Here is a 144,179-nt window from a genome sequence, read left to right on the forward strand (position 1 = left end):
CCCTGATGAGCCGCAAGATGGCGAAACCGGTTGGAGTGTTCCAAGAAGGAACGATGGATGGTACTTAAGGCTGGAGGACGGGACACATTCAGTAGTAGCCAAGCAGGAACTCTGGATGGTGCCTAAAGCTAAAGCACAAGGTGCATTCATTTGGACAACAGCAACAGTCTGAGGTGCGGGCCAGAACCAAGAGGCAGACAACATAGGGAGGGCGTTTCCCCCCTCTGCCCACCATTTTAAAACCTAACTTTTGCAAGTGACGCACTAAGGACTTGGTCTGTTTGTTTATAGCTCCCTGATGAGCCGCAAGATGGCGAAACCGGTTGGAGTGTTCCAAGAAGGAACGATGGATGGTACTTAAGGCTGGAGGACGGGACACATTCAGTAGTAGCCAAGCAGGAACTCTGGATGGTGCCTAAAGCTAAAGCACAAGGTGCATTCATTTGGACAACAGCAACAGTCTGAGGTGCGGGCCAGAACCAAGAGGCAGACAACATAGGGAGGGCGTTTCCCCCCTCTGCCCACCATTTTAAAACCTAACTTTTGCAAGTGACGCACTAAGGACTTGGTCTGTTTGTTTATAGCTCCCTGATGAGCCGCAAGATGGCGAAACCGGTTGGAGTGTTCCAAGAAGGAACGATGGATGGTACTTAAGGCTGGAGGACGGGACACATTCAGTAGTAGCCAAGCAGGAACTCTGGATGGTGCCTAAAGCTAAAGCACAAGGTGCATTCATTTGGACAACAGCAACAGTCTGAGGTGCGGGCCAGAACCAAGAGGCAGACAACATAGGGAGGGCGTTTCCCCCCTCTGCCCACCATTTTAAAACCTAACTTTTGCAAGTGACGCACTAAGGACTTGGTCTGTTTGTTTATAGCTCCCTGATGAGCCGCAAGATGGCGAAACCGGTTGGAGTGTTCCAAGAAGGAACGATGGATGGTACTTAAGGCTGGAGGACGGGACACATTCAGTAGTAGCCAAGCAGGAACTCTGGATGGTGCCTAAAGCTAAAGCACAAGGTGCATTCATTTGGACAACAGCAACAGTCTGAGGTGCGGGCCAGAACCAAGAGGCAGACAACATAGGGAGGGCGTTTCCCCCCTCTGCCCACCATTTTAAAACCTAACTTTTGCAAGTGACGCACTAAGGACTTGGTCTGTTTGTTTATAGCTCCCTGATGAGCCGCAAGATGGCGAAACCGGTTGGAGTGTTCCAAGAAGGAACGATGGATGGTACTTAAGGCTGGAGGACGGGACACATTCAGTAGTAGCCAAGCAGGAACTCTGGATGGTGCCTAAAGCTAAAGCACAAGGTGCATTCATTTGGACAACAGCAACAGTCTGAGGTGCGGGCCAGAACCAAGAGGCAGACAACATAGGGAGGGCGTTTCCCCCCTCTGCCCACCATTTTAAAACCTAACTTTTGCAAGTGACGCACTAAGGACTTGGTCTGTTTGTTTATAGCTCCCTGATGAGCCGCAAGATGGCGAAACCGGTTGGAGTGTTCCAAGAAGGAACGATGGATGGTACTTAAGGCTGGAGGACGGGACACATTCAGTAGTAGCCAAGCAGGAACTCTGGATGGTGCCTAAAGCTAAAGCACAAGGTGCATTCATTTGGACAACAGCAACAGTCTGAGGTGCGGGCCAGAACCAAGAGGCAGACAACATAGGGAGGGCGTTTCCCCCCTCTGCCCACCATTTTAAAACCTAACTTTTGCAAGTGACGCACTAAGGACTTGGTCTGTTTGTTTATAGCTCCCTGATGAGCCGCAAGATGGCGAAACCGGTTGGAGTGTTCCAAGAAGGAACGATGGATGGTACTTAAGGCTGGAGGACGGGACACATTCAGTAGTAGCCAAGCAGGAACTCTGGATGGTGCCTAAAGCTAAAGCACAAGGTGCATTCATTTGGACAACAGCAACAGTCTGAGGTGCGGGCCAGAACCAAGAGGCAGACAACATAGGGAGGGCGTTTCCCCCCTCTGCCCACCATTTTAAAACCTAACTTTTGCAAGTGACGCACTAAGGACTTGGTCTGTTTGTTTATAGCTCCCTGATGAGCCGCAAGATGGCGAAACCGGTTGGAGTGTTCCAAGAAGGAACGATGGATGGTACTTAAGGCTGGAGGACGGGACACATTCAGTAGTAGCCAAGCAGGAACTCTGGATGGTGCCTAAAGCTAAAGCACAAGGTGCATTCATTTGGACAACAGCAACAGTCTGAGGTGCGGGCCAGAACCAAGAGGCAGACAACATAGGGAGGGCGTTTCCCCCCTCTGCCCACCATTTTAAAACCTAACTTTTGCAAGTGACGCACTAAGGACTTGGTCTGTTTGTTTATAGCTCCCTGATGAGCCGCAAGATGGCGAAACCGGTTGGAGTGTTCCAAGAAGGAACGATGGATGGTACTTAAGGCTGGAGGACGGGACACATTCAGTAGTAGCCAAGCAGGAACTCTGGATGGTGCCTAAAGCTAAAGCACAAGGTGCATTCATTTGGACAACAGCAACAGTCTGAGGTGCGGGCCAGAACCAAGAGGCAGACAACATAGGGAGGGCGTTTCCCCCCTCTGCCCACCATTTTAAAACCTAACTTTTGCAAGTGACGCACTAAGGACTTGGTCTGTTTGTTTATAGCTCCCTGATGAGCCGCAAGATGGCGAAACCGGTTGGAGTGTTCCAAGAAGGAACGATGGATGGTACTTAAGGCTGGAGGACGGGACACATTCAGTAGTAGCCAAGCAGGAACTCTGGATGGTGCCTAAAGCTAAAGCACAAGGTGCATTCATTTGGACAACAGCAACAGTCTGAGGTGCGGGCCAGAACCAAGAGGCAGACAACATAGGGAGGGCGTTTCCCCCCTCTGCCCACCATTTTAAAACCTAACTTTTGCAAGTGACGCACTAAGGACTTGGTCTGTTTGTTTATAGCTCCCTGATGAGCCGCAAGATGGCGAAACCGGTTGGAGTGTTCCAAGAAGGAACGATGGATGGTACTTAAGGCTGGAGGACGGGACACATTCAGTAGTAGCCAAGCAGGAACTCTGGATGGTGCCTAAAGCTAAAGCACAAGGTGCATTCATTTGGACAACAGCAACAGTCTGAGGTGCGGGCCAGAACCAAGAGGCAGACAACATAGGGAGGGCGTTTCCCCCCTCTGCCCACCATTTTAAAACCTAACTTTTGCAAGTGACGCACTAAGGACTTGGTCTGTTTGTTTATAGCTCCCTGATGAGCCGCAAGATGGCGAAACCGGTTGGAGTGTTCCAAGAAGGAACGATGGATGGTACTTAAGGCTGGAGGACGGGACACATTCAGTAGTAGCCAAGCAGGAACTCTGGATGGTGCCTAAAGCTAAAGCACAAGGTGCATTCATTTGGACAACAGCAACAGTCTGAGGTGCGGGCCAGAACCAAGAGGCAGACAACATAGGGAGGGCGTTTCCCCCCTCTGCCCACCATTTTAAAACCTAACTTTTGCAAGTGACGCACTAAGGACTTGGTCTGTTTGTTTATAGCTCCCTGATGAGCCGCAAGATGGCGAAACCGGTTGGAGTGTTCCAAGAAGGAACGATGGATGGTACTTAAGGCTGGAGGACGGGACACATTCAGTAGTAGCCAAGCAGGAACTCTGGATGGTGCCTAAAGCTAAAGCACAAGGTGCATTCATTTGGACAACAGCAACAGTCTGAGGTGCGGGCCAGAACCAAGAGGCAGACAACATAGGGAGGGCGTTTCCCCCCTCTGCCCACCATTTTAAAACCTAACCCTAACCCTAACCCTAACCCTAACCCTACCCTAACCCTAACCCTAACCCTAACCCTAATGCAGCGTAACCCTAACCCTAACCCTAACCCTAACCCTAATGCAGCGTAACCCTAACCCTAACCCTAACCCTAATGCAGCGTAACCCTAACCCTAACCCTAACCCTAATTCACTAACCCTAACCCTAACCCTAACCCTAATGCAGCGTAACCCTAACCCTAACCCTAACCCTAACCCTAATGCAGCGTAACCCTAACCCTAACCCTAACCCTAATGCAGCGTAACCCTAACCCTAACCCTAACCCTAATGCAGCGTAACCCTAACCCTAACCCTAACCCTAATGCAGCGTAACCCTAACCCTAACCCTAACCCTAATGCAGCGTAACCCTAACCCTAACCCTAACCCTAATGCAGCGTACCCTAACCCTAACCCTAACCCTAATGCAGCGTAACCCTAACCCTAACCCTAACCCTAAACCTACCCTAACCCTAACCCTAATGCAGCGTAACCCTAACCCTAACCCTAACCCTAATGCAGCGTAACCCTAACCCTAACCCTAACCCTAATGCACTAACCCTAACCCTAACCCTAACCCTAATGCAGCGTTACCCTAACCCTAACCCTAACCCTACCCTAACCCTAACCCTAATGCAGCGTAACCCTAACCCTAACCCTACCCCAACCCTAACCCTAACGCCCTAACCCTAACCCTAACCCTAATGCAGCACCTAACCCTAACCCTAACCCTAACGCTAACCCTAACCCTAACCCTAATGCAGCAACCCTAACCCTAACCCTAACCCTAACCCTAATGCAGCGTAACCCTAACCCTAACCCTAATGCAACGTAACCCTAACCCTAACCCTAACCCTAATGCACTAACCCTAACCCTAATGCAGCGTAACCCTAACCCTAACCCTAACCCTAATGCAGCGTAACCCTAACCCTAACCCTAATGCAGCGTAACCCTAACCCTAACCCTAATGCAGCGTAACCCTAACCCTAACCCTAACCCTAATGCAGCGTAACCCTAACCCTAACCCTAATGCAGCGTAACCCTAACCCTAACCCTAACCCTAATGCAGCGTAACCCTAACCCTAACCCTAACCCTAATGCAGCGTAACCCTAACCCTAACCCTAACCCTAATGCAGCGTAACCCTAACCCTAACCCTAACCCTAATGCAGCGTAACCCTAACCCTAACCCTAACCCTAATGCACTAACCCTAACCCTAACCCTAATGCAGCGTAACCCTAACCCTAACCCTAACCCTAACCCTAATGCAGCGTAACCCTAACCCTAACCCTAACCCTAATGCAGCATTCATTTGGACAACAGCAACAGTCTGAGTTGCGGGCCAGAACCAAGAGGCAGACAACATAGGGAGGGCGTTTTCCCCCCTCTGCCCACCATTTTGAAACCTAACTTTTGCAAGTGACGCACTAAGGACTTGGTCTGTTTGTTTGTAGCTCCCTGATGAGCCGCAAGATGGCGAAACCGGTCGGAGTGTTCCAAGAAGGAACGATGGATGGTACTTAAGGCTGGAGGACGGGACACATTCAGTAGTAGCCAAGCAGGAACTCTGGATGGTGCCTAAAGCTAAAGCATAAGGTGCATTCATTTGGACAACAGCAACAGTCTGAGGTGCGGGCCAGAACCAAGAGGCAGACAACATAGGGAGGGCGTTTCCCCCCTCTGCCCACCATTTTGAAACCTAACCCTAACCGTAACCCTAACCCTAATGCAGCGTGACCCTAACCCTAACCCTAACCCTAATGCAGCGTAACCCTAACCCTAACCCTAACCCTAACCCAACCCTAACCCTAACCCAACCCTAACCCTAACCCTAATGCAGCGTAACCCTAACCCTAACCCTAACCCTAATGCAGCGTAACCCTAACCCTAACCCTAATGCAGCTTAACCCTAACCCTAACCCTAACCCTAATGCAGCGTAACCCTAACCCTAACCCTAATGCAGCGTAACCCTAACCCTAACCCTAATGCAGCGTAACCCTAAGCCTAACCCTAATGCAGCAACCCTAACCCTAACCCTAATGCACTAACCCTAACCCGAACCCGAACCCTAACCCTAACCCTAATGCAGCGTAACCCTAACCCTAACCCTAATGCAGCGTAACCCTAACCCTAACCCTAATGCAGCGTAACCCTAACCCGAACCCTAACCCTAACCTAACCCTAACCCTAACCCTAATGCAACACTGACCCTGGACCCTAACCCTGATGCACCCTACCCTACCCCTAAACACCTAACCCTAACCCTGATGCACCCAACCCTACCCCTAAAACTTAACCCTAACCCCACCCCACCCCTAAACACCTAACCCTAACCCTGATGCACCCCAACCTAACCCCAATATAGCCCTGAACCTAACTGCGACCCTGACCCTCACCTAACCCCAACACTAACCCCAGTGCAGCAACCCTAACCCTAACCTGAACCCCCCAACCTCAATACAACATAACCCTAACACTACGTAAAATAAAGGGTAGGGTTCCAACACCAATAATAATAACTAAATACGACATAGAGACCATAAATTGGCAGAACCCAGGAACTGATTATAACCCCAGAGGGGGATCAAAGGATTACGGATCAAGAAATTACTAAGAAGAGATCGGCAAGAAAAATAAGCCAGGTGGTAAGGTAAAGCGTGGGCCAACCAAAAGTGGCAGGTATAAGTGACAAGAAGCTCAAGCGTTGAGTGAGAATACGAACACAAGAGGGTGTAACTACCCTCCTGCCCACACCATACAACCTAACCCTAACCCTAACCCTAATGCAGCGTAACCCTAACCCTAACCCTAACCCTAATACACATTCAGTAGTAGCCAAGCAGGAACTCTGGATGGTGCCTAAAGCTAAAGCACAAGGTGCATTCATTTGGACAACAGCAACAGTCTGAGGTGCGGGCCAGAACCAAGAGGCAGACAACATAGGGAGGGCGTTTCCCCCCTCTGTCCACCATTTTAAAACCTAACCTTACCCTAACCCTAACCCTAATGCAGCGTAACCCTAACCCTAACCCTAACCCTAATGCAGCGTAACCCTAACCCTAACCCTAATGCCCTAACCCTAACCCTAATGCAACGTAACTCTAACCCTAACCCTAATGCACTAACCCTAACCCCAATGCAGCGTAACCCTAACCCTAACGCAGCTAACCCTAAGCCTAACCCCACCCCACCCCTAAACACCTAACCCTAACCCTGATCCACCCCGCCACTAAAACCTTACCCTAATGCAGCCCTGAACCTCACTGCAACCCTAACCCTCACCTAACCCCAACGCAGCAACCCTAACCCTAACCTGAACCCCCCAACCTCAATACAACATAACCCTAACACTACTTAAAATAAAGGGTCGGGTTCCAACACCAATAATAATATACAAGTAAGCAAATAATAACTAAATACTACATAGAGACCAAAAGTTGGCAAAACCCAGGAACTGATTTTCACCCCAGAGGGGGATCAAAGGATTACGGATCAAGAAATTACTAAGAGATCAGCAAGAAAAATAAGCTAGGTGGTAAGGTAAAGCGTGGGCCAACCAAAAGTGGCAGGTTTCAGTGACAAGAAGCTCAAGGGTTGAGTGAGAATACGAACACAAGAGCGTGTAACTACCCTCCTGCCCACACCATACAACCTAACCCGAACCCTAACCCTAACCCTAACCCAAAGATATTTTATAAATACATTAAGAGCAAGAGCATAACTAAGGAAAGAGTTGGGCCTATTACAGACCAAAAAGGTAAACTATGTGTGGAGGCGGAAGATGTGGGTATGGTTCTTAATGAATACTTTGCATCTGTCTTCACAAAGGAGAGGGATGATGCAGAGATTGAAGTTAAGGAGGAGGAATGTGAAATATTGGAAGGGATAAACATAGTGAGAGTGGAAGTATTAAGGGGATTAGCATCTTTGAAAGAGGATAAGAAGAGTATTGCAGGCTGTTAAAAGAAACCAGGGAGGAAACAGCAGAGGCTTTAACAATCATTTTCCAAACTTCACTGGATACAGGCGTAATGCCGGAGGACTGGAGGACTGCTAACGTTGTATCGTTGTTTAAAAAGGGAATGAAGGATAGACCGAGTAATTACAGGCCAGTCAGCCTGATCTTGGTGGTGGGCAAATAATTGGAATCTATTCTGAGGGACAGGATAAACTGTCACTCAGAAAGGCACGGACTAATCAAGGACAGTCAGCATGGATTTGTTCAGGGGAGGTCGTGTCTGACTAATTTGATTGAAATTTTCGAGGCGGTGACAAGGAGGATCGATGAGGGTAGCGTAATTGATGTAGTCTACGTGGATTTTAGCAAGGCTTTTGACAAGCTCGCATATGGCAGATTGGTCAAAAAAGTAAAAAGTAAAAAGTAAAGGCCCATGGGATCCAAGGGAATGTGGCAAATTGGATCCAAAATTGGCTCAGTGGCAGGAAGGAAAGGGTAATGGTCGACAAGTGTTTTTGCAACTGGAGGGCTGTTTCCAGTGGAGTGCCGCAGGGCTCGGTGCAAGGTCCTTTGCTTTTTGTGGGTTAACGATTTGGACTTAAACGTAGGGGCATGATTAACAAATCTGCGGATGACACAAAGATAGGCCATGTGGTTGATAGTGAGGAGGAAAGCTGTAGACCGCAGGAAGATATCAATGGACTATAATCTTTCGAAGTTCTCCAGATTCAGGAACTGTCCCTCTAGATTGGAAAACTGCACGTCACTCCGCTTTTTAAGAAAGGAGAGGGAAACTGGGGAATTATAGACCAGTTAGCCTAACATCTGTTGTGGGGAAAATGCTGGAGTCTATAATTAAGGATAGCGTGACTGAACACCTCGAGAATTTTCAGTTAATCAGAGACAGCCAGCATGGATTTCTGAAAGGTAGGTCATGCCTGACAAACCTGATTGAATTTTTTGAGGTGACTAAAGTAGTGGACAGGGGCATGTCAATGGATGTTATTTATATGCACTTCCAGAAGGCATTTGATAAGGTCCCACATAAGAGACTGTTAGCTAAGATAAAAGCCCATGGAATCGAGGGAAAAGTACGAACTTGGTTAGGAAGTTGGCTGAGAAAAAGGCGACAGAGAGTAGGAATAATGGGAAGGTACTCACATTGGCAGGATGTGACTAGTGGAGTCCCGCAGGGATCCGTCTTGGGGCCTCAATTATTCACAATATTTATTAACGACTTAGATGAAGGCATAGAAAGTCTCATATCTAAGTTTGCCGATGACACAAAGTGTGGTGGCATTGTAAGCAGTGTAGATGAAAACATAAAATTACAAAGCGATATTGATAGATTAGGTGAATGGGCAAAACTGTGGCAAATGGAATTCAATGTAGACAAATGTGAGGTCATCTACTTTGGATCAAAAAAGGATAGAACAGGGTACTTTATAAATGGTAAAAAGTTAAAAACAGTGGATGTCCAAAGGGACTTAGGGGTTCAGGTACATAGATCATTGAAGTGTCATGAACAGGTGCAGAAAATAATCAAGAAGGCAAATGGAATGCTGGCCTTTATATCTACAGGACTAGAGTACAAGGGGGCAGAAGTTATGCTGCAGCTATACAAAACCCTGGTTAGACCGCACCTGGAGTACTGTGAGCAATTCTGTGCACCGCACCTTTGGAAGGATATATTGGCCTTGGAGGGAGTGCAGCGCAGGTTTACTAGAATGATACCCGGACTTCAAGGGTTAAGTTACCAGGAGAGATTACATAAATTGGGGTTGTATTCTCTAGAGTTTTGACGGTTCAGGGGTGATCTGATCGAAGTTTGTAAGATATTAAGGGGAACAGATAGGGTGGATAGAGAGAAACTATTTCCACTGGTTGGGGATTTTAGGAGTAGGGGGCACAGTCTAAAAATTAGAGCCAGACCTTTCAGGAGCGAGATTAGAAAACATTTCTACACACAAAGGGTGGTAGAAGTTTGGAACTCTCTTCCGCAAACGGCAATTGATACTAGCTCAATTGCTAAATTTAAATCTGAGCTAGATAGCTTTTTGGCAACCAAAGGTATTAAGGGATATGGGCCAAAGGCAGGTATATGGAGTTAGATCACACATCAGCCATGATCTTATCAAATGGCAGAGCAGGCACGAGGGGCTGAATGGCCTACTCCTGTTCCTATGTCTGGTCAGGTGGGCAGAAAAGTGGCAAATGGAATTCAATCCAGAGAAGTGTGAGGTAATGCATTTGGGGAGAGCAAACAAGGCAAGAGAATACACAATAAATGGGAGGATACTGAGAGGTGTAGAAGAAGTGAGAGATCTTGGGAGTGGATGTCCACAGATCCCTGAATGTAGCAGGACAGGTAGATAAGGTGGTTAAGAAGGCATATGGAATGCTTTCCTTTATTAGCTGAGGCATAGAATATAAAAGCAGGGATGTTATGCTGTAACTGTATAAAACATTGATTTGGCCACAGCTTGAGTACTGCGCACAGTTCTGGTCACCAATTACAGGAAGGATGTAATTCCACTACAAAGGGTGCAGAGGAGATTTACAAGGATGTCACCAGGACTGGAGAATTTTAGCTATGATGACAGATTGGATAGGCTGGGGTTGTTTTCTTTGGAAGAGGAGGCTGAGGGGTGATTTGATTGAGGTGTACAAAATTATGTGGGGCCTAGATAGAGTGGATAGAAGGACCTAGTTCCCTTAGCGGAGGGGTCAATAACCAGGGGGCATAGATTTAAAGTGATTCGTAGAAGGATTAGAGCAGAAATGAGGGAAAAAAATTTCACCCAGAGGGTGGTGGGGGTCTGGAACTCACTGCTTGAGAGGATGGTAGAGGCAGAAACACTCAACTCATTTAAAAATACCTGGATGTGCACCTGAAGAGCCGTGACCTGCAGGGCTATGGACCAAATGCGGGAAAGTGGAATTAGGCTGGGTGCCTCGTTTCTCAGCCGGCGCGGACACGATAGGCCGAATGGCCTCCTTCTGTGCCATAAACTTTCTCTGATTCTATTGCATCCCCCATCCTGATGGTGTCAGTTTGAGGGGTCCAAATGTAGGTAAATATGTCTGAACATAAAAATTCTGAGTATGAACAAGAAAATCTCTGTGTAAACACAAAGAACTCCCAGCCAAAAATTTGTCTGAGAGAACTCATTGCCCTGCTGCAAAAACTAACAGCCCCCCTCTGTTTCCATGGAGTGTTTCAGAGGCCACCGGAGACACGTTCAGGAGAAGTGAAAATGGTTTGTGTAGCTCAATACACAAAAAGTTAATAGGATTAACTACTTTAAAGACCTAAATTGGCCCTTTTAATTTCGTCCCACCCGCTTTAAGTGCTGGCCAGGCTTCTGGGTATCAGAGGCGAGCATGCATCCAAACAGGTCTGGGTCAAAACAGGAAGTATGTGCGTTGGAGCTGGGATGCAGTCCCGCTCTGAAAATGGAGTATTTTTACTGCCCACCCGTTCTTGGGGGTAACCCCTTGAGTTGGTTTAATTCTCTCCCTTCAGTTGGTTAAAGCATCCTCCCCCTGGCTACTAGCCGACCCCGCCTGTATAACTCCAATCGACCCGCCGGTATAACGCCAGCCGATCCACTGGTATAGATCGAACAGACACGCCGGTATAACTTCCGCTTCACACAGAGCGGTTTAGCAGCTGCTGGACCGGGCGGGCGGCTCCGAGTCGCGGCCTCGCCCTCCCGTTCAAGCAGAGAATTTGAAATTCAGTCAGAACTCAGAGTCGGAGATAAAACCGCCTCCGCTCAGCAGCGCGAATGGCGGTAAATTATTAAAAACATTCTCGGTAATGCCGGCCCGGGAATCGATTCTAACGGTGGGAATTTACTCACTTACCGAAACGCTCGAGCATCAGGCTCCATAACGGCTCCGCACGCGACACTGTCATCCGACTCCAGGAGGCGCGAAACTAGCGCCGGCCAATAGGAGGCAGGGGAGGAAATCACGTGATCTGGCACCAGCCAATAGGAAACCACGTGACCCCCGCAGTCCACCGGCACCTGGTGCTTTGGACACGTGTACACTCCGGGCGCGTGCGCTCAGTGTACATTCCGGCCCTTTGCGGAATATTCCGGGTACAATGCACGTGGTCCAATTCCACCAACCCCAAATCGCAAAATGCACGTACAACTAGGATTGCGAACTGTGGTTGGATTATTCTTGGAGGTTTGCTCAAGTGATGTTTGACTGCATTGCAAAGCTCAGCGGATTTATATAAAAAAGGTTTTCTCCCGGGTTGCTTGCAGTGCCCAGGAGATCCATCGTCAATTGCGGAAGACTTCCTGGCAATCGGAGCGTTGGCAAACTGACACACAACATGAACACCTTGACCCTCACCTTAATGTTTTCAGCCTACCACAATCGTGATGGTTTTTTTGGTGACTAACATTAACCTACTTAACCATTCAGCCTAACACAGCAACAGGACTTCAAGGGTTAAGTTACAAGGAGAGATTACACAAATTGGGATTGTATTCTCTAGAGTTTCGAAGGTTAAGGGGTGATCTGATCGAAGTTTATAAGATATTAAGGGGAACAGATAGGGTGGATAGAGAGAAACTATTTCCGCTGGTTGGGGATTTTAGGAGTAGGGGGCACAGTCTAAAAATTAGAGCCAGACCTTTCAGGAGCGAGATTAGAAAACATTTCTACACACAAAGGGTAGTAGAAGTTTGGAACTCTCTTCCGCAAACAGCAATTGATACGAGCTCAATTGCTAAATTTAAATCTGAGATTGATAGCTTTTTGGCAACCAAAGGTATTAAGGGATATGGGCCAAAGGCAGGTATATGGAGTTAGATCACAGATCAGCCATGATCTTATCAAATGGCGGAGCAGGCACGAGGGGCTGAATGGCCTACTCCTGTTCCTATGTTCCTATGTAACTCTAGAAACATAGAAAATAGGAGCAGGAGTAGGCCATTTGGCTCTTCGAGACTGCTCCGCCATTCAATATGATCATGGCTGATCCTCTATCTCAGTACCATATTCCTGCCCTCTCCCCATACCCCTTGATGCCTTTTATTTCTCGAAATCTATCTAGCTCCTTCTTAAATATATTCAATGACTTGGCCTCAACAGCCCTCTGTGGTAGAGAATTCCACAGGTTCTCCACCCTCTGAGTGAAGAAATTTCTCCTCATCTCAGTCCTAAATGTCCTCCTTGTATCCTGAGACTGTGGCCCCTCATTCTGGACCCACTCCCCAGCCAGGGGATCCATCCTCCCTTCATCCAGTCTGTCAGGTCTGTCACAATTTTATATGTTTCAGTGAGATCCCCTCTCATTCTTCTAAACTTGAGTGAATACAGGCTGAGTCAACCCAATTTCTCCTCATACAACAGTGCTGCCATCCCAGGAATCAGTCTGGTGAACCTTCGCTGCGCTCCCTCTATGGCAAGTATGTCCTTTCTTAGGTAAGGAGACCAAAACTGCACACAATACTCCAGGTGTGGTCTCACCAAGGCCCTGTATAACTGCAGTAAGACATCCTTGCTCCTGTACTCAAATCCTCTTTGAAGGCCAACATACCATAAGAACATAAGAACATAAGAAATAGGAGCAGCAGTAGGCCAATCGGCCCCTCGAGCGTGCTCCGCCATTCAATAAGATCATGGCTGATCTGATCCTAACCTCAAATCTAAATTCATGTCCAATTTCTTGCCCGCTCCCCGTAACCCCTAATTCCCTTTACTTCTAGGAAACTGTCTATTTCTGTTTTAAATTTATTTAATGATGTAGCTTCCACAGCTTCCTGGGGCAGCGAGTTCCACAGACCTACTACCCTCTGAGTGAAGAAGTTTCTCCTCATCTCAGTTTTGAAAGAGCAGCCCCTTATTCTAAGATTATGCCCCCTAGTTCTAGTTTCACCCATCCTTGGGAACATCCTAACTGCATCCATCCTTCACAATCTTATATGTTTCAATAAGATCGCCTCTCATTCTTCTGAACTCCAATGAGTAGAGTCCCAATCTACTCAACCTCTCCTCATATGTCCACCCCCTCATCCCGGGGATTAACCGAGTGAACCTTCTTTGTACTGCCTCGAAAGCAAGTATGTCTTTTCTTAAGTATGGACACCAAAACTGTATGCAGTATTCCACGTGCGATCTCAACAATACCTCATATAACAGCAGCAATACCTCCCTGTTTTTATATTCTATCCCCCTAGCAATAAAAGCCAACATTGCGTTGGCCTTCTTGATCACCTGCTGCACCTGCATACTAACTTTTTGATTTTCTTGCACTAGGACCCCCAGATCCCTTTGTACTGCAGTACTTTCCAGTTTCTCGCCATTAAGATAATAACTTGCTCTCTGATTTTTCCTGCCAAAGTGCATAACCTCACATTTTCCAATATTGTATTGCATCTGCCAAATCTCTGCCCACTCACCCAGCCTGTCTATATCCCCCTGTAGGTTTTTTATGTCCTCCTCACTCTCTACTTTCCCTCCCATCTTTGTATCATCTGCAAACTTTGATATGTTACACTCGGTCCCCTCCTCCAAATCGTTAATATAGATTGTAAAGAGTTGGGGACCCAGCACCGACCCCTGCGGAACACCACTGGCTACTGGTTGCCAGTCCGAGAATGAACCATTTATTCCAACTCTCTGCTTCCTGTTAGATAACCAATCCTCCACCCATGCCAGAATATTACCCCCAATCCAGTGATTCTTTATCTTGAGCAATAATCTTTTATGTGGCACCTTGTCGAATGCCTTCTGGAAGTCTAAATACACTACGTCCACTGGTTCCCCTTTATCCACCCTGTACGTTATGTCCTCAAAGAACTCAAGCAAGTTTGTCAGACATGACTTCCCCTTCGTAAAGCCATGCTGACTTTGTCCTATTAAATTATGTTTATCCAAATGTTCCTTAATAATAGACTCCAAAATTTTACCCAGCACAGATGTTAGGCTAATTGGTCTATAATTTCCAGCCTTCTGCCTACTACCCTTTTTAAATAAGGGTGTTACATTAGCAGTTTTCCAATCTGCCGGGACCTTTGCAGAGTCCAGAGAATTTTGGAAAATTATTACCAAAGCATCCACAATCCCTACTGCCACTTCCCTCAAGACCCTAGGATGTAAGCCATCAGGTCCAGGGCATTTTTCCGCCTTGAGTCCCATTAATTTACTGAGTACCAATTTCTTGGTGATTTTAATCGTATTTAGCTCCTCCCCCCCTAGAGCCCCCTGTTTGTCCAGTGTTGGGATATTCTTAGTGTCCGCTACCGTAAAGACTGAAACAAAATATTTGTTCAGCATTTTTGCCATCTCCATGTTTCCCACCATTAATTTCCCGGTCTCATCCTCTAAGGGACCTACGTTTGCCTTAGCCACCCTTTTTCTTTTTATATAACTATAGAAACTCTTGTTATCTGTTTTTATATTTTTTGCTAATTTATTTTCATAATCTATCTTCCCTTTTTTAATCAATCCTTTAATTACTTTTTGCTGTCTTTTGAAGACTTCCCAATCTTCTATCCTCCCACTAAGTTTGGCTACCTTATATGTCCTTGTTTTTAGTCGGATACTATCCTTAATTTCTTTACTTAGCCACGGATGGCTGTCATTTCTATTACCAAATTACCATTTGCCTTCCTAACTGCTTGCTGCACCTGCATATTTGCTTTTAGTGACTAGTGTACAAGGACACCTAGGTCCCTTTGTACATTAACATTTCCCAATCTATCACCATTTAAATAATACTCTGCCTTGCTGCTTTTCCTTCTGAAGTGGATAACTTCACATTTATCCACATTATACTGCATCTGCCATGTATTTGCCCACTCACTCAACTTGTCTAAATCGCCTTGAAGCCTCTTTGCAGCCTCCTCACAACTCACAATCCCACCTAGTTTTGTGTTGTCAGCAAACTTGGAAATATTACATTTGGTTCCCTCATCCAAATCATTGATATATATTGTGAATAACTGGGGCCCAAGCACCGATCCCTGTGGTACCCCACTAGTCACTGCCTGCCACCCCAAAAAAGACCCATTTATTCCCGCTCTCTTTTTCCTGTCTGTTAACCAATTTTCAATCCATGCCAGTATTTCACCCCCAATCCCATGTGCTTTAATTTTGCACGCTAACCTCTTATGTGGGACTTTATCAAAGGCCTTCTGAAAATCAAAATAAACCTCATCCACTGGTTCTCCCTTATCTATTCTACTAATTACAACCTCAAAAAGCTCCAGTAGGTTTGTCAAACACGATTTCCCTTTCATAAATTCATGCTGACTTTGTTTAATCCCTTTGATATTTTCTAGGTGTCCTGTTATCACATCCTTTATAATAGACTCTAGCATTTTCCCTACTACTGATATTAGGCTAACCGGTCTGTAGTTCCCTGTTTTCTCTCTCCCTCCTTTTTTAAATAATGGGGTTACATTTGCCACCCTCCAATCTGCAGGAACTGTTCCATAACCTATAGAATTTTGGAAGATGACAACCAATGCATCCACTATTTCCATGGCTACCTCTTTTAGTACTCTGCAGTTCTCTGCTGTAATCTTTACAACATTCTTACCCTAATACTACCTTAACCCTAACACAGTGATGATGTTAACACAGTGGCCTTGACTAACCGTAACCCTAACGCACCACCCCTCACCCTGATTCAGTCCTTCTCACATCTACACACTGCCGGACAGAAGCATTTACACAAAGCCATACCCCTCATCCAAGCATCCACTGTCAGATACTCACACACAAAGTTCTCTTGTCTAAAAATGGTTGCAATACACATTTACATATCAAGACCATCCCAATTATTCTGCAATCAATCTGATCTTGCAGATATATGTATCAGCCAGTCTGGGTCTTTGCGTTAATTGAACCTGGTTTTAACCCAGAAGATACCAAAGATAACAAAAACAAAAAATTATACACCATGGACAAAAGGTATTTAACAGTAAAAAGGGCAGATAGAAGACTAGAGAACTAGAAAAGATGCTGAAAGGCTGAGCATAATACAGTTAATATTCAGAATTATTGCCATCACATTCACAAGGCGTGTACCATGCCCCCAAGTTGATATACCCCTAAGTCCACAAAATGATCACTTCAATATAAGTGAGACTGAAGTCTAAAATCTATTCTAGGAAGCAAAGGTTAAATAGTGTTCAGCAATTACAGTTGTGAGAAGGGATGATATGCTAAATGGATCATCAATCAAGGCCATATGGGTTGAGCTAAGAAATAAAAAAGGGACAGTCACACTACTAGGAGTGTACTATAGACCCCTGAATAGTGAAAGTGAGATAGAAGAACAAATATATAGGCAAATTTCTGAGTGCAAAAATAAGAGGGCAATAATAGTAGGGGACTTCAACTACCCTAACATCAACTGGGATTCAAACAGAGTGAGGGGCACAGAGGGCACAAAATTCTTGATCGGTGTCCAGGAGAACTTTTTTAGCCAGTATGTGACAAGCCCAACAAGAAGGGATGCAATTCTAGATTTAGTCCTGGGAAATGAAGATGGGCAAGTGGGTGAAGTGACAGTGGGTGACCATACTGGGGATAGTGACCATAATTCAGTTAGTTTTAGCATTATTATGGAAAAGGACAGAGTTAAATCAGGAGTAAACATTTTAAATTGGGGGAAGGCAAATTTTACAGAACTAAGAGGTGATTTGGCAGAAGTGGACTGGACACAACTACTTAAGGAGAAATCAGTGGCAAGACAGTGGGAGGCACTAAAAAGTGAAATTCTACTGGTACAATGCAGACATGTCCCCTCAAAGAAAAAGGACGGCACTGCCAAATTTAGAGCCCCCTGGTTGTCTAGAAAAACTCAGGGCCAGATAAAGCAGAAAAAGAAAGCTTATGACTGTCACAGAAAACTAAATACTGCAGAAAGCCTAGAGGAGTATAGAAAGTACAGGGATGACATAAAAAAGGAAATAAGGAAAGCAAAGAGAGGGCATGAAAAAATATTAGCAGTAAGATTAAAGAAAACCCAAAGATGTTTTATCAGTACATTAAGAACAAAAGAGGATAGCTAAGGAAAAGGTGCGACCTATCAGGGATGATAAGGGTAGAAGCAGAGGATGTGGGTAGGGTTTTAAATGAATATTTTGTCTCCGTATTCACAAAGGAAAGGGATGATCCGGACGTAGTAGTTAAAGAGGAGAAGTGTGAAATATTGGATAAGGTAAACATTACGAGATAGGAAGTATTAGAGGCACTGGAATCCTTGAAAGTTGATAATTCGCGAGGGCCGGATGGATTGTTTCCTAGGCTATTGAAGGAAGCCAGGGCGGAAATAACGGATGCTCTGAGGATCATTTTCCAATCTTCACCAGATACAGGGGAGGTACCGGAGGACTGGAAGACTGCAAACGTAGTACAATTGTACTGACGATCCGGATTCTTTCCCCTCAGTCTGGTTCAGTAATAACTGAAGTCGAATACATTTTAAAGTTCAACACATCTTTAATAGCAGGGTTCTTAGTCTGCAGCATTGATTTGGACTCCTGATAGAGTCCCTCTATGCTGGCAGAGCAAGAACAAGAAACATACAGAAATCCACACGTTTTTATACTGATGAATAGGGTTGGAACATACTTAACGAGGGTCAACACCAATCATAAGCCGGGCATAGGTTGCCATGTGAGGTTACATTATTTCCGGCCAATCATAAATCGTCCATGTGCTGATCATGCTGCTGTTAGACATCAAAGGGTATACTTCCTCACCTTCCAACTTGGAATGTTCTTCCCTGTCCCTTCTAAGAACATAAGAACATAAGAAATTGGAGCAGGAGTAGGCCAATCGGCCCCTCGAGCCTGCTCCGCCATTCAATAAGATCATGGCTGATCTGATCCCAACCACAAATCTAAAGAACACAAGAAGTCGGAGCAGGACCCGGCCACATAGCCCCTGGGCCCTCTCCGCCACCCACAGGGCATTGACCGATCCGAACTCAGCTTCATGTCCAATTTCCTGCCCGCTCCCCATAACCCCTAATTCCCTTTACTTCTAGGAAACTGTCTATTTCTGTTTTAAATTTATCTAATGATGTAGCTTCCACAGCTTCCTGGGGCAGCAAATTCCACAGACCTACCACCCTCTGAGTGAAGAAGTTTCTCCTCATCTCAGTTTTGAAAGAGCAGCCCCTTATTCTAAGATTATGCCCCCTAGTTCTAGTTTCACCCATCTTTGGGAACATCCTTACTGCATCCACCCGATCAAGACCCTTCACAATCTTATATGTTTCAATAAGATCGCCTCTCATTCTTCTGAACTCCAATGAGTAGAGTCCCAATCTACTCAACCTCTCCTCATATGTCCGCCCCCTCATCCCCGGGATTAACCGAGTGAACCTTCTTTGTACTGCCTCGAGAGCAAGTATGTCTTTTCTTAAGTATGGAGACCAAAACTGTATGCAGTATTCCAGGTGCGGTCTCACCAATACCTTATATAACTGCAGCAATACCTCCTTGTTTTTATATTCTATCCCCCTAGCAATAAAAGCCAACATTCCGTTGGCTTTCTTGATCACCTGCTGCACCTGCATACCAACTTTTTGATTTTCTTGCACTAGGACCCCCAGATCCCTTTGTACTGCAGTACTTTCCAGTCTCTCGCCATTAAGAAAATAACTTGCTCTCTGATTTTTCCTGCCAAAGTGCATAACCTCACATTTTCCAATATTATATTGCATCTGCCAAATCTCCACCCACTCACCCAGCCTGTCTATATCCCCTTGCAGGTTTTTTATGTCCTCCTCACTCTCTACTTTCCCTCCCATCTTTGTATCATCTGCAAATTTTGATATGTTGCACTCGGTCCCCTCCTCCAAATCGTTAATATAGATTGTAAAGAGTTGGGGACCCAGCACCAACCCCTGTGGAACACCACTGGCTACTGGTTGCCAGTCCGAGAATGAACCATTTATCCCAACTCTCTGCTTCCTGTTAGATAACCAATCCTCCACCCATGCCAGAATATTACCCCCAATCCAGTGATTCTTTATCTTGAGCAATAATCTTTTATGTGGCACCTTGTCGAATGCCTTCTGGAAGTCTAAATACACTACGTCCACTGGTTCCCCTTTATCCAACCTGTACGTTATATCCTCAAAGAACTCAAGCAAATTTGTCAGACATGACTTCCCCTTCATAAAGCCATGCTGACTTTGTCCTATTAAATTATGCTTATCTAAATGTTCCGTTACTGTCTCCTTAATAATAGACTCCAAAATTTTACCCACCACAGATGTTAAGCTAACTGGCCTATAATTTCCAGCCTTCTGCCTACTACCCTTTTTAAATAACGGTGTTACATTAGCAGTTTTCCAATCTGCCGGGACCTCTCCTGAGTCCAGGGAATTTTGGAAAACTATCACCAAAGCATCCACAATCCCTACTGCCACTTCCCTCAAGACCCTAGGATGGAAGCCATCAGGTCCAGGGGATTTATCCGCCTTGAGTCCCATTATTTTACTGAGTACCATCTCTTGAGTGATTTTAATCGTATTTAGCTCCTCCCCCCCGAGAGTCCCCTGTTTGTCCAGTGTTGGGATATTCTTAGTGTCCTCTACTGTAAAGACTGAAACAAAATATTTGTTCAGCATTTTTGCCATCTCCATGTTTCCCACCATTAATTTCCCGGTCTCATCCTCTAAGGGACCTATGTTTGCCTTAGCCACCCTTTTTCTTTTTATATAACTATAGAAACTCTTGCTATCTGTTTTTATATTTTTTGCTAATTTCTTTTCATAATCTAACTTCCCTTTCTTAATCAATCCTTTAGTTACTTTTTGCTGTCTTTTGAAGAATTCCCAATCTTCTATCCTCACACTAAGTTTGGCTACCTTATATGTCCTTGTTTTTAGTCGGATACTATCCTTGATTTCTTTACTTAGCCACGGGTGGCTGTCATTTCTTTTACACCCTTTTTTCCTCAGTGGAATATATTTATTTTGAAAGTTGTAAAATAACTCCCTAAATGAACACCACTGCTCATGTACCGTCTTACCCTTTAATCTATTTTCCCAGTCCACTTTAATCAATTCCGCTCTCATACCATCATAGTCTCCTTTATTCAAGCTCAGTACGCTTGTTTGAGAATCAACCTTCTCACCCTCTAATTGGATATGGAATTCAACCATGTTGTGGTCGCTCGTTCCAAGGGGATCCTTAACTAGGACATTATTAATTAATCCTGACTCATTACACAGGACCAGGTCCAAGGTTGCCTGCCCCCTTGTAGGATCAGTTACATACTGCTCAAGAAATCCATCCCTGATGCACTCAATGAACTCGTCCTCAAGGCTGCTCTGCCCAATTTGATTTGTCCAGTTAATATGATAATTAAAATCCCCCATAATTATGGCTGTTCCCTTATTACATGCCCCGACTATCTCCTGATTAATACTTCTTCCAGCAGAGTTGCAACTATTCTGTTCCTTATCTTCCAACCTGGAATGTCTTTCAACTTTGGCTAAGCTCGTTACCTATATTGATCTGCCATAAACATGGAGACATTCAGACCAGTCCTTGACTCACATCAAAGACCTATCATTGATAAGACAATGCAGGCCTGCTGACTAAGCAAACATATGGCCCAGCAGGAGGGCCAGGCCACTTGTATCAATCTCAGTTACTAACTAATTAACCCTTTCTAACCATTTTACATTCTGCTTCTTTGCCACATAGGCATTTTAATATTTTACCGAAAACTGACCACGTAGGGATTCTCATTACGAGGGAAAGGCCGAACAATTATAGGCCAGTCAGTCTTACCACGGTGGTGGGCAAACTACTTGAATCAATATTGAGAGATAGGATAAACTGTCACTTGGAAAGGCATGGTTTAATCAGGGATAGTCAGCATGGATTTGTTCAGGGAAGGTCATGCCTTACAAATCTGATTGAATTCTTTAAGGAAGTGACAAGGAGGATTGATGAGGGTTGTGCAATGGATGTTGTCTACATGGATTTTAGTAAGGCATTTGACAAGGTCCCACATTGCAGACTGGTCAGAAAGGTAAAAGTCCATGGGATACAGGGAAATGTGGCAAATTGGATCCAAAGTTGGCTCAGTAACAGGAAACAAAGGATAAAAGTTGATGGATGTCTTTGCGAATGGAAATCCATTTCCAGTGGTGTGCCACAGGGCTCAGTGTTGGGTCCCTTGCTGTTTGTGGTATATATGAATGATTTGGACTTGAATGTAGGGGGCATGATTGGCAAATTTGCAGACGACACAAAAATTGCCCATGTAGTTGATAGTGCTACAGCTATTGGGAGGATAGCTGTAGACTCCAAGAAGATATCAATGTGTTGGTGGACTGGACGGAAAAGTGGCTAATGGAGTTCAACCCGGAGAAGTGTGAGGTAATGCACTTAGGGAGGGCAAACAGTAAAAGGGAATATGCAGTAAATGGGAATATATTGAGAGGGGTAGAGGAAGTGAGAGACCTTGGAGTGCATGTGCACAGGTCCCTGATGGTGGCAGTACAGGTAGATAAGGTAGTGAAGAAGGCATACGGAATGCCCTCCGTTATTTCGAATACAAAAGCAGGGATGTAATGATGGAACATTATAAAACGCTGGGAAGGCCACAGCTGGAGTATTGTGCGCCGTTCTGTCACCACATTACAGGAAGGATGTAATTGCTCAGAGTGAGTGCAGAGAAGATTTACAAGAATGTTGCCAGGGCTTGAAAATTGCAGCTACGAGAAGAGATTGGATAGGCTGGGGTTGTTTTCCTTGGAGCAGAAGAGGCTGAGGGGTGACTTGATTGAGGTGTACAAAATTATGAGGGGCCCAGATAGAGTAGACAGGAAGTACCTGTTTCCCCTAGCGGAGAGTTCAAGAACTAGAGGACATAGATTTAAGCTGATTGGCGGAAGGATTAGAGGGGACATGAGGAAAAACTTTTTTACCCAGAGGTTGGTGGGTGTATGGAATTCACTGCCTGAATTGGTGGTAGAGGCAGGGACCCTCAACTCTTTTAAAAAGTACCTGGACCTGCACCCTAAGCTGCAGGGCTACGGACTGGATGTTGGAAGGCGGGATTAGAATGGGCACCTGGTTGTTCTTTGAGCCGGCGCAGACACAATGGGCTGAATGGCCCCCTTCTGTGCTGTATCTTTTATAAGGTTCTATGGTTCTAACCCCGTATCTATGGATGTTTGGAAGATTATGGCCAGTACCTCCACAATTTCTACCCTTACTTCCTTCAGCAATCTAGGATGCATCCCATCCGGACCGGGTGACTTATCTACTTTAAGTACAGCTAGCCTTTCAAGTACCTCTTCTTTATCAATTTTAGCCCATCCAGTATCTCAACTATATCTTCGCTTACTGAGACTCTGGCAGCCTCTTCTTCCTTGGTAAAGACAAATGCAAAGTACTCATTTAGTACCTCGGCCATCCACACTGCCTTCATGATTGGATCTCATTTATGGTCCCTAATCGGCCCCAGCTACCCGATTACTGTTTACATGCCTGTAGAAGACTTTTGGATTCCCTTTTATGTTGGCCGCCAATCTATTCTCATACCCTTTCTTTGCCCCTCATTTCCTTTTTCACTTCCCATCTGAACTTTCTATATTCTGCCTGGTTCTCACTTGTGTTATCAACCTGACATCTGTCATATGCCCCTTTTTTTCGCTTCATCTTACTCTCTATCTCTTTTGTCACTCATGGGAATGTGCCTGGACTGTACCCGAACCACTTCCTCCTTAAAGCCGCCCACTGTTCAATTACAGTTTTCCTGCCAATCTTTGATTCCAATTTACCCGGGCCAGATCTGTTCTCATCCCATTGAAATTGGCCCTCCTCCAATTGAGTATTTTTACTTTAGAGTAGTCCGTGTCCTTTTCCAGAGCTATTCTAAGCCTTATGATACCATGATTGCTGCTCCCTAAATGCTCCCCCACTGACACTTGCTCCACTTGGCCCACCTCATTCCCTAGAACCAAGTCCAGCAGTGCTTCCTTCCTCGTTGGGACAGAAACGTACTGGTTAAGAAAGTTATCCTGAACACATTTCAAAAATTCCTCCCCCTCTGTCCACTTATATTATTATTGTTATCCCAGTCTATATTAGGATAGTTGAAGTCCCCAGTTATCATTACTCTATAGCTTTTGCTCCTCATTGTAATTTGCCTGCAAATTTGCTCCTCCATATCCTTCCTACTAGTTGGTGGTCTATAGAATACACCAGTAGTGTAATGGCACCTCTTTTATTTCCTAACTCAAACCAAATAGATTCTGTCCCTGACTCCTCCAGGACATCCTCTCTCTCCAGTACTGCAATATTCTCCTTAATCAATACTGCTACCCCCACTCCCACACGTCCTGAACAGGTTAACAAGGCTTTGCATCTCCAGGCTAAACCTGAGGTGATAGCCTGGGATGTTGATGGAGTTTAAGTTGAAAGTGCAAAGGTGCTGACAGGAACAAAGAGGATAGTTCCTGTTTTTCCTGACATTAAGCTTGAGAAAGTTACAACTCATCCAGGTGTTAATCTTTGACAGGCATTTGGAGAGGATAGGCGGAACAGACTCGAGGGGCTGAATGGCCTACTCTTGTTCCTATGTTCCTATTGCAACAGAAGTGCAATCAGTGGTGAGGGAGAAGATATAAAGCTGGGGATTAGCATGTAGTTGGTGAAGAAGAGGGTATGAAGTTTGGCGCACTTGCAAATGTCGAGGATGATCAAATGAGCACAGAAAGAGAAACCACTGGAGGAGATGTTCCTGTTAACAGGTAGATTTGGAACCATGAGAAAGAGCAATATCACAGAAGTGGACAGCAAAGGACAAGCATTGGAGAAAGATGGAGACAGTATTGAAAAGAGCAGAGAAGGATAAGGAGAAAAACAAGCCATGGTTTTACGCACTGGATTTGTGAATTTAATATAAGCATCTCAATGCTATGAGTGGAGCAGAAGCCACTTTGGAGGGTCTTAAATAGAAAGTTTTGGGAGAGTGAGAATGTAGTTACAAGACAATACTGTGTCCCAGGGTTTGGCTGGGAAGGGAAGGGAGCAAGAGGTGAGCTTCATGGATGCGATGAATTTAATGACGGCTGGATGAGGAGCTTGGAGGAAAATGATAATGGGCTCAGTCAGGAGGAGAACCTAGGGGTAAAGGGGTTCAGGCAGGTATCAGAAGTAGCTATGCAGAGGATTTTGATTTTGGAAACAAAAAAGTCCATCAGTTCCTCACATTAATGTTTGAGTTAAAGATGAAAGTTTGGTGGAGGAGACTGTTTTACCCCATCTCCTGAGGGAAAGTTCTGCATAAATACTAAAGATAATTAGCAAAACTCCAGTATATTCTTCTCTGCTATTCAACTCTGACTCACTGCCCTCCACAGATGGCAGTCTCTGGTCCCACAACACAGGAACCATTGAGTATGTGATCATCATTTCAGTTTGCATCAATCTTCTTCATTGTGGAATGATTAAATGTGATATAAACGACTGTATATTTTCTTTAGCAAACATAAGAACATAATATAAGAAATAGGAGCAGGAATAGGCCAAACGGCCCCTCGAGTCTGATCTGCCATTCAATCAGATCATGGTTGATCTTCAACCTCAACTCCACTTTCCTGCCTGATCCCTGTATCCCTTGATTCCCCTAGAGTCCAAAAATCTATCCATCTCAGCCTTGAATATATTCAATGACTCAGCATCCACAACCCTCTAGGGTAGAAAATTCCAAAGATTCACAACCCTCTGCATGAAGAAATTCCTCCTCATCTCAGTCTTGAATAGCCGACCCCTTATCCTGCGACTATGTCCCCTAGTTCTAGACTCTCTAGCCAGGGGAAACAATCTCTCAGCATCCACCCTGTCAAACCCCCTAATAATCTTATATGTTTCAATGAGATCACCTCTTATTCTTCTAAAATCCGGAGGGAATAGGCCCATTCTACTCAACCTCTCCCCATAGGACAACCCTCTCATCCCAAGGCAAGTATATCCTTTCTTAGATAAGGAGACCAAAACTATACACAGTACTCCAGGTGAGGTCTCACCAAAGCCCTGTACAACTGTAGTAAGACTTCCTTACTCTTGTACTCCAACCCCCTTGCAATAAAGGCCAACATGCCATTTGCTTTCCTAATTGCCTGCTGTACCTGCATTCTAACTTTTTGTGTTTCTTGTACGAGGACACCCAAGTCTCTCTGAACACCAACATTTAATAGTTTCTCACCATTTAAAAAATATTCTGTTTTTCTATTCTTTCTACCAAAGTGAATAACCTCACATTTCCCCACATTATACTCCATCTGCCACCTTCTTGCCCACTCACTTAATCTGTCCATATCCCTTTGCTGACTCTTTGTGTCCTCCTCACAGCTTACTTTCCCACCTAACTTTGTATCATCAGTAAACTTGGATACATTACACTCGGTCCCTTCATCTAAGTCATTAATATAGATTGTAAATAGCTGAGGCCCAAGCACCGATCCTTGCGGCACCCCACTAGTTACAGCCTGTCAACCTGAGATCGACCCATTTATCCCTACTCTCTGTTTTCTGCCTTTAACCAATCCTCTATCCATGCTAATATATTACCCCCAACCCCATGAACCCCCTGGTGTAACAACCTTTTATGTGTCACCTTATCGAATGTCTTTTGAAAATTATTGGAGCAGTTTGCATTTTCCTTATTCATTGATTGATCCCTTTTCAATAGAGGTTGAGTGTAGGAAATTGTACAAGAAAATGATCAGGGCCTTGAAGACAAAATACAGAGGTGGGGGGGGGAAACTGCATAGTTTACGCGAATCTATTCTTGATCTGCAAACACTGCTTTTATTGGGTAATGTGATCACTTCAGCTGAAATTAGCAACTGGTTTCAATCCCAGCTGAAATCCACCTGCCACTGTTTCTCAGGAGTCTGTTGCAAAGAGCATAACCTACCTCATGTCATTCAGGCTGTTGCCCTGAGAAGTTACACCATAATTCACTATGTGTACAGAGCAACATAAGGTCCTTGACAGGGCCTTTTGCCTATTGAAGAAAAACAGACACTGCTTCTAAAAATAATTAACTTTGTGTGAAGTGCTTCAGGACATTTCAACGTGATAAGACACTACTGTATATAAATCCAAATATTATTTATCACAGGAGGATAGATCACTGCAGATTCATGCAGAAAAGAATGAAAGCTGACCTGTTTGAACAGCGTACATTAGCATTTTATTTGAAATTCTGTCTGTAAGTTACGGCACAGAAGGAGGCCATTCAGCCCATCGTGTCCATGCCTGCCGAAAAAGAGCTATCCAGCTTAATCCCACTTTCCAGCACTTGGTTCGTAGCCCTGTAGGTTACGACACTTCAAGTGCACATCCAAGTATTTTTTAAATGAGGGTTTTTAAATGAGGGTTTTAAATGAGGGTGTCTGCCTCTACCACCCTTTCAGGCAGTGAGTTCCAGATCCCCACCACCCCCGGGTGAAAACATTTCTCCTCAGCTCCCCTCTAATCCTTCTACCAATTATTTTAAATCTATGCCCCCTGGTCACTGACCCTGCTGCTAAGGGAAATAGGTCCTCCCTATCTACTCGATCTAGTCCCGTCATAATTTTATACCCCTCAATTAAATCTGCCCTCAGCCTCCTGTGTTCCAAAGAAAACAACCCCAGCCTATCCGATCTTTTCTCACAGCTAAAATTCTCCAGCCCTCGTAAATCTCCTCTGTAGCCTCTCTAGTGCAATCACATCTTTTCTATAATGTGGTGACCAGAACTGTAGGCAGTACTCAAGCTGTGGCCTAATTAATGTTTTATACAATTCTAGCATAACCTCCCCGCTCTTATATTCTACGCCTCGGCTAATCAAGGAAAGTTTCCCGTATGCCTTTTTAACCACCGTAACTACCTGTCCTGCTACCTTCAGGGATCTGTGGACATGTACTCCAAGGTTTCTTTGTTCCTCTACACCTCTCAGTATCTTCCCATTTATTGTGTACTCCCTTGCCTTGTTTGCCCTCCCCAAATTGCCTTGTTTGCCCTTCCGGACTTATAGAAGCACAGGTCAGAGTTTGGGCTACAACATCATAACCCTCATTCCACAACACAGGTTGTCGGTTGTGAGAGATGATTCTGTGAGCACTGCACTTCAGGAAGGATATATTGGCCTTGAAGGGTGTGTAGCGCAGATTCACCAGAATGATACTGGGGCTTAGAGGGTTAAATTATGAGTACAGGTTGCATGAACTTGGCTTGTATTCTCTTGAGTATGGAAGATTGAGAGGTGATCTGACTGAGGTGTTTACAATGTTAAAAGGATTTTATAGGGTAGATAAGGAGAAACTATTTCCTCTGGTGGGGAATCAAGAAAAAGGGGGCATAATCTTAAAATCAGAGCTAGGCCATTCAGGAGCAAAATCAGACAGCACTTTTTTCAAAACAAAGGGTAGTAGAAATCTAGCTTTCCCTCAAAAGGCTGTGGTTGCTGGGGGACAATTGGAGCTTTCAAGACAGATCGATAGATTTTTGTTAGGTAACGGAATCAAGGGATATGAAGCAATGGCAGGTAAATAGAGTTGAGGTGCAGGTCAGCCATGATCTAATGGAATGGCGGAGCAGGCTCAAGGGGCGGAATGGCCTACTCCCGTTCCTAATGTTCCTATGTTTAGGGAAGGAAACCTGCCATCCTTATTTGGTCTGGCCTATATGTGACTACAGTCCCACACCAACATGGTTGACTTTCTGGTTATCTAATTCAACAGCATTCATGGAAGGACAAATGTCTCCCTTTTTTACTGTGCAGTACTTGGCACTAGTTTGCTTAAATTTTCATTAGCCATTGTTCTGCCAATGTGCACTCACTTTGTAATTCTGAAACTGTGGCAGAAAAATTGATTGTCTCTCCTTGTTTACCATGATATACATATCTGACAAGTTTGTATTGAGTTTTTTAATCTAAATCAGGGATCAATTAGAAACAGTAATCATAGAAGTTACAACATGGAAACAGGCCCTTCGGCCCAACATGTCCATGTCGCCCAGTTTATACCACTAAGCTAGTCCCAATTGCCTGCACTTGGCCCATATCCCTCTATACCCATCTTACCCATGTAACTGTCCAAATGCTTTTTAAAAGACAAAATTGTACCCGCCTCTACTACTGCCTCTGGCAGCTCGTTCCAGACACTCACCACCCTTTGAGTGAAAAAATTGCCCCTCTGGACCCTTTTGTATCTCTCCCCTCTCACCTTAAATCTATGCCCCCTCGTTATAGACTCCCCTACCTTTGGGAAAAGATTTTGACTATCGACCTTATCTATGCCCCTCATTATTTTATAGACTTCTATAAGATCACCCCTTAACCTCCTACTCTCCAGGGAAAAAAGTCCCAGTCTGTCTAACCTCTCCCTGTAAGTCAAACCATCAAGTCCCGGTAGCATCCTAGTAAATCTTTTCTGCACTCTTTCTAGTTTAATAATATCCTTTCTATAATAGGGTGACCAGAACTGTACACAGTACTCCAAGTGTGGCCTCACCAATGCCCTGTACAACTTCAACAAGACATCCCAACTCCTGCATTCAATGTTCTGACCAATGAAACCAAGCATGCCGAATGCCTTCTTCACCACCCTATCCATCTGTGACTCCACTTTCAAGGAGCTATGAATCTGTACTCCTAGATCTCTTTGTTCTATAACTCTCCCCAACGCCCTACCATTAACTGAGTAGGTCCTGGCCCGATTCGATCTACCAAAATGCATCACCTCACATTTATCTAAATTAAACTCCATCTGCCATTCATCGGCCCACTGGCCCAATTGATCAAGATCCCGTTGCAATCTTAGATAACCTTCTTCACTGTCCACAATGCCACCAATCTTGGTGTCATCTGCAAACTTACTAACCATGCCTCCTAAATTCTCATCCAAATCATTAATATAAATAACAAATAACAGCAGACCCAGCACCGATCCCTGAGGCACACCGCTGGACACAGGCATCCAGTTTGAAAAACAACCCTCTACAACCACCCTCTGTCTTCTGTCGTCAAGCCAATTTTGTATCCAATTGGCTACCTCACCTTGGATCCCATGAGATTTAACCTTATGTAACAACCTACCATGCGGTACCTTGTCAAATGCTTTGCTGAAGTCCATGTGGACCACGTCTACTGCACAGCCCTCATCTATCTTCTTGGTTACCCCTTCAAAAAACTCAATCAAATTCGTGAGACATGATTTTCCTCTCACAAAACCATGCTGACTGTTCCTAATTAGTCCCTGCCTCTCCAAATGCCTGTAGATCCTGTCCCTCAGAATACCCTCTAACAACTTACCCACTACAGATGTCAGGCTCACTGGTCTGTAGTTCCCAGGCTTTTCCCTGCCGCCCTTCTTAAACAAAGGCACAACATTTGCTACCCTCCAATCTTCAGGCACCTCACCTGTAGCGGTGGATGATTCAAATATCTCTGCTAGGGGACCCGCAATTTCCTCCCTAACCTCCCATAACGTCCTGGGATACATTTCATCAGGTCCCGGAGATTTATCTACCTTGATGCGCGTTAAGACTTCCAGCACCTCCCTCTCTGTAATATGTACACTCCTCAAGACATCACTATTTATTTCCCCAAGTTCCCTAACATCCATGCCTTTCTCAACCGTAAATACCGATGTGAAATATTCATTCAGGATCTCACCCATTTCTTGTGGTTCCGCACATAGATGACCTTGTTGATCCTTAAGAGGCCCTACTCTCTCCCTAGTTACCCTTTTGCCCTTTATGTATTTGTAGAAGCTCTTTGGATTCACCTTTGCCTGATCTGCCAAAGCAATCTCATATCCCCTTTTTGCCCTCCTGATGATGGTGACACTGATCGCTGATGCACCACATTCCATTTTTTTCTTCCTCATCTCTTCTCCGTCCCCCCATCATGTAACATAACTCTTTTTAACCAGGACTGGGTGTTTAATTATCCTTCGGTCATTGCTTAGTAATTCAAGATTCACCCTGAATTCGTTTCTTAAATGTTAGCCATTGCCAATGCCTTTTAATGAAGCTTCCCAATCTATCATAGCCAACTCACTCCTCATACCTTCGTAGTTTCCTTTGTTTAGATTTAGGACCCTAGTTTCGGATTGAACTGCTTCACTTTTCATCTTAATGAAGAATTCTATCATGTTATGGTCACTCTTCCCTAAAGGATCCCACACAACAAGATTATTGCACAATACCCAATCTAGGATAGCCTGTTCCCTGGTTGGCTCCTCAATGTACTGGTCTAAAAAAAAATCTCGTACTCCAGGAATTCATCCTCCACAGTATTATTGCTAATTTGGTTTGGCCAGTCTATATGTAGATTAAAGTCACCCATGATTACTGTAGTACTGTTGTTGCATGCATCTCTAATTTGCTGTTTGATGCCATCCCCTACATTACCACTTCTGTTTGGAGGCTATAGACAACTCTCACCAGTGTTTTCTGCCCCTTGCTGCTTCTTAACTCCACCCAGACTGATTCTACATCTTGATTTTCTGAGCCAATATCCTTTCTCACTATTGCTCTGATTTCATCCTTTACTAACAATGCCACCCCACCTCCTTTTCCTTTTTGCCTGTCCTTCCTAAATATTGAATACCCTTGGATATTCAGATCCCAGCCTTGGTCACCCTGCAGCCATGTCTCCGTAGGCACGGTAGGCTTATTATCAAGATTGTGGCCCATGGAATAAAGGGGGCAATAGCAACATGGATACAGAATTGTCTAAGAGACAGGAAACAGAGATGGTGGTGAACGGTTGTTTTTCAGATCGGAGGGAGATGTAAAGTGGTGTTCCTCAAGGGTCAGTGCTGGGACCACTGCTTTTCTTGATATATAATAATGACTTGGACTTAGATGTACAGGGCACAATTTCAAAATTTGCAGATGACACAAAACTTGGAAGGGTAGTAAAGAGTGAAGAGGATAGAGATAGATTTCAAGAGGATATAGACAGGCTGGTGGCATGGGCAGACATGTGGCAGTTGAAATTTAACGCAGAAAAATGCGAAGTGATCCATTTCGGTAGGAAGAACAACTGGAGTATTGTGTCCAGTTCTGGGCACCGCACTACAGGAAAGTTGTGAAAGCCTTAGAGAGAGTGCAGAAGAGATTTACTAGAATGATTCCAGGGATGAGGGACTTTAGTTACATGGATAGGCTGGAGAAGCTGGAGTTGTTCTCCTTGGAACAGAGATGGTTGCAAGGAAATTTGATAGAGGTATTGAAAATCATGAAGGGTCTGGACAGAGTAGATAGAGAGAAACTGTTCCCATTGGCGGAAGGGTCAAAGACCAAAGGATATAGATTTAAGGTGATTGGCAAAAGAACCAAACGTGATAGGAGCAAAAACTTTTTTTACACAGTGAGTGGTTAGGATCTGGAATGCACTACCCGAGGGGTGGTGGAGCAGATTCAATCATGGCCTTCAAAAGGGAACTGGATAAGTACTTGAAAGGAAAAAATTTGCAGGGCTACAGGGAAAGGACGGGGGAGTGGGACTAGCTGGATTGCTCTTGCATAGAGCCATCGTGGACTCGTTGGGCCATATGGCCTCCTTCCGTGCTATAACCTTCCTATGGTTCTATGTTTCTATGATTCAACCCCCAGCTGATATCCCTTTGCATATTCAATCTGTTACAAGATAGCTTACTTTCACCTCTAAAACATCACACAGCCTTTCTCACCTCAATATTTGACTTCTCTAATGCTCTCCTTGCCGACCACCTCCACACTTCCAACACACCTTTCCTTGCCATGATCCACTGGCTTTCTATATTCCAATGGATCGATAATAAGATCCTCGTGTTCCAATCTTTCAATAGCATCGCACTGCACCCACCACTGTGATCTCTGGTCAAAAAAGTAAAAGCCCACGGGTTCCAAGGGAAAGTGGCTAATTGGATCCAAAATTGGCTCAGTGGCAGGAAGCAAAGGTTAATGGTTGACAGGTGTTTTTGCGGCTGGAAGGCTGTTTCCAGTGGGGTTCCGCAAGGCTCAGTATAGGTCCCTTGCTTTTTGTGGTATATATTATTGATTTGGACTTGAATGTGGGGGGCTTGATCAAGAAGTTTGCTGATAATACAAAAATTGGCTGTGTGGTTGATAGTGAGGAGGAAAGCTATAGACTGCAGGAAGATATCAATGGACTGGTCAGCTGGGCAGAAAAGTGGCAAATGGAATTCAATCCAGAGAAGTGTGAGGTATTGCATTTGGGGAGGGCAAACAAGGCAAGGGAGTACATGATAAATGGGAGGATAATGAGAAGTGTAGAGGAACAAAGGGATCTTGGAGTACATGTCCACAGATCCCTGAAGGTAGCAGGACAGGTAGATAAGGTGGTTAAAAAGGCATATGGGATACTTTCTTTGATTAGCTGATGTGTAGAGTATAAGAAAAGGGAGGTTATGCTAGAACTGTATAAAATATTGGTTAGGCCACAGCTTGAGTACTGTGTACAGTTCTGGTCACCACGTTATAGGAAAGATTTGACTGCACTAGAGAGGGTACAGAGGAGATTTACGATGATGTTGCCAGGGCTGGAGAATTTTAGCTATGAGAAAAGATTGGATAGGCTGGGGTTGTTTTCTTTGGAACACAGGAGGCTGAGGGGAGATTTAATTGAGGTATATAAAATGATGATGGGACTAGATAGAGTGGATAGGGAGGACCTATTTCCCTTAGCAGAGGAGACAGTGACCAGGGGGCATAGATTTAAAGTAATTGGTGGAAGGATTAGAGGGGAGAAGAGGAGAAGTGTTTTCACGAAAGGGGTGGTGGGGGTCTGGAACTCACTGCCTGAAAGGGTGGTAGAGGCAGAAACCCTCAACTCATTTGAAAAGTACTTGGATGAGCACTTGAAGTGCTGTAACCTACAAGGCTACGGACCAAGTGCTGGAAAGTGGGATTAAGCTCTTATTCGGCTGGCACGGACATGATGGGCCGAATGGCCTTCTTCTGTGCTGTAACTTTCTATGATTCTATGATTCTATGATCTCCACCAGCTTCTGCAACATCAGAGTACTCCAGTTTTCCATTCTCTATCGTGTGTCACCAACCACTCTCCCCCTGACATCTGGAATTCCTTCCCAAAATCCCTCTATCTTGACAACGCCCTCCCTGTTTTCAAAATGTTCATTTAAAGGGTGAACAGTGTGTTAGTGTCCATGGAAGGAGAGGCAGAATAATCAGTGGGTTACCTTGCCCGCCCTCATCAAGACCTTGTGGCAGTGGTTTGCGGTCCTGGAGGTGAGTGAAATGGCACTCATGGAGACCCAGCACTCTCCTTTACTGAATCTCAACCAGGAGAGCTTTTAGGTTAGTCTCATTGAAATTGTGGGTTCTTATTTTCTCATTCTGTGCATTGCCCTTCTTCCACCTTTGGCTGCTTTTGCCAGGGAGTTTTAATGGTTGTGACCTTGGCCTGGAAGCTGTAGGTATCGGAGGGTTAATGGTTGTGACCCCAGCCCTGAGGCTGTGGGTGTGGGAGGGTTAATAATTGTGACTCCAACCCACAGGCTGTGGGTGTAGGAGCGTTAATGGTTATGCTCCCGGACCAGCAGCTCAAAGGTTGTGAGTTTCTCATCACATCGAGTTCTGAAAGTGACTTCAGTAAACAGGGAGCTTCAGGGATTCTGCAGAAAGTGGGTCCTGTCCAAAGCAGATTTGGCTACTGGGCTAAACTGGCCTCAGGATGAGCCTCAGGATGAACCTCAGGCTGTGACAAACCGCATGATGCGATGGGCCTCAGGATGGGAAGGGTCTCAGAATGGGATGAGCCTCAGGATGGACTGCAAGATAAGATGGGCCTCAGGATGAGTCTTGGGATGAACCTCAGGATAGGATGGGCCTCAGAATGGGATGGGCCTCAGGATGGGGTCTCAGGATGAGCCTCAGAATGACACTCAGGATGAGCCTCAGAATGACACTCAGGATGGGCCTCAGGATGGGATGGGCCTCAGAATGGGCCTCAGGATGGGATGAGCCACTCAGGGTTAAATTTCGGTAGGAAGAAAGAGAGGCAATATAAACTAGAGGGCACAATCCTGAACGAGGAAAATAAAATTTTAATTTGATGCCTGATTTCGTTTTATTTGGTTTTTAGTTTTTAAGCACCCCCCCCACACACACACCCCCCCACACACCCCCCCCCACACACACACACACACCCCCCCACACACACCCCCCTCCCCCTTACCCTTCCTCCCCCTTATAAAAGGAAAAAAAACATGAGCCTGTCTCACCCCCACTCATCGCTCCGCTTCGCGGCTCCTTGTCCAATAGGGGCGGAGCGAACGCTGCGTAAACCCGCCCGGGGGGAACGTGCACCAATAGCAACGCTCGAAACGGGCGGGGCTTATTCTCCAATCCGGGGCCGGATATGCAAATGAGGCGCGTGGATTATAAGGGCCCGGAACCGCGCGCCGGATCTTTCCCTCCAGGAGACCGAGTGAAGGAGAAGGGAACCGAGGCTCAGCCCATCAGCCGAGCCGAGCAGAGCCCAGCCCAGCCCAGCAGAAAGGATCCGAGCAGAATCCAGCCCAGCCATGTCCGACAAACTCCCCTACAAAGTCGGTAAGGTGTCAGCAGGAAAGCCCAGAACGGAATGTGTTCCTGCAGCGGGCGCAGGAACGGCGATTCCAAACTGACCGCGCTCGGCCTTTAAACCGGTCGGAGGGGGAGAAGCGTCCGCCTGCTCTCCCCCCCCCCCCCCCCCTTCCGATCTCTTTCCCCCCCCCCCCCCCCCTCTCTCTCTCTCTCTCTGTACCGATCTCTTTTCCCCCTTCTCTCTCTCTCTGTTCCGATCTCTTTTCCCCCTTCTCTCTCTCTCTCTCTGTACCGATCTCTTTTCCCCCTTCTCTCTCTCTCTGTTCCGATCTCTTTTCCCCCTTCTCTCTCTCTCTCTGTTCCGATCTCTTTTCCCCCTTCTCTCTCTCTCTCTGTTCCGATCTCTTTTCCCCCTTCTCTCTCTCTCTCTCTGTTCCGATCTCTTTTCCCCCTTCTCTCTCTCTCTCTCTGTTCCGATCTCTTTTCCCCCTTCTCTCTCTCTCTCTCTCTGTTCCGATCTCTTTTCCCCCTTCTCTCTCTCTCTCTCTCTCTGTTCCGATCTCTTTTCCCCCTTCTCTCTCTCTCTCTGTTCCGATCTCTTTTCCCCCTTCTCTCTCTCTCTCTCTCTGTTCCGATCTCTTTTCCCCCTTCTCTCTCTCTCTCTCTCTCTCTGTTCCGATCTCTTTTCCCCCTTCTCTCTCTCTCTCTCTCTCTCTGTTCCGATCTCTTTTCCCCCTTCTCTCTCTCTCTCTGTTCCGATCTCTTTTCCCCCTTCTCTCTCTCTCTCTGTTCCGATCTCTTTTCCCCCTTCTCTCTCTCTCTCTCTCTGTTCCGATCTCTTTTCCCCCTTCTCTCTCTCTCTGTTCCGATCTCTTTTCCCCCTTCTCTCTCTCTCTCTCTGTTCCGATCTCTTTTCCCCCTTCTCTCTCTCTCTCTGTTCCGATCTCTTTTCCCCCTTCTCTCTCTCTCTCTGTGTACCGATCTCTTTTCCCCCTTCTCTCTCTCTCTCTCTGTTCCGATCTCTTTTCCCCCTTCGCTCTCTCTCTCTCTGTTCCGATCTCTTTCCCCCTTCTCTCTCTCTCTGTTCCGATCTCTTTTCCCCCTTCTCTCTCTCTCTCTCTCTGTTCCGATCTCTTTTCCCCCTTCTCTCTCTCTCTCTCTCTGTTCCGATCTCTTTTCCCCCTTCTCTCTCTCTCTCTCTCTGTTCCGATCTCTTTTCCCCCTTCTCTCTCTCTCTCTCTCTGTTCCGATCTCTTTTCCCCCTTCTCTCTCTCTCTCTCTCTGTTCCGATCTCTTTTCCCCCTTCTCTCTCTCTCTCTCTCTCTGTTCCGATCTCTTTTCCCCCTTCTCTCTCTCTCTCTGTTCCGATCTCTTTTCCCCCTTCTCTCTCTCTCTCTGTTCCGATCTCTTTTCCCCCTTCTCTCTCTCTCTCTGTTCCGATCTCTTTTCCCCCTTCTCTCTCTCTCTCTGTTCCGATCTCTTTTCCCCCTTCTCTCTCTCTCTCTGTTCCGATCTCTTTTCCCCCTTCTCTCTCTCTCTCTGTTCCGATCTCTTTTCCCCCTTCTCTCTCTCTCTCTGTTCCGATCTCTCTCTATTTCTCTCTCTCTCTATTTCTCTCTCTCTCTATTTCTCTCTCTCTCTATTTCTCTCTCTCTCTATTTCTCTCTCTCTCTATTTCTCTCTCTCTCTATTTCTATTTCTCTCTTTCTCTCTCTATTTGTGTGTCCGAGTGTTGGGTCTGGGTTTCAGACTACAAGCCCCAAGTATTGGAGGCCGCTTCAGACTGAGCCGCGGGCAGTTATCAGCAACAATCTGGTGAACCAGGCCTTGGCTACATGTGCTCTTCTGCATCTTTAAATTCAATTATTGAAGAACGCATTGGTGTGCGCTGCAAGCATCGCCTGGCTTGCGCTTGCTGTATAATACAAAATTATAATAAGAAACATCAGGTTTAGCCCTAAGAAAAGAAAGCTAGAAACGTTGAGGATGTGTCTGAAGTGTTTGTTCAATGTTTATATTCATCCTTAACCAGAGCCACCCTGCTTCTGGATCAGGTACACTTACATATAGGCAACAAATTGCTGGGGACTAACAACGGGTGTTAGTGGGGGAGCAGCGGAACCCATTGATGAAAATACATCAAATTATTTGGGATCAAATTAAAAAGAACAAATACTGGAAATGCATCTGAGCACTAAAAATGGATTTATATTTTAAGGGAGGTTGTTCATGGCACTTTTTGAAGTTCTCCTGGTGTCCTAGAATCTTACAGGCAGAAGGAGGCCATTTGGCCCATCGTGCCTTTGAAAGATTTATCCAACTAGTCCCATGCCTCTGCTCTTTCCCCATAGCCCTGCGATTTTTTTTTTCTCACTTCAAATATATATCCAATTCCCTTTTGAAAGTTACTTTTGAATCTGCTTCCACCACCCTTTCAGGCAGTGCATTCCAGATAATGACAACTTGCTGCATAAAAAAAATTCTCCTCTTCTCCCGACTAGTTCTTTTGACAATTACTGTAAATGCGTCCTCTGATTACTGACCCTCCTGCCAGCAAACAGTTTCTCCCTACCTACTCCCATCAAAACCCCATGTAATTTTGAATATCTCCATCAAATCTCCCCTTAACTGTCTCTGCTCTAGGGAGGACAATTCCAGCTTCTCCAGTCTCTCCATTTAACTGAAGTCCTTTATCTCTGGTACCATTCTGGTAAATCTTCTCTGCACTCTCTCCAAGGCCTTCAATTCTGGGCACCACACTTTAGGATGTGAACACAATACTCCAGTGAAGGCCTAACCAATGTTTTATAAAGGTTTAGCATAACTTCCTTGCTTTTGTACTCTGCCTCTATTTGGAAAGCCAATGCTTTTTTGACAGCATTATCAACTTGTCCTGCCACCTTCAAAGATTTGTGTACAAACACCCCTAAGTCTATCTGTTCCTGCACCCCCTTTAAAATTGTTCCGTTTAGTTTATATTGCCTCTCCTCATTCTCCCTCCCAAAATGATCGCTCCACACCTTTGCATTAAATTTCTTCTGCCATGGTGACTGCCCATTTTACCAGTCTGTCTGTGTCCTCCTGAAGTCTTCTACTATCTTTTCTTCACTATTTACTACATTTCCAAGTTGTCACCTGCAAACTTTGAAATTATGCCTCTATACCCAAGTCCAGGTCATTAATATATATCAAAGAGCAGTGGTCCCAATACTGACCCCTGGGGACTGCTGTATACTTCCCTCCAGTCTGAAAAACAACCATTCACCACTACTCTCTGCTTTCTGTCTCTTAGCCAATTTTGTATTCATTCTGTCACTGCCCCTTTAATCCCATGGTCTTCAATGTTGCTAACATGTCTATTATGTGGCACTTTATAAACACCTTTTTGAAAGTCCATATAGACATCAACTGCACTATCTTCTTCAACCCTCTGTTACTTCATCGAAGAACTCAGTCCAGCTAGTCAGATGTGATTTGCCTTTAACAAATCTGTGCTGGCTGTCATTTATTAATCGGTTTCTCCAAGTGACGATTAATTTTGTCTCAGATTATAGTCTCTAGAAGTTTCCCCACCACCGATATTAGGTTGACTGGCCTGTAGTTACTAGGTTTATCACTCTCCCCTTTTTTGAACAGGATCCTAGCCAACATTTATTCCTCAACCAATCTAAGACAGATTATTTGGTCATTTATCATGTAGCTGTTTGTGGGACCTTGCTGTGCACAAATTGACTGCTGTGTTTTGCTACATTACAACAGTGCCTACATTTCAAAGGTACACCATTGGCTGTGAAGCGCTTTGGGATATCCTGAGGACATGAAAGGTGCCATATAAGTGCACGTTCTTTCTTCAAATGTTGCTGTTTTCTCTGGAGTTTGTATGGTTTCACAGGACAGGAAGTCCAGTCCCTTTGCCGTGCCCCTAAGGGGTGCGTTCTACAGGAGCTGTAGAGTGAAGGTAGTAGACCCACATTATAGTGCCAGCTCTCGTGTTGCTTTCGGCCCAGTTGCAATCAAGCTGAAGTTTATTTGAAAGCTGATGGTATTGTTTTGAAGTTGTTTGGTGTTTCAGAATTCTAGTTGCGAAAATACAAAGAGGCATCAAACATTGTTACATCTCAATTTCTCCCAAAATGTCACCTTGTTTGTAACTCAAGGTGCATCACTCCCCCAGTCCAAGTTCAATAACTTGTGGTTCAAAAAAGGCTTTCAGCAGAATTTGATAGTGCTGGTAAGGCCACAGCTGGAGTATTGTGCACAGTTCTGGTCACCACATTACAGAAAGGATGTAATTGTTTTGGAGAGAGTGCAGAGAAGATCTACAAGAATGTTGCCAGGGCTTGAAAATTGCAGCTACAAGGAGAGATTGGATAGACTGGGGTTGTTTTCCTTGGAGCAAAGGAGGCTGAGGGGAGACTTGATTGAGGTGTACAAAATTGAGGGGCCTAGATAGAGTAGACAGGAAGTACCTGTTTCCTCTAGTGGATAGTTCAAGAATTAGAGGACATAGATTTAAGCTGATTGGTGGAAGTATTAGAGGGGACATGAGGGAAAAACTTTTTTTACCCAGAGAGTGGTGGGTGTATGGAATTTGCTGCCTGAATTGGTGGTAGAGGCAGGGACCCTCACTCTTTTTAAGAAGGACCTGGACCTGCACCTAAAGTGCTGTAAGTTGCAGGGCTACGGACCGGATGCTGGAAGGTGGGATTAGAATGGGCACCTAGTTGCTTTTCGAACAAACGCGGACAAGATGGGCCGAATGGCCCCCTTCTGTGCTGTATCTTTTCTCTGGTTCTAATTTATTTGTGATAATGGTTGTTACTAAATACTTATGAATGGTGGCACATGGGTAATGCAGAGAGTTGCAAACATTCAGATCTGCTCCAGGTTCTATAGCTGGGTATTTTGTACACATTCAAGATAAGCTAGTTCAAAAGAATGCATATTTTGGTCAGGAACATTTGAGGATGATGCTGTCTCAATGTGTTTTTTCACCCTTTCCTTTTTTGTCTCCATGCACTACCTGTGTGTACATAGCCTATTCCCAGAGAGCTCTTTTGTATGTTACCCAAGTGACCATTCTTGATGTGCACTGGCAGGCTATTTGACTGAAGATGGCATCACAGCCAAGTCCAATGCTAATCTTGCCCAATGTACATTCACAAAGATATTCTGACAGGGCTTGTTGGATAGCAATAAGGAGTGGGAACCCTGGCTGGTTTTCTTCTCTTCCACCAACTGCACCTGTCACCAATCCTCAAGGGCATGCAGTTCACAAATTTTTGGTGTTGCAACAGATGCTAACAGCATAAAAGTCAACCTGAACCTGCCTCCCCCACCCACCTGAAGGCATGACTGTTGCTGGGGTACAGTTCCACTGAGCAAAACCCTGGAATTCCCTACCTAGCACCATCACAAGAAGGACTGCAGTGGTTTAATTGGGTAGCTCACTGCCACCTTCTCAGGGCATTTAAAGATGGGCAATAAATGCGGCCTTGCTAGTGCTGCCCACACCCCAAGAAGAAATTAATGAATGCACTGATAGTTCTGCCAAATGCTTATTCTTGGTGTTAGCCTAGACAGTGAGTATTGGCACATTATTTAACAATGGAGGACATTGCCAATGAACCTGATTCTGGCCTTGCCCAACATGTCCAAACAGGGGCTTTCCAGCAGGGATTATTGCATAGTGACCAGGAGTGGCACCATGGACAATTTGTCTCCCACCTTCAGCCGGGGTGCTGGAATTCCATGGAGGTGCCTCTGTTCTGCCCTGGCTGGGAGCAGAAAACTCAGTACTGATGCCAGGGATTGGACGGGTGCCTCCTTAGTCTGTATGGCTGAGTTACACATTCGTGTAGTTTACTAACTTGTCACAATGTGTTTCCTCCTCAGCCTCTGCTAGGCACCTCCCTCAGTGTGGCTGATGTCAGAAACTTGATATGGGACAATGGCCAAGTCCCACCATTTTGTAGCCCAGTGTGTTGCTGCTTCTGAGCCTTTTGCTGCCTGTTTTTTGATTTTAGTCTCGATGTCCTAATAAATAGTCAGTGTTTAATGCCATTGTTAGTGTATGTGCTGGTTTTGTCTGAATTTTGTTTTTCTGCATTATAGCTGATATCAGTTTGGCCGAATGGGGCCGGAAGGCGATTGAGATTGCAGAGAATGAGATGCCTGGCTTGATGATGATGAGGAAGATGCATGGAGATTCCAAACCACTGACAGGGGCTCGGATCACAGGCTGTCTCCACATGACTCTTCAAACTGCTGTACTGATTGAAACCCTGGTGGCACTTGGGGCAGAGGTAATGTCAGGATAAATTGTACAGGAAAAAAACCTTTTAGCACCAAATGGTTTACCCCAGCTGAGTTCTCCAATGGCTTTGTGTGTAGGTGCCATGTGGTGGACAGCTGAGGCTTGCAGACCAGAAAGGCTCCAGTGAGCTGATCTTGGATGGCATGAAGTCTTTCAGATCTATGTTAGTGTCATCCTAAGTCCTTCCTGTTCTTTGTAAAGAACTGGATGAAAATATTGTATCCAAGCCCCCATGTCACCCGAGTGCATGATTATACCTTTCCTGTGCTGCCTTGTTGATGTGCAACAGTGTCATCTGCCACAGCTTCAGGGAGGTCGGCCTTGTCCCCAGGATTTGTCCGCCTCCCAATCCCTTCCTACTGAATAAATCATAGATGGTGTAATGGTGAAAACAAGGCCATCATGACAGCTTCCCTGATGCTCAGAGTTTACATGCCGGATCCTTTGTTGGGTGCGGCTGGCCTTTAGAGGCATCTGTTGCACAGGATGACTGTGGTCGACTTGAATCCTCTAAAGTGTATTTTTTAAATGGTTTAAAGGATTAGTTCAAACAAAAATCAGCAATTCAGAATGTCTCCCTAGAATCCAGACCCAAGAACACAAGAAATAGGAACAGGAGTAGGCCATACGGCCCCTCAAGCCTGCTCCGCCATTCAGTAAGATCATGGCTGATCTTCGGCCTCAACTCCACTTTCCCATCTGATCACCGTATACCTTGATTCCCTAGAGTCCAAACATCTATCGATCTCAGCCTTGAATATACTTAACGACAGCTCTCTGGGGTAGAGAATTCCAAATATTCATAACCCTCTGAGTGAAGAAATTCCCCCTCATCTCAGTCCTAAATGGCCGACCCCTTATCCTGAGACTATATCCCCAAGAAGCTCCCCTGGCGTTGGGTGTAGCAAGGACAGAGGTTGAGGGTGGGTGGTGCTGGGGAGAGGGAGCCACCTACAATGTCAGCTAGCAAGGGAAAATGGAAGCCAAATAAGTGCATTTATACTTGTGTGGAACATCAGCAACATATGTATGTAAGGCCTCCCCTTTCCCTAAACTGGATTGGTTCCCTTGCTTACCCTCCTTTGTGATATTCTTGCCAATGTGAACAAATGCCTGTTTCTCACAGGTCTGTACTTTAGTGCATAATCAATTTGTGACATCTAACATTGCACAAACTGGGCAGTTACCCAGGACTCCCCCTTTTTTTGTCCTTGAATGTTTCAGAACAAACTGTTTCAAAGCAAACAGTCTGCTTAAGCGTGGAGTCACGAATCATTGTGTGACTTCTGTTTATGGTCTCAAATAGATATTTTTGTGACTTTTGGTGTCCAAGGTGAAGAATGTCCATTTTGGGAAATGGAAGGATTACCACTTTGAGGTACTTTATTCTAGGAGCCCATCTAATTAACTCATCTGAATCCTGCTTTGGTGACAGGATGTTCAGTTGCAGTTGTTTTTCCACTCCTTCCCCTTTGTCACGTGCTGTTTAGTGTAGGTTGAAGTCCGTACTATCATTGTAACCAAGGCTTTGATCTCGTTTCAGGTCCAATGGTCCAGTTGCAATATTTTCTCTACTCAGGATCACGCAGCTGCAGCTATTGCCAAATCCGGTGTCCCTGGTCAGTATTATGAGATAAGAACATAAGAACATAAATAGGAGTAGGCCAATCAGCCCCTCGAGCCTGCTCCACCATTCAATAAGATCATGGCTGATCTGATCCTAATCTGAAATCTAAATTTATGTCCAATTTCCTGCTCGCTCCCTGTAACCCCTAATTCCCTTTACTTCTAGAAAACTGTCTATTTCTGTTTTAAATTTATTTAATGATGTAGCTTCCACAGCTTCCTGTGGCAGCAAATTCCACAGACCCACAACCCTCTGAGTGAAGAAGTTTCTCCTCATCTCAGTTTTGAAAGAGCAGCCCCTTATTCTAAGATTATGCCCCCTAGTTCTAGTTTCACCCATCCTTGGGAACATCCTTACCGCATCCACCCGATCAAGCCCCTTCACAATCTTATATGTTTCAATAAGATCGCCTTTCATTCTTCTGAACTCCAATGAGTAGAATCCTAATCTACTCAACCTCTCCTCATATGTCTGCCCCCTCATCCCCTTCTTTGTACTGCCTCGAGAGCAAGTATGTCTTTTCTTAAGTATGGAGACCAAAACTGTATGCAGTATTCCAGGTGCAGCCTCACCAATACCTTATATAACTGCAGCAATACCTCCCTGTTTTTATATTCTATCCCCCTAGCAATAAAAGCCAACATTGCGTTGGCCTTCTTGATCACCTGCTGCACCTGCATACTAACTTTTTGATCTTCTTGCACTAGGACCCCCAGATCCCTTTGTACTGCAGTACTTTCCAGTTTCTCGCCTTTTAGATAATAACTTGCTCTCTGATTGTTCCTGCTCTCTGGTTGTACATTCGATCCTGTGCACAAACTAACACAACTGGAACACTGTCGCATAATTGGTGTGACACATATTTGCTTTAAACGTGGAAAATTGTTCAACAGTTATACATTTTGGCCATCTAAACTTAAGTACTTACATTCGTAGAGGTGACTCAAGAGTGGACAGAGGAATGTATATGGATGTTTGTATGGACTTCCAGATGGCATTCGATAGTCGCTCATAAGGGACTGTTAGCTAAAGTTGAAGCTCATGGAATTGAGGGCATGTTATTGACTAGTTGGGAAATTGGATGAGCACCAGGAGACAAGGGATAATGGGCAGGTACTCAAATTGGCAGGATGTGACTAGTGGTGTCCCACAGGGATCTGTGTTGGGGCCTCAACTATTCACAATATTTATTAACGACTTAAATGATGGGATGGAGAGCCACATATCCAAATTTGCTGATGATACAAAGATGGGCAACAGTGCAGATGGAAGCATAAAATTATATTAATAGATTAAGTGAATGGGCAAGACTGCGGCGAATGGATTTCAATGTAGGCAAGTGTGAGGTCATCCACTTTAGACTTAAAGGATAGATCAGAGTACTTTCTAAATGGTGAAAAGCTTGAAACAGTGGCGGTACAAAGAGACTTAGGGGTCCATGTACATAGATCATTAAAATGTTATGGACAAGTACAGAAAATAATCAAAAAGGCTAATAGAATGCTGGCCTTTATATATGAGTACTAGAATAAAAGGGGGTAGAAGTTATGCTACAGCTATACAAAGCCCTGGTTAGACTGCACCTGGAGTACTGTGTTCCGTTCTGAGCACTGCACCTTAGGAAGGATGTATTGGCCATGGAGGGTGTGCAGAGTAGATTTACTAGAATGATACCTGGACTCCAAGGGTTAAATTTGAGGAGAGATTACACAAACCAGGGTTGTTTTCCTTGGAATTTAGAAGATGAAGGTGATTTGATTGAAGTTTTCAAGATATTAAGGGGAACAGATAGTTTCTCTCTATCTACCCTATTTCTGCTGGTTGGGGAGTCTAGGGCTAGGGGACATAGCCTAAAGATTAGAGCCAGGACTTTCAGGAGCGAAGTTAGGAAACACTTGTAAACTCAAAGGGTGGTAGAAGTTTGGAACTTTCTTCTGCAAACAGCAGTTGATGCTAGATCAATTGTTAATCTTAAATCTGTGATTTATAGATTTTTGTCAACCAAAGGCATTAAGGGAAATGGGGCTACGGCAGGTATATGGAGTTGGGTCATATGTCAGCCATGATCTCGATAAATGGTGGAACAGGCTCGAGTGGCTAAATGTCCTACTCCTGTTCCTATGTTCATAGAAACATAAAAACATAGAAAATAGGAGCAAGAGTAGGCCATTCGGCCCTTCAGGCCTGCTCCACCATTCAAAATGATCATGGATGATCGTCCAACTCAGTACCCTGTTCCTGCTTTTTCCCCATATCCCTTGATCTCTTTAGCATTAAGAAATATATCTATCTCCTTCTTGAATACATCTAATGACTGGGCCTCCACTGCCTTCTGTGGTAGAGAATTCCACAGGTTCACCACCCTCTGAAGAAGAAATTTCTCCTCATCTCGGTTGTAAATGGCATACCCTGTATCCTGAGACACTGACCCTTGGTTCTGGACTCCCCAGCCATTGGGAACATCTTCCCTGCATCTAGTCTGTCTAGTCCTGTTAGAATTTTATGTTTCGATGAGATCACCTCTCATTCTTCTAAACTCGAGTGAATATAGGCCGGGTCGACCCAATCTCTCATGTCAGTCCTGCCATCCCAGGAATCAGTCTGGTAAACCTTCGTTGCACTCCCTCCATGGCAAGGACATCCTTCCTTAGATGAGGAGACCAAAAATGCACACAATACTCTAGTTGTGGTCTCACCAAGGCCCTGTATAACTGCAGTAAGACATCCCTTCTCCTGTACTCAAATCCTCTTGCAATGAAGGCCAACATACCATTCGCCTTCCTAACTGCTTGCTGCACCTGAATGCTCGTTTTCAGCAACTGGTGTACAAGGACACCCAGGTCTTGTTGAACCTCCTGTTTTCCCAACCTATCACCATTCAAATAATAATCTGCCTTTCTGTTTTTACAACCAAAGTGGATAACCTCACATTTATCCACATTATACTGCATCTGCCATGTTCTTGCCCACTCACCCAACTTGTCTAAATCACATTGGAGCCTCTTTGCATCCTCCTCACAGCTCACATTCCACCCCAGCTTTGTGTCTGCAAACTTGGAAATGTTACATTTAGTTCCCTCATCCAAATCATTGATATATATTGTGAATCCAGGGGCCCAAGCACTGAACCCTGCGGTACTCCACCAGTCACAGCCTGCCACCCGGAAAAAGACCCCTTTATTCCTACTCTGCTTCCTGTCTGTTGACCAATTCTCAATCCATGCCAGTATATTCCCCCCAATCACATGTGCTTTAATTTTGCACACTAACCTCTTGTGTGGGACCTTATCAAAAGCCTTCTGAAAATCCAAATACACCACATCCACTGGTTCTCCCCTATCTATTCCACTAGTTTAAATCCTCAAAATTCCAGTAGATTTGTTAAGCGTGATTTCCCTTTCAAAACCCATGCTGACTTTGTCCAATCCTGTTAATGCCTTCCAAGTGTTCTGTTATCACATCTTTTATAATAGACTCTAGCATTTTCCCCACTACTGATATTAGGGTAACTGGTCTGAATTCCCTTTTTTTTTTCTCTCCCTTTTTTGAATAGTGGGGTTACATTTGCCACCCTCCAGTCTGTTGGAACTGTTCGAGTCTATAGAATTTTGGAAGATGGTCACCAATGGATCCACTATTTCCAGGGCCACTTCCTTTAGTACTCTGGGATGTAGATTATCAGGCCCTGGGGATTTGTCAGCCTTTAGCCCCATTAATTTCCCTAGCTTTTTTTTTACTAATACTGGTTTCCTTCAGTTCCTCCCTCTCAGTAGACCCTTGGTTCCCTAACATTTCTGGGAGATTATTTGTGTTCTCCTTTGTGAAGGCAGAGCCAAAGTATGTGTTTAATTGTTCTGCCATTTCTTTGTTCCCCATTATAATTTCCCCCATTTCTGACTGTAAGGGACCTACATTTGTCTTCACTAATCTTTTTCTCTTGACATATTTATAGAAAGCTTTTACAGTCAGATTTTATGTTCCCTGCTAGTTTACTCTCATACTCTCTTTTTTCCCCTCTTAATCAATCGCTGTCCTCCTTTGCTGAATTCTAAACTGCTCCCAATCCTCAGGCTTGCTGCTTTTTCTGGCAATTTTATATGTCGTCTCTTTGGATCTAATACTATCCCTAATTTCTTTTGTAAGCCACCTTTCCTGTTTCATTTTTGCATGAGATAGGAATGAATAATTGTTGTAATTCCTGCACATGTTCTTTAAATATTAGCCATTGCCTATCCACCGTCATCCCTTTTAGTAAAGTTCCCCAATCTATCATAACCAACTCGCATCTCGCACCTCATACTTTCGTAATTTCCTTTATTTAGATTCAGGACCCTAGTTTCGGATTCAACTACTTCACACTCCATCTTAATGAGGAATTCTATCATGTTATGGTCGCTCTTCCCTAAGGGACCCTGCCCGACAAGATTGTTAATTAATCCTGTCTCATTGCACAATACCCAGTCTAGGATCGCCTGTTCTCTAGTTGGTTCCTCAACGTATTGGTCTAGAAAACCATCACGTACACACCCCAGGAATTCCTCCCCCACGGTATTATTGCTAATTTGGTTTGACCAATCTATATGTAGATTAGTCACCCATGATTATAGTTGTACCCTTCTTGCATGTGCGTCTAATTTCCCATTTAATGCCCTCCCCTACATCTCCACTACTGTTTGGGGGCCTATAGACAACCTCGACCAACGTTTTCTGCCCCATAGTGTTTCTTAGCTCCACCCATACAGATTCCACATTGTGATTTTTCTGAGCCAATATCCTTCCTCACTATTGCATTGGTTTCCTCCTTTACCAACAACGCTACCCCACCTCCTTTCCCTTTTGCCTGTCCTTCCTAAATATTGAATACCCCTGGACGTTCAGTTCCCATCCTTGGCCATGTCTCTGTAATCGCAACTGTATCATAACTGTTAATATCTATCTGTGCTGTTAATTCATCTACCTTATTGTGAATGCTCTGTGCATTAAGACACAATGCCTTTAGACTTGTCTTTTTAAGATTGCTAGTAATCTTAGTTTTATTTTGCACTATGGCCCTATTTGTTACTTGCCCTTGTTTTCCCTGCCTGTCACTATTGCTTCTTCCCTTTGTCTTTTTTGTTTCTATCCTTATTTCCCCCTCTGTCTCCCTGCTCATGCAGCATCTTATCCTGTCGAAATGTCTCTCAGCTCTTCAGTGAATTATTTTGAAGTGTAGTGAAAGTCAATAAATGCAGCAGCCATTCTGTACTGCAAATGGCAATGAGGTGAAGGATCAGCTAATTTTGTTTTGCTGCTAATGTTTGAAGGAGGAATGTTGGCCAGGGGACTGGGAGAATTTCCTGCAGTTCTTTAGAAAGTGTCACAGGATCTTCAACATCCATTGGAAAAAGTGAACAGGTTTATTATCTCATCTGGGGGACAGAACACTGTTTTACTGTTCTGTTATAGTCTTAGGTTACAGCACAGAAGGAGGCCATTCAGCCCATCAAGTCCACGCCAGCTCTATGCAAGAGCAATCCAGCTAGTCCCACTCCCACGCCCTGTCCCTGTAGCTCTGCAAATTATTTCCTTTCAAGTACTTATCCAGTTTTTTTTGAAGACAATGATTGAATCTGCCTCCATCACCCCTTGGGCAGTGCATTCCAGATCATAACCACTTGCTGTGTAAAAAAGTTTTTCCTCATGTCACCTTTGGTTCTTTTGCCAATCACCTTAAATCTAAGTTCTCTGGTCCTTGATCCTTCTGCTAATGGGAATAGTTTCTCTATCTACTCTGTCTAGACTCTGACTTTGAATACCTCTATCAAATCTCCTTGCAACCTTCTCTGTTCCAAGGAGAACAACCCAGCTTCTCCAGTCTATCCACATCTTTCCTGTCGTGTGGTGCCCAGAACTGGGCACAATACTCCAGTTGTGGCTGAGCCAGTGTTTTATGAAGGCTCATCATGATGTCATACTTTTGTACTCTATGCCTCGTTATAAAGCCCAGGATCCTGTATGCTTTTTTAACTGCTTTCTTAACCTGCCCTGCCACCTTCAACGATTTGCACATATACTCCTGATCTCTGTTCCTGCACCTCATCTAGAATTGTGCCTTCTAGTTTATATTGCCTCTCCTCCTTCCAACTGAAATGTATCACTTTACGTTTTTCTGATAAATTTCATCTGCCACATGTCTGCCCATGCCACCAGCCTGTCTATATCCCCTTGAAGTCTATCACTAGCCTTCTCACTGTTTACCACCCTTCCAAATTGTGCCCTGTGCACCCAGGTCCAAATCATTAATACATATCAAGAAAAGCAGTGATCCCAGCACTGACCTCTGGGGAACACCACTGTACATCTCCCTCCAGTCTGATAAACAACCATTCACCACTACTGTTTCCTGTAACTTAGCCAATTCTGTATCCATGTTGCTACTGCCCCCTTTATTCCATGGGCTGCAATCTTGATGGTAAGCCTACCACGTGACACTTTATCAATCTCCTTTTGAAAGTCCATGTAGACCACAACTGCATTACCCTCATCTACCCTCTTTTACCTCATCAAACAACTCAATCAAGTTAGCTAAACACAATTTGCCTTTAACAAATCTGTGCTGGCTTTCCCTAATCAATCCACACTCGTCCAAGTGACTGTTAATTCTATCCTGGATTATGGTTTCTAAAAGTTTCCCTGCCACTGAGGTTAAACTGACTGGCCTATAGTTGCTGGGTTTATCCTTACACCCTTTTTGAACATTTGCAATTCTCCAGTCCTCTGGCACCACCCCCCGTATCTAAGGATATTTGGAAGATTATGGCCAGTACCTCCGCAATTTCCACCCGTACTTCCCTCAGCAACCTAGGATGCATCCCATCCAGACCAGGTGACTTATCTACTTTAAGTACAGCTATCCTTTCTAGTACCTTTTTTCAATTTTTAGCCCATCCAATATCTCAACTATATCTTCCTTTACTGAGACTCTGGCAGCATCTTCCTTGGTAAAGACAGATGCAAAGGACTCAATTAATGTCTCGGCCATGCCCTCTGCCTCCATGAGTGGACCTCCTTTATGGCCCCTAATTGGCCCCAGCCCTCCTCTTACTATCTGATTACTGATTACATGCCTGTAGAAGACTTTTGGATTCCCTTTTATGTTGGCTGCCAGTCTATTCTCATACTCTCTCTGCCTCTCATTTCCTTTTTCACTTCCCCTCTGAGCTTTCTATATTCTGCCTGGTTCTCATTTGTTATCAGCCTGACATGTGTCATACACCCTTATTTTCCACTTCATCTTACTGTCTCTTGTCATCCAGAGAATCATAGAAGTTTTCAACATGGAAACAGGCCCTTCGGCCCAACATGTCCATGTCGCCCAGTTTATACCACTAAGCTAGTCCCAATTGCCTGCACTTGGCCCATATCCCTCTATACCCATCTTACCCATGTAACTGTCCAAATGCTTTTTAAAAGACAAAATTGTACCCGCCTCTACTACTGCCTCTGGCAGCTCGTTCCAGACACTCACCACCCTTTGAGTGAAAAAATTGCCCCTCTGGACCCTTTTGTATCTCTCCCCTCTCACCTTAAATCTATGCCCCCTCATTATAGACTCCCCTACCTTTGGGAAAAGATTTTGACTATCTATCTTATCTATGCCCCTCATTATTTTATAGACTTCTATAAGATCACCCCTAAACCTCCTACTCTCCAGGGAAAAAAGTCTGTCTATCCAACCTCTCCCTATAAGTCAAACCATCAAGTCCCGGTAGCTCTGGCTTTAGTTGCCCTACCTTTCTGCCTTGTGGGATATGCCTAGACTGTACCTGAACAATTTCCTCTTTAAAAGCCGCCCACTATTCAATTACAGTTTTTCCTGCCAGTCTTTGATTCCAGTTTACCTGGGCCAGATCTGTTCTCATCCCATTGAAATTGGCCCTCCTCCAATTGAGTATTTTTACTTGAGTGGTCTGTGTCTCTCTGTTGTCCTCAGTCCCCGCCACAAACTCTGTTCCATAGCCACTGACTCCACACCTTTTCTGGCTACAGAGGCTGAACAAGGTTCACAACCTTGGTGTCCTTTTTGACCCTGAGCTGAGCTTCCAGCCCCATATCCACTCAATCACCTGCTTCCACCTCCGTAACATCACCTGTCTGCACCCCTGCCTTAGCTAATCTGCTGCTGAAACCCTTATTCATGCCTTTGTTACCTCTGGACCTGACTATTCCAATGCTCTCCTGGCTGGCCTCTCATCTTGCAGCCTCCATAAACTTGAGCTCATCCAAAACACTGCTGCCCCTACCCTAATTTGCACCAAATCCCATCGCCCCTGTGCTCGCTGACCTACATTGGCTCCAGGTCCAGCACCGCCTCAATTTTAAAATTTCTCATCCTTGTTTTCAAATCCCTACCTTTGCAACCTCTTCCAACCCTACAATTCTCCTAGATCTCTGCGCTCCTCCAATTCTGGCCTCTTGTACACCCCCGATTTTTTTTTTATCGTTCCACCAATGGCGGCCGTGCCTTCAGCTGCCTAGGCCCTAAGCTCTGGAATTCTCTCCCTAAACCTCTTTGCCTCTCTACCTTGCTTCCTTTAAGCTGCTCCTTAAAACCTACCTCTTTGACCAAGCTTTTGGTCACCTGTCCTAATATCTCCTTATGTGGCCCAGAATCAATTTTTGTCTGATGACACTACTGTGAAGCACCTTGGGAACCTTTTTACTATGTTAAAGGTGGTATATAAATGCAAGTTGTTTTTAGGATTTTAAAGTGACTGGATATTGTAGACCATGACAAGATGTCTCATCTTGTGCAGAACAGTAGAACCAGAGGACATGGCCTGTGCTTGAAGGGAGGTAAATTTTAAAAACTAATCTGTGGGACATTGGCCTCAATTTTAATGCCCCCCTCCCCCCCTCCCCCCCCCCCCCCCCCAAATGGGCAGGAAAGTGTCAGGCGATGGGTTAAAATTCTGGAAAAGCTGATCCCACCCCTAACCTGCTGCATTCCCGGTTGCTGTGATATTAACAATGGCGATGAGTCTCCCGCTGTAAAGGCTGAAGCTAATGTCAAATGTAAATTGGCAATAAGGACCATGATGTGATTTTTAAGGAGTGCAGCACAGGATTCATGTGGGTCTCCAGGGAAGCCCTGGGGTTGGGGTAAAGAGAACCTGATTGGAATAAAGCTGCTGCTCTCATAGGTGCTCTTTCAGTTCATTGTGGGCTGGTCTTTTGATGCTCTTTGGTTGGTGGGGGGGAATGCAAATCTTGATGGATAATTCACAGAATCATAGGTTACAGCATGGAAGGAGGTCATGTGGCCCATCAAGTCTGCACTGGCTCTATGTACGAGCAATTACTAGTCCCACTGCCCTGTCCTATCCCTGTAGCCCTGCACATTTTTCATTTCAAGTACTTAACCAATGGAACAGTTTCTCTCTATCCACTCTAGACCTTTCATGATTTTGAACACCTCTACCAAATCTCCTCTCAACCTTCTCTGTTCCAAGGAGAATAATCCCAGCATCTTTAGTCTATCCACATAATTTAAGTCCCTCATCCCTGGGATCATTCTAGCAAATCTCCTCTGCACCCTCTAAGGCCTTCACATCCTTCCTAAAGTACGGTGCCCAGAATTGGATAAAATACTCCAGTTGTGGCCAAACCAGTGTTTTATAAAGGTTCATCATGACTTCCTTGCTTTTGTACACTATGCCTCTATTTATAAAGCCCAGGACCCTGTATGCTTTTTTAAACCCCTTTCTCAACCTGCCCTGCTGCCTTCAATGATTTGTGCACATATACCCCCAGGTCTCTGTTCCTCCACCCCTTTTAGAATTGTGCCCTCTAGTTTATATTGCCTCTCCTCATTTTTTCCTACCGAAATGCATCACATTGCATTTTTCCACGTTAAGGCCACGTGTCCGCCCATGCCATCAGTGTGTCTATATCCTCTTGAAGTCTATCTCATTCTCCGCACTGTTCACTACCCCTCAAGTTTTGTCATCTGCAAATTTTGAATTTGTACCCTGTACACCCAAGTCCAAGCCATTAATATATATCAAGAAAAGCAGTGGTCTCAGCACTGACCTCTGGGGAACACCATGCACACCTCCCTCCAGTCCAAAAAACAATTGCTCACCACTACTGTTTCCTAACATTTAGCCAATTCTGTAACCATGTTGCTATTGCCCCCTTTATTCCATGGGCTGCAATTTTAATAGCAAGCCTACCATGTGGCACTTTATCAAATGCTTTTTTTGAAAAGCCATATACACCACATCAACTGCATTGCCCTCATCTACCTCATCCAGTATCTTAACTATATCTTCCTTTACCAATACTCTGGCAGCATCTTCTTCCTTGGTAAAGACTGATGCAAAGCACACATTTATTAGCTCAGCTATGCCCACTGCCTCAATGAGCAGATCTCCTTTATGGTCCCTAATTGGCTCCACCCCTCCTCTTACTACCCATTTACTGTTGACATGTCTGTAGAAGACTTTTGGATTCCCTTTTATGTTGGTTGCTAATCTATTCTCATACTCTCTTTGCCCCTCTTATTTCCTTTTTCACTTCCCCTCTGAACTTTCTTTATTCTGCTTGGTTCTCACTTGTTATCAACCTGACATGTCATGCCACTTTTTTTCTGCTTCATCTTATTCTGTCTCCTTTGACATCCAGGGAGCTCTAGTCTCCCTACCTTTCTCCCTCGTTGGAATGTACCTTGTCTGTACCCGAATCATCTCTTTAAAGGCTGCCCATTGTTCAATTACAGTTTTGCCTGCCAATCTGATTCCAATTTACCCGGGCCAGATCTGTTGTCATCCCACTGAAATTGGCCCTCCTCCAATTGAGTATTTTTACTTTTGTGGTCCATATCCTTTTCCATAGCTATTCTAAACCTTATACTATGATCGCTGCTCCCTAAATGCTCTCCCACTGACACTTGCTGCACTTGGCCCATCTCATTTCCTAGAACCAAGCCCAGCAATGTGTCCTTCCTTGGGCTGGAAACGTACTGGTCAAGAAAGTTATCCTGAACACATTTCAAAAATTCCCCGCCCCCTCCTTTGCCCCTTATTACTAACCCAGTCTATATTAGGATAGTTGAAATCCCCCGTTATCACTACTCTATGGCTTTTGCACCTCTCTGTAATTTCCCTACAAATTTGCTCCTCTATATCCTTCCCACTAGATGGTCGCCTATAGGATACTCCCATTAGTGTAATGGCACCTCTTTGACCCCTCCAGGACATCCTCCCTCTCTCCAGCACTGTAATATTCACCTTAATCAATGTTACCACCCCCTCCTATCTTTCCTTCCCTATTGTTCCTGAACACCTTGTATCCAGGAATATTTAGTACCCAATCCTGCCCTTTTTTGAGCCAGGTCTCTGTTGCCACAACATTGTATTCCCATGTGGTTTTGTGCCTGTAGCTCATCAACCTTGTTTACCATACTTTGTGTTCACACACATGCACTGCAAACCTGTTTTGGACCTTCTTGTATTCTCTCTTGGTCTGACCCCATCTAATACCTTACTATTTTTTTTACTCTAGGGCTGTCCTTCCCTCCTGATCCTTTGTGCCCCTCGTTTCCCCTTTCCAATGCTACATCCTGATGCCCATCCCCCTGCCAAATTAATTTAACCCCCCCCCCCCCCCACAGCACTGGTGAACCTCCCTGCGAGAACATTGGTCCCACAGTGCAACCCGTCCTGCCTGTACTGGTCCGACCTCCCCCAGAACTGGTCCCAATGCCCCAGGAATCTAAAGCCCTCCCTCCTGCACCATCTTACCAGCCATGCATTCATATGCTCTATCTTCCTATTTCTATACTCACTTGTGTGTGGCACCAGGAGTAATCTGGAGATTACTACCTTTTTGAGGTCCTGCTTGTTAATCTCTTTCCTAACTCCTTGAACTCTGCCTTCATGACCTCGCCCCTCTTCTTACCTATGTCATTGGTACTGATGTGGATCACGACCTCTGGCTGTTCACCCTCCCCCTCCAGAATGTTCTGCAGCTGCTTGGTGATATCCTCGACCCTGGCACCAGGGAGGCAACATACCATCCTGGAATCACGTCTGCGGCCGCAGAAATGCCTGTCTGCTCTTGTGATCTTTCTTCTCCCCCCACCCACCCCAGTACAGCTGAGCCACCTATGGTGCTCTGGTCTTGGCTCTGGCTACACTCCAGAGGAACCCTCTCCCCCACCAGTATTCAGAACTGAATACAAGTTAGTGAGATGCCCTCGGGACTCCTGGTCCTCCTTGTCTGTCTAGCGGTCTTTGCCTGCACTTTCTTAAGCTGTGAGGTAACCACCTCCTGAAACGTGCTATCCACGTGGCTCTCAACCTCACGATGAACTGTAGTGATGCCAGCTGTTGGTCGAGCTCCTCCAGCTGACTACACTTCTGCACATGTGGTTGTCCAGGACACGAGATGCGTCCTGGAGTTCCCACATGGCACAGGATGTGAACTGCCCTGCCATGCCTTGATTTATTAGATTAACTAAACTTAATAAAAATAAACTAAGACATAAAAGGATAAAGGAGCAATATTTTAAAAACAGATTCGCAAAGCTAGAGAGAGTAATTTGTCCAGCAAAACATTCATCTTAAATCTTCAGAATAGTACATGTTAGCCTTGTATGTAGAGGACTTTTGCAGGAATCGAATGTGGCTTATCCAAGCCTATTCACACTACCTTGTCTTAAAGGTACTGAGTGAAATGTTGTATCTCTTTTTGTACCATTTTCTTTAATTGTCTAGTTCTCGCTGGATTCAACTCTACTTTTATGACCCATAGATCATTGAACAGATTGCTGGACAATTATGGGGGCCCTATGTCCTGTTACATTGTTACTTTGCTTTCTATCTTTGCTCTCCCAGAACTATAGCCTTTGTTGAACAAGCCTTTGAGCTCTTGCAGTCGCTATAGTGAAAGGAAACTATTGCCTTATTTGTACTGCAGTTGCTCCCTCTCTGCTGTGATTAAAAAGCCTGTTTTTTAAAAGCCTGTGTTTTAACCTAATGACCCTTTTTAGCTCCATGCTATATCATTAATGCCAACTAGCTTATGTATTAATCTTTTAAGTGCCTTCCTTACAGTGCAAATACAGGGTCTTTGGCCCTGAAATTCATCCATCTCCAATGTTAGTGTCATTGAGGAGAAGCGATAGACTTTACAGTCCTACAAATCTGAATATGGGAGCTGCTTTAGCTGCACTCTGTTGGAGAGAAGGGGAGGAGGAAGAGCAGCAGCAGCAGGGGCATGTTGAAGGAGTTGCATGTGGGCCAGAGACAAGGAGCAGTGCTTCAGGAGGCTCTGATTGTCAAGGCTGCTGGTTCTGGATCTCTGCAACCTTCTTGAAGACCTCCTGCTTGTTGAATCTGGTGGCCATGCCATGTCAGTGGCAGTGAAAGTGACCACTAGCCTCAACTTTTACACCTGGATCCTTCAGGCTGCTAAAGGGGACATATCAAGGGTGTTGCAGTCAGCCACTCGCAAATGCATCAGGCAGGTGACCGATGTGTTATTTGCCAGGGCCAATCAATATATCTCCTTCCCAACTGATGACCAGTCAGACAGAGAGATCATTGGGGTTTGCAGCTCTGGCTGGCTTTCCACAAGTGCAGGGTGCCATAGACTGCACACATGTAACCATCAGGCACCCCCTGACCAGCCAGCAGCCATTGTTAATCACAAGGGTTTCCACTCCATTAATGTTCAGCTCGTGTGCAACCACAATCATAGAATGATACTGCAAAGAAGGGTGGTTGCTCGGCCCATCATTCCTGTGCTGGCTCTTTGGAAAAAGCTACCCAATTAGTCCCATTCCCCTGCTCTTTCTCCATAGCCCTGTAAATTTACCCCCTTCAGATATTTATCCAGTTCCCTTTTGAAAGTTACTATTGAATCTGCTTCCTTCATCCTTTCAGGCAGTGCATTCCAGAACATAACTTGCTGTGTTTAATAGTTTCTCATAATTTAAAAAATATTCTGTTTTTCTATTCCTACCAAAGTGAATAACCTGTCTATATCCCTTTGCAGACTCTTTGGGCTCAATTTTGCAGGGAAATTGTGGGGGTGGAGGGGGGCTCTGAAAATTAGGGAATTCGTGTTTGGAACCTGGTTCCAACCTGCAGACTTCCAGGTTCCCCACTGACACGTGGGTGTGCATGCACATCCCGAATGCGCAAGTCCCACTGGCAAATAAAACTGGCAGGCTGATACTTGTCACAATTGTTTAGATAGTTTAATTAGTTGAACTACTCAATTTTCTCCACAGTGAGGTGGGGTGCGATTTTGAAGCATCCTCCGTATGTTTCCCGTGCTGTGGGAAACGCTCCATGTTGCATCAGACGTGTTTCAGCCAGCAGCCAGTTGCACATTCAAATGCTTCTTTGACAGATGGGGAGAAAAGGGCACTCAGTTCTTTCAAACAAACTTTTGGCTGCAAGATCTGTGTTTTCACTGAAAATTCTTACATGCCACTCAAAATTCTTCTGTTCGTACATATTTTACTACTTTCAAACTCTCACCGAGAACGAGTAACAACGCCAGGCACGGCGTCCACCTCCACCACTTATAGCTCCATAACAGTGCTGCACCACAGGCACCTGTATGAATACAGAGGGCAACAACAGAGAGGGGTGCTGCTTGAGGAGGCCCTATCCACATCTGCCACCCACACGAAAGGAGGATTAGGAGGAAGCCCTGGGCAGAGTAGCGGCTCACCTGGCTGCTCATAAGGCCAGGGAGTCACTGATATATCAAAGTGTGAACAGTCCAGTCCTCACACCACCTGGAAAGAGCCCCACCCATCCCTCCCTGCACAAAACAGTCCTGCAACTACACACCTACCCACTGTAAAGTGACCCATTGAGTGGCATCAAGTGTCGCTGTTCACAGTGCATCTCATGAAAGGGCCCTAGCACAAAAGCCAGTCAAGAATGGGCAAGACATGGCAGCAGTGGTGACAATCATAAAATTTGTCACTTTAACAAAAACCAAATATAAATGAAAAACATGACCTGTCTGTCAAACACCCTTGTGCATACCCATCATGCTCACAAAATCTTCACCTTTCTCTTACAATTACTTCTACATGGTGCATCCCCTGTGGCTGCAGCAGATGTAGTGGCAGGTTGCTCGTGTTCATGCCCTGACTGCTTAGATGCTTTGGGCCTATGCCCTCTGGGTTTTGGAGCCTGTGAGGGCCCCTCCAAAGACTGCTCCACCTGCACCTTCGCACCTGGTGAGGAGGTAGCATTGCGGGTACTGATTGAGAGGGTGGCAATGGGTGAGACGTGGGAGCGCATTGAGTGGTGTCCCTACTTCCGTGTCCTCTTTGGCCATCATCCCTCCCCTGGGCCAAGGCCACATCACTCCTACCACTCTGCTGGACAACAGTTTGGAGGACATGTCTGATGTCTTGAAGGCCAGTGCTGGTGTATCTGTCTGCCTTTTTAAGGTGGCAGAATGTTGTTCAGCCTGAGTCCAAACGGCCATTTTCAGGGCCTGAATGGACTCACTTGTGAGCCATGATTGAAGCTCAATGGAGGCTAGTCTTCTCTCCATTGCGGACATTCCTGCACTTACTTGTGACAGTATCTCAGAGAGTTGCTCGTGTCCCTGTGACATTATCTCAGAGATGCCCTCACGTCCCTGGGACAGTATATCAGAGATTCCCTCCCGTACCTGTGTCACCATTCCACTCCTGCAGGAGTTGGACTCCTCCATCCTCTGCGCTATTGTGGAGAGTGCGCGTGGCACCTGTTCCAGTACCTTGCAAATGTGCTGCTGTCCCTCGATTCATTCTCCTTTTAAAGGATGGCCCGCAGGATTCTGCTTCTGCGTCCAGCTGAGCAGAGCCTGGACAGGAGTGCTCCCACCGACGCGGACTCTCTGCAGCTGTCCCTGCCACCAGTGCATGCTCGTGCTTGTGTGCGTGGTAACTCACCAGGTGCCAACCCAACTAACCAAGGACTAGGATATACAAACATAGAAAATAGGAGCAAGAGTAGGCCCTTCGGGCCTGCTCCGCCATTCAAAATGATCATGGCTGATCGTCTAACTCAGTACCCTGTTCCCGCTTTTTCTCCATATCCCTTGATTCCTTTAGCATTAAGAAATATAGTTATCTCCTTCTTGAATACATCTAATGACTTGGCCTCCACTGCCTTCTGTGGTAGAGAACTCCAGAGGTTCACCACCCTCTGAGTGAAGAAATTTCTCCTCATCTCTGTTCTAAATGGCATATCCCGTAGCCTGAGACTGTGACCCCTGGTTCTGGACTCCCCAGCCATCGGGAACATCCTCCCTGCATTTAGTCTGTCCAGTCCTGTTAGAATTTTATATGTTTCGAAGAGATCACCTCTCATTCCTCTAAACCCTAGTAAATATAGGCCTAGTCGACCCAATCTCTCCTCATACGTCAGTCCTGCCATCCCAGGAATCAGTCTGGTAAACCTTCGTTGCACTCCCTCCAAGGCAAGGACATCCTTGCTCAGATAAGGAGATCAAAACTGCACACAATACTCCAGATGTGGTCTCACCAAGGTCCTGTATAACTGCAGTAAGACATCCCTTCTCCTGTACTCAAATCCTCTTGCAATGAACGCCAACGTACCATTTGCCTTCCTAACTGCTTGCTGCACCTGAATGCTCGCTTTCAGCTATTGGTGTACAAGGACACCCAGGTCTCGTTGCACCTCCCCTTTTCCCAATCTATCACCATTCAGATAATAATCTGCCTTTCTGTTTTTACAACCAAAGTGGATAACCTCACATTTATCCACATTATACTGCATCTGCCATGTTCTTGCCCACTCACCCAACTTGTCTAAATCACATTGGAGCCTCTTTGCATCCTCCTCACAGCTCACATTCCACTCCAGCTTTGTGTCTGCAAACTTGGAAATGTTACGTTTAGTTCCCTCATCCAAATCATTGATATATATTGTGAATAGCTGGGGCCCAAGCACTGATCCCTGCGGTACCCCACTAGTCATTGCCTGCCACCCGGAAAAAGACCCGTTTATTCATACTCTCTGTTTCCTGTCTGTCAACCAATTCTCAATCCATGCCAATATATTCCCCCCAATCCCATGTGCTTTAATTTTGCACACTAGCCTCTTGTGTGGGACCTTATCAAAAGCCTTCTGAAAATCCAAATACATCACATCCACTGGTTCTCCCCTATCTATTTTACTAGTTACATCCTCAAAAAAAACTCCAGCAGATTTTTTAAAACATGATTTCCCTTTCATAAACCCATGCTGACTTTGTCCAATCCTGTTAATGCCTTCCAAGTGTTCTGTTATCACATCTTTTATAATAGACTTGAGCATTTTCCCCACTACTGATGTTAGGCTAACTGGTCTGTAATTCCCTGTTTTTTCTCCCTCCTTTTTTAAATAGTGGAGTTACATTTGCCACCCTCCAATCTGTAGGAACTGATCAAGAGTCTTTAGAATTTTGGAAGATGATCACCAATGCAACCACTATTTCCAGGGCCACTTCCTTTAGTACTCTGGGATGTAGATTATCAGGCCCTGGGGATTGTCAGGTTTTAGCCCCATTAATTTCCCTAGCACTATTTCTTTTTACTAATACTGGTTTCCTTCAGTTCCTCCCTCCCACTAGACCCTTGGTTCTCTAACATTTCTGGGAGGTTATTTGTGTCCTTTGTGAAGACAGAACCAAAGTATGTGTTTAATTGTTCTGTCATTTCTTTGTTCCCCATTATAATTTCCCCCATTTCTGACTGTAAGGGACCTACATTTGTCTTCATGAATCTTTTTCTCTTGACATATTTATAGAAGCTTTTACAGTCAGTTTTTATGTTCCCTGCTAGTTTTCTCTCATACTCTATTTTTCCCCTCTTAATCAATCTCTTTGTCTCCCTTTGCTGAATTCTGAACTGCTCCCAATCCTCAGGCTTGCTGCTTTTTCTGGCAATTTTATATGCCTCCTCTTTGGACCCACCGAGGTGTGAGTATATGCACTGGTGGATGGCTCGCTAAGATGTGATGGTGCACCCTCAGAGGCCGGCAGGTCCTCTGAGGAATCGCCCTCTGCCGTCACAGCAGTTGCTGAAGGCCCTGTAAGAGAACAGAAGGCAATATTATGCATCATCACAAATGTGTCATGTTACAATGAGCATTCTGAGGTGCTGAAGGTGGCAAAGCATGTTAACATTAATTCGTATTATGTGTGATGAATGTTAAAGTTGTGTCATCAGACGTTTGTGCGTTGCCAGTCTCTGCCTCCCCGACGGACTCGAGGGTTCGGCTGAGCTCCAGCGCTTCCTGCTCCACGTCTGTAAGGCGACGATTTGTTGTGGCCCCCCTCCGGTCCTCGCCCCCTCCCATGCATTTTGCGCTTTCTTCCAGAGGGGAGAAAGAACAGATGTGTGAGTGAGTAATGATGAAGTGGCCAACCGATGAATGCTTTGGTTTGGGTGCGTCTGACCGTGAAAGAGATGCATCAGAGGGTGAGTATGAGACAGAGACATCACGTTGGATGAGGATTAGGGTGAGTAGTAGTGATGGGGTGACTAATGGGGAGGCGAGGAAGTGTAGGTAAGTTGAAGATGAGCCTTAAGTGGGTGTGAGGAGTGATAGAGTAGCATTGGCAGTGCAGAATGAGTTGGGGAGTGGGGGCGGTGATGTGGAAGACGGAATGTAGGAGAATCAATAAGTGTACTCCCTTTGGCTGACCTAGTTAGGTCACTGAAACACTTCCTGCACTGGTTCCATGAGCGCGAGATGTTGCTACTGCTGGTGACCTCCTCTGCGACCTCGAGCCAGGCCTTCTTGCTGGCAGAGGCAGGGCACTTCCTCCCATCCGCCGGGTAAAACAGATCCCGCCTCCTCCTCACCCCGTCCAGGAGCACCTGGAGTGAGGCATCTTTGAATCTTGGAGCAGCCTTGCCCCTGTGCTGCTCCATTGTTGAATGTGGGTATTTGTTCCAGGAAAAGCCATTGGAGCAATAGCCCTTTAAATAGAACTCTTCCAGCTGACAGTGATGCGGGTGCGCAGTCTAACCACCTCCCCATGACATTCAACAGCATTACCATCGCCGAATCCCCCAACATCAACATCCTGAGGGTCACCATTGACCAGAAACTTAACTGGACCAGCCACATAAATACTGTGGCTACAAGAGCAGTAGTGAGAGGGGATATATCCGAGGGTTCGCCCACTGAGTCCAAATGGGTAGAACTGAAAAATAAGAAGGGAGAGATCACTTTGATAGGATTGTACTACAGACCCCCAAATAGTCAACGGGAAATTGAGGAGCAAATATGTAAGGAGATTACAGACAGCTGCAAGAAAAATAGGGTGGTAATAGTAGGGGACTTTAACTTTCCCAACATTGACTGGGACAGCCATAGCATTAGGGGCTTGGATGGAGAGAAATTTGTTGAGTGTATTCAGGAGGAATTTCTCATTCAGTATGTGGATGGCCCGACGAGAGAGGGGGCAAAACTTGACCTCCTCTTGGGAAATAAGGAAGGGCAGGTGACAGAAGTGTTAGTGAGGGATCACTTTGGGACCAGTGATCATAATTCCATTAGTTTTAAGATAACTATGGAGAATGATAGGTCTGGCCCAAAAGTTAAAATTCTAAATTGGGGAAAGGCCAATTTTGATGGTATTAGACAGGAACTTTCAGAAGTTGATTGGGAGAGTCTGTTGGCAGGCAAAGGGACATCTGATAAGTGGGAGGCTTTCAAAAGTGTGTTAACCAGGGTTCAGGGTAAGCACATTCCTTATAAAGTGAAGGGCAAGGCTGGTAGAAGTAGGGAACCTTGGATGACTTGGGAGATTGAGGCCCTAGTCAAAAAGAAGAAGGAGGAGGCATATGACATGCATAGGCAACTGGGATCAAGTGGATCCCTTGAAGAGTATAGAGATTGCCGGAGTAGAGTTAAGAGAGAAATCAGGAGGGCAAAAAGGGGACATGAGATTGCTTTGGCAGATAAGGCAAAGGAGAATCCAAAGAGCTTCTACAAATACATAAAGGGCAAAAGAGTAACTAGGGAGCGAGTAGGGCCTCTTAAGGATCAACAAGGTCATCTATGTGCGGAACCACAAGAGATGGGTGAGATCCTAAATGAATATTTCACATCGGTATTTACGGTTGAGAAAGGCATGGATGTTAGGGAACTTGGGGAAATAAATAGTGATGTCTTGAGGAGTGTACATATTACAGAGAGGGAGGTGCTGGAAGTCTTGACGCGCATCAAGGTAGATAAATCTCCGGGACCTGATGAAATGTATCCCAGGACGTTACGGGAGGTTAGGGAGGAAATTGCGGGTCCCCTAGCAGAGATATTTGAATCATCGACAGCTACAGGTGAGGTGCCTGAAGATTGGAGGGTAGCAAATGTTGTGCCTTTTGTTTAAGAAGGGCGGCAGGGAAAAGCCTGGGAACTACAGACCGGTGAGCCTGACATCTGTAGTGGGTAAGTTGTTAGAGGGTATTCTGAGAGACAGGATCTACAGGCATTTGGAGAGGCAGGGACTGATTAGGAACAGTCAGCATGGTTTTGTGAAAGGAAAATCATGTCTCACGAATTTGATTGAGTTTTTTGAAGGGGTGACCAAGAAGATAGATGAGGGCTGTGCAGTAGACGTGGTCTACATGGACTTTAGCAAAGCCTTTGACAAGGTACCGCATGGTAGGTTGTTACATAAGGTTAAATCTCACGGGATCCAAGGTGAGGTAGCCAATTGGATACAAAATTGGCTTGACGACAGAAGACAGAGGCTGGTTGTCGAGGGTTGTTTTTCAAACTGGAGGCCTGTGACCAGCGGTGTGCCTCAGGGATCGGTGCTGGGTCCGCTGTTATTTGTTATTTATATTAATGATTTGGATGAGAATTTAGGAGGCATGGTTAGTAAGTTTGCAGATGACACCAAGATTGGTGGCATTGTGGACAGTGAAGAAGGTTATCTAGGATTGCAACGGGATCTTGATAAATTGGGCCAGTGGGCCGATGAATGGCAGATGGAGTTTAATTTAGATAAATGTGAGGTGATGCATTTTGGTAGATCGAATCGGGCCAGGACCTACTCCGTTAATGGTAGGGCGTTGGGGAGAGTTATAGAACAAAGAGATCTAGGAGTACAGATTCATAGCTCCTTGAAAGTGGAGTCACAGGTGGATAGGGTGGTGAAGAAGGCATTCGGCATGCTTGGTTTCATTGGTGAGAACATTGAATACAGGAGTTGGGATGTCTTGTTGAAGTTGTACAAAACATTAGTAAGGCCACACTTGGAGTACTGTGTACAGTTCTGGTCACCCTATTATAGAAAGGATATTATTAAACTAGAAAGAGTGCAGAAAAGATTTACTAGGATGCTACCGGGACTTGATGGTTTGACTTATAGGGAGAGGTTGGATAGACTGAGACTTTTTTCCCTGGAGAGTAGGAGGTTTAGGGGTGATCTTATAGAAGTCTATAAAATAATGAGGGGCATAGATAAGGTAGATAGTCAAAATCTTTTCCCAAAGGTAGGGGAGTCTATAACGAGGGGGCATAGATTTAAGGTGAGAGGGGAGAGATACAAAAGGGTCCAGAGGGGCAATTTTTTCACTCAAAGGGTGGTGAGTGTCTGGAACGAGCTGCCAGAGGCAGTAGTAGAGGCGGGTACAATTTTGTCTTTTAAAAAGCATTTGGACAGTTACATGGGTAAGATGGGTATAGAGGCATATGGGCCAAGTGCAGTGGTATAAACTGGGCGACATGGACATGTTGGACCGAAGGGCCTGTTTCCATGTTGTAAACTTCTATGATTCTATTCTAAGAGCAGGTCAGAGGCTGGGTATCCTGTGGCGAGTGACTCACCACCTGACTCCCCAAAGCCTTTCCACCATCTACAAGTCAGAAGTGTGATGGAATACTCTCCACTTGCCTGGATGAGTGCAGCTCCAACAACACTCAAGAAGCTCGACACCACAAAGCAGTCCGCTTGATTGGCACCCCATGCACCACCCTAAACATTCACTCCCTTCACCACCGGCACACCGTGGCTGCAGTGTGTACCATCCACAGGATGCACTGCAGCAACTCGCCAAGGCTTCTTCGACAGCACCTCCCAAACCTGCGACTTATACCACCTAGAAGGAAAAGGGCAGCAGGCACGTTCCCCTCCAAGTCACACACCATCCCGACTTGGAAATATATCGCTGTTCCTTTGTCGTCGCTGGGTCAAAATCCTGGAACTTCCTACCTAACAGCACTGTGGGAGAACCTTCTCCATACGGACTGCAGCGGTTCAAGAGGCGGCTCACCACCACCTTCTCAAGGGCAATTAGGGATGGGCAATAAATGCTGGCCTTGCCAGCGATCCCCACGTCCCATGAACGAATAATAAAATAAAGTCTGCCCACTGTGCAGCTTTCCGATGGCAAACCCGGAAGCCACGTTAAGTGGCACCAATTGAATCGCAATTGCGTGTGAACGGACATTTTTTATTGGGCGGGTTACCCACGCGTCCATTCATTCCCCCAACCCCCCTGCTGCCATCCTGCCTCCATTCTAATATCGGTGCCCTTGTGTCCTCACAGCTTACTTTCCCACCTAGCTTTGTATCGTCAGCAAACTTGGATACATTACACTCTGTCGCTTCATCCAAGTCATTAATATAGATTGTAAATGATGTGGAGATGCCGGTGATGGACTGGGGTTGACAATTGTAAACAATTTTACAACACCAAGTTATAGTCCAGCAATTTTATTTTAAATTCACAAGCTTTCGGAGATTTTCTCCTTCCTCAGGCAAATGTTTCAAGATCTCCTTGAAGCCTACGCATTTATACATATTGAACAATAATACATGGTGTTTACAGACTGCCCCTGCAACTGCCCGTTGCCAAGGCAATCACCGTGTTCAGACAGAGAGGTGTTACCTGCAGAACCTCCGAATACACATTCAACAAAAAAACAAACAGGGAAAAAAAACAGAGAAAAAAAAACACAGAGAGAGGCAGAAACATCCGGAAGGCAGAGAGAGCCAGCAAATGACCCATTATATTAAAAACAGATAACATTTGTTCGCTGGTGGGGTAACGTGTAGCGTGACATGAACCCAAGATCCCGGTTGAGGCCGTAAATAGTTGAGGTCCAAGCACCGATCCTTGCGGTACCCCACTAGTTACACCCTACCAAACTGAAAATGACCCGTTTATCCCTCTTTTCTGTTTTGTGTCTGTTAACCAATCCTCTATCCATACTAATATGTTACCCCCAACCCCATGCGACCTAATTTGCATAACAACCTTTTACGTAGCACCTTATTTGAATGCCTTTTGAAAATCTAAATATACTACATCCACTGGTTCCCCTTTATCTACCCTGCTAGTTACAGCCTCAAAAAACTCTAATAAATTTGTCAAACACGATTTCCCTTTCATAAAACCATGTTGACTCTGCCTAATTTTATTATGATGTTCTAAGTGCCCTGTTACCACTTCCTTAATAATGGATTCCAGCATTTTCCTGATGACTGATGTCAGGCTAACTGGTCTATAGTTCCCTGTTTTCTCTCCCTCCTTTTCTTGAACAGCGGGGTTACATTTGCTAGGACCATTCTAGAATCTAAGGAATTTTGGAAGATAATAACCAATGCGTCCACTATCTCTGCAGCCACCTCTTTTAGAACCCTTGGATGTAGACCATCAGGTCCAGGGGATTTATTGGCTTTTAGTCCCATTAGTTTCTCAAGTACTTTTTCTCTACTGATATTAGTTACTTTAAGTTCCTCACTCCCATTAGCCCCTTGGTTCCCCACTATTTCTGGTATGTTTTTTGTGTCTTCTATGGTGAAGAAAGATACAAAATATTTGTTTAATGTATCTGGCATTTCCTGATTTTTTTTTTTTCCCCCCATTATAATTTCTCCTGTCTCAGCCTCTAGGAGACCAGCATTTACTTTCGCTACTCTCTTCCTTTTTACATACTTGTGGAACCTCTTACAATCTGTTTTATATTTCTTGCCAGTTTACTTTCATATTCTATTTTCTCCCTTATCAATATTTTTGGTTGTCCTTTGCTGGTTTCTAAAACTCTCCCAATCCTCAGGCTCCCAATCAGTACAGTTCAATCCACTGTTCCAGTTTGTGTATCACTTTTTGTGGAGTCTTGACGTTGTATGTTTCAAGTTACTGTGGATTGCGACACTGCTTAAACTGATTGAGTCAACAGCACTGAGTGAAACTGCTAGCTCTACACACCTGCCCACAAGCAGAATTCTGCATGGACATACTGTACACATCTGCAGAAAGCTGCTCATTTACATCAAAATGTCAAAGCTAACTAAAAATTTAACTGGCAATAAAAATGTTAGAATGGCATTAATGAAGTTGTCGGCAGTTAGTTCTATTGCTGTGAGTCCACCGCCACCACCTCCCCCAGCCCCGATGGTCTTGCGTTGATTGATAAAATGCAACAGGCTTTCAGGTCACAAACTTCAATCCTGAGTTACACTGCAGCTTCTGTGCCATGTGATATATCAACACACAATTGCAATGTAGCTGGGTGTGGTAGCGCAACAGTAATTGCGTCCTTTTCTTTGAAATAGAACAGGTGGGAAAAGGTAATGGAAAGTGCACTTTAAGCTGCAGGTTTATTTAACTTCTAGTGAATTGCATTGTTTGGGTGAATGCTTCATGTCAAGAACCATTGTTTTATTTACAGTGTACGCATGGAAGGGGGAGACAGACGAGGAATACATCTGGTGCATTGAGCAGACTCTCTACTTCCGTGACGGAAAACCCCTCAATATGATTTTGGATGATGGTGGAGACCTTACAAACCTGGTTCACAAAAAGCATCCTAAACTCCTACAAGGTGACTACCCTCTTTGATTGTTATCTTGGGGCCACAGTTGCTGCTTTGGGTATGTCCAGTGTCTTGTGGTGTCCACTTGCTGTTAATACCCCACATGTATTACAAGATGATCCAGTCTTTGCAGGTGGCAATGTACATGCCTCCTGGTTCTTAACCCCTACGCCTCTCTCTATCTGTCCCGACCCTTCATGATTTTGAATACCTCTATCAAATCTCCTCCCAACCTTCTCTGCTTTAAGGAGAACAACCCTAGCTTCTCCAGTCTATGCATGTAACCGAAATCCCTCATCCCTGGAATCATTCTAGTAAATTTCTTCTGCACCCTCTCTAAGGCCTTCACATCCTTCCAGTTGTGGCCAAACTAGTGTTTTATAAAGGTTCATTATAACCTCCTTGCTTTTGTACTCTATGCCTCTATTTATAAAGCCCAGGATCCCATATGCTTTCTAAACCGCTTTCTCAACCTGCCCTGCCAATTTCATCGATTTGTACACATATAACCCCAGATCTCTCTGTTCCTGGACCCCTTTTTAGAATTACACCATTTAGTTTATATTGCCTCTCCTTGTTCTTCCTACCAAATGTATCACTTCATACTTTTCTGAGTTGAATTTTATCTGCCATGTGTCCGCCCATTCCACCAGCCTGTCTGTCCTCTTGAAGTCTATCGCTATCCTCCTCACTATTCACTACCCTTCCAAGTTTTGTGTCATCTGCAAATTTTGAAATTGTGCCTTGTACACCCAAGTCCAAGTCATTAATACATATCAAAAAAAGCAATGGTCCTAATGCCGACCCCTGGGGAACACCACTGTACACCTCCCTCCAGTCTGAGAAACAACCGTTCTCCACTACTCTCCGTTTCCTGTCACTTAGCCAATTTCGTATCCATGCTGCCACTACCCCCTTTATTCCATCGGCTTCAACTTTGATGACAAGCCGATTATGTGGCACTTTATCAAACACCTTTTGGAAGTCCATATGCACCATATCAACTGCATTGCCCTCATTGACCCTCTCTGTTATCTCATCAAAAAACACTATCAAGTTGGTTAAACACGATTTGCCTTTAACAAATCCATGCTGGCTCTCCTTTATTAATAATCCACATTTGTCCAAGTGACATTTAATTTTGTCCTGGATTATCATTTCTAAAAGTTCCCCCCTACCAAGGTTAAACTGACTGGCCTGTAGTTGCTGGGTTTATCCTTACACCCTTTTTGAAAAAGGTTGTAACATTTGCAATTCTCCAGTCCTCTGGCACCACCCAACTAAAAGTAGTTCCATGAAAAAATGGGGTTTGTAGTACAGAAACAAGTCAGTAAAAAAGTCACCAACAGGAAAAGAAGGAGGGTACTCAGGCCCTGGACATTAACAAATGCTGTGTTATTACTGGGTTATACGGAGAGTAATAGGTACCAAGCAGTGATGGCAAGGCACTTATTTAATTGAGGGATTCAAATAATGTCAGATTTCAAATTGCTTTGGGCCCTGCCATTAGATTACTACCCTAATGGCTCTCTGGTGTATTTTTATAATGTATGTGGATTTTTTTTTTGATTCATTCACCGGATGTGGGTGTCACTGGCAAAGCCAGCATTTATTGCCCTTGAGAAGGTGGTGGTGAGCCACCTTCTTGAACCGCTGCAGTCCGTGTGGTGAAGGTTCTCCCACAGTGCTGTTAGGTAGGGAGTTCCAGGATTTTAACCCAGCGAAAATGAAGGAACAGCGATATATTACCAAGTAAGGATGGTGTGTGACTTGGAGGGGAACGTTCAGATGGTGTTGTTCCCATGCGCCTGCTGCCCTTATCCTTCTTGGTGGTAGAGGTGGGTTTTGGAGGTGCTGTCGAAGAAGCCCTGGTGAGTTGCTGCAGTGCATGTTGTAGGTGGTACACACTGCAGCCACGGTGCGCCAGTGGTGAAGGGAGTGAATGTTTAATGTGGTGGATGGGGTGCCAATCAAGCGAGCTGCTTTGTCCTGGATAGTGTCGAGCTTCTTTAGTGTTGTCGGAGCTGCACTCATCCAGGCAAGTGGAGAGTATTCCATCATACTCCTGACTTGTGCCTTTATAGGTGGTGGAAAGGCTTTGGGGAGTCAGGAGGTGAGTCACTTGCTGCAGAATACCCAGCCTCTGACCTGCTCTTGTAGCCACAGTATTTATGTGGCTGGTCAATGGTGACCCCCAGGATGTTGATGATGGAGGATTTGGTGATGGTAATGCCATTGAATATCAAGGGGAGGTGGTTAGACTCTCTCTTGTTGGAGATGGTCATTGCCTGTCACTTGTCTGGTGCGAATGTTACTTGCCACTTATCAGCCCAAGCCTGGATGTTGTCCGGGTCTTGCTGCATGTGGGCAAGGACTGCTTCATTATCTGATGGGTTGCAAATGGAACTGAACACTGTGCAGTCATCAGTGAACATCCCCACTTCTGACCTTATGATGGAGGGAAGGTCATTGATGAAGCAGCTAAAGATGGTTGGGCCTCAGGCACTGCCCTGAGGAACTCCTGCAGCAATGTCCTGGGGCTGAGATGATTGGCCTCCAACAACCACTACCACTTTCCTTTGTGCTAGGTATGACTCCAGCCACTGGAGAGTTTTCCCCCTGATTCCCATTGACTTCAATTTTACTAGGGCTCCTTGATGCCAAACTCGGTCAAATGCTGCCTTGATGTCAAGGGCAGTCACTCTCACCTCACCTCTGGAATTCAGCTCTTTTGTCCATGTTTGGACCAAGGCTGTAATGACGTCTGAAGGTGAGTGGTCCTGACAGAACCCAAACTGAGTATCGATGAGCAGGATATTGGTGGGTAAATGCCGCTTGATAGCACTGTCGACGACACCTCCCATCACTTTGCTGATGATTGAGAGTAGACTGATGGGGCGGTAATTGGCCGGATTGGATTTGTCCTTTTTGTGGCCAGGACATACCTGGGCAATTTTCCACTTTGTCAGGTAGATGCCTGTGTTGTAACTGTACTGGAACAGTTTGGATAGAGGCACGGTTAGTTGTGAAGCACAAGTCTTCAGCACTACAGCCAGGATGTTGTCTGGGCCCATAGCCTTTGCTGTATCCAGTGCACACAATGTTTCTTGATATCACATGGAGTGAATCGAATTGGCTGAAGACTGGCTTCTGTGACAGTGGGGATATCGGGAAGAGGCAGAGATGGTCCATGTACTCGGCACTTCTGGCTGAAGATGGTTGCAAACTTGTCTTTTGCACTCACGTACTGGGCTCCGCCATCATTGTGGATGGGGATGTTCACGGAGCCTCGTCCTCCCGTTAGTTGTTTAATTGTCCACCACCATTCATGGCTGGATGTGGCAGGACTTACAGAGCTTTGATCTGATCTGTTGGTTATGGAATCGCTTAGCTCTGTCTATAGCTGACTGGTGTCCTGCACATCTGTGAAACATTGTTCACACTGAACGATACTGATTGTGTTGGTACTATTGAGCTGTGGAGTACCAGGAAATACCAATAAAGTGACAGAGCTGCACTAAATGCACGACTATGTGATGCTGTGTTTGGACTATCCCTTGTGAGTTCTTGCCTCTTGAAAATTGTTCAAGCCACGAGTCACGTCCATTGTCTCAACCGCAGTGCATGCTGATTGATGCAATTACGGGATCTAATGTCCTTTCCCTAAATGTTTTATTTACATGACCTCTTTATTCTGTTCTGTTTGTTCTGTTCCTGCCCAGACAGAGGTGAGTGCTCTTGTGCCTCTCCAATGCAAGTAATTGTTCCAGTTCCATTTGGTGCCAAATTCCCCTGTTCACACTGTAGGGTGGATTTTGCAACAGTTGTGAAACCGCACATGCAGCAAGGTCTGGGGTTGGAACCATTGAAGTTTATAGAAGGAGGCCATTTGGCTCGTTGTATCTTGGCTGGCTCTTCGCTAGAGCAATCCAAAACTAATCCCACTGCCTCATGCTATCCCCATAGCCTTGTATCTTTCTCTACTTCAAATATTTATCCATTGCTCCTTAAAACAATGCAATGGTCCCTGCCTTAACCATTCCTTGCTCCAACAATCCTCTGCCTGAAGACATTGCTCCTAGTCGGCTGCACACACTTGCTGCAGATAAAGTCACTGTGGGGCCTCCTTCAGACTGAATGGAGATAATTTTAACCTAACTTGCCGGGCGGGAATCCCACAGAATTGGGTAGAACGCCGGTTTTACACCACGCCCAATATCACTCTCCATTGATTTCGAGAGTAAAATCGGGCGGGATGTAAGACCAGCGTTGCACCCGATCTTGTCAGTTTCCCAATGGTCGGGCTAGGCTAAAATTGCCTTTCTCAGGTTACCTGAAATGTTACACAAGTGAACCACACACCTGATTCTTGGAGGTGTTGGTACCCATAGCCCCCTGTAGAACTACCCGAGCTCTGAGTGTCTGAGAGAGGAGTGAAATAATTAAAGCATAGATTGTTACCCAATGATGTAGTTGCCTCGGTCCTAATTCCTGTAGTCACAGCTACCTTGTTTCAAAGCAAGTTTTCTCACCCTACCAAAGCTTGCTTTGCCTAAAGTCTCTCCTCATAAATGTAGTTTATCATTGTTTATTTGACCATGACATGCTTAAGTGGAAATAGGTGTGATTGATGCCTGCTGATCCTGCAGATATCAAGGGAATTTCTGAAGAGACTACAACTGGAGTCCACAACCTCAGTAAGATGCACAAGAACAAAGAACTCAAAGTTCCTGCCTTTAATGTGAATGACTCTGTCACTAAGGTAATGTGTTTTAATGAGGTTTCTGATGTACTGTGCAATTAACCAGTTTGGCATTTGATGCTAAGCTTTCTAAGGGAGTCTAGGCAAGACTTCAATGAACAGGGAAAGTAGAGGTTGGGGAGCAGTAAAGTGCTGGAAAATATGTGGGAAACTATTGGAGAAAATAAACAAGACTCTAATCCACTTTTTAAATCATGTAGACAAGGAAATTAAATAGCCTAGCATCCCATAGCACAATCCAGATTAGCCCTTTGATAAGCTGGAGTTGCCCTCGATTCCATGGCCTGGAGTTCCCTGTGCCCATATAGCATGGATTGTTTACTTTTGTTATAACACTGTTCTATCAGCTGGTGTGCAGTTGTAATGTGTCTGGGAAAGATGAGGAAGATTGCACACATCAGCGTAGATGAGGAAAACCCTTGGCTTCTCCTTTCATGAGTGCAAACAGGTATTTGGTTTCTACGCCACCTTATCCTGCAATCACAGATCATTTGAAATACTGCTCAGGATTAACTTTTTTTTTGTCAAAGTCCCTCCTCATTTGTCGCCTTCAAGCCCGAAGTGTTCAAGTTTTTCTAACTGAGAACTGAAGGCAGTGTTCAAGCTGTAGCCTGACCACAACCCCAGCCTGGCTCCCAGGACTCTGCGCCCCGGGCTTGTACCTTACTGGTTTGGTGATAGTCAGCGTTCTGTTTACTTTAATTGGTGTCCTGCAATGACTAATGCTGAAGAACTTATAGAATCATAGAAAGGTTACAGCATGGAAGGAGGCCATTCAGCCCATTGAGTCCACGCTGGCTCTATGCAAGAGCAATCCAGCTAGTCCCACTCCAACGCCCTATCCCCGTAGCCCTGCAAATTCTTTCCTTTCAAGTACTTATCCAGTTCCCTTTTGAAGGCCATGATTGAATCTGCCTCCACCACCCCCTCGGGCAGTGCATTCCAGATCCTAACTACTCGCTGTGTGAAAAAGCTTTTCCTCATGCCACCTTCGGTTCTTTTGCCAATCACCTTAAATCTATGCCCTCTGGTTCTGGACCCTTCCACCAATGGGAATCTACTCTATCTAGACCCTTCATGATTTTGAATACTTCTATTAAATCTCCTCGCAACCTTATCTGTTCTAAGGAGAACAACCCCAGCTTCTCCAGTCTATCCACATAACTAAAGTCCCTCATCTCTGGAATCATTCTAGTAAATCTCTTCTGCACCCTCCCTCTAAGGACTTCACATCTTTCCTGTAGTGTGGTGCCCAGAACTGGACACAATACTCCATTTGTGGCTGAACCAGTGTTTCACAAAGGTTCACCATGACTTCCTTACTTTTGTACTCTGTGCCTCTATTTATAAAGCCCAGGATCCCGAATGCTTTTTTAAACCGCTTTCTCAACCTGCCCTGCCACGTTCAACGATTTGTGCACATATACCCCCAGATCTCTCCGTTCCTGTACTCCTTTTAGAATTGTGCCATCTAGTTTATATTGTCTCGCCTCATTCTTCATCCCAAAATGTATCACTTTGCATTTTTCTGTGTTAAATTTCATTTGCTACGTGTCCGCCCATGCCACCAGCCGTCTAGATCCTCTAGAAGTCTATCAAGTACCTCGGCCATGTCCACTGCCTCCATGAGTAGATCTCCTTTATGGTCCCTAATCGGCCTCATCCCTCCTCTTACTACCTGTTTATACTTGCATTGAAGGCAGTTCAGAGAAGGTTCACTAGATTGATTCTGGGTATGGAAGGGTTGTCTTATGAGGAAAGATTGAACAGGTTGGGTCTATACTCATTGGAGTTTAGAAGAATGAGAGGAGATCTTGTTGAAACATATCAGATTCTGAGGGGACTCAATAGAGTAGATGCTCAGAGAATGTTACTTGTCATGGGAGAATCTAAAACTAGGGGGCATAGTCTCAGAATAAGGGGTCGCCCGTTTAAGACGGAAATGAGGAGGAATTTCTTCTCCCAAAGGGTCGTGAATCTTTGGAGTTCATTACTCCAAAAAGCTGTGGAGGCTGAGTCATTGAATACATTCAAGGCTGAGTTAGACACATTTTTGATCAGCAAGGGAGTCAAAGGATATGGGGGAAAGGCGGGAAAGTGGAGTTGAGGTAAAAGATCAGCCATGATCTCATTAAATGGCGGAGCAGGCTCGAAGGGCCAAATGGCCTACTCCTGCTCCTTTCTCTTATGGTCCTGTGGTCTTTCTTACTATTTATATGCCTGCCAAAGACTTTTGGATTCCCTTTTATGTTGGCTGCCAGAGTATTCTCATACCCTCTCTTTGCCCCTCTTATTTCCTTTTTCACATCCCCTCTGAACTTTCTATACTATGCCTGGTTCTCACTTGTGTTATCAACTTGACATCTGTCATACGCCCATTTTTTCCACTTCATCTTACTCTCTATCTCTTTTGTCATCCAGGGAGCTCTGGCTTTAGTTGCCCTACCTTACTCCCTCGTGGGAATGTACCTAGACTGTACCCGAACCATCTCCTCTTCAAAGGCTACCCAATGTTCAATTACAGTTTTGTCTGCCAATCTTCGATTACAATTTACCTGGGCCAGATCTGTTCTCATCCCACTGAAATTGGTCCTCCTCCAATTGAGTATTTTTACTTTAGAGTGGTCCTCGTCCTTTTCCACAGCTATTCTAAACCTTATGATACTATGATCGCTGTTCCCTAAATGCTCCCCCACTGTCACTTGCTCCACTTGGCCCGCCTCATTTCCTAGAACCAAGTTCAGCAATGCCTCCTTCCTCGTTGGGCCAGAAACGTACTGGTTTAGAAAGTTATCCTGAACACATTTCAAAAATTCCTCCCCCTCTTTGCCCCTTATATTATTACTATCCCAGTCTATATTAGGATAGTTGAAGTCCCCAGTTATCGCTACTCTATAGCTTTTGCACCTCTCTGTAATTTGCCTGCAAATTTGCTCCTCCATATCCTCATTAATTGGTGACATATAGAATACACTCAGTAGTGTAATAGCTCCTCTATTGTTTCTTAACTCTAACCAAATAGATTCTGTCCTTGACCCCTCCAGGACATCCTCTCTATCCAGTACTGCAATATTCTCCTTTAATCAATACTACCACCTCCTTTCTTTCCTTCCCTATCTTTCCTGAACACCTTGTATCCAGGAATATTTAGTACCCAATCCTGACCTTTTTTGAGCCAGGTTTTTGTTAACGCCACAACATTGTATTCCCATGCGGCTATTTGCGCCTGCAGCTCATCAACCTTGTTTACCACACTTCGTGCGTTACACACATGCACTGTAAACCAGTCTTAGACTTTCTTGTACTCTCTCTTAGTCTGATCCCACCTAATATTGTACTATTTCTTGCTCTAGTGCTATCTTTCTCTCCCGATCCTTTGTGCACCTTGTTTCTCCTTTCCAATGCTACATCCTGGTGCCTATCCCCCCGCCAAATTAGTTTTATACTCCCCACTCCCACCCCACCACAGCACTAGCAAACCTCCCCATTGGTCCCAGCTCCGTTGAGGTGCAACCTGTCCGGTGTGTACAGGTCCTACCTCCCCCAGAACTGGTCCCAAAGCCTCAGGAATCTAAAACCCTCCCTCCTGCACCATCTCTCCAGCCACACATTCATCTGCTCTATCCTCCTATTTCTATATTCGCTAGCGCGTGGCACCGGGAATAATCCGGAGATTACTACCTTAATGTTTTCTGTTTGAATTACGAGCATTATCCATTAGAACGGATCCAAATATGGGCACGAGGCTGACAACAGGCACAGATTGCAGAATGTTCAGAGTCTTGGGTGGTGGGCGGTCCAAGGCGTGTAGTACAGGACAGCAAGGTTGAGAAGAGCGAGAGTTGAGGTGAATGAAGTTTTAAAGGCTTTCAGATTGTAGGAGGAAGGGGATATTGAGGAAGGGAGTTCTAGTTTAGAAGGCCTGGGAAGCAATGAGTAGAAGCTGGTGTAATAATAATTCCAACACAGTGGGGACATGAGGAGGATGTAAGAAACAAGTCAGCTGATCCCTGGATTCTTCATGAATTTTCTGAGGGTATTCAGTCAATAGTTAACCTTTTCCCAGTTAAATTTTCTTGATCAGTTATGTGATTTATTCATTGTTTTGTCTGCTGTTCCCTGAGGGAGCAGCTGATACACAGATCCATGTTCAATCCTTGGTCTGTGTTAGTTATCTGTTCTTGGCTGGGAGGATGATCGAAGGGAAGCTGCAAATGACCTCATCTCTCAGGTATAGGGGTTTTTTCTGCATTATGGTGAGTTTTACCAAGGGCCTCATATTCGGCTGGGTCCCCGGGCACTGGTGCATTAATCCGCCCCTGCATAGACTGTACTCCAACAAAGAGTTGATGCCATTGAGAGAAGGAGGAAACATAGAAAATAGGAGCAGGAGTAGGCCATTCGGCCCTTTGAGCCTGCTCCGCCATTCAGTATGATCATGGCTGATCCTCTATCTCAGTACCATATTCCCGCTCTCTCCCCATACCCCTTGATGCCTTTTGTTTCTAGAAATCTATCTAGCTCCTTCTTAAATATATTCAGTGACTTGGCCTCCATAGCCTTCTGAGGTAGAGAATTCCACAGGTTCACCACCCTCTGAATGAAGAAATTTCTCCTCATCTCAGTCCTAAATATCCTACCTCGTATCCTGAGACTGTGACCCCTCGTTCTGCACCCCCGAGCCAGGGGAAACATCCTCCCTCCATCCAGTCTGTCCAGCCCTGACAGAATTTTATATGTTTCAATGAGATCCCTTCTCATTCTTCTAAACTCGAGTGAATACAGGACGAGTCGACCCAATCTCTCCTCATACGACCGTCCTGCCATCCCAGGGATCAGTCTGGTGAACCTTCGCTGCACTCCCTCTATGGCAAGTATATCCTTTCTTGGGTAAGGTGACCAAAACTGCACACAATACTCCAGGTGTGGTCTCACCAAGGCCCTGCATAACTGCAGTAAGACATCCTTGCTCCTGTACTCAAATCCTCTTGCAATGAAGGCCAACATACCATTTGCCTTCCTAACTGCTTGCTACACCTGCATATTTGCTTTCAGTGACTGGTGTACAAGGACACCCAGGTCCCTTTTGTACATCAACATTCCCCAATCTATCACCATTTAAATAATACTCTGCCTTTCTGTTTTTCCTTCTGAAGTGGATAACTTCACGTTTATCCACTTTATACTGCATCTGCCATGTATTTGCCCACTCACTCAACTTGTCTAAATCGCCTTGAAGCCTCTTTGCATCCTCCTCACAACTCACAATCCCACCTAGTTTTGTGTTGTCAGCAAACTTGGAAATATTACATTTGATTCCCTCATCCAAATCATCGATATATATTGTGAATAGCTGGGGCCCAAGCACAGATCCCTGCGGTACCCCACTAGTCACTGCCTGCCACCCCGAAAAAGACCCATTTATTCCTACCCTCTGTTTCCTGTCTGTTAACCAATTTTCAATCCATGCCAGTATATTACCCCCAATCCCATGTGCTTTAATTTTGTACACTAACCTCTTATGTGGGACTTTATCAAAGGCCTTCTGAAAATCCAAATAAACCACATCCACTGGTTCTCTCTTATCTATTCTACCAGTTACATCCTCAAAAAAAACTCCAGTAGGTTTGTCAAACATGATTTCCCTTTCATAAATCCATGTTGACTTTGTCTAATCCTGTTGATATTTTCTAAGTGTCCTGTTATCACATCCTTTATAATAGACTCTGGCATTTTCCCTACTACTGATGTCAGGCTAACCGGTCTGTAGTTCTCTGTTTTCTCTCCCACCATTTTTAAATATTGAGGGGGGAAGGGTAAGCAAAGTTATTTTGTTTGTTTTTGATTTCTTTCCCAATTTTTCTTCTCCAGAGCAAGTTTGATAACCTGTATGGTTGCCGAGAATCGCTTATTGATGGTATCAAGCGTGCCACAGATGTCATGATAGCTGGTAAAGTGGCAGTGGTGGCAGGATATGGTGACGTTGGCAAAGGTTGTGTGCAGGCTCTGCGAGCTTTTGGAGCCCGAGTTATTGTAACAGAAATCGACCCCATCAATGCTCTGCAAGCTGCTATGGAGGGTAAGGATGAGTGTTGCTGGAGTCAACTGAACTCTTTGGAGACTAAATGTGTGAGGAATGCCCTTTCCTCTATACTCTTTCTGGTGGCTGGTGACTTGGAGCAGTGCAGTGTTTTTCCAAGTAATGGATGTATTTGGATAAAGTATTTGAATCCAGAAATTGGATTAACGCTTCATTCACAGAGGACAGTTCATTGTTTAAAATGTCCCTTTGAAGTACTTGTAGACCTGGCGAATTAGTGCTGCATGTGGGTCTGCTGTTCAATCCCGGCATAAGCCAGGGGGACTTGGGAGAGGGAATATTAGCCAGTCACACCTGCTGCAAAGTGTCTGAACTTTGGGTGAGGATGGGATTGAACTTGGGTGTGATGCCTGTACAATCAATTAGCCTGATGACGCTCACTGACTTTCAAATGGCGAATGTGAGAACATGAGACAGTGACTGTCATTAGACTTTTCGACTCTGGTACAAGACGGCAGCTTTGAATCCACATACCAGAAAGGAAGGTGAACATTTAATATCCCAACACTACATAGCTTTGGTGCTTTGGCATTCACACTGTTATTTAATGATGTAGTAAACACTGGGTTATTGAGAGCTAATCTGAAGCTGATTCTCGGGAAATTCTGCGATTACAAAATTGTCTCAAATTTTAATCTCGGAACATTTTTAAAATGTAATTGGGAAATGAGACCCTTCCACTTTGATATGTGCCTACACGAGTGTGCTCTGGTTAGAACCCAGAACTGCCAACCTCAGGAATAGTTAGGAGTGACAATTATGGTTGGCTCAGGTGATCCATAGGTGATCTATTTAACCAGAGGTACCACATTTCACGAAGAATGAATCATATAAAGTTACGGCACAGAGGAGGCCATTCAGCCCATCATGTCTGTGCGGGTTGAAAAGAGCTATCCAGCTTAATCCCACTTTCCAGCACTTGGTCCGTAGGCCTGTAGATTATGGCATTTTAAGTGCATATCCAAGTACTTTTTAAATGCAATGAGGGTTTCTGCCTCTACCACCCTTTCAGGCAGTGAATTCCAGACCCCCACCACCCTCTAGGTGAAAAAATTTCTCCTTAGTTCCCCTCTAATCCTTCTACCAATCACTTTAAATCTCTGCTCCCGGTCACTGACCCCTCTGCTAAGGGAAATAGGTCCTCCCTATCCACTCTATCTAGGCCCCTCATAATTTTATACATCTCAATTAAATCTCCCTCAGCCTTCTTTGTTCCAAAGAAAACAACCCCAGCCTATCCAGTCTTTGCTTATAGCTAAAATTCTCCAGCCCTGGCAACATCCTTGTAAATCTCCTCTGTACCCTTTCTAGTGCAGTCACATCTTTCCAGTAATGTAGTGACCAGAACTGTACGCAGTACTCAAGCTGTGGCCTAACCAATGTTTTATACTGTTCCAGCATAACCTCCCTGCTCTTATATTCTGTGCCTCGGCTAATAAAGGAAAGTATCCCGTATGCCATCTTAACCACCTTACCTACCTGTCCTGCTACCTTCAGGGATCTGTGAACATGCACTCCAAGGTCCCTTTGTTCCTCTACATCCCTCATTATCCTCCCATTTATTGTGAATTCCCTTGCCTTGTTTGCCCTCCCCAAATGCATCACCTCACATTTCTCTGGATTGAATTCCATTTGTCACTTTTCTGCCCACCTGACCAGTCCATTGATATCTTCCTGCAGTCTACAGTTTTCCTCCTCACCATCAACCACGTGGCCAATTTTTGTCTCATTTGCAAACTTCTTGATCATGTGCCCTACATTTAAGTCCAAATCATTAATATATACTACAAAAAGCAATGGACCTAGTACTGAACATTGCGGGACCCCACTTGAAACAGCCTTCCAGTCACAAAAACACCCCATCAACCATTAACCTTTGCTTCCTGCCACTGAGCCAATTTTGGATCCAACTTGCCACTTTCCCTTGGATCCCATGGGCATTTATTTTTTTGACCAGTCTGCCAGGAGGGACCTTGTCAAAAGCTTTGCTAAAATCCATGTAGACTACATCAAATACACTACCCTCATTGACCCTCCTCAAAAAATTCAATCAAGTTAGTCAGACACGACCTCCCCTTAATAAATCTATGCTGACTGTCCTTGATTAACCCATGCCTTTCTAAATGATGATTTATGCTGACCCTCAAAATTGATTCCAATAATTTGCCCACCAGTGAGTGAAGTGTGTTAAAATATGCTGATTGTAAACTAAAATGAGTAACACATGCCAACAGCACAAGTTGGAAGTAAAATGAAGCTGCCTCTGCTCTTCCCCAGTAATATATCTTAGTCCCAGGGTCAGATTATTCTCCACTGCACCAGTGTAATGTTTTTCCTACTGCCCACACATTAGTGCCTTTGAGTCAAACATTGATAATCTCAATCAGAAAGTTTGATGCTGTTTTGAAACATTACAAACATTTTGAATGGAATCCATAGACCAAGAAACTTTCCTTTCATTTCATTTATTTGTCTGAATTGGATTTGGATCCAAGGTGTTGAATGTCTTTATCGTTTCTCCCCTCCCTCCTCCCACAATAACTTCAACTGAGGAATTAAGCACTTAATTGATTTGCTGTAACCTAGACTTGGGCTACTTCAGCACTCGAGTGTTATTTCTTTGCCTCATTGATTCAGGCCCCCGTGTAAGTTAACTAACTCATTGGTCTATAAATTTGGCCGCATAGCGCCCGTTTTTTAGGCGTTACATGGCCTCCTAAGGTCCCAAAATGGCATCCGCAATGCGACGCACGCTTCTAGCGTGACGTGCGCTGGACGCCTTCTTGGTAAAGGCGTTTGCGTACAGGCAGATAACGAACGCTGGTACCAAGTAAAGTAAGGAGAACATGTGTTAGATAAGTGTGCAACGCTAATTTTAAAGGGACAGACATGATTTAGGAACTCAGTGCTCCAGCTAATGCATTGTCATAACCACGCACAGCTGAACACGTTGCAGACGGCCTGGAGGACCCCCCACCATCGCTATTTAAAGGGACCATGCAGGATTATTGCTTCTGGCTGCTGATGCATTTGTAGCTGTTTTTGGAGGTCTCCCATACTTGAATCCTAGGACTAGGGGACATAGCCTAAAAATTAGAGCCAGGACTTGCAGGAGTGAAGTTAGGAAATACTTCTACATACAAAGGGTGGTAGAAGTTTGGAACGCTCTTCTGCAAGCGGCAGTTGATGCTAGCTCAATTGTTAATTTTAAATCTGGGGTTGATAGACTTGTTAACCAAAGATATTAAGGGATATGGGGCTAAGGCGGATATATGGAGATAGGTCACATATCAACCATGATCTCATTGAATGGCGGAACAGGCTTGAGGAGCTAAATGCTACTGCCACTTGCCTGTTATGCACCACCTTCTGCAAGAAAATGGGACGTGTGTCGGTGAGTGTCCTGCAGGATGTTTGGGTGATGTGCCTGCCATGGTTGAATAGCTGCCATTGTGTGTAACCTGAGTGTTGTGGGTGTGTGCAGCTTGCAACAGTGGTAATGTGAGAGGAAGCATCGCATACTGATTGAAAGAGTCTGTTGGTTTGTGGGTGATTTGAGGGGGGGTGTAGTGCATGGAGCAGTAGATGCAGCTAGTGGTGCAGTTGGTAGGAGATGCCACTTAACAGTTGACCTCACTCTGCTTGACCACTCGTGTCAAAGCATTGAATTTCTTCTGCACTGAATCCATGTTTGTGGTGCTATGTGCCTGGCACTGGCTTTGTCCCCTACTACCTCCCACTGCCTCTTGAGCATATGTCTGCAGGGTCTCTTGCCCTCCTGTGGATATAGGATTCCCCTTCTTCTGTCCACCTCTTGCATCAAGGTCTCTAGTGCATCAGCAGAGAACCTTGGTGCACGCACTCTCGCAGGCCTGGTACAAACTCAGATCGGTAGATTGGTGAGGTCTGGTGTGCAGATTGGAGGATGTGGGATTTAGTAGTGCGCAACCTTTATTCAATGTTTTAACATAACTCAACAGTTTGTAAACAAAGGTATGGGACCTGCATCTGTGTTTTACGTGTGCGATGTCTGATCTCCGTTCAGACGCCGTGTGGACCCATATCTTTTATATTTTGCAAGTAAGAGATGCAGGCTGCCTTTGAGGTGCATGCCACTCACGCGATATTTTGGCCCTCCTGCTGGTGAGAAGTCATTCATCAGCACAGCCAGGCCTGGCTGCTTGCCGGAATCAGGTAAATGACCAGGCAGCATAAATCTCACGTGCTGCCTGTATTGGAACGACCGCGTGGGTCAATTGCGCACCGCGACCCCTGCGCCCAGATTTGGGGGTTATTGAATTTAACCCCCATTTTGTCGTCTTGTAGGTTATGAGGTCACGACCATGGATGAGGCTTGCAAAGAGGGAAATATCTTTGTGACAACAACTGGCTGCAAAGATATCATTATGGGAAGGTAGGAAATAACTGGCACTGAGCTCCTGTGATTTTGTGGAGGTTGACCCAGTGTTGGTTTCACCTGAGTAACTCATTGTATGTGAAACTCTAAAATGTTGGAGAGACCTGACCGGGGTTTCTTTGGGTAGAATACTTCACGGGTGAGTCTTTTGTTGGATTGCCAGCTTCTCTGCAGAATCAGGCATTCGATGTAAAGGAGACAGTTGTCTTATGCACCTCTTTTCATAGAATCATGCAGCACAGAAGGAGGCCATTTGGCCCATTGTGTCTTGAACAGCTCTTTGCTGCATCAATCCATAACTAATCCCACTACACTGCTCTTTTCCTGTGGCCCTATATCTTCCTCTGTTTCAAATATTTATCCAAATTTCCCTTAAAAGATGCAATGGTCCCTGGCCTTTGCCTGATCCACTCCCTGTTGCTAAGCTTTCCCATGCTCCAACAACCTGCTGCACATTTATATTGGGAGCCAATGTATTTTGATGCTGAGCGAAACTTGACTTGAGCTGTTTTACAACTCTTGCAACTCTGTTAATTGCCTGATCAATATGTAATCGTCCAGTGTAGACAACAGAACTACCAGATACTGCTACTCCACTGATTTATACTGATAGGCACCTTACCTCACCAAAGAGATGAGCTGCTGCAGTCACGTTGTATAACTTTGACATTTCTTCTCCCCTCCCCCCTGGGATAAGGAGGGATTATTATTAACGTAGAACTTACAAAAAATAGCTTTTTGACTGACAGAATTTGAATATCTCCTAACTCTTAAAGATGGAAACTCTTTGTTCAAGCAGCAGATTAACTGGAGCAGTTCCACATTACATTGTCAATGATGAACTGTCTAACTGTTTAAGTTGCCTCAATCCTGATGAATGTTTGGTGATTTTTTTCCCCTTCCTTTGTTCCCTCTTTTCCTCTGCCCATTCCTCCCTCAGGCACTTTGAGGAAATGAAAGATGACTCAATCGTTTGTAACATCGGTCATTTTGATGTTGAGCTGGATGTGAAATGGCTGAACAAAAATGCAGCTAAGGTGAACATTAAACCCCAGGTAGGTGACTAACTTGGTTGGTTTCAACTGTGAAATGAGTTTGTGCAGCCCTGATCCTGTTCCTACTGGCTCTAGGCCCTCAGTACCAACTAGCCCTAATTGCCATCAAGTTGTCAATCTTACCCAGAGGTCAGAGGACAAGTGAGGGAAATGGCAGTGTCATGCTAGTCCACAAGAGGGTGCTCTTCTGCCATTGAGGCTGAGACTAAGGGCTCGATTTTCGCACCGCGATCGGGTGCGTTCGTGGCGGGGGGGCTGCGAAAATCGGGGATTCCTGGGGCCGGTCGGGAGCCCAGCTCCAACCCGCCCAATTTCTGGGTTCCCCACTGACGCACTCACATGCGCGCGCAGCCCCCGTATGTGGGACTCCTGCCAGCAATTAAAGCCGGCGAGGTGCCACTTAAAGTACTTGAACAGGTACTTCAGGTTGTTTACAGACGTGATTGACCTGTTATTTTAGGAGGGATGGGATTTTGCAACTGACTGAGACTGTTTCCCGTACTGGGTGAAACACTCCCAGTTCAAATAGACATGTTGCAGCCGTCAGCCTGTGGCAGCTGCAAAGGTCCATTTGACAGGTGGGGGGAGACCCTCACTCATTGCAGGAGACCACTCGTCACTTGGGACAAAGTTTGGCCTCCACCACCCTCCTCCTAACAACAAAATTCACCAACTTGCACACTTACCCCGGTGTCCAGACACATTTACCTACCTTGCGGACCCCCTCAGATGTACATCTTCCGGATGGGGACCGCCGTAGCTGCAGTCATGACCTCCTCGGAGGGCGAACAGCATCACCAGCCTCACCGGCCACGCCATCCACCTCTGACATGTGGAGCCCCACAACACAGTGCTGTGACACATCCACCTGCACAGCAGGAGGGAGGGCAACCGCAGAGAGAGATGCATTGCAGAGGGCACTACCCTCGCCACAGGGTCCACAGACCGAGGCTCAGCTTCCTGGATCTCTCTGAGCAGCAGTGCACACGGAGGCTCAGAGTCACTCGACATGTAGTCGTGGACATCTGCAGCCTCCTTCATGCCGAGCTGCTCCCGGCTGGCCCGAGCACCATCTTCTTACCTGTCGCTGTCAAAGTCACCACTGCCCTCAACAACCTCTCCTCCAGGGTGCCACCGAGGACATCGCCGACATCTCTGTCGTCTGCACAAAAGAGCCCTGCAAATACACCTACACCCACTCTGCAGTGACACAATGGGTGGCATCAGTTGTGGGTCTTCATTGTGATCCTCAGGAAAGGGCATTATTGCACAAACCAGACAAGATTCACAAAGACGTGGCAGTAGTGGTGCCAATATAATATGTATTGTGAGTTGATCAGAAATTAAATATAAGTAAAAACCATGACAAACCCTCAAACACCCTTGTGCATCTCCTTCATGCTCACGACACGTTTGCCTTACGTTTCCTACTGCACATATGTGATGCATGCCCTGTGGCTGCAGCACAGGTAGTGGCAGGTTGAGTGAGGCTGACTGTGAAAGAGATGCACGAGAGGGTGAGTATGAGATAGATCGATGAGATTGTATGAGGATTGGGTTGAGTGGTAGTGGCGGGATGAGTACTGGTGAGGTGAGTAAGTGCAGGTAAGATGAGGATGAGGTTTGAGTGGGTGTGAGGGGTTACGTTTGCTATAGGAACAGGAGCAGACCATTCAGCCCCTTGAGCCTGTTCTGCCATTCAGTGAGATCATGGTTGATCTGTATCGTTACTCCATCCATCCTGGCTCCATATCCCTCAATACCCTTGGCTAGCAAAAATCTATCGATCTCAGATTTAAAATTATTAATTGAGCTAGCTTCTTCTGCTTTTTGTGGGAGAGCGTTCCACACTTCTACCATCCTTTTGCATGAAGTGTTTCCTAACTTCTCTCCTGAACGGCCTGGCTCTGATTTTAAGGTTAAGTCCCCTTGTTGTAGGCTCCCCCACCAGTGAAAAAAGTTTATCTATCTATCCATCAGTTCCTTTTAAAATCTTAAAAACCTCAATCAAATCATCTCTTAACCCTCTATATTCCAGGGAATACAAGCCTAGTTTATGTAATCTTGCCTCATAATTTAACCCTTGGAGCCCTGGTAACATTTTGGTGAATCTATGCTGCACTCCCTCCAAGGCCATTATATCCTTTCTAAGGTGCATTGCCCAGAACTATACACAGTACTCCAGATGTGGTCTAACCAGGGCTTTGTATAGCTGTAGCAAAACTTCCTCCCCTTTATATTCTAGCCCTCCAGTTATAAAGGCTAACATTCCATTTGCCTTTTTGATGATTTTTTGTACCTGACCATTACATTTTAGTGATCTGTGTACATGGACCCCTAAATCTCTTTGCACCTCCACTTTTCATCATCTAAAAAATACCCTGATCGATCCTTTTTTGGTCCAAAATGGATGACCTCACACTTGCCAGTGTTGAAATCCATCTGCCACTATTTTGCCCACTCACTTAATTTATCAATGTCTCTTTGTAATTTTATGCTACCTTCTACAGTGCTTATTATGCCACCAATCTTTGTGTCATGTGTCATTGATATGTGGCTCTCTATTGTGTTATCTAAGTCATTAAGACATATAGTGAATAGTTGAGACCCCAGCATTGATCCTTGTGGGACATCACTAGTCACTTCCTTCCAATTCGTGGGAACAACACCACCAGCACATTCCCCTCCAAGTCACACACCATCCTGACTTGGAAATATATCGCCGTTCCTTCATTGTCACTGGGTCAAAATCCTGGAACTCGCTACCTAACAGCACTGTGGGAGAACTGTCACCACACGGACTGCAGCGGTTCAAGAAGGCAGCTCACCACCACCTTCTCAAGGGCAATTAGGGATGGGCAATAAATGCCGGCCTCGCCAGCGACGCCCACATCCCATGAATGAATATTAAAAAAAAATACCCATTTTCCCTACTGTGTCTTCTACCGCCTAATCAGATCAATAATTGACCTTCAATTCCATGAGCTTTAATTTTAGCTAACAGTCTCTTATGTGGAACCTTATTGAATACCTTCTGGAAGTCCAGATAAACAACATCCATGGACGTTCCCTTTCTACTACTTTAGTTACTTCCTCAAAAAATTCAATTAGGTTCGTTAGACATGACTTACCCTTTACAAATCCATGCTGGCGCTCTCTAATGAGTTCAAATTTCTCCCACTGTTCAGTCACACTGTCCTTAATTATAGAATCATAGAAAATCTACGGCACAGAAGGAGGCCATTCAGCTCATCATGTCCGTGCTGGCTAAGAAACGAGTCACCCAGCTTTAACCCCACTTTCCCACATTTGGTCCGTAGCCCTGCAGGTTACGGCTCTTCAGGTGCACGTCCAGGTATTTTTTAAATGAGTTGAGGGTTTCTGCCTCTACCATCCTCTCAGGCAGTGAGTTCCAGACACCCACCACCCTCTGGGTGAAAAATTTTTTCCTAATTTCCGATCTAATCCTTCTACCAATCACTTTAAATCTATGCCCCCTGGTATTGACCACTCCGCTAAGGGAAATTGGTCCTCCCTATCCACTCTATCTAGGCCCCTCATAATTATGTACACCTCAATCAAATCACCCCTCAGCCTCCTCTGTTCCAAGGAAAACAACCCCAGCCTATCCAATCTGTCATCATAGCTAAAATTCTCCAGTCCTGGCAACATCCTCGTAAATCTCCTCTGCACCCCCTCTAGTGCAATTCCTGTAATATGGTGACCAGAACTGTGCACAGTACTCAAGCTGTGGCCTATGCAGTGTTTTATACAGTTCTAGCATATCATCCCTGCTTTTATATTCTATGCCTTGGCTAATAAAGGAAAGCATTCCATATGCCTTCTTAACCAACTTATCTACCTGTCCTGCTATCTTCAGGGATCTGTGGACATGCACTCCAAGGTCCCTCACTTCCTCTACACCTCTCAGTATCCTCCCATTTATTGTGTATTCTCTTGCCTTGTTTGCTCTCCCCGAATGCATTACCTCACACTTCTCCGATTGAACTCCATTTGCCACTTTTCTGCCCATCTGACCAATCCATTGATATCTTCCTGCAGTCTACCTCTTTCCTCCTCACTATCAACCACATGGCCTATCTTAATCATGCCCCCTACGTTTAAGTCCAAATTGTTAATGTATACTACATAAAGCAAAGGACTGAGTACCGAGCCCTGCAGCACCCCACTGGAAACAGCCTTCCAGTCGCAAAAACACCCGTCGACTATTGCCCTCTGCTTCCTGCCACTGAGCCAATTTTGGATCCAATTTGCCACATTCCCTTGGATCCCATGGGCATTTACATTTTTGACCAATCTGCCATGTGGGACCTTGTCAAAAGCCTTGCTAAAATCCGTATAGACTACATCAGTTGCGCTTCCCTCATCGATCCTCCTTGTCACCTCCTCGAAAAATTCAATCAAGTTAGTCAGACACGACCTCCCCTTAACAAATCCATGCTGACTGTCCTTGATTAGTCCGTGCCTTTCTAAGTGACAGTTTATTCTGTCTCTCAGAATAGATTCGAATAATTTGCCCACCACCGAGGTTAGGCTGACTGGCCTGTAATTACTCGGTCTATCCTTCGCTCCCTTTTTAAACAATGGTACAACATTAGCAGTCCTCCAATTCTCCGGCACTATGCCTGTGTCCAGTGAAGTTTGGAAAATGATTGTTAAAGCCTCCGCTATTACCTCTATTGCTTCTTTTAACAGCCTGGGATACATTTCATCCGGCCCTGGTGATTTATCCACTTTCAAAGATGCTAATCCCCTTAATACTTCCTCTCTCATTGTTTATCCCTTCCAATATTTCACACTCCTCCTCCTTAACTTCAATCCCTGCATCATCCCTCTCCTTTGTGAAGACCGATACAAAGTATTCATTAAGAAATATAGATTCCTATAACTTCCCCACAACAGTTGTTAGACTAACAGGTCTTTAATTTCCTGGTTTGCCTCGCTCACCTTTCTTAAATAATGGAGTTACATTTGCAATTTTCCAATCTAAAGGGACAATTCCTGAATCAAGAGCGCTTTGGAAGATTATGGCTAAAGCATCTGCAATTTCCTCACCATTTCCTTTAAAACTCTGGGGTGGAAACCATCAGTCCTGGGGATTTGTCAGTCTTTCGTGCCATTATTTTTATCTCTGCTTGAGTTCAATCTGCCTCTGATAATAGTACGTGTGTTTTGAGAGAACTGTCGCTGTGTGTTCCCTCCCCTCCCTCCCACCACACTCCAGGGCCAACTTGCATCCCAGCTGACTCGGCACAGACTACAGCTGCAACCTGGAACCTTTCGGGTCTGGCTGCTTGCCACAATACAGAGCATTTACCCAGTCCGCAATAAAGGGACCTTGACTTGTACTTGTGAAAAGGCAATGAAAACTATTGGTCAGGTTGCACATAATTATGAATATTTCATCTATTTACCAGCAGTCTTTTTTACTAATGACAGCACTTCTAGTGGAACTGATTCTCCATAAGATCCGGCTCCTTGGATTCTGAATTAATCTTTTTTTATACAGTGGAGTGGATTCAGAGAGAAGCATGGGGACAGTTGTACATGCACTGGAGCAATGAAATCATACTTGCTGCCATGGCAGTCTGGTCAAGGGGCTTCCCCAACATTCGGAAGGGGCAGCAATGTTAAAATCTTATTTTAGCAGATGGAGAACTCGGTCTGCACTTGACCAGAAAGAAAGGGCAGGCCAGAAAGCAAGCAGTTCCAACAATAGGCACAAAGTTTTGTTTTGCCTTCTGACTTGTGTTCACCTCCTTATAGTGTGATGTGCCCCTGAAGGCTGTGACAGGAGGTGGCCCTGTGATATCCATGGAGTATGATGGTTTTGTTGTGGATACTACCCGAAGAAATGGAAACACATTACCCATTAACATTTCAGCTTAAATTATATACTCTGTCTTCTGGGTTTCAGGTGGATCGCTATAGGCTGAAGAATGGCCGCCACATCATCATTCTGGCTGAAGGTCGTTTGGTGAATCTCGGCTGTGCCATGGGTCACCCCAGCTTTGTAATGAGCAACTCCTTCACCAACCAAGTTCTGGCACAAATTGAGCTGTGGACCAATTATGGAAAGTACCCAGTGGGTGTACACTTCCTGCCAAAGAAGGTACTATCTTTATTTTATCTGCAGAAATCCAGAGAATTTATCTATAGATTTTAATCTGTGAACAATAATTGCCAAATTTTGGATTTCTTATGAACTTTTCATCCTGCAAATAGCAGCTTTAAATCTTAGTACATGGAAAAATCTTGAATTTACATAGTGCCTTATCATACCCTGCAATCAGTGCGTCACGTACAATTAATCATTTGAAATGCAGTATCTGCTGTTATGTAGGTAAACGTGGCAGCCATCGCGCACAGCAGGATCCCATAAACAGTAATAATCAGTTTTCAATGGTGATGGTTGAGGGAGGATTGATGGTCAGGACACGAGGAGAACCCTCTTTTTGAATAGTGCTGAGGGATCCTTAATATCCACCTGAACCACTGGAATAAGCTGATGGGGTCTCGATGTAATCTCTGATCTGCAAATGTCAACTCTGATAATGCAACTTAGTCCTAGAGTTGAATTCTCCCCGTGTTGAACCTATTATGCCTTTCGTTGTTTGTTTGTATTATTTTTTTTTAAATATTTGTTCTCGGGATGTTGGTGATGCTGGCAAGGGGGCATTTATTGCCCATCGTTAGTTGCCCTGAGGGAATTGAGTCAACCATGTAGTGTGGACTGGAGTCACACATAGACCAAACTGGGGGCAGCAGGTTCCCTTCCTTGAAGGACATTAGTGAACCAGTTGTGTATTTATGATAAATGAGCAGCTTTCAGGGTCATTTCATCTATTGCCGGCCCACAAACTACCAGATTTAATTAATTCGATTTCCCATCTTGCTCTGATGGGATTTGAACTCATGAGCTCTGAATTGCTAGTCCACTACCAGCATCAGCAGGCCCTCTGGATGCCTCCCTCTTCCCCCCCCCCCCCCCCCCACCCCAGTCTGGACTGCGTCGTCCAATCTTCCTGTTTTTTAAAAAAAGCAGGAACAGAAAAAGAATGTAGAATACAATTCTGTCCAATTTTTATACCTTTGAACTTTCTTATGAAGGAATGCAGGAACGAGCTGGGCTTTTTATTCGGTATTCAAGTGGCATTGGGCAACGTAATTTCCATTGGTTGGGAAATCAATAACAAAGGGGCATAAAGTTAAGAATAGCACTAAAAGCGTAAAGATACAGGTTAGAAGATTTTTTTTTTGAAGCCAAGGGTCATTAGAATCTGAAATGCATTACTACAAGAGGCTATAGCAGCTGAGACAATCCTGGCATTTCAGAGGGATTTAGATGAATACATGGACATGAAAAATATTAATGGGTACAGGGAAAGAGCAGGAAAATGGATTTGGAATACATAGGCCGAAGATGGAGCTAGTACAAGTGCAGTGGGTTGACTGACCTTTATATGTGCTGAAATTTCAAAATTGTATGTCATCATAACATAGTCTCAAAGTGAATTACTTTCGGAGTGCAGTGACTGTTGATATAGTTCCGAAATAAACATTTTCACAGTTTCTCAGACTTTTAGACAAAATTGCAGCATTTGGGGAGAAACTTGTATGACCCGCAGTAAGTGTATGAACTTGCAGGATAGGAAACTACTTGCTCCACTCATGAGAGAGATCACAGGTGAGGATTATTGGAAGCATTTAAGAAATTCTCGCATGGTATGTTGCCTCCCTGTTGCCAGGATAAAGGACATCACTGAGAGAGTGCAGAGAATTTTGAGGAGGGAAGGGGAACCATAACAGACCATAAGAGATAGGAGCAGGGGCAGGCCATTCGGCCCCTCGAGCCTGCTCTGCCATTTAATGAGATCATGGCTGATCTGATTTTTAACTCAACTCCACTTTCCCGCCCTTTCCTCATATCCTTTGACTCCCTTGCTGATCAAAAATTTGTCAAACTCAGCCTTGAATGTATTCAATGACTCAGCCGCCACAGCTTTTTGGGGTAACGAATTCCAAAGATTCACGACCCTGTGGAGAAGAAATTCCTCCTCATTTCCGTCTTAAATGGCGGCCCTTATTCTGAGACCATGCCCCCTAGTTTTAGATTCCCCCATGAGGAGTAACATCCTCTCAGCATCTACCCTATCGAGTCCCCTCAGAATCTTGTATATTTCAATAAGATCTCCTCTCATTCTTCTGAACTCCAATGAGTATAGACCCAACCTGTTCAATCTTTCCTCATAAGATAACCCTTCCATACCCGGAATCAACCCAGTGAACCTTCTCTGAACTGCCTCCAATGCAAGTATGTCCATCCTTAAATAAGGGCATTAGAACTGTACGCAGTACTCCAGGTGTGGTCTCACCAGCACCCTGTACAGTTGTAGCATGACTTCCCTGCTTTTATACTCCATCCCCCTAGAAATAAAGGCCAATATTCCATTTGCCTTCCGGATTACCTGCTGCACCTGTATGTTGACTTTTTGTGTTTCATGTACGAGGACACCCAGATCCCTCTGTACCGCAGCATTTTGTAGTATTTCTCCATTCAAATAATATTTTGCTTTTTTATTTTTTCCTTCCAAAGTGGATGACTTCACATTTTCCCACATTATATTCCATCTGCCAAATTTTTGCCCATTCGCTTAACCTGTCAATATCCCTTTGCAGACACTTTGTGTCCTCATCGCAACTTGCTTTTCCACCTATCTTTGTATCATCAGCAAATTTGGCCACAAGTCACTCTGTTCCTTCATCCAAATCATTGATATATATTGTAAATAGTTGAGGCCCCTGCACTGAGCCCTGCGGCACCCCACTAGTTACAGATCGCCATTTTGAAAATGACCCTTTTATCCCGACTCTTTGTTTTCTGTTAGTTAGCCAATCCTCTATCCATGCCAGTATATTACCCCCAACACCATGAGCTCTTATCTTGTGCAGTAATCTTTTGTGTGGCACTTTATCGAATGCCTTTTGGAAATCCAAATATACTGCATCCATTGGTTCCCCTTTATCCACCCTGCCCGTTACTTCCTCAAAGAACTCTAATAAATTTGTCAGACATGATTTCCCCTTCATAAAACCATGTTGACTCGCCTCGATTGCATTATGAGTCTCCAAATGTCCTGCTACTACTTCCTTAATAATGGATTTTCCCAATGACAGATGTTAGGCTAACTGGTCTATAGTTACCTGCTTTCTGTCTCACTCCCTTCTTGAATAGGGGTGTTACGTTTGCAGTTTTCCAATCCGCTGGGACCTTTCCAGAATCTAGTGAATTCTGGAAGATTACAACCAATGCATCCACTATCTCTGTAGCCATTTCCTTTAAGACCCTCGGATGCAAGTCATCAGGTCCAGGAGACTTGTCGGCCTTTAGACCCATTAGTTTACCTAGTACTTTTTCTCTGGTGATAGTGATTGTTTTTAGTTCCTCCCTCCCCTTTGCCCCTTGATTTTCTACTATTATTGGTATGTTATTCGTGTCTTCTACTGTGAAGACAAATACAAAACATCTGTTCAATTCCTCTGCCATGTCCTTGTTTTTCATTATTACTTCCCCAGTCTCATCCTCTAAGGGACCAATGTTTACTTTAGCTACCCACTTCCTTTTTATATACTTGTAGAAACTTGTAGAAACTTTTACTGTCAGTTTTTATATTTCTTGCTAGTTTACTCTCATAATTTATTTTCTCCCTCTTTATTATTCTTTTAGTCATCCTTTGCTGGTTTTTAAAGTTTTCCCAATCTTTGCCATGTTGTATGCTTTTTCTTTTAACCTGATACCATCTTGGCTTCCTTAGTTAGCCATGGTTGGTTCACCATTTTTGTGGAGTCTTTCCTCCTCATGGATATATTTTTGTTGCAAATCATAAAATATCTTTTTAAATGTTTGCCACTACTTATCCACCATCATACCATCTAATCTGTTTATCTAGTCCACTTTAGCCCATTCCACCCTCATTCCATTATAATTGTCCTTATTTAAGTTTAATACAGTAGTTTCAGACCCAAGATCCTCGCTCTCAAACTGGATGTGAAATTCTATCATGTTATGATCACTGCTTCCCAAGGGATCCTTTACTTTGAGATCATTAATTAATTCTGTTTCGTTACCCATTACCAGATCCAAAATGGTCTGTTCCCTGGTTGGTTCCCCGACGTATTGGTCTAAGAAACAGTCCCTAATACACTCTATGAACTCCTCCTCAGGGCTATTTTTGCCAATTTGATTTGTCCAATCTATGTGAAAGTTAAAATCGCCCATGATTATTGCATTACCTTTTTTACAAGCCCCCCTTATTTCCTGATTAATATTTTGCCCTACAGTGTAGCTACTGTTAGGGGGCCTATATACTACTCCCACCAGTGATTTCTTTCCTTGCTATTTCTTACCTCCACCCAAATTGATTCGACATCTTGATCTTCTGAGCCAAGGTCATTTCTCACTATTATACCAATTTCATCCTTTATTAACAGAGCTACCCCACCACCTTTACCGTTTCTCCTATCCTTCCGAAATGTTAAACAACCCTGAATATTTAGCTCCCAACCTTGGTCACCTTGCAGCCAAGTTTCTATATTGGCCACGAGATCATAACCATTTGTTTCTAGTTGTGCCGTCAATTCATCTATCTCATTACGAATGCAGCGCACATTCAGATAAAGAACCTTTAATTTTGTCTTTTTACCATTCTTTCCTATCCCGGTCCCATTTGCTAGTGCACTCTTATGTTTGTACGCTCTGTCCCTTCCTGACACACTCTGTTTATCATTACCCCATCACTTTCCTGTACTACTTCCTTGTCTTTTCTCTTTATCAATCTAAACTTTGCCCCACCTGAGCCCTCCCCCTTCTATTTAGTTTAAAGCCTTCTCTACCACCCTAGTTATTTGGTTTGCCAGAACACTGGTCCCAGCATGGTTCAGGTGAAGCCCGTCCCAACGGAACAGCTCCCTCTTTCCCCAGTACTGGTGCCAGTGCCCCATGAATCGAAACCCACTTCTCCCACACCGATCTTTGAGCCACGCATTCATCTCTCTGATCTGATTTACCCTGTGCCAATTTGCTCGTGGCTCAGGTAATAATCCAAAGATTATCACCTTTGTGGTTCTGCTTTTTAATTTAGTCCCTAAATTTGCGAACAGCCAGAAGTCGTGGTCAATGTTGGAGCCAATGACATGGGTAGGAAAAGGATTGAGTTTCAGTTTCAGTTTCTAGGGACGAAGTTAAAAAGCAGGACCTCAAATCTATCCCAATGCCACGTGCTAGTGAATATAGGCGCAGTAAGATAATGTGTGGCTGGAGAGATGGTGCAGAATGGAGGGTTTCAGATTCCTGTGGCATTGGGACCAGTTCTGGGGCAGGAGGGACCTGAACAAGGTGGAAGGGTTGCACCTCAACAGAACTGAGACCAACGTCCTTGTGGGGGAGGGTTTAAACTAATTTGGCAGGGGGAGGGGAACCAAGATGAACCATAGAGAGGAGTGACAAGATACATAGAGGTCTGGGAGAGACAAACTGCATTAGAATAAGGATCCACCTGTGGACCCTACTCATCTACACACTGCTTCTTGATAACATCATCCATAAATACATAGGGTCCACTCCATATGCAAGCTGACAACATCCAGCTCTCTATCTCCATTTCCCTCAACACCACCATCATCCTTGGGCTGTCAGACTGGCTGCCTGACATTAAGCCATGGATGTGTCCAGAATCTTCACTGATTGAACATCCTGTCGGTGAATCTCCGCACCCTTGTCATTGACTCCATCCATTGCTTACTGTAGTTTAACCAGACAGCACACAACTTTAGTGTTCTGCTCGACCCAGAACTGAGCTTCACACCATATATTATGCGCACCAACAACACTACCTATCTCTGCAACATTGCGCCCTCTGTCCCTACTGCCAAGTCCCTTTATCACCTTTAGACATGACTTCTCCAACATCCTCCACCCTCCTTAAACTACAAATGATCTAAAACGCTGTTGCCTGCATCCTGCCCCAAACTAAGCCCCATTTGTTCTTCACCCCAGTCCTCACAGAACTACACTACAGAATGTACTCTGGGTGGGGGACTTCAATGTCCATCAGCAAGAGTGGCTCAGTAGCACCACTACTGACCGAGCTGGCCGAGCCCTGAAGGACATAGCTGCCAGACTGGGCCTGCGGCAGGTGGTGAGCGAACCAACACGAGGGAAAAACCTACTTGACCTCGTCCTCACCAATCTACCTGTCGCAGATGCATCTGTCCATGACAGTGTTGGTAGAAGTGACCACTGCACAGTCCTCGTGGAGATGAAGTCCCGTCTTCGCACTGAGGACACCATCCAATGTGTTGTGTGGCACTATCACCGTGCTAAATGGGATAGATTCATAACCGAGCTAGCAGCTCAAAACTGGGCATCCATGAGGCGCTGTGGGCCATCAGCAGCAGCAGAATTGTATTCCAGCACAATCTGTAACCTCATGGCCCGGCATATTCCTCACTCTACCATTACTAACAAGCCAGGGGATCAGCCCTGGTTCAATGAGGAGTGTAGAAGAGCATGCCAGGAGCAGCACCAGGTGTAACTAAAAATGAGGTGCCAACCTGGTGAAGCAACAACTTGGGACTGCATGCATGCTAAACAGCGGAAGCAACATGCTATAGACAGAGCGAAGCGATTCCACAGCCAACGGATCAGATCAAAGCTCTGCAGTCCTGCCACATCCAGTCGTGAATGGTGGTGGACAATTAAACAACTAACAGGAGGAGGAGGCTCTGTAAACATTCCCATCCTCAATGATGGCGGAGTCCAGCACATGAGTGCAAAAGACAAGGCTGAAGCGTTTGCAACCATCTTCAGCCAGAAGTGTCGAGTGGACGATCCATCTCGGCCTCCTACCGATATCCCCACCATCACAGAAGCCAGTCTTCAGCCTATTCGATTCACTCCACGTGATATCAAGAAACGACTGAGTGCACTGGATACAGCAAAGGTTATGGGCCCTGACAACATCCCGGCTGTAGTGCTGAAGACTGACAGAACTCCAGAACTAGCTGCGCCTCTAGCCAAACTGTTCCAGTACAGCTACAACACTGGCATCTACCCGACAATGTGGAAAGTTGCCCAGGTATGTCCTGTCCACAAAAAGCAGGACAAATCCAATCCGGCCAATTACCGCCCCATCAGCCTACTCTCAATCATCAGCAAAGTGATAGAAGGTGTCATCGACAGTGCTATTAAGCGGCACTTACTGACCAATAACCTGCTCACCGATGCTCAGTTTGGGTTCTGCCAGGACCACTCGGCTCCAGACCTCATTACAGCCTTGGTCCAAACATGGACAAAAGAGCTGAATTCCAGAGGTGAGGTGAGAGTGACTGCCCTTGACATCAAGGCAGCATTTGACCGAGTGTGGCACCAAGGAGCCCTAGTAAAATTGAAGTCAATGGGAATAGGGGAAAATTCTCCAGCGGCTGGAGTCATACCTTGCGTAAAGGAAGATGGTAGTGGTTGTTGGAGGCCAATCATCTCAGCCCCAGGGCATTGCTGCAGGAGTTCCTCAGGGCAGTGTCCTAGGCCCAACCATCTTCAGCTGGTTCATCAATGACCTTCCCTCCATCATAAGGTCAGAAATGGGGATGTTCACTGAGTGATTGCAGTGTTCAGTTCCATTTGCAACCCCTCAGATAATGAAGCAGTCCATGCCGGCATGCAGCAAGACCTGAACAACATCCAGGCTTGGGCTAAGTGGCAAGTAACATTTGCACCAGACAAGTGCCAGGCAATGACCATCTCCAACAAGAGAGAGTCTAACCACCTCCCCTTGACATTCAACGGCATTACCATCGCCGAATCCCCCACCATCAACATCCTGGGTGCCACCATTGACCAGAAACTTAACTGGACCAGCCATATAAATACAGTGGCTACAAGAACAGGTCAGAGGCTGGGTATTCTGCAGGAGTGACTCACCTCCTGACTCCCCAAAGTCTTTCCACCATCTACAAGGCACATGTCAGGAGTGTGTTGGAATTCTCTCCACTTGCCTGGATGAGTGCAGCTCCAACAACACTTAAGAAGCTCAACACCATCCAGGACAACGCAGCCCGCTTGATCGGCACCCCATCCACCACCCTAAACATTCACTCCCTTCACCACCGGCGCACTGTGGCTGCAGTGTGTGCCATCCACAGGATGCACTGCAGCAACTCGCCAAGGCTTCTTCGACAGCACCTTCCAAACCCACGACCTCTACCACCTAGAAGGACAAGAGGAGCAGGCACATGGGAACAACACCACCTGCACGTTCCCCTCCAAGTCACACACCATCCCGACTTGGAAATATATCGCCGTTCCTTCATCGTCGCTGGGTCAAAATCCTGGAACTCCGTACCTAACAGCACTGTGGGAGAACCTTCACCACACGGACTGCAGCAGTTCAAGAAGGCGGCTCACCACCACCTTCTCCAGGGCAATTAAGGATGGGCAATAAATGCTGGCCTCGCCAACGACGCCCACATCCCATGAACGAATTAAAAAAAACATTGGCCCTGTGTCTGCCAACTGACTAAATTTAAAATCCTCTACAAATCTCTCCATGACCTCCACACACTGTACCTCTGCAGTCTTTTCCAGCCCTATGTCCTCCCACAACCTCCAGTCCTCTAACTCTGGTCTCCTGTATGCATTTACCGTTCCCTATTTCCCCCCCCGTTCCACCTTTGATGGCAGAGCCATCAGCTGCCTTGGTCCTACCCCCTCCCCAAACCCTTCCATCTCTCTAACTCCCTCCTCACATTTTAAAGCCTTACCAATCCCATCTTAGACCAAGCTTTTGATCACTTTTCCCAGCCCTCCCATGAAGGCTCTGCTCCACTCCTTTCTTCATCCTGAAGCACAATGCACCATTTTTCTACAGTAAAGGGCTATGTAAGGTAGTTCCAGTGGCAATAAACCATCTATGATTGTCTTAACATGTTACATTTCTGACTTTCAGCTGGATGAAGCAGTGGCTTCTGCACACTTGGAGAAACTGGGAGTGAAATTAACCAAACTAACAGAGGATCAGTCATCTTATATCGGGGTCCCTGTCGACGGACCCTTCAAACCAGACCATTACAGATACTGAGCACTCTGCATATTTCCATGGAAACCAAAGCGTAGCAACTTTCGTCTGATGGGTTCAATTTGTTGGCATCTGTGATGGGTCGCCTTGTAGCGAAACAAATGGTTACAAAGTCCAAAAGGATGATTATTGCTCTGCTCCCAAGCAGTTGTAATCATTTTATCACCAAAGCGTCTTCATTTTGTACCTGCCTTGATGTTGAAATAAAATCCTGCTGAAGCTGACTCTTGTATTTTAGCTTTCCTCAGCTCTAAAGTCAGTTGGGAGTTTGTATCTCCTGAAATGGCTGAGTGTATAAATGCACTACCTAGTGTCACATTTTGTTTTCGCTGGATGTGGGTGAATCAGTGATAATCATCTGATGATGGTGTTAGTCCTAAACCATACTGACCAAGAAGGTCCCAAGTTTAATCCACAGTTTCTGCTGAGTTAACTGATGTTTTGATGAGGTCACCTCTCATTCTTCTAAACTCTAGTGAATATAGGCCTAGTCAACCCAATCTCTCCTCATACGTCAGTCCTGCCATCCCAGGAATCAGTCTGGTAAACCTTCGTTGCACTCCCTCCATGGCAAGGATAAGGAGACCAAAACTGCACACAATACTCCGGATATGGTCTCACCAAAGCCCTGTATAACTGCAGTAAGACATCCCTGCTCCTGTACTCAAATCCTCTTGCAATGAAGGCCAACATACCATTCACCTTCCTAACTGCTTGCTGCACCTGAATGCTCGCTTTCAGCGACTGGTGTACAAGGACACCAGATCTCGTTGCACCTTCCCTTTTCCCAATCTATCACCATTCAGATAATCTGCCTTTCTGTTTTTACAACCAAAGTGGATAACCTCACATTTATCCACGTTATACTGCATCCTCCATGTCTTGCCCACTCACCCAACTTGTCGAAATCACTTTGGAGCCTCTTTGCATCCTCCTCACAGCTCACATTCCACCCCAGCTTTGTGTCGTCTGCAAACTTGGAAATGTTACAATTAGTTCCCTCATCCGAATCATTGATATATATTGTGAATAGCTGGGGCCCAAGCACTGATCCCTGCGGTACCCCACTAGTCACTGCCTGCCACCCGGAAAAAGACCCGTTTATTCCTACTCTCTGTTTCCTGTCTGTCAATCAATTCTCAATCCATGCCAGTATATTCCCCCCAATCCCATGTGCTTTAATTTTGCACACTAACCTCTCGTGTGGGACCTTATCAAAAGCCTTCTGAAAATCCAAAAACACCACATCCACTGGTTCTCCCCTATCCTACTAGTTACATCCTCAAAAAAACTCCAATAGATTTAAGTATGATTTCCCTTTCATAAACCCATGCTGACTTTGTCCAATCCCGTTAATGCCCTCCAAGTGTTCTGTTATTACATCTTTTATAATAGACTCCAGCATTTTCCCCACTACTGATGTTGGGCTAACTGGTTAGTAATTCCCTGTTTTTTCTCTCCCTTTTTTAAATAGTGGGGTTACATTTGCCATCCTCCAATCTGTAGGAACTGTTCCAGAGTCTATAGAATTTTGGAAGATGATCACCAATGCATCCACTATTTCCAGGGCCACTTCCTTTAGTACTCTGGGATGTAGATTATCAGGCCCTGGGGATTTGTCAGCCTTTAGCCCCATTAATTCCCCGAGCACTTTTTTTTTTACTAATACTGATTTCCTTCAGTTCCTCCCCTCACTAGATCCTTGGTTCCCTAACATTTCTGGCAGGTTATTTGTGTCCTCCTTTGTGAAGACAGAAACAAAGTATGTGTTTAATTGTTCTGCCATTTCTTTGTTCTCCATTATAATTTCCTCCATTTCTGACTGTAAGGGACCTACATTCGTCTTCACTAATCTTTTTCTCTTGACATATTTATAGAAGCTTTTACAGTCAGTTTTTATGTTCCCTGCTAGTTTACTCTCATACTCTATTTTTCCCCTCTTAATCAATCTCTTTGTCCTCCTTTGCTGAATTCTGAACTGCTCCCAATCCTCAGGCTTGCCACTTTTTCTGGCAATTTTATATGCCTCCTCTTTGGATCTAATACCATCCCTAATTTCTTTCGTAAGCCATGGTTGAGCCACCTTTCCTGTTTTATTTTTGCGCCAGACAGGAATGAATAATTGTTGTAATTCCTGCACACGTTCTTTAAATATTAGCCATTGCCTATCCACTGTCATCCCTTTTAGTAAAGTTCCCCAATCTATCATAGCCAACTCGCACCTCATACTTTCATAATTTCCTTTATTTAGATTCAGGACCCTAGTTTCGGATTCAACTACTTCACTCTCCATCTTAATGAGGAATTCTATCATGTTATGGTTGCTCTTCCCTAAGGGACCCCGCACATCAAGATTGTTAATTAATCCTTTCTCATTGCACAATACCCAGTCTAGGATCGCCTCTTCTCTAGTTGGTTCCTCAACGTATTGGTCTAGAAAACCATCACATACACACTCCAAGAATTCCTCCCCCACAATATTATTGCTAATTTGGTTTGACCAATCTATACGTATATTAAAGTCACCCATGATTATAGTTGTACCTTTCTTGCATGTGGCTCTAATTACCTGTTTAATGCCCTCCCCAAAATCATGAAGGGTCTAGACAAAGTAGATAGAAAGAAACTGTTCCCAATGGCTGAAGAGTCAAGAGCCAGAGGACATAGATTTAAGGTGATTGGCAAAAGAACCGAAGGTGACATGAAACTACTTGCTCTTTTTTACGCAGTGAGTGGTTAGGATCTGGAATGCGCAGCCCGAGGGGGTGGTGGAGGCAGATTCAATCATGGCCTTCAAAAGGGAACTGGATAAGTACTTGAAAGGAAAAAAGTTGCAGGGCTACGGGGAAAGGGCGTGGGAGTGGGAATAGCTGGATTGCTCTTGCATAGAGCTGGCGAAGACTTGATGGGCAGAATGGCCTCCTTCCGTGCTGTAACCTTTCTATGATTCTATGACATTACCTCTGCCCCAAGTGCCACCAGGGTTTCAATCAGTACAGCAGTTTGAAGAGTCATGTGGAGGCAGCCTGTGATCCGAGCCCCTGTCAGTGGTTTGGAATCTCCATACATCTTCCTCATCATCATCAAGCCAGGCATCTCATTCTCTGCAATCTCAATCGCCTTCTGACCCCATTCGGCCAAACTGACATCAGCAGAAAATCGAGATTCAGACAAAATCAGCACATACACGAACAATGGCATTAAACACTGACTATTTATTAGGACATCTGAGACTATAAATCAAAAAACAGGCAGCAAAAGGCTCAGAAGCAGCAACACACAGGGCTAGAAAATGCTGGGACTTGGCCATATCAAGTTCCTGACATCAGCCACACTGAGGGAGGTGCTTAGCAAAGGCCGAGGAGCAAAAATACTATAGCAAGTTAGTAAACTATTCTCTAATGTGTAACTCAGCCATACAGATTAAGGAGGCACCCGGTCCAATCCCTGGCATCTGTACTGAGTTGTCTGCTCCCAGCCAGGGCAGAACAGAGGCACCTCCATGGAATTCCAGCACCCTGGCTGAAGGTGGGAGACAAATTAGCCATGGTGCCACTCCTGGTCACTATGTAATAACCCCTGCTGGAAAGCCCCTGTTTGGACATGTTGGGCAAGGCCAGAATCAGGTTCATTGGCAATGTTCTCCTTTGTCAAATAACGTGCCAATACTCACTGTCTAGGCTAACACCAAGAATAAGCACTTGGTGGAACTATCAGTGCATTCATTAATTTCTTCTTGGGGTGTGGGCAGCACTAGCAAGGCCACATTTATTGCCAATCTTTAAATGCCCTGAGAAGGTGGCAGTGAGCTACCCAATTAAACCACTGCAGTCCTTCTTGTGATGGTGCTAGGTAGGGAATTCCAGGGTTTTGCTCAGTGGAACTGTACCCCAGCAACAGTCACACCTTCAGGGAGGCGGGGGCAAGTTGACTTTTATGCTGTTAGCATCTGTTGCAACACCGAAAATTTGTGAACTGCACGCCCTTAAGGATTGGTGACTGATGCAGAGTTGGTGGAAGAGGGGAGAGAAAAGAAGGAAACCAGCCAGGGTTCCCACTCCTTATTGCTATCCAACAAGCCCTATCAGAAAGTCTTTGTGAATGCACGTTGGGTAAGAGTAGCATTGGACTTGGCTGTGATGCCTTCTTCAGTCAAACAGCCTGCCAGTGCACATCAAGAATGGTCACTTGGGTAACATACAAAAGAGCTCTCTGGGAATAGGCTGTGTACACACAGGTAGTGCATGGAGACAAAGAATGGGAAAGGGTGAAAAAACACATTGAGACAGCATCATCCTCAAATGTTCCTGACCAAATATGCATTCTTTTGAACTAGCTTATCTTGAATGTGTACAAAATACCCAGCTATAGAACCTGGAGCAGATCTGAATGTTTGCAACTCTCTGCATTACCCATGTGCCACCTTCATAAGTATTTAGTAACAACCATCGTTATCACAAACAAATTTTGCTGAAAGCCTTTTTTGAACCACAAGTTATTGAACTTGGACTGGGGGAGTGATGCACCTTGAGTTACAAACAAGGTGACATTTTGGGAGAAATTGAGATGTAACAATGTTTGATGCCTCTTTGTATTTTCGCAACTAGAATTCTGAAACACCAAACAACTTCAAAACAATACCATCAGCTTTCAAATAAACTTCAGCTTGATTGCAACTGGGCCGAAAGCAACACGAGAGCTGGCACTATAATGTGGGTCTACTACCTTCACTCTACAGCTCCTGTAGAACGCACCCCTTAGGGGCACGGCAAAGGGACTGGACTTCCTGTCCTGTGAAACCATACAAACTCCAGAGAAAACAGCAACATTTGAAGAAAGAACGTGCACTTATATGGCACCTTTCATGTCCTCAGGATATCCCAAAGCGCTTCACAGCCAATGGTGTACCTTTGAAATGTAGGCACTGTTGTAATGTAGCAAAACACAGCAGTCAATTTGTGCACAGCAAGGTCCCACAAACAGCTACATGATAAATGACCAAATAATCTGTCTTAGATTGGTTGAGGAATAAATGTTGGCTAGGATCCTGTTCAAAAAAGGGGAGAGTGATAAACCTAGTAACTACAGGCCAGTCAACCTAATATCGGTGGTGGGGAAACTTCTAGAGACTATAATCTGAGACAAAATGAATTGTCACTTCGAAAAACAGATAAATAAATGACAGCCAGCACGGATTTGTTAAAGGCAAATCATGTCTGACTAGCTTGATTGAGTTCTTCGATGAAGTAACAGAGACAGTTGATGAAGATAGTGCATTTGATGGCTATATGGACCTTCAAAAGAAGTCTGATAAAGTGCCACATAATAGACTTGTTAGCAGAATTGAAGCAGGATTAAAGGGGCAGTGACAGAATGAATGCAAAATTGGCTAAGAGACAGAAAGCAGAGAGTAGTGGTGAACAGTTGTTTTTCAGACTGGAGGGATGTATACAGTGGTGTCCCCCAGGAGTCAGTATTAGGGCCACTGCTCTTTTTGATATATATTAATGACCTGAGCTTGGGTCTACAAGGTATAATTTCAAAGTTTTCAGATGACATGAAACTCGGAAATGTAGTAAACAATGAGAAGGATAGTAACAGACCTCAGGAGGACAAACAGACTGGTGAAACGGGCAAAGACATGGCAGATGAAATTTAATGTAGAGGTGTGAAGTGATGCATTTTGGGAGGAAAAATGAGGAGAGGCAATATAAACTAAATGGTACAATTTTAAAGGGGTTGCAGGAACAGAGAGACCTGGGGATTTACGTACACAAATCTTTGAAGGTGACAGGACAAGTTGAGAAGGCTATTACAAAAACATATGGGCACCTCAGCTTTATAAATAGAGGCAGAGTGGCATTTTCAAATATATATCCAATTCCCTTTTAAGAACATAAGAACATAAGAAATAGAAGCAGGAGTAGGCCAATCGGCCCCTCGAGCCTGCTCCGCCATTCAATAAGATCATGGCTGATCTGATCCTAACCTCAAATCTAAATTCATGTCCAATTTCCTGCCCGCTCCCCGTAACCCCTAATTCCCTTTACTTCTAGGAAACTGTCAATTTTTGTTTTAAATTTATTTAATGATGTAGCTTCCACAGCTTCCTGGGGCAGCAAATTCCACAGACCTACTACCCTCTGAGTGAAGAAGTTTCTCCTCATCTCAGTTTTGAAAGAGCAGCCCCTTATTTTAAGATTATGCCCCCTAGTTCTAGTTTCACCCATCCTTGGGAACATCTTTACCGCATCCACCCGATCAAGCCCCTTCACAATCTTATGTGTTTCAATAAGATCGCCTCTCATTCTTCTGAACTCCAATGAGTAGAGTCCCAATCTACTCAACCTCTCCTCATATGTCCGCCCCCTCATCCCCGGTTGAAAGTTAATATTGAATATGCTTCCATCACCCTTTCAGGCAGCGCATTCCAGATCATAACAACTTGCTGTGTGAAAAAATTCTTCTCATCTCCCCACTGGTTCTTTCGATGAATACCTTAAATTTGCGTCCTCCGATTACCAACTCTCCTGTTGGTGAAAGCAGTCTCTCCCTACCTACATCCATCAAAACCCCTTGTAATTTTGACACCTCCATTAAATCTCCTCTTAACCTTCTATGCTCTAAGGAGAACGATCCCAGCTTCTCCAGTCTCTCCACATAACTGAAGTCCCTCATCTCTGGTACTATTCTAGTAAATCTCCTCTGCACCATCTCTTAAGCCTTCACATCTTTCCCAAAGTGTGGTGCCCAGAATTAAACACAATACTCCAGCTGAGGTCTAACCAGTGATTTTTAAAGGTTTAGCATAACTTCCTTGCTTTTGTGCTCTATGCCTCTATTAATAAAGCCCAGGATCCCAAATGCTTTTTTAAACAGCCTTCTCAACTTCTCCTGCCATCTTCAAAGATTTGTGTACATACACCCTCAGGTCTCTCTGTTCCTGCACCCCCTTTGAAATTGTACCATTTAGTTTATATTACCTCTCCTAACTTTTCCTTCCAAAATGCACAACTTCCCACTTCTCTACGTTAAATTTCATCTGCCCATTTCACCAGTCCGTCCATTTTCTCCTGAAGTCTGTTACTATCCTCCACATTGTTTAATACATTTCCGAGTTTCGTGTCATCTGCAAACTTTGAAATTATATCCTCTATACCCAAGTCCAGGTCATTTTATACATATATATATGCACACACGCGTACTGATATATATATTCTCTTCAAGTATTTATACACAAATGTACACACAGACACAAATATACATACACATACACAAATATATACACACAACTTTTATTTATACAGCACCTTCGACATAGTAAAACGTCCCAAGGCGCTTTAAAGGAGCGATTATCAAACATTATTGGACACCGAGCCAGATAAGGAGACATTACGACAGGTGACCAAAAGCTTGGTCAAAGAGGTAGGTTTTAAGGAGTGTCTTAAAGGAGGAGAGAGAGGTAGAGAGACAAAGAGGTTTAGGGAGGGAATTCCAGAGTTTAGGGCCAGGCAACTGAAAGCACGGCCGCCAATGACGGAGTGATTTAAATTGGGATTGCGCAAGAGGCATGAATTGGAGGAGTGCAGAGATATGTTAGATTGGGAAGCTTCATTAAAAGGCATGACAGTGGATAGGCAATGGCTAACGTTTAAGGAACAAATGCATGAATTGCAACAATTATACATTCCTTTCTGGCGCAAAAACACAAAAGGAAAAGCGGCCCAACCATGGCTAACAAAAGAAATTAAGGATAGTATTAGATCCAAAGGGGAGTCATATAAAGTTGTCAGAAAAAGTAGCAAGCCTGAGGATTGGGAGCAGTTTAGAATTCAGCAAAAAAGGACCAAGAGATTGATTAAGAGGGGAAAAATAGAGAATGAGAGTAAACTTGCAAGGAACATAAAAGTGGACTGTAAAAGCTTCTACAAGTATGTAAAAAGAAAAAGATTAGTGAAGACAAATGTAGATCCCTTACAGTCAGAAATGGGGGAATTTATAATGGGGAACAAGGAAATGGCAGAGCAATTAAACAAATACTTTGGCTCTGTCTTCACGGAAGAGGACACAAATAACTTCCCAGAAATGCTAGGGAACCAAGGGACTAGTGAGAAGGAGGAATTAAAGGAAATTAGTATTAGTAAAAAAATAGTGCTGGAGAAATTAATGGGACTGAAAGCCGATAAATCCCCAGGGCCTGATAATCTGCATCCCAGAGTACTAAAATTGATAGCCATAGAAATAGTGGATGCATTGGTTGTCATCTTCCAAAATTCTATAGATTATGGAATAGTTCCTGCAGATTGGAGGGTGGCAAATGTAACCCCACTATTTGAAAAAGGCGGGAGAGAGAAAACAGGGAACTGCAGACTGGTTAGCCTAACATCAGTAGTAGGGAAACTGCTAGAGTCTTTTATAAAGGATGTGATAACAGGACACATGGAAAATATCAACGGGATTAGACAAAGTCAACATGGATTTATGAAAGGGAAATCATGTTTGACAAACCTACTGGAGTTTTTTGAGGATGTAACTGGTAGAATAGATAAGGGAGAACCAGGGAATGTGGTTTATTTGGATTTTCAGAAGGCCTTTGTTAAAGTCCCACATAAGAGATTATTGTGCAAAATTAAAGCACATGGGATTGGTGGTAATATACTGGCATGGATTGAAAATTGGTTAACAGACAGGAAACAGAATAGGAATAAATGGGTCTTTTTCAGGGTGGCAGGCACTGATTAGTGGGGTACCGCAGGGATTGGTGCTTGGGCCCCAGCTATTCACAATATATATCAATGATTTGGATGAGGGAACCAAATGTAATATTTCCAAGTTTGCTGGCGAAACAAAACTAGGTGGGATCGTGAGTTGTGAGGAGGATGCAAAGAGGCTTCAAGGTGATTTAGACAAGTTGAGTGAGTGGGCAAATATATGGCAGATGCAGTATAATGTGGATAAATGTGAAGTTATCCACTTTGGAAGGAAAAACAGAAAGGCAGATTATTATTTAAATGATGATAGATTGGGAAATGTTGACGTACAAAGGGACCTGGGTGTCCTTGTACACCAGTCACTGAAAGCAAACATGCAGGTGCAGCAAGCAGTTAGGAAGGCAAATGGTATGTTGGCCTTCATTGTAAGAGGATTTGAGTACAGGAGCAAGGATGTCTGACTGCAGTTATACAGGGCCTTGGTGAGACCACACCTGGAGTATTGTGTGCAGTTTTGGTCTCCTTACCTAAGAAAGGATATACTTGCCATAGAGGGAGTGCAACGAAGGTTCACCAGACAGATTCCTGGGATGGCAGGACTGTCGTTATGAGGAGAGATTGGGTCGACTCGGCCTGTATTCACTCGAGTTTAGAAGAATGAGAGGTGATCTCATTGAAACATATAAAATTCTGTCAGGGCTGGACAGATTGGATGCAGGGAGGATGTTTCCCCTGGCTGGGAGGTCCAGAACGAGGGGTCACAGTCTCAGGATACGGGGTAGGACATTTAGGATTGAGATGAGGAGAAATTTCTTCACTCAGAGGGTGGTGAACCTGTGGAATTCTCTACCACAGAAGGCTGTGGAGGCCAAGTCACTGAATATATTTAAGGAGGAGCTCGATGGATTTCTAGACACAAAAGGCATCAAGGGGTATGGGAAGAGAGCGGGAATATGGTATTGAGATAGAGGATCAGCCATGATCATATTGAATGGCGGAGCAGGCTCCAAGAGCCAAATTGCCTACTCCTGCTCCTATTTTCTATGTTTCTATGATCTTGGAGGGTTGTAGGGCTGGAGGAGGTTATAGAGATTGGGAGTGGCGAGGCCATGGAGGGATTTGAAAACAAGGATGAGAAATTTAAAAATGAGGTGCTCCCGGACCAGGAGCCAATGTAGGTCAGCCAGCACAAGGGTAATGGGTGAATGGGACTTGGTGCAAGTTAAGATACAGGCAGCAGTGTTTTGGCTGAGCTGAAGTTTATGGAGGGTGGAAGCACACATACACAAAAATATACCCACAGATATAAACACATACACAAATATACACACACACACAAATATATGCACACACAACTTGCATTTATATAGTGCCTTTAACATAGTAAATCATCCCAAGGCACTTCACAGGAGCGATTATCGAACAAAATTTGACACCGAGCCACATAAGCAGATATTGGGACAGGTGACCAAAAGCTTAGGTTTCAAGGAGCGTCTTAGAACATAAGAACATAAGAAATAGGAGCAGGAGTAGGCCAATCGGCCCCTCGAGCCTGCTCCGCCATTCAATAAAATCATGGCTGATCTGATCCCAACCACAAATCTAAAGAACACAAGAAGTAGGAGCAGGACCCGGCCACTCAGCCCCTGGGCCCTCTCCGCCACCCACAGGGCATTGACCGATCCGAACTCAGCTTCATGTCCAATTTCCTGCCCGCTCCCCATAACCCCTAATTCCCTTTACTTCTAGTCTTAAAGGAGGAGAGAGAGGTAGAGAGGCAGAGAGGTTTAGGGAGGGTTTCCAGAGCTTAGGGCCCAGGCAGCTGATGGCACGGCCGCCAATGGTGGAGTAATTAAAATCAAGGATGCACAAGAGACAAGGATTGAAGGAGCGCAGAGATCTCGGAGGGTTGTAGGGCTGGAGGAGGTTACAGAGATAGGGAGGGGTGAGGCCATGGAAGGATTTGAAAACAAGGATGAGAATTTTAAAATCGAGGAATTCCCGGACAATGTAGGTCAGCGAGCACAGGGGTGATGGGAGAACAGGACTTGGTGCGAATTGGGATATGGGCAGCAGAGTTTTGGATGAGCTCAAGTTTATGGAGGGTAAAAGCACACATACACACATACACAAAATTATACACACACACACACACAGATATAAACACATACACAAATATACAGACAAACATGCACGCACAAAAACACACACAAAAAGAGGGGGATGAATTTCTGAAGTGTGTTCGGGAGAACTTTCTGATCAGTCAGTATGTTTCCAGCCCAATGAGGAAAGAGGCATTGCTGGATCGAGTTCAGGGGAATGAAGTGGGTCAAGTGGAGCAAGTGTCAGTGGGGTAACATTTAGGGAACAGTGATCATAGTATCATAAGGTTTAGATTAGTTATGGAAAGGGAAAAAGATCAATCTAGAGTAAAAATACTTAATTGAAGGAGGACCAATTTCACTGGGTTGAGAACGGATCTGGCCCGGGTAAATTGGAATCAAAGATTGGCAGACAAAACTGTAATCGAACAATGGGCAGTCTTTAAAGAGGAGACGTTTTGGGTACAGTCTAAGTGCATTCCCACGAAGGGGAAATGTAGGGCAACCAAAGCCAGAGCTCCCTGGATGATGAAAGAGATAGAGAGTAAGGAGAAGCAGAAAAAGGGGGCATAAGACAGATTTTTAAAATTATTCGTTCATGGGATGTGGGCGTCGCTGGCGAGGCCGGCACTTATTGCCCATCCCTAATTTCCCTTGAGAAGATGGTGGTGAGCTGCCTTCTTGACCCGTTGCAGTCTGTGTGGTGAAGGTTCTCCCACAGTGCTGTTAGGAAGGGAGTTCCAGGATTTTGACCCAGCGACGATGAAGGAACGGCAATATATTTCCAAGTCGGGATGGTGTGTGACTTGGAGGGGAACGTGCAGGTGGTGGTGTTCCCATGTGCCTGCTGCCCTTGTCCTTCTAGGTGGTAGAGGTCGCGGGTTTGGGAGGTTCTGTCGAAGAAGCCTTGGCGAGTTGCTGTAGTGCATCCTGTGGATGGTACACACTGCAGCCACAGTGCGCCGGTGGTGAAGGGAGTGAATGTTTAGGGTGGTGGATGGGGTGCCAATCAAGCGGGCTGCTTTGTCCTGGATGGTGTCGAGCTTCTTGAGTGTTGTTGGAGCTGCACTCATCCAGGCAAGTGGAGAGTATTCCATCACACTCCTGATTTGTGCCTTGTAGATGGTGGAAAGGCTTTGGGGAGTCAGGAGGTGAGTCACTTGCCGCAGAATACCCAGCCTCTGACCTGCTCTTGTAGCCACAGTATTTATAGGGCTGGTCCAGTTAAGTTTCTGGTCAATGGTGACACCCAGGATGTTGATGGTGGGGGATTCGGCAATGGTAATGCCGTTGAATGTCAAGGGGAGGTGGTTAGACTCTCTCTTGTTGGAGATGATCATTGCCTGGCACTTGTCTGGTGCGAATGTTACTTGCCACTTATCAATCCAAGCCTGGATGTTGTCCAGGTCTTGCTGCATGCGGGCTCAGATTGCTTCATTATTTGAGGGGTTGCGAATGGAACTGAACACTGTGCAATCATCAGCGAACATCCCCATTTCTGACCTTATGATGGAGGGAAGGTCATTGATGAAGCAGCTGAAGATGGTTGTGCCTAGGACACTGCCTTGAGGAACTCCTGCAGCAATTCCCTGGGGCTGAGATGATTGGCCTCCAAAAACCACTACCATCTTCCTTTGTGCTCGGTATGACTTCAGCCACTGGAGAGTTTTCCCCCTGATTCCCATTGACTTCAATTTTACTAGGGCTCCTTGGTGCCACACTCGGTCAAATGCTGCCTTGATGTCAAGGGCAGTCACTCTCACCTCACCTCTGGAATTCAGCTCTTTTGTCCATGTTTGGGCCAAGGCTGTAATGAGGTCTGGAGCCGAGTGGTCCTGGCGGAACCCAAACTGAGCATCGGTGAGCAGGTTATTGGTGAGTAAGTGCCGCTTGATAGCACTGTCGACGACACCTTCCATCACTTTGCTGATGATTGAGAGTAGACTGATGGGGCGGTAATTGGCCAGATTGGATTTGTCCTGCTTTTTGTGGCCAGGACATACCTGGGCAATTTTCCACATTGTTGGGTAGATGTCAGTGTAGTAGCTGTACTGGAACAGCTTGGCTGGAGGCGCAGCTAGTTCTGGACATATACCCCAGATAGAGTCATAGAGTCATAGTCATAGAGTTATACAGCACGGATAGAGGCCCTTCGGCCCATCGTGTCCGCGCCGGCCATCAGCCCTGTCTACTCTAATCCCATATTCCAGCATTTGGTCCGTAGCCTTGTATGCTATGGCATTTCAAGTGCTCATCCAAATGCTTCTTGAATGTTGTGAGGGTTCCTGCCTCCACAACCCTTTCAGGCAGTGAGTTCCAGACTCCAACCACCCTCTGGGTGAAAAAGTTCTTTCTCAAATCCCCTTTAAACCTCCCGCCTTTTACCTTGAATCTATGTCCCCTTGTTATAGTACCCTCAACGAAGGGAAAAAGCTCCTTAGTATCCATCCTATCTGTGCCCCTCATAATTTTGTACACCTCAATCATGTCCCCCCTCAGCCTCCTCTGCTCCAAGGAAAACAAACCCAATCTTCCCAGTCTCTCTTCATAGCTGAAGCGCTCCAGCCCTGGTAACATCCTGGTGAATCTCCTCTGCACCCTCTCCAAAGCGATGTGCACATATATCCCAGATCTCTCTGTTCCTGCACCCCCTTTAGAATTGTACCCTTTCGTTTATATTGTCTCTCCTCGTTCTCATAGAAACATAGAATCATAGAAAGTACGAACAGGAGTAGACCATTCAGCCCTTCGAGCCTGGTCTGCCATTCAATATGTCAATAGTCAGGTTGATAATACAAGTAAGAACCAGGCTGAATGAAGAAAATACAGAGGAGAAGTGAAAAAGGAAATAAGAGGGGCAAAGAGAGAGTATGAGAATAGACTGGCGGCCAACATAAAAGGGAATCCAAAAGTCTTCTGTAGGCATATGGAATCATTGAATCATAGATTGATTAAGGCACAGAAGAAGGCCATTTGGCTTGTCGACTCTCTGCACGAGCAATCCAGTTAATCCCACTCCCCTGTCTTTTCCCCGTAGCCCTGCACATTTTTTTCCTTCAAGTACTTATCCACTTCCCTTTTGAAAGTCACGATTGAATCTGCCTCCACCACCTTATCAGGCAGTGCATTCCCGATCATAACCACTCGCTGCATGAAAACGTTTTTCCTCATGTCGCCTTTGGTTCTTTTGCCAATTACTTTAAATCTGTGTCCTCTGGTTCTCGGCCCTTCTGCCAATGGGAACAATTTCTCTCTATCTACTCTGTCTAGACCTCTCATGATTTTGAATACCTCTATCAAATCTCCTCTCAACCTTCTCTGCTCTAAGGAGAACAACCCCAGCTGCTCCAGTCTATCCATGTAACTGAAGTCCCTCATCCTTGGAATCATTCTAGTAAATCTTTTTTTTTATTCATTCATAACATAGAAAGTACGAACAGGAGTAGATCATTCAGCCCTTCGAGCCTGATCTGCCATTCAATATGATCTTGGCTGATCCTCTATCTCAATACCATATTCCTGCTCTCTCCCCATACCCCTCGATGCCTTTTGTGTCTAGAAATCCATCTATCTCATTCTTAAATATTTCTCCCTACCAAAATGGGATATAAAAAGTAAATGGGTAGGAGTGGGGCCGATTAGGGACCAAAAATGAGATACTACGCATGGAGGCAGAGAGCATGGCTGAGGTACTAAATGTGTACTTTGCATCTGTCTTTACCAAGGAAGAAGATGCTGCCAAAGTCACAATAAAAAAGGAAGTTGAGATACTGGATGGGCTAAACATTGATAAAGAGAAGGTACTAGAAAGGCTGGTTGTGCTTAAAAGTAAATAAGTCACCTGGTCCGGATGGGATGCATCCTAGGTTGCTGAGGGAAGAAAAGGTGGAAATTGCGGAGGTCATAATCTTCCAATCCTCCTTAGATATGGGGGTGGTGCCAGAGGACTGGAGAATTGCAAATGTTACACCCTTGTTCAAAAAAGGGTGTAAGGATAAACCCAGCAACTACAGTTTAACTTCAATGGTGGGAAAGCTTTTAGAAACGATAATCTGGGACAAAATTAATTGTCACTTGGACAAATGAGGCCACATGGGTTGAGCTAAGGAACAAAAAAGGGACAATCACACTACTGGGAATGTACTATAGGCCCCCAAACAGTCAGAGGGAGATAGAAGAGCAAGTATGTAGGCAAATTTCTGAGAAGTGCAAGAACAGTAGGACAGTAATAGTAGGGGATTTCAACTACCCTAATATTAACTGGGACACAAACAGTGTGAAGGGTATTCTTAAATTGCATTCTGGAGAACTTTTTTAGCCAGTACATAACAAGCCAACAAGAGAGGGGGCAGTTCTGGATTTAGTTTTAGGAAATGAGGCTGGGCAGGTGGAAGGAGTATCAGTGGGAGAACATTTTGGTGGTAGGGATCATAATTCAGTTAGTTTTAGCATAGTTATAGAAAAGGACAAAGATAGAACAGGAGTTAAAGTTCTCAATTGGGGAAAGGACAATTTTACTAAGCTAAGGAGTGATTTAGCAAAAGTGGACTGGAAACAGTTACTTGAAGGTAAATCAATATCAGAGCAGTGGGAGGAATTCAAGGGGCAGATTCAAGGGGTGCAGAGTAAACATGTTCCCACAAAGAAAAAGGGTGGAACTCCCAAATCTCGAGCCCCCTGGATGTTAAGGAGTATACAGGGTAAGATAAGGCAGAAAAGGAAAGCTTATGTCAGACACTGAGAACTCAATACAGAAAGCCTAAAGGAGTATAAAAAGTGCAGGGGTGAAATTAAAAAGGAAATAAGGAAAGCAAAGAGAGGGCATGAAAAAATATTGGCAAGTAAAATCAAGGAAAACCCAAAGATATTTTATAAATACATTAAGAGCAAGAGGATAACTAAGGAAAGAGAAGGGCCTATTAGAGACCAAAAAGGTAACCTATGTGTGGAGGCGGAAGATGTTGGTATGGTTCTTAATGAATACTTTGCGTCTGTCCTCACAAGAGAGAGGGATGATGAAGACATTGTAGTTAAGGAAGAGGAATGTGAAATATTGGATGGGATAAACTTAGTGAGAGAGGAAGTATTAAGGAGATTAGCATCTTTGAAAGTAGATAAATCTCCAGGGCCGGATGAAATGTATCCCAGGCTGTTAAAAGAAGCAATGGAGGAAATAGCAGAGGTTCTGACCATCATTTTCCAATCCTCACTGGATACAGCCGTGGTGCCGGAGGATTGGAGGATTGCTAACATACCATTGTTTAAAAAGGGAGCGAGGGATAGACCGAGTAATTACAGGCCAGTCAGTCTAACCTCAGTGGTGGGCAAATTATTGGAATCAATTCTGAGGGACAGGATAAACCATCACTTAGAAAAGCACAGAGTAATCAAGGACAGTTAGCATGGATTTATTAAGGGAAGGTCGCGTCTGACTAACTTGATTGAATTTTTTGAGGAGGTAACAAGGAGGGTCGAAGTGGGTACTGCATTTGATGTGGTCTACATGGATTTTAGCAAGGCTTTTGACAAGGTCCCCACATGGTAGACTGGCCAAAAAAGTACAAACCCATAGGATCCAAGGGAGAGTGGCAAGTTGGATCCAAAATTGGCTCAGTGGCAGGAAGCAATGGGTAATGGTCAACGGGTGTTTTTGTGACTGGAAGGCTGTTTCCTGTGGGGTTCATCAGGGCTCAGTACGAGGTTCTTTGCTTTTTGTGTATACATTGATGATTTGGACTTAAATGTAGGGGGTATGATTAAGAAGTTTGCAAATGATACAAAAATTGCCGTGTGGTTGATAGTGAGAAGGAAAGCTGTAGACTGCAGAAAGATATCAATTGACTGTTCAGGTGGGCAGAAAAGTAGCAAATGGATTCAATCTGGAGAAGTGTGAGATAATGTATTTGGGGAGGGCAAACAAGGCAAGGGAGCACACAATAAATGGGAGGATACTGAAAAGTGTAGAGGAAGTGAGGGACCTTGGAGTGCATGTCCATAGAACCCTGAAGGTAGCAGGACAGGTAGATAAGGTGGTTAAGGAGGCATATGGAATAATTTCCTTTATTAGCTGAGGCATAGAATATAAGAGCAGGGAAGTTATGCTGGAACTTTATAAAACACTGATTAGGCAACAGCTTGAGTACTGTGTACAGTTCTGGTCACCGCATTACAGGAAGGATGTAATTGCACTTGAGAGGGTACAGAGGAGATTTACGAGGATGTTTCCAGGACTGGAGAATTTTAGCTGTGAGGAAAGATTGGATAGGTTGGGGTTGTTCTCTTTGGAACAGAGGAGGCTGAAGGGTGATTTAATTGAGGTGTAGAAAATTATGAGGGACCTGCATAGAGTAGATCAGAAGTACCTATTTCCCTTAGCAGAGAGGTCGAAGGTTTAGAGGGGAGCTGAGGAAATTTTTTTTCACCCATAGGGTGGTAGGGGTTTGGAACTCACTGCCTGAAAGGGTGGTAGAGGCAGAAACCCTCAACTCATTTAAAAAGTACCTGGATGTGCACCTGAAGTGCCGTGACCTACAAGTCTATGGACCAAGTGCTGGAAAGTGGGATTAGGCTGGGTGGCTCATTTTCGGCAGGAGCAGACATGGTGGGCCGAATGGCCTCCTTCTGTGCCGTAAATTTTCTATGATTCTATGACAAGTATGGGTTAATAAATGAAAGCCGGCACGGATTTATTAAAGGCAAATTGTGTTTAACTAACTTGATTGAGTTTTTTGATGAGGTAACAGAGAGGGTTGATGAGGGCAATGCAGTTGATGTTGTGTAGGTGTTGTCAAAAGGCAGTTGATAAAGTGCCACATAATAGGTTTGTCAGTAAAATTAAAGCTCATGGAATAAAAGGGGCAGTGGCAGCATGGATACGAAATTGGCGAAGTGACAGGAAACAGAGAGCAGTGGTGAACGGTTGTTTTTCAGACTGGAGGGAGGTGTACAGTGGTGTTCCCCAGGGGGCGGTACTGGGACCACTGCTTTTCTTGATATATATTAATGACTTGGACTTGGCTGCACAGGGCACAGTTACAAAATTTGCAGATGACAAAACTTGAAAGTGTAGTAAACAGTGAGGAGGATGGTAATAGACTTCAAGAGAACATAGGTTCTGGTGGAATGGGTAGACACATGGCAGATGAAATTTAATGCAGAGATGTGAAGTGATGCATTTTGGCAGGAAGAATGAGGAGAGGCAATATAAACTAAATGGTACAATTCTAAAGGGGGTGCAGGAACAGAGAGACCTGGCAGTGTATGTGCACAAATCTTTGAAGGTGGCAGAACAGGTACTAAATTAAAAAGCAGAACCACAAAGGTGATAGTCTCCGGATTATTACCTGAGCCACGAGCAAATTGGCACAGGGTAAATCAGATCAGAGAGATGAATGCGTGGCTCAAAAATTGGTGTGGGAGAAGTGGGGCACTGGGGAAAGAGGGAGCTGTTCCGTTGGGACGAGCTTCACCTGAACCATGCTGGGACCAGTGTTCTGGCAAACCGAATAACTAGGGCGGTAGAGAAGGCTTTAAACTAAATAGAAGGGGGGGGGCTCAGGTGGGGCGAAGTTAAGATTAATAAAGCGAAAAGACAAGGAAGTAGTACAGGAAAGTGATGGGGGTAATGATAAACAGAGTGTGTCAGGAAGGGACAGAGCGTGCAAACATAAGAGTGCACTAGCAAATGGGACCGGGATAGGAAAGAATGGTAAAAAGACAAAATTAAACGTTCTTTATCTGAAAGTGCGCAGCATTCATAATGGGTATGATCTCATGGCCATTACAGAGACATGGTTGCAAGGTGACCAAAGTTGGGAGCTAAATATTCAGGGTTGTTTAACATTTCGGAAGGATAGGAAAAAAGGTAAAGGTGGTGGGGTAGCTCTGTTAATAAAGGATAAATGTAAGGAATCTTACAACACCAGGTTATAGTCCAACAAATTTATTTTAAAATCACAAGCTTTCGGAGATTATCTCCTTCGTCAGATGAATGAATGAAAAGGTTCTCAAATCGCATATCTTATACTATGTTGGGACAGCATCACACCAATCAAAAGGTGTCGTTGTTATTCAAACAGGCCAGTCACGGAGAACAGCACGTCCCAGTACACTAGATATACATTGTGGCAGGCAGAAAGAAACTCAAAATGGCAGAGAGAGAGAGAGAGAGAGAGAGAATTTTAAAAAACATATAATTTTTTCCCCCTTTTTGCTGGTGGGGTTACGTGTAGCGTGACATGAACCCAAGATCCCGGTTGAGGCCGTCCTCATGGGTGCGCACCCATGAGGACGGCCTCAACCGGGATCTTGGGTTCGTGTCACGCTACACGCTACACGTAACCCCACCAGCAAAAAGGGGGAAAAAAATTATATGTTTTTAAAAATTCTCTCTCTCTCTCGCTCTCTGCCATTTTGAGTTTCTTTCTGCCTGCCACAATGTATATCTAGTGTACTGGGACGTGCTGTTCTCCGTGACTGGCCTGTTTGAATAACAATGACACCTTTTGATTGGTGTGATGCTGTCCCAACATAGTATAAGATATGCGATTTGAGAACCTTTTCATTCATTCATCTGACGAAGGAGATAATCTCCGAAAGCTTATGATTTTAAAATAAATTTGTTGGACTATAACCTGGTGTTGTAAGATTCCTTACATTTGTCCACCCCAGTCCATCACCGGCATCTCCACATCATTAATAAAGGATGAAATTGGTATAATAGTGAGAAATGATCTTGGCTCAGAAGATCAAGATGTCGAATCCAATTTGGGTGGAGGTAAGAAATAGCAAGGGAAAGAAATCACTGGTGGGAGTAGTATATAGGCCCCCTAACAGTAGCTACACTGCAGGGCAAAATATAAATCAGGAAATAAGGGGGGCTTGTAAAAAAGGTAATGCAATAATTATGGGCGATTTTAACTTTCACATAGATTGGACAAATCAAATTGGCAAAAATAGCCCTGAGGAGGAGTTCATAGAGTGTATTAGGGACTGTTTCTTAAACCAATACGTCGGGGAACCAACCAGGGAACAGGCCATTTTGGATCTGGTAATGGGTAACGAAACAGAATTAATTAATGATCTCAAAGTAAAGGATCCCTGGGGAAACAGTGATCATAATATGATAGAATTTCACATCCACTTTGAGAGCGAGGATCTTGGGTCCGAAACTACTGTATTAAACTTAAATAAGGGCAATTATAATGGAATGAGGGTGGAATTGGCTAAAGTGGACTGGGTAAACAGATTAGATGGTATGATGGTGGATAAGCAGTGGCAAACATTTGAAAAGTTATTTTATGACTCGCAACAAAAATATATCCCTGTGAGGAGGAAAGACTCCACAAAAATGGTGAACCAACCATGGCTAACAAAGGAAGTAAAGGATGGTATCAGGTGAAAAGAGAAAGCATACAACATGGCAAAGATTACTGGTAAGCCCGAATATTGGGAAAACTTTAAAAACCAGCAAAGGAAGACTAAAAGAATAATAAAGTGGGTGAAAATAAATTATGAGAGTAAACTAGCAAGAAATATAAAAACTGACAGTAAAAGCTTCTACAAGTATATAAAAAGGAAGAGGGTAGCTAAAGTAAACATTGGTCCCTTAGAGGATGAGACTGGGGAAATAATAATGGAGAACAAGGAAATGGCAGAGGAATTGAACAGATATTTTGTATTTGTCTTCACAGTTGAAGACACTAATAACGTACCAATAACAGTAGAAAATCAAAGGGCAAAGGGGAGGGAGGAACTAAAAACAATCACTATCACCAGAGAAAATGTACTAGGTAAATTAATGGGTCTAAAGGCTGACAAGTCCCCTGGACCTGATGGCTTGCATCTGAGGGTATTAAAGGAAGTGAATACAGAGATAGTGGATGCATTGGTTGTACTCTTCCAAAATTCACTAGATTCTGGAAAGGTCCCAGCGGATTGGAAAACCGCAAATGTAACACCCCTATTCAAGAAGAGAGTGAGACACAGAAACATAGAAACATAGAAAATAGGAGCAAGAGTAGGCCATTCGGCCCTTCGGGCCTGGTCCGCCATTCAAAATGATCATGGCTGATCGTCTAACTCAGTACCCTCTTCCTGCTTTTTCCCCATATCCCTTGATCCCTTTAGCATTAAGAAATATATCTATCTCCTTCTTGAATACATCTAATGACTGGGCCTCCACTGCCTTCTGTGGTAGAGAATTCCACAGGTTCACCACCCTCTGAAGAAGAAATTTCTCCTCATCTTGGTTCTAAATGGCATACCCCATATCCTGAGACTGTGACCCCTGGTACTGGACTCCCCAGCCATCGGGAACATCCTCCCTGCATCCAGTCTGTCTAGTCTTGTTAGAATTTTATATGTTTCGATGAGATCACCTCTCATTCTTCTAAACTCTAGTGAATATAGGCCTAGTCGACCCAATCTCTCCTCATACGTCAGTCCTGCCATCCCAGGAATCAGTCTGGTAAACCTTCGTTGCACTCCCTCCTTGGCAAGGACATCCTTGCTCAGATAAGGAGACCAAAACTGCACACAATACTCCAGATGTGGTCTCACCAAGGCTCTGTATAACTGCAGTAAGACATCCCTTCTCCTGTACTCAAATCCTCTTGCAATGAAGGCCAACATACCATTCGCCTTCCTAACTGCTTGCTGCACCTGAATGCTTGCTTCCAGCGACTGGTGTACAAGGACACCCAGATCTCATTGCACCTCTCCTTTTCCCAATCTATCACCATTCAGATAATAATCTGCCTTTCTGTTTTTGCAACCAAAGTGGATAACCCCACATTTATCCACATTATACTGCATCTGCCATGTTCTTGCCCACTCACCCAACTCACCCCACTGGTTCTCCCCTATCTATTCTACTAGTTACATCCTCAAAAAACTCCAGTAGATTTGGAGTGGTAGAAGTTTGGAACTCTCTTCTGCAAATGGCAATTGATACTAGTTCAATTGCTAAATTTAAATGTGAGATAGCTTTTTGGCAACCAAAGGTATTAGGGGATATGGACCAAAGGCAGGTATATGGAGCTAGATCACAGATCAGCCATGATCTTATCGAATGGCGGAGCAGGCACGAGGGGCTGAATGGCCTACTCCTGTTCCTATGTTCCTATGTTCTTATTTGTTAAGCATGATTTCCCTTTCACAAACCCATGCTGACTTTGTCCAATCCCGTTAATGCCCTCCAAGTGTTCTGTTATCACATCTTTTATAATAGACTCGAGCATTTTCCCCACTACTGATGTTAGGCTAACTGGTCTGTAATTCCCTGTTTTTTCTCTCCCTCCTTTTTTAAATAGTGGGGTTACATTTGCCACCCTCCAATCTTTAGGAATTGTTCCAGAGTCTATAGAATTTTGGAAGATGACAACCAATGCATCCACTATTTCCAGGGCCACTTCCTTTAGTACTCTGGGATGTTGATTATCAGGCCCTGGGATGATTTGTCAGCCTTTAGCCCCATTAATTTTCCTAACACCTTTTTTTTTACTATTACTGGTTTCCTTCAGTTCCTCCCACTCACTAGACCCTTGGTTCCCTAACATTTCCGGGAGGTTATTTGTGTCCTCCTTTGTGAAGACAGAACCAAAGTTTAATTGTTCTGCCATTTCTTTGTTCCCCATTATAATTTCCCCCATTTCTGACTGTAAGGGACCTACATTTGTCTTCACTAATCTTTTTCTCTTGACATATTTATAGAAGCTTTTACAGTCAGTTTTTATGTTCCCTGCTAGTTTACTCTCATACTCTATTTTTCCCCTCTTCATCAATCGCTGTCCTCCTTTGCTGAATTCTGAACTGCTCCCAATCCTCAGGCTTGCCGCTTTTTCTGGCAATTTTATATGTCTCCTCTTTGGATCTAATACTATTCCTAATTTCTTTTGTAAGCCATGTTTGAGCCACCTTTCCTGTTTTATTTTTGTGCCATACAGGAATGAATAATTGTTGTAATTCCTGCACACGTTCTTTAAATATTAGCCATTGCCTATCCACCGTCATCCCTTTCAGTAAAGTTCCCCAATCTATCATAGCCAACTCGCACCTCATACTTTTGTAATTTCCTTTATTTAGATTTAGGACCCTAGTTTCGGATTCAACTACTTCACTCTCCATCTTAATGAGGAATTCTATCATGTTATGGTTGCTCTTCCCTAAGGGACCCGCACATCAAAATTGTTAATTAATCCTTTCTCATTGCGCAACACCCAGCCTAGGATCGCCTGTTCTCTAGTTGGTTCCTCAACGTATTGGTCTAGAAAACCATCACGTACACACTCCAGGAATTCCTCCCCCACAGTATTATTGCTAATTTGGTTTGACCAATCTATATGTAGATCAAAGTCACCCATGATTATAGTTGTACCCTTCTTACATGCATCTCTAATTTTCTGTTTAATGCCCTCCCCTACATCCCCACTACTGTTTGGGGGCCGATAGACAACCCCCACCAACGTTTTCTGCCCCTTGGTGTTTCTTAGCTCCAGCCACACAGATTCCACATTGTGATTTTCTGAGCCAATATCCTTCCTCACTATTGCATTGATTTCCTCCTTTACTAACAACGCTACCCCACCTCCTTTCCCTTTTTGCCTGTCCTTCCTAAATATTGAATACCCCTGGATGTTCAGTTCCCATCCTTGGTCACTCTGCAGCCATGTCTCTGCAATTGCAACTATATCATAACCGTTAATATCGATCTGTGCTGTTAATTCATCTACCTTATTGCGAATGCTCCACGCATTAAGACACAATGCCTTTAGACTTGTCTTTTTAAGATTGCTAGTCATCTTAGTTTTATTTTGCACTATGGCCCTATTTGTTATTCGCCCTTGTTTTCTCTGCCTTCCACTATTGCTTCTTCCCTTTCTGCCTTTTGTTTCTATCCTTATTTCCCCCTCCTTTGTCTTCCTGCTCAGGTTCCCATCCCCCTCCCATTCTAGGTTAAACCTTCCCAACAGCACTAGCAAACACCCCTGCGAGGACATCGGTCCCGGTCCTGCTCGGGTGTAACCCGTCACGCTTGTACAGGTCCCACCTTCCCCAGAACCGGTCCCAATGTCCCAGGAATCTAAATCCCTCCCTCCTACACCATCCCTGCAGCCACGCATTCATCCTGTCTATTCTCCTGTTCCTATACTCACTAGCACGTGGCACTGGGAGTAATCCTGAGATCACTACCTTTGAGGTCCTGCTTTTTAATTTATCTCCTACCTCGTTAAATTCACCTTGTATGACCTCATCCCTTTTTTTACCTATATCGTTGGTACCGATATGGACCACAACTACTGGCTGTTCACCCTCCCCCCCCAGAATGCCCTGCAGCTGCTCCAAGACATCCTCGACCCTAGCACCAGGGAGGCAACATACCATCCTGGAGTCACGTTTGCGGCTGCAGAAACGCCTGTCTGTTCCCCTTACAATTGAATCCCCGATCACTATAGCCCTGCCACACTTATTCCTCCCCTCCTGTGCAGCAGAGCCACCCGTGGTGTCACGAACTTGACTCTTGCTGCTTTCCCCTGATAAGCCATCTCCCCCAACAGTATCCAAAGCGGTATATCTGTTTGAGACGGAGATTGCCCCAGGGGACTCCCGCACTACCTGCCTAGTCCTAGAGACAGAAAGCAGGTAACTATAGACCAGTTAGCCTAACATCTGTCATTGGGAAAATGCTGGAATCCATTATTAAGGAAGTAGTAGCAGGACATTTGGAGACTCATAATACAATCAAAGAGAGTCAACATGATTTTATGAAGGGGAAATCATGTCTGACAAATTTATTAGAGTTCTTTGAGGAAGTAACGGGCAGGGTGGATAAAGGGGAACCAATGGATGCAGTATATTTGGATTTCCAAAAGGCACGGTGTGCGGATAACACAGTGTGAACTGAGAGTTTGGTAAGTGTGGGAGTTTAAGGGTTAATCTCTTTAAAATCTAGTGCATATTGTTTTCAACTGTTTAAGTTCAATTGCCATCAACTGTTTAAGTTCAATTTTAAAGTTTAAATTGTTAAGTTTCTGTCAGGCTTCAGCAGAGAGAGCTGCTGTAGCAAGTTAATTGGTTAGCTAGATTAAACTGGTACCTGAAGGTGGGGCAGGCCTGATTCATCGGAGTCACAAACTGTAGAAATACAGGGGCCTGTCAGTGCGACAGCACGGTGTGAACTGCTGAGAGTTTGGTACGTGTGGGAGTTCACTGAAGTGGGGGAAGGAGGTGCTGCTTTGCCTTGCTTTTCCTGACTTTTTCCCCAGAGCGGCAGTGGACCTGAGAGTAGAAGACTGAGATTGGGGAATAAAAAGCAGCAGCAGACCTGCAACAAGAGACAACTACTGTGCGACGTCACAGGTGAGGCAGGAGAGTCTGAGAGGTGAGCAGAGTATAAAAGGAGAGACCTAGAGCGAGAGGAGAGTCTGAGAGTCTAAGGCAAGTCATGGCAGCACAGCTCGCACCTGTGATATGCTCCTCCTGCACTATGTGGGAAGTCATGGACACTACAGGTGTCCCTGGCGACCATGTGTGCAGGAAGTGTGTCCAGCTGCAGCTACTGGCTAACCGCATTTCAGAGCTGGAGCTGGAGCTGGAGCTGCGGGTGGATTCACTATGGAGCATCCGCGATGCTGAGACTATCGTGGATAGCACGTTCAGTGAGGTGGTCACACCGCAGGTAAAGATTACGCAGGCAGAAAGGAAATGGGTGACTGCCAGGCAGAGTAAAAGGACTAGGCAGGAAGAGCAGGAGTCCCCTGGGGCCATCTCCCTCTCAAACGGATATTCTGCTTTAGATACTGTTGGGGGAGATGGCTTATCAGGGGAAAGCAGCAAGAGCCAGGTTCGGGGCACCATGGGTGGCTCTGCTGCACAGGAGGGGAGGAAGAAGAGTGGCAGGGCTATAGTGATAGGGGATTCAATTGTAAGGGGAACAGATAGGCGTTTCTGCGGCCGCAAACGTGACTCCAGGATGGTATGTTGCCTCCCTGGTGCTCGGGTCAAGGATGTCACGGAGCGGCTGCAGGGCATTCTGGAGGGGGAGGGTGAACAGCCAGTAGTCGTGGTCCATACGACATAAGTAAAAAAAAAAAGGGATGAGGTCCTGCAAGGTGAATTTAAGGAGTTAGGAGATAAATTAAAAAGCAGGACTTCAAAGGTAGTGATCTCAGGATTACTACCGGTGCCACGTGCTAGTGAGTATAGGAACAGGAGAATAGACAGGATGAATGCGTGGCTGCAGGGATGGTGTAGGAGGGAGGGATTTAGATTCCTGGGACATTGGATGAACTCAGGGCATGGATGGGTACATGGGACTGGGATGTTATAGCTATTACTGAAACATGGCTAAGGGAGGGGCAGGACTGGCAGCTCAATGTTCCAGGGTACAGATGCTATAGGAAAGATAGAGCAGGAGGTAAAAGAGGAGGGGGAGTTGCGTTCTTGATTAGGGAGAACATCACGGCAGTAGTGAGAGGGGATATATCCGAGGGTTCGCCCACTGAGTCTATACGGGTAGAACTGAAAAATAAGAAGGGAGAGATCACTTTGATAGGATTGTACTACAGACCCCCAAATAGTCAATGGGAAATTGAGGAGCAAATATGTAAGGAGATTACAGACAGCTGCAAGAAAAATAGGGTGGTAATAGTAGGGGACTTTAACTTTCCCAACATTGACTGGGACAGCCATAGCATTAGGGGCTTGGATGGAGAGAAATTTGTTGAGTGTATTCAGGAGGAATTTCTCATTCAGTATGTGGATGGCCTGACCAGAGAGGGGGCAAAACTTGACCTCCTCTTGGGAAATAAGGAAGGGCAGGTGACAGAAGTGTTAGTGAGGGATCACTTTGGGACCAGTGATCATAATTCCATTAGTTTTAAGATAACTATGGAGAAGGATAGGTCTGGCCCAAAAGTTAAAATTCTAAATTGGGGAAAGGCCAATTTTGATGGTATTAGACAGGAACTTTCAGAAGTTGATTGGGAGAGTCTGTTGGCAGGCAAAGGGACGTCTGGTAAGTGGGAAGCTTTCAAAAGTGTGTTAACCAGGGTTCAGGGTAAGCACATTCCTTATAAAGTGAAGGGCAAGGCTGGTAGAAGTAGGGAACCTTGGATGACTCGGGAGATTGAGGCCCTAGTCAAAAAGAAGAAGGAGGCATATGACATGCATAGACAGCTGGGATCAAGTGGATCCCTTGAAAAGTATAGAGATTGCCGGAGTAGAGTTAAGAGAGAAATCAGGAGGGCAAAAAGGGGACATGAGATTGCTTTGGCAGATAAGGCAAAGGAGAATCCAAAGAGCTTCTACAAATACGTAAAGGGCAAAAGAGTAACTAGGGAGAGAGTAGGGCCTCTTAAGGATCAACAAGGTCATCTATGTGCGGAACCACAAGAGATGGGTGAGATCCTGAATGAATATTTCACATCGGTATTTACGATTGAGAAAGGCATGGATGTTAGGGAACTTGGGGAAATAAATAGTGATGTCTTGAGGAGTGTACATATTACAGAGAGGGAGGTGCTGGAAGTCTTAACGCGCATCAAGGTAGATAAATCTCCGGGACCTGATGAAATGTATCCCAGGACGTTAGGGAGGAAATTGCGGGTGAGGTGCCTGAAGATTGGTGGGTAGCAAATGTTGTGCCTTTGTTTAAGAAGGGCGGCAGGGAAAAGCCTGGGAACTACAGACCAGTGAGCCTGACATCTGTAGTGGGTAAGTTGTTAGAGGGTATTCTGAGAGACAGGATCTACAGGCATTTGGAGAGGCAGGGACTGATTAGGAACAATCAGCATGGTTTTGTGAGAGGAAAGTCATGTCTCATGAATTTGATTGAGTTTTTTGAAGGGGTAACCAAGAAGATAGATGAGGGCTGTGCAGTAGACGTGGTCTACATGGACTTCAGCAAAGCCTTTGACAAGGTACCGCATGGTAGGTTGTTACATAAGGTTAAATCTTATGGGATCCAATGTGAGGTAGCCAATTGGATACAAAATTGGCTTGACGACAGAAGACAGAGGGTGGTTGCAGAGGGTTGTTTTTCAAACTGGAGGCCTGTGTCCAGCGGTGTGCCTCAGGGATCATAACAAAATGGACGAGTTAACGGCACAAATAACTACGTATGGGTATGATCTTGTGGCCATTACAGAAACATGGCTGCAGGGTGACAACGACTGGGAATTAAATATGCCAGGGTATTTAACAATCAGGAAGGACAGGCAGGAAGGAAGGAAGGGGAGGTGGGGTGGCTATGTTAATAAAGGAAGGAATCACTGTAATACAGAGAAATGATATTGGGACAAAGGATCAGGACAATGAAACAGTTTGGGTAGAGATAAGGAATAATAAGGGGGGAAAAACACTCGTGGGCGTAGTATATAGGCCTCCTAATAGTTGCAACTCTGCTGGAAGAAGTATTAATGAGGAAATAGTCGAGGCATGTAATAAGGGAACAGCTATAATTATGGGGGATTTTAACTATCATATTAACTGGACAAATCAAATTGGGCAGGGCAGCCTTGAAGAGTTTATTGAGTGTATTAGGGATGGATTTCTTGAGCAGTATGCAACTAATCCTACAAGGGGGCAGGCAGCCTTGGACCTGGTCCTGTGTAATGAGCCAGGATTAATTAATAATGTCCTAGTTAAGGAACCCCTTGGAATGAGTGACCATAACATGGTTACATTCCATATCCAATTAGAGGGTGAGAAGGTTGGTTCTCAAACAAGCGTACTGAGCTTGAATAAAGGAGACTATGATGGTATGAGAGCGGAATTGATTAAAGTGGACTGGGAAAATAGATTTAAGGGTAAGACGGTACATGAGCAATGGTGTTCATTTAAGGAGTTATTTTACAACTTTCAAAAAAAAATATTCCACTGAGGAAAAAAGGGTGTAAAAGAAATGACAGCCATCCGTGGCTAAGTAAAGAAATTAAGGATAGTATCCGACTAAAAACAAGGATATATAAGGTAGCCTAAACATTCACTCCCTTCACCACTGGTGCACTGTGGCTGCAATGTGTACCATCCACAGGATGCACTGCAGCAACTCGCCAAGGCTTCTTCGACAGCACCTCCCAAACCCGCGACCTCTACCATCTAGAAGAACAAGAGCAGCAGGCACATGGGAACAACACCACCTGCACGTTCCCCTCCAAGTCACACACCATCCCGACTTGGAAATATATTGCCGTTCCTTCATTGTCGCTGGGTCAAAATCCTGGAACTCCCTTCCTGACAGCACTGTGGGAGAACTGTCACCACACGGACTGCAGTGGTTCAAGAAGGCGGCTCACCACCACCTTCTCAAGGGTAATTAGGGATGGGCAATAAATGCCGGCCTCGCCAGCGATGCCCACATCCCATGAACGAATAAAAAAAAAAGCGAAACTTAGTGGGAGGATAGAAGATTGGGATGTCTTCAAAAGACAGCAAAAAGTAACTAAAGGATTGATTAAGAAAGGGAAGATAGATAATGAAAATAAATTAGCAAAAAATATAAAAACAGATAGCAAGAGTTTCTATAGTTATATAAAAAGAAAAAGGGTGGCTAAGGCAAACGTAGGTCCCTTAGAGGATGAGACCGGGAAATTAATGGTGGGAAACATGGAGATGGCAAAAATGCTGAACAAATATTTTGTTTCAGTCTTTACGGTAGAGGACACTAAGAATATCCCAACACTGGACAAACAGGGGGCTCTAGTGGGGGGAGGAGCTAAATACGATTAAAATCACTAAGGAATTGGTGCTCAGTAAAATAATGGGACTCAAGGCGGATAAATGCCCTGGACCTGATGGCTTACATCCTAGGGTCTTGAGGGAAGTGGCAGTAGGGATTGTGGATGCTTTGGTAATAATTTTCCAAAATTCTCTGGACTCAGCAAAGGTCCCGGAAGATTGGAAAACTGCTAATGTAACACCCTTATTTAAAAAGGGTAGTAGGCAGAAGGCTGGAAATTATAGACCAGTTAGCCTAACATCTGTGGTGGGTAAAATTTTGGAGTGTATTATTAAGGAGACAGTCGCGGAACATTTGGATAAACATAATTTAATAGGACAAAGTCAGCATGGCTTTACGAAGGGGAAGTCATGTCTGACAAATTTGCTTGAGTTCTTTGAGGACATAACGTACAGGGTGGATAAAGGGGAACCAGTGGACGTAGTGTATTTAGACTTCCAGAAGGCATTCGACAAGGTGCCACATAAAAGATTATTGCTCAAGATAAAGAATCACTGGATTGGGGGTAATATTCTGGCATGGGTGGAGGATTGGTTATCTAACAGGAAGCAGAGAGTTGGGATAGATGGTTCATTCTCGGACTGGCAACCAGTAGCCAGTGGTGTTCCGCAGGGGTCGGTGCTGGGTCCCCAACTCTTTACAATCTATATTAACGATTTGGAGGAGGGGACCGAGTGTAACATATCAAAGTTTGCAGATGATACAAAGATGGGAGGGAAAGTAGAGAGTGAGGAGGACATAAAAAACCTACATGGGGATATAGACAGGCTGGGTGAGTGGGTGGAGATTTGGCAGATGCAATACAATATTGGAAAATGTGAGGTTATGCACCTTGGCAGGAAAAATCAGAGAGCAAGTTATTATCTTAATGGCGAGAAACTGGAAAGTACTGCAGTACAAAGGGATCTGGGGGTCCTAGTGCAAGAAAATCAAAAAGTTAGTATGCAGGTGCAGCAGGTGATCAAGAAGGCCAACGGAATGTTGGCTTTTATTGCTAGGGGGATAGAATATAAAAACAGGGAGGTATTGTTGCAGTTATATAAGGTATTGGTGAGACCGCACCTGGAATACTGCATACAGTTTTGGTGTCCATACTTAAGAAAAGACATACTTGCTCTCGAGGCAGTACAAAGAAGGTTCACTCGGTTAATCCCGGGGATGAGGGGGTGGACATATGAGGAGAGGTTGAGTAGATTGGGACTCTACTCATTGGAGTTCAGAAGAATGAGAGGCGATCTTATTGAAACATATAAGATTGTGAAGGGGCTTGATCGGGTGGATGCGGTTAGGATGTTCCCAAGGATGGGTGAAACTAGAACTAGGGGGCATAATCTTAGAATAAGGGGCTGCTCTTTCAAAACTGAGATGAGGAGAAACTTCTTCACTCAGAGGGTAGTAGGTCTGTGGAATTGCTGCCCCAGGAAGCTGTGGAAGCTACATCATTGAATAAATTTAAAACAGAAATCGACAGTTTCCTAGAAGTAAAGGGAATTAGGGGTTACGGGGAGCGGGCAGGAAATTGGACATGAAGCTGAGTTCGGATCGGTCAAGGCCCTGTGGGTGGCGGAGAGGGCCCAGGGGCTGAGTGGCCGGGTCCTGCTCCTACTTCTTGTGTTCTTTAGATTTGAGGTTAGGATCAGATCAGCCATTATCTTATTGAATGGCGGAGCAGGCTCGAGGGGCCGATTGGCCTACTCCTGCTCCTATTTCTTATGTTCTTAAATATGAGGTGTTGCTGGACCGGGAGTCACTGTAGGTCATTGAACACAAGGGTGATGGGTGAATGGGACTTGGTGCGAGTTAGGATACAAGAACGATAGTCAACACCTTCAGGGGAGGAGAGAGAGGGGAACCAGTGAGTGTGGAACTGAACCCAGTCAGAGTCAGCACCTTCAGGGGAGGAGAGGGAGGGGAACCAGTGAGTGTGGAACTGAACCCAGTCAGAGTCAGCACCTTCAGGGGAGGAGAGGGAGGGGAACCAGTGAGTGTGGAACTGAACCCAGTCAGAGTCAGCACCTTCAGGGGAGGAGAGGGAGGGGAACCAGTGAGTGTGGAACTGAACCCAGTCAGAGTCAGCACCTTCAGGGGAGGAGAGGGAGGGGAACCAGTGAGTGTGGAACTGAACCCAGTCAGAGTCAGCACCTTCAGGGGAGGAGAGGGAGGGGAACCCGTTAGTGTAGAACTGAATTCAGCACATCGGAGGAAAAAATGTTGGAGATGGTGCGATGGGTTTGGATTTCAGCACAAGGAGGAGGGAGAGTGTGGGACAGGGATTTACAGCTTTGGAGGCTAAAGAGAGAAAAAAATGATCCATAGAAACTAGAATTGTCTGTTCTGAATTTCTATCCTGTATTTACAGTGATGACTTTTGTAAACTCCTTTTACAGGGAATTAGAAGGGGAGGATTCGCAGACAGGAAACTCAAACCACACATCACGTCAAGATCTGACCGAGTCACTCGATTCATCAGGACCTGAATATCATCGGCCTTTGAATGTGGAAGGAGAAATGTTTGTCTGTTGTGTCTGTGGGAAAAGATCAAACATCAGTGTGAATGGAAAATCACCGAGACACACACCCGAGTGAGAGTGTTCCAGTGCACTGACTGTGGAAAGAGCTTTAACCAGTTACACAGCCTGAAAAAACATTGCACCATTCACAGTGGGGAGAAACCGTACACGTGTTCTGTGTGTGGACGAGGCTTCAACTGATCATCCAACCTGGAGAGACACAAGGACACCCAGACCATGGAGAAACCGTGGAAATGTGGGGACTGTGGGAAGGGATTCAATTACCCCTTCCAGCTGGAAACTCATCGACACAGTCACACTGGGGAGAGGCCGTTCACCTGCTCTCTGTGTGGGAAGGGATTCACTCAGTCATTCGCCCTCCGAACACACCAGCTTATTCACACTGCGGAGAGACCTTTTAAATGCTCTGACTGTGGGAACAGGTTTAAAAGCTCGGAGGGACTGATTAGACACCAGCGAGTTCACACTGACGAGAGACCGTTCAGTTGCTCTCACTGCGGGAAGAGGTTCAGGCAGTCATCCACTCTCATTGCCCACCAGCGTGCTCACACTGGGGAGAGACCATTCACCTGCTCCGTGTGGGGGAAGGGATTCATTCAGTCACAGCACCTACTGACACACCAACTTGTTCACACTGATAAGAGACCTTTTAAATGTTCTGACTGCGAGAAGACCTTTAAGAGCAAATGGGAACTGCTGACACATCATCGACGCACTCACACTGAGGAGAGGCCGTTCACCTGCTCCGTGTGTGGGAAGGGATTCACTCATTCATCTAACCTGCGGAGACACCAGCAAGTTCACCTGTGAGTGCAGGGGTTGGATTCTGTGTTATTGCTACTGTTAATCACATCCAGGACTGAACCATGTTCATTCTGACAGTTGGGGTTTGTTTCTGATGTTAATAACCCCTATAACTGGGCTGGAGTTTAATATTCTGGATACATATTAAATGAGGTAGAAGATCAGCCATGATCTTATTGAATGGTGGGGCAGGCTCGAGGGGCCGTATGGCCGACTCCTGCTCCTATTTCTTATGTTCTTATGTAATATATATCAATGGCCTGGATGAAGGAACAGAGTGTCTTGTGGCCAAATTTGCTGATGATACAAAGATAGGTGGAAAACCAAGTTGCGATGAAGACACAAAGAGCTCGATTTTAGCATCCGCGATCGGGTGCGTTCCTGGCGGGGGGGCCACGAAAACCGTCGATTCCCGGGGAAGGTTGGGAGCCCGGCTCCAACCCGCCCACTTCCGGGTTTCCCACAGATGCGCTGACATGCGTGCGCAGCACCCGCATGTGGGACTCCCGCCGGCAATTAAAGCCGGCGAGGTGCCACTAAGGTATTTATTTTGGTATTTCAGGTCGTTTACAGACCTGATTAATGAGATATTTTGGCAGGGATGGGATTTTACATACAACTGAGACTGTTTCCCGCACTGGGGGAAACACTCCCAGTTCAAATGGACGTGTTGCAGCCATCAGCCTGTGGCAGCTGCAAAGGTCCATTTGACAGGTGGGGGGGGAGACCCTCACTCATTGCAGGAGGCCACTCTGTCACTTTGGACAAAGTTTGGCCTCCACCACCCTCCTCCTAACACTAAAATTCACAAACTTGCACACTTACCCCGGTGTCCAGACACATGTACCTACCTTGCGGACCCCCTCAGATGTACATCTTCCGGATGGGGACCGCCGTAGCTGCAGTCATGACCTCCTCGGAGGGCGAACAGCATCACCAGCCTCACCGGCCACGCCATCCACCTCTGACACGTGGAGCTCCACAACACAGTGCTGTGACACATCCACCTGCACAGCGGGAGGGAGGGCAACCGCAGAGAGAGATGCATTGCAGAGGGCACTACCCTCGCCACAGGGGCCACAGGGTCCACAGACCAAGGCTCAGCTTCCTGGACCTCTCTGAGCAGCAGTGCACACGGAGGCTCAGAGTCACTCGACATGTAGTCGTGGACATCTGCAACCTCCTTCATGCCGAGCTGCTCCCGGCTGGCCCGAGCACCATCTTCTTACCTGTCGCTGTCAAAGTCACCACTGCCCTCAACAACTTCTCCTCCACATCCTTCCAGGGTGCCACCGGGGACATCGCCGACGTCTCTCAGCCGTCTGCACAAAAGAGCCCTGCAAATGCACCTACACCCACTCTGCAGTGACACAATGGGTGGCATCAGTTGTGGGTCTTCATTGTGATCCTCAGGAAAGGGCATTATAGCACAAACCAGACAAGATTTGCAAAGACGTGGCAGTAGTGGTGCCAATATAATATGTAATGTGAGTTGCTCAGAAACTAAATATAAGTAAAAACCATGACAAACCCTCAAACACCCTTGTGCATCCCCTTCATGCTCATGACAAGTTTGCCTACTGCATATATGTGATGCATGCCCTGTGGCTGCAGCACAGGTAGTGGCAGGTTGAGTGAGGCTGACTGTGAAAGAGATGCACGAGAGGGTGAGTATGAGATAGAGCCATGAGATTGTATGAGGATTGGGTTGAGTGGTAGTGGCGGGATGAGTACTGGCGAGGTGAGTAAGTGCAGGTAAGATGAGGATGAGCTTTGAGTGGGTGTGAGGGGTGATGTGACAGAGTAGTGTTGGCAGTGCAGAAGGAGATGTGGGGTGGGGGCGGTGATGTGGCAGACGGAGTGTAGGGGAATGAGTAAGTGTACTCACTTTGGCTGACCTACTTAGGTCATTGGAGCGCCTCCTGCACTGTATGCAGGTGCGTGATATGTTGGTGGTGCTGGTGACCTCCTCTGCCACCTCGAGCCAGGCCTTCTTGGTGGCAGAGGCAGGCCGCTTCCTCCCGCCCACCGGGGGGAGGATCTCTGTCCTCCCCCTCCTCCTCACCCCATCCAATGATACCTGGAGTGAGGCATCATTAAACCTGGGAGCAGCCTTCCCCCTGGGCTGCTCCATGCTGTAATTTTTCCTATTTCTTGCAGCATCAGTCAATGGAGGACTGCCCGCTGCGCAGCTTAGCAGCGGGAAACCCGGAAGAACAGGTAAGTGGATCCAATCAGCCTGCGATTGCGCGCGGGGCAGACTGATTTCACCGGGCGAGTTACCCACGCGCCCAATCGCCGCGAACCCGCCGCCCTGGTAATATCGAGCCCAAAGTGTCTGCAAAGCGATATTGACAGGTTAAGAGAATGGGCAAAAATTTGTCAGATGGAATATAATGTGGGAAAATGTGAAGTCGTCCACATTGGGAGGAAAAATAAAAAAGCAAAATATTATTTGAATGGAGAAATACTACAAAATGCTGCGGTACAGAGGGATCTGGGTGTCCTCGTACATGAAACACAAAAAGTCAACGTACAGGTGCAGCAGGTAATCCGGAAGGCAAATGGAATAGTGGCCTTTATTTCTAGGGGGATGGAATATAAAAGCAGGGAAGTCATGCTACAACTGTACAGGGTGCTGGTGAGACCACATCTGGAATACTGCGTACAGTTCTGGTGCCCTTATTTAAGGAAGGACATACTTGCATTGGAGGCGGTTCAGAGAAGGTTCACTCGGTTGATTCCGGGTATGGAAGGGTTTTATTTTATTCGTTCATGGGATGTGGGCGTTGCTGGCGAGGCCGGCATTTATTGCCGATCCCTAATTGCCCTTGAGAAGGTGGTGGTGAGCCGCCTTCTTGAACCGCTGCAGTCCATGTGGTGAAGGTTCTCCCACAATGCTGTTTGGAAGGGAGTTCCAGGATTTTGACCCAGCGACGATGAAGGAACGGCGATATATTTCCAAGTCGGGATGGTGTGTGACTTGGAGGGGAACGTGCAGGTGGTGTTGTTCCCATGTGCCTGCTGCCCTTGTCCTTTTAGGTGGTAGAGGTCGCGGGTTTGGGAGGGTCTGTCGAAGAAGCCTTGGCGAGTTGCTGCAGTGCATCCTGTGGATGGTACACACTGCAGCCACTGTGCGCCGGTGGTGAAGGGAGTGAATGTTTGGGGTGGTGGATGGGGTGCCAATCAAGCGGGCTGCTTTGTCCTGGTTGGTGTCGAGCTTCTTGAGTGTTGTTGGAGCTGCACTCATCCAAGCAAGTGGAGAGTATTCCATCACACTCCTGACTTGTGCCTTGTGGATGGTGGAAAGGCTTTGGGGAGTCAGGAGGTGAGTCACTCGCCGCAGAATATCCAGCCTCTGACTTGCTGTTGTCACCACATTATTTATATAGAATCATAGAATCATAGAAGTTTACAACATGGAAACAGGCCCTTCGGCCCAACATGTCCATGTTGCCCAGTTTATACCACTAAGCTAGTCCCAATTGCCTGCACTTGGCCCATATCCCTCTATACCCATCTTACCCATGTAACTGTCCAAATGCTTTTTAAAAGACAAAATTGTACCCGCCTCTACTACTGCCTCTGGCAGCTCGTTCCAAACACTCACCACCCTTTGAGTGAAAAAATTGCCCCTCTGGACCCTTTGGTCTTGTACGGTTGGTCCAGTTAAGTTTTTGGTCAATGGTGACCCCCACAATGTTGATGGTGGGGGATTTGGCGATGGTAATGCCATTGAATGTCAAGGGGAGGTGGTTGGACTCTCTCTTGTTGGAGATGATCATTGCTTGGCACTTGTCTGGCGCAAATGTTACTTGCCACTTATGAGCCCAAGCCTGGATGTTGTCCAGGTCTTGGTGCATGCGGGCACGGACTGCTTCATTATCTCAGGGGTTGCAAATGGAACACTGTGCAATCATCAGCGAACATCCCCATTTCTGACCTTATGATGGAGGGAAGGTCATTGATGAAGCAGCTGAAGATGGTTGGGCCTAGGACACTGCCCTGAGGAACTCCTGAAGCAATGTCCTGGGGCTGAGATGATTGGCCTCCAATAACCACTACCATCTTCCTTTGTGCTAGGTATGACTCCAGCCACCGCCTTATGAGGGAAGATTGAACAGTTTGGGTCTATACTCATTGGAGTTTAGAAGAATGAGAGGAGATCTTATTGAAACATACAAGATTCTGAGGGAACTTGATAGGGTAGATGCTGAGAGGATGTTACCCCTCATGGGGGAATCTAAAACTTGGGGGCATAGTCTCAGAATAAGGGGTCACCTGTTTAAGACGGAAATGAGGAGGAATTTCTTCTCCCAGAGGGTTGTGAATCTTTGGAATTCTTTACCCCAAAAAGCTGTGGAGGCTGAGTCATTGAATACATTCAAGGCTGAGTTAGACAAATTTTTGATCAGCAAGGGAGTCAAAGGATATGGGGAAAAGGCGGGAAAGTGGAGTTGAGGTAAAAATCAGATCAGCCATGATCTCATTAAATGGCAGAGCAGGCTCAAGGGGCCGAATGGCCTACTCCTGCTCCTATCTCTTATGGTCTTATGGTCTATAGGTTGATAATGCTGTTTTAAATAAGCATATAGGATCCTGGGCTTTATAAATAGAATCATAGAATCATAGAAGTTACAACATGGAAAAAGGCCCTTCGGCCCAACATGTCCATGTTGCCCAGTTTATACCACTAAGCTAGTCCCAATTGCCTGCACTTGGCCCATATCCCTCTATACCCATCTTACCCATGTAACTGTCCAAATGCTTTTTAAAATAGAGGCATCGAGTACAAAAGCAAGAAAGTTATGTTGAACTTTTATAAAACACTGATTGGGCCACAACTGGAGTATTGTGTCCTTTTCTGGGCACCGCAGTTTGGGAAAGATGTGAAGGCCTTAGAGAGGGTGCAGAAAAGATTTACTGGAATGGTTCCAGGGATGAGGCTCTTCAGTTACGTTGATAGACTGGAGAAGCTGGGGTTGTTCTCCTTGGAGCAGAGAAGGTTAAGGGGAGATTGATAGAAGTGTTCAAAATCATGAGGGGGTTTAGATAAAGTAAATAAAGAGAAACTGTTCCCATTGGAAGAAGGGTCAAGAACCAGAGGATACAGATTTAAGGTGATTGGCAAAAGAACCAGAGGCGACATGAGGAAAAACTTTTTTACGTAGTGAGTAGTTATGATCTGAAATGGGCAGCCTGAAAAGGCGGTGGAAGCTGATTCAATCGTGGCTTTCAAAAAGGAATTGGATAAATACTTGAAGGGAAAAAATATGCAGGGCTACGGGGAGAGTGCAGGAATGGGACTAACTGGATGGCTGTTACAAAGAGCCGACACGGGTCGATGGGCCGAATGGCCTCCTTTTGTGCTGTAATGATTCTCTGATTCTAAATATACACACACAAACAAATAAGCACACAGGTAGCAACAGATACAGAGATAGACACAGATAAAAATAAATTGATCGAGAGAAATCGGTACAGGGTCACGGACTCAGCCTTGGCTCTGTTCTATTCGGTTCGGCTTTCGTTCACTCGGTCTCCTGGGAGAAAAATAGACCCAACCTGTTCAATCTTTCCTCATAAGACAACCCTTCCATCCTGTGGAGTTTTTATTCCTCAAGGGTATGTATATTCATTGAGAATTATGAATTATTTCTTTAAATGTTTGTCATTGCTTATCTACTATCATATCTTTAAATCTTTGTTTAAATTTAAGTCCCTAGTTTTGGACTTAACTGAGGCTCATCTTAAGGCCCATCCTGAAACCCTTCCCATCCTGAGGCCAGTTTAACCCAGTGGCCGAAAGTTGCTTTGGACAGGACCCACTTTCTGCAGAATCCCTGAAGCTCCCCGTTTATTGAAGTCACTTTCAGAACTCACTGTGATGAGAAACTCACCTCTGAGCTGCTGGTCCGGGAGCACAATCATTAACCCTCCCACACCCACAGCCTGTGGGCCGGGGTCACAATCATTAACCCTCCCACGCCCACAGCCTGTGGGCCGGGGTCACAATCATTAACCCTCCCACGCCCACAGCCTGTGGGCCGGGGTCACAATCATTAACCCTCCCACGCCCACAGCCTGTGGGCCGGGGTCACAATCATTAACCCTCCCACGCCCACAGCCTGTGGGCCGGGGTCACAATCATTAACCCTCCCACGCCCACTGCCTGTGGGCCGGGGTCACAATCATTAACCCTCCCACACCCACACCCACAGCCTGTGGGCCGGGGTCACAATCATTAACCCTCCAATACTCACTGCCTGTGGGCCGGGGTCACAACCATTAACCCTCCCACACCCACAGCCTTGCATCTACCACTTGCTTCCTGTTCATCAGACTTACTTCTTGTCTCAAGTGGAGTTTGAACCTACAACCTTCTGACTCAGAGGTGAGAGTGCTACTGACTGGGCCAAACTAACAGCTGGACTGAAGGCCCAAGAAGTTGAAGGGTACATGATTTATCAGAGAACGATGCAGCACAGAAGGAGGCCATTCGGCCCATTGTGCCTGTTCCAGTTCTTTGGAAGAGCAATGCAATTAGTCCCACTCCCCTGCTCTTTCCCCATAGCCCTGTAATTTTTTCCCTTCAAGTATTTATCCAATTCCTTTTTGAAAGTTACTATTGAATCTGCTTCCACCACCCTTTCAAGGCAATGCATTCCAAATCATAACAAATCTCTGCATTAAAAAAAAATTCTCCTCATCTCCCCTCTGGCTCTTTTACCAATAACCTTAAATCTATGTCTTCTGACTTTGGATTCCCCCATCAGAGGAAATAGTTTCTCCGTATCTACCGTATTGAATCCCTTTATCATTTTAAATATCTCGATCAAATCATCCCTCAGCCTTCTAAACTCAAGGGAATACAAGGCAAGTTTATGCAACCTGGGCTCATAATTTAACCCTTTAAGCCTTGGTATTATTCTGGTGAATCTTCACTGCACCTCCTCCAAAGCCAATATATCCTTCCTGAGGTGCGATGCCCAGAACTTAGCGCAATACTCCAGATGACTAAGGCTCTGTACAACTGAAGCATAATTTCCTTCCCTTTGTAATCTAGCCCCCTTCAGATAAAGGCCAACATTCCTTTAGCCTTTCTGATTGTTTTTTGTATACTAGCTTTTAGTGATTTGTGTACATTGTCACCTAAATCCCTTTTCTCCTCCACAGTTCTTAGTCTCTCACCATTAAAAAAATACTCTGATTTGTCTTTCTTGAACATCACACTTGCCCATGTTGAACTCCATCTGACATAGTTTTGCCCATTTACTTAGTCTGTCTATGTCCATTTGTACCTTCCTGCTCCCTTCTAGGAACTGCATTTGTGATTATTTAAACAACTTTCAGAGGGAACGCCTCTAACAGGACGAGTGGTGTAGCATGGTGCAACAGATCCTGCAAATTCCTACACTTAGATAAATTGTTCGGCGGTTTGTGACCCAAGTATTCCAACTTTACATGAAAAGTCCAAAAGACTGTGAGACTGGTACTTGCTGATGAATCTGAGTGATAAGAAATCACTTGCACTTCTAGTCAGTAACAGAGAACAGGCACAGAAGAATTTCATCCCACCGATCCGGGCTCAGTTCAAATTCAGAGGTGAAAGGTCAATGTCTAATCCACTGTGACACAAGTCCTCCTGATCCCAACCATCTGCATTTTACAACCTTGTCATTGTAAATTTAGAGAAACATACACCCTACTTACCTGTCTAGGAATTTTACTACATCATTTTGTACAAATGTTATATATTTTGAAGAGCAATACAGCTTAGAAATATAAATACAAACATTCATCATCTTAAAACCCATCCAACCATAGTGCACCTAGCTGATCAAATTGCATCCAATCACAGAGCATACAGCTGATCAAATTGCATCCAATCACAGAGCATACAGCTGATCAAATTACATCCAATCACAGAGCATACAGCTGATCAAATTGCATCCAATCACAGAGCATACAGCTGATCAAATTACATCCAATCATGGTGCCAAAAAGTAGATTACAATTGATATACAAGAGACAAGATATTACAATTTGCAATCAAAATTTAGTAAAAGACAAATATAAAAGTACATAATTCAAGATAGTTAATAACTAAAAAACATAAACTTTATTCTAATACATTGTTCTGACTGCAGATCAGAATTTACAAAATTCTATTGGTATAAAGAATCCCCACTAATTTGCCCTATTGCAAAGTGCACAAATTATTACTGAGTCAAAAAGTGTTTCTCGTGACTTGTCGAGGAGCTGCTACATGTATTCGGGTGGATAGCTATACCCTTATTGGTGTCTCTCAGTTGCCGCTTGTTATTGTATTGGGTAGTTTAAGGCTGCGGGTAAATGTTGCTAACTATCCGAGACGTTTAGCTACAGTCGACAATACTTGTGTTAAATCGCCTGTTTGGAAAAGCCAATTTCAGCTTACATCATGTGGAATACCCTCCAGTTAATGTTTCAGGAGTATAAAAAACTCTGCGGTAAGTTTATGAATTGCCAACAGACAACGTGAGCCCTTGTTAAACTCAGCCCGCCACGGCTCTAGAGTTTCATTCCACAGGGTGCGAGGGTGAAGCAGTGACCGAGGCCTTTAGAGGGTCCACAGACTCAGACTGGGACCGATTCCAGTGTCATCACTGTTTGGGGCAGTGCCCAAGTCGTCACTGTTTGGGGCAGTGCCCGAGCTATCACTGTGTTTGGGGCAGTGCTCGAGTCATCACTGTTTGGGGCAATGCCTGAGTCGTCACTGTTTGGGGCAGTGCCCGAGTCGTCACTGTTTGGGGCAGTGCCCGAGTCGTCACTGTTTGGGGCAGTGCCCGAGTCGTCACTGTGTTTGGGGCAGTGCCCGAGTCGTCACTGTGTTTGGGGCAGTGCCCGAGTCGTCACTGTGTTTGGGGCAGTGCTCGAGTCGTCACTGTGTTTGGGGCAGTGCCTGAGTCGTCACTGTGTTTGGGGCAGTGCCCGAGTCGTCACTGTTTGGGGCAGTGCCCGAGCTATCACTGTGTTTGGGGCAGTGCTCGAGTCGTCACTGTGTTTGGGGCTGTGCCCGAGTCGTCACTGTGTTTGGGGCAGTGCCCGAGTCGTCACTGTTTGGGGCAGTGCCCGATTTGTCACTGTGTTTGGGGCTGTGCCCGAGTCGTCACTGTTTGGGGCAGTGCCCGAGTCGTCACTGTTTGGGGCAGTGCCCGATTCGTCACTGTTTGGGGCAGTGCTCGAGTCGTCACTGTTTGGGGCAGTGCCCGAGTCGTCACTGTTTGGGGCAGTGCCCGAGTCGTCACTGTTTGGAGCAGTGCCCAAGTCGTCACTGTTTAGGGCAGTGCTCGAGCTGTCACTGTGTTTGGGGCAGTGCCCGAGTCGTCACTGTTTGGGGTAGTGCCCGCCCATTGATGATCTTCTCACTAATGAACTGTGGCATGGTGTAAAGGATCAGAAAGATAAAGAGAGCCAGGATGACGAGGACCAGCAGGCCAATGATGTACCACTTGTAGTTCTTCCAGATAAAGTAGACAAAGGATTTCAAAGGGTTGATAAACCAGTTAAAGGATGTGTTGGGACGGCTGAAAAATTAGAAAAAGGCACATATTAGTCAATCAGCCAATATCAGGGCTTTACATAATTTTAGATGCGCTCTGGAACATTCCAGTTAAGGAAGTGGTGATGTCCGATTTTGTTACTTTTTGTTGTATTAATGGTCTGACGTACACCAACATTGGTGCCTGAGGACTCCACAAAATGTGTACACTGGGGTAATGCACTACCTCTCAAGCTGTGTTATGCTTATTCACCACTTCCCAAAACATTGTCCCATGCTGCAAACACTCCCTCCAGGTGAGACAGCAATTTACATTTACTTCCTCCAACCCAGACTTCTGAAATGTCCTCCTTTTTCCTTAGCCAACGATTGCCTTCATTTAAAAAGTACTTGGATGTGCTCTTGAAGTGCAGTAACCTACAAGGTTACAGGCCAAGTGCTGGAAAGTGGGATTAAGCTGGCTAGCTCTTTTTCAGCCGGCACAGACACGATGGGTCGAATGGCCTCCTTCTGTGCCATAACTTTCTATGATTCTATGGAAACAGGGCCCTGACTGGGTCCATCCCATTTTCCTCACTTCCACTCTCACCCCTCCCCTGTCTCAGAACTGGGTTAGGGTCCCCCATGGCAGATGGAATTTACTATGGGGAAGTATGAGGTCATCCACTTTGGATCCAAGAAAGACAAATCGGAATATTTTCTTAAAGGTGAGGGACTAGGAACTGTGGAGGATCAAAGGGATTTTGGTGTACACAGATCACTAAAAGCTAGTGCACAGGTACAAAAAATAATCAAAAAGGCGAATGGAATGTTGGCCTTTATCTCAAGGGGGCTGGAATATAAAGAGGAGGAAGTTATGCTTCAGTGTACAGGGCTCTGGTTAGACTCAATTTGGAGACTGTGTTCAGCATGGATTTGTGAAAGGTAGGTCGTGCCTGACAAACCTGATTGAATTTTTTGAAGAGGTGACTAAAGTAGTGGACAGGGGAATGTCAATGGATGTTATTTATATGCACTTCCAGAAGGCATTTGATAAGGTCCCACATAAGAGACTGTTAGCTAAGATAGAAGCCCATGGAATCAAGGGAAAAGTACGGACTTGGTTAGGAAGTTGGCTGAGTGAAAGGCGACAGAGAGTAGGGATAATGGGTAGGTACTCACATTGGCAGGATGTGACTAGTGGAGTCCCACAGGGATCTGTCTTGGGGCCTCAATTATTCACAATATTTATTAACGACTTAGATGAAGGCATAGAAAGTCTCATATCTAAGTTTGCCGATGACACAAAGATTGGTGGCATTGTAGGCAGTGTAGATGAAAACATAAAATTACAAAGGGATATTGATAGATTAGGTGAATGGGCAAAACTGTGGCAAATGGAATTCAATGTAGACAAATGTGAGGTCATCCACTTTGGATCAAAAAAGGAGAGAACAGGGTACTTTCTAAATGGTAAAAAGTTAAAAACAGTGGATGTCCAAAGGGACTTAGGGGTTCAGGTACATAGATCATTGAAGTGTCATGAACAGGTGCAGAAAATAATCAATAAGGCTAATGGAATGTTGTCCTTTATATCTGGAGGACTGGAGTACAAGGGGGCAGAAGTTATGCTGCAGCTATACAAAACCCTGGTTAGACCGCACCTGGAGTACTGTGAGCAGTTCTGGGCACCGCACCTTCGAAATGACATATTGGCTTTGGAGGGAGTGCAGCGTAGGTTTACTAGAATGATACCCGGACTTCAAGGGTTAAGTTAAGAGGAGAGATTACACAAATTGGGGTTGTATTCTCCAGAGTTTAGAAGGTTAAGGGGTGATCTGATCGAAGTTTATAAGATATTACGGGGAACAGATAGGGTGGATAGAGAGAAACTATTTCTGCTGGTTGGGGATTCTAGGAGTAGGGGGCACAGTCTAAAAATTAGAGCCAGACCTTTCAGGAGTGAGATTAGAAAACATTTCTACACATAAAGGGTGGTAGAAGTTTGGAACTCTCTTCTGCAAACGGCAATTGATTCTAGCTCAATTGCTAAATTTAAATCTGAGATAGATCGCTTTTTGGCAACCACAGGTATTAAGGGATATGGGCCAAAGGCAGGTATATGGAGTTAGATCACAGATCAGCTATGATCTTATCAAATGGCGGAGCAGGCACGAGG

The 144,179-nt window shown here is 45.1% G+C and overlaps 3 protein-coding genes across 4 annotated transcripts in view; 2 read left to right on the top strand and 1 right to left on the bottom strand.

Moving 5' to 3' along the window:
* The first annotated feature begins 35,190 nt into the window (after nt 1-35,190).
* Nucleotides 35,191-99,814, top strand: ahcy (adenosylhomocysteinase). Its single transcript, XM_068000122.1, has 10 exons — nt 35,191-35,340; nt 41,428-41,618; nt 43,173-43,248; nt 67,958-68,110; nt 72,751-72,863; nt 78,735-78,942; nt 83,290-83,377; nt 84,321-84,435; nt 90,374-90,568; nt 99,462-99,814. The coding sequence occupies exons 1-10, from the start codon at nt 35,313-35,315 to the stop codon at nt 99,591-99,593; spliced, it is 1,299 nt and encodes a 432-aa protein (XP_067856223.1). The 5' UTR covers nt 35,191-35,312; the 3' UTR covers nt 99,594-99,814.
* Nucleotides 99,815-131,531: 31,717 nt separating this feature from the next.
* LOC137335055 (zinc finger protein 239-like) overlaps nt 131,532-144,179 on the top strand; it is a 53,181-nt gene continuing 40,533 nt past the window's right edge. Inside the window, exon 1 of the mRNA XM_068000131.1 lies at nt 131,532-132,479. Coding sequence (XP_067856232.1) covers nt 131,890-132,479 — 590 coding nt within the window. The 5' untranslated portion in view covers nt 131,532-131,889. The remainder of the gene's footprint in view (nt 132,480-144,179) is intronic.
* Nucleotides 140,517-144,179, bottom strand: part of fer1l4 (fer-1 like family member 4) — a 320,348-nt gene continuing 316,685 nt past the window's right edge. For both annotated transcript variants that reach the window (XM_068000123.1, XM_068000124.1), the window contains one exon: nt 140,517-142,046. In XM_068000123.1, coding sequence (XP_067856224.1) covers nt 141,818-142,046 — 229 coding nt within the window. In that variant the 3' untranslated portion in view covers nt 140,517-141,817. The remainder of the gene's footprint in view (nt 142,047-144,179) is intronic.

This window comes from Heptranchias perlo, chromosome 19 (assembly GCF_035084215.1).
Source record: "Heptranchias perlo isolate sHepPer1 chromosome 19, sHepPer1.hap1, whole genome shotgun sequence".
Lineage (NCBI taxonomy): Eukaryota > Metazoa > Chordata > Chondrichthyes > Hexanchiformes > Hexanchidae > Heptranchias > Heptranchias perlo.

Coding starts and splice junctions, on each gene's coding strand:
- ahcy (XM_068000122.1), top strand. CDS start 35,313: ATGTCCGACAAACTCCCCTACAAAGTCG. Junction 83,378..84,320: donor AAAGATATCATTATGGGAAG/GTAGGAAATAAC, acceptor TTCCTCCCTCAG/GCACTTTGAGGAAATGAAAG. Junction 84,436..90,373: donor AGGTGAACATTAAACCCCAG/GTAGGTGACTAA, acceptor TCTGGGTTTCAG/GTGGATCGCTATAGGCTGAA.